General features: G+C 47.2%; 1 protein-coding gene across 1 annotated transcript; it reads left to right on the top strand.

Annotated features, from left to right (window-relative positions):
* Positions 1–12,182: 12,182 nt before the first annotated feature.
* LOC141197271 (uncharacterized) lies at positions 12,183–81,009 on the top strand. Its single transcript, XM_073662658.1, has 5 exons — positions 12,183–12,476; positions 13,629–14,242; positions 19,115–19,347; positions 33,515–33,695; positions 80,287–81,009. The coding sequence occupies exons 1-5, from the start codon at positions 12,431–12,433 to the stop codon at positions 80,488–80,490; spliced, it is 1,278 nt and encodes a 425-aa protein (XP_073518759.1). The 5' UTR covers positions 12,183–12,430; the 3' UTR covers positions 80,491–81,009.
* The last annotated feature ends 63,170 nt before the right edge of the window (positions 81,010–144,179 follow it).

Here is a 144,179-nt window from a genome sequence, read left to right on the forward strand (position 1 = left end):
TTGGGGATGAGGGATGCCATGCATACCAGGATTGGGGATTAGGGGTGCCATGCATACCAGGATTGTGTGTGAGGGGTGCCAAGCATACAGGATTGGGGGGTGAGGGGTGCCATGCATACCAGGATTGGAGGTGAGGGGTGCCATGCATACCAGGATAGGCATAAGGGGTGCCATGCATACCAGGATTGGGGGATGAGGGGTGCCATGCATACAGGATTGGGGGTGAGGGGTAACATGCATACCAGGATTGGGGATGAGGGGTGCCATGCATACTAGGATTGGGGGGTGAGGGGTGCCATGCATACAGGATTGGGGGTAAGGGGTGCCATGCATACCAGGATTGGAGGTGAGGGGTGCCATGCATACCAGGATTGGGGTTGAGGGGTGCCATGCGTACCAGGATTGAGGGTGAGAGGTGCCATGCGTACCAGGATTGAGGGTGAGGGGTGCCATGCATACCATGATTGGGGATGAGCGGTGCCATGCATACCAGGATTGGGGCTGAGGGGTTCCATGCATACAGAATTGGGGGTGAGGGGTGCCATGCATACAGGTTTGGGGGTGAGGGGTGCCATGCATACCAGGATTGGGGGATGAGGGGTGCCATGCATTCAGGATTGGGGGTGAGGGGTGCCATGCATACCAGGATTGGGGGTGAGGGGTGCCATGCATACAGGATTGGGGGTGAGGGTTGCCGCGCATACCAGAATTGGGGGTGAGGGGTGCCATGCATACCAGGATAGGGATGAGGGCAGCACATAACAGGATGGGGGAACAGGATTAAGGAGCACAAATACCAGGATGGGGGCAGCACAACTACCAGGATTGGGGCAGCACATACCAGCATGGGAGACTATATACCAATAAAAATGCTCGCCACCCGGCGTAGAACGGGCTCTATAGCTAGTTGTATTATAAGGCACTATGTACTTTTAATTCAAGTCTGATACTCATCTGACACTCTCTCTGGTGAGCGGGAGTAGAGCGCTATGGCAGCCACTACGTTATTTTTCTTTAAGATGGCGGCAGCTAGATTGTGCGATCCTGGAAGATGAGCAAACCTTACACTCACAGAGAGGGATTGACCGGAGAGAGGACTGCTCAGTTCATCCCACGTTTCCCTCAATATATAGAGCTCCTGTGTGAGTGGAGCCGCACCTTTGCCCTCAGTTCCCTTCGAGCGTTGCCACACGGCATTTGTTAAGATGACGGCGGGATAACTGCGCGGCCAGGTTAAAGCCCTTTAAGTTTGCGACTGTCTTGAACACAGTGAGGGCAATCTCTCCGGTTCAGCTTATGGGCACTCAGTTCAGTTGGTGATCCAGATGACGATCCATGAGCAGGTATGTAGCAAGACTTTCACCCTTCTCTATCCTCTTCCTCTGTACAGAGTCACGTTGTAGTTCTGTGCCATGGGGCTGTAACTGACATCTCTGGCCTTGATATCTCCAGGTTGGCTAGGACAAGAAATAGCGTTCTTCTGTTGGGCACTAACTGGCTCCCAGTGTAGATAAGCCATTCAGGAATCGGTATTCTTGTTTTCCCTGGCGATAAATTCAGGTTGAGGCAGTTAAATAGGAGTTTCTAGCTAGAGATCATCTGCAGCATGTCTACTCAAGCTGAAGTGCAGTATACGCCTTATTGTGCTTTCTCTTTGGTTGCCTCTATTCACACATGAATTGTCTCCATTGTGCACATATGGGAGCAGAGAGAATACGGGTCTCGGAAAATGGCAAAACAAGCAATAACTTTTTTTTATTTTTACAAATTGCTGAACTTTTTTTCACCACTTAAATAAAAAAATAAATAAATTTAAAAAGTTTGCTATCGCTTTAATAGCACTTACCTGCAGAATCTTATTTCAAGGTCATTTTTATCACAGAAGTTACACTGTAGAAGCAAAACCCACCAAACAATGTGGGAATTGCATTTTTTCCCCTGTTCATCCTACTTGGAATTGTTTACCCGTTTTTCGGTATATTTAGTGGTAAATGTAATGATATCATTTAAGGCTATATTTCATCCGTAAGAAAAAACCCATAGAGCTAGGATTGATGGAAACATTATAAAAAAGTCATTTAAGAATGGGATGAAAAAAGAGACAAGAAAGCAAAAAAAATCACCCAGTCCTTAAGTGGTTAAAGCTGAGAAGTTGCCTTATGTATAAGTGTTTTTGTGCTCAGCGATGGCACTAAAATCAACTTCTGACAACTGGAAGAGCGCTTGCTAAAGCTTTTATATTATTCTTGAATAAGCAAAGTATGACTCTGATACAGGGGAATGTAAGAAAGACTTCATGATCTCATGAATTTTCTCTGTTGCAGAAGAGTTTACATATCTCACATTCACGACATCGAGAAAAATCAACTTCAGCTTCGAGCATTGTCACAGATCTCTACTGATCCAACCCAAGGACTCTACTGATCTGATCTCAGGACTCTACTGATCTGATCTCAGGACTCTACTGATCTGATCTCAGGACTCTACTGATCCAACCCAAGGACTCTACTGATCTGATCTCAGGACTCTACTGATCCAACCCAAGGACTCTACTGTTCTGATCTCAGGACTCTACTGATCTGATCTCAGGACTCTACTGATCTGATCTCAGGACTCTACTGATCCAACCCAAGGACTCTACTGATCTGATCTCAGGACTCTACTGATCCAACCCAAGGACTCTACTGATCTGATCTCAGGACTCTACTGATCTGATCTCAGGACTCTACTGATCCAACCCAAGGACTCTACTGATCTGATCTCAGGACTCTACTGATCTGATCTCAGGACTCTACTGATCCAACCCAAGGACTCTACTGATCTGATCTCAGGACTCTACTGATCCAACCCAAGGACTCTACTGATCTGATCTCAGGACTCTACTGATCCAACCCAAGGACTCTACTGATCTGATCTCAGGACTCTACTGATCCAACCCAAGGACTCTACTGTTCTGATCTCAGGACTCTACTGATATGATCTCAGGACTCTACTGATCTGATCTCAGGACTCTACTGATCCAACCCAAGGACTCTACTGATCTGATCTCAGGACTCTACTGATCCAACCCAAGGACTCTACTGATCTGATCTCAGGACTCTACTGATCTGATCTCAGGACTCTACTGATCCAACCCAAGGACTCTACTGATCTGATCTCAGGACTCTACTGATCCAACCCAAGGACTCTACTGATCTGATCTCAGGACTCTACTGATCCAACCCAAGGACTCTACTGATCTGATCTCAGGACTCTACTGATCTGATCTCAGGACTCTACTGATCTGATCTCAGGACTCTACTGATCCAACCCAAGGACTCTACTGATCTGATCTCAGGACTCTACTGATCCAACCCAAGGACTGTACTGATCTGATCTCAGGACTAGTGTTGAGCCACCCCCGTAGTGTTCGAGTTCGGTTCAGTTCGTCGAACACCCGTGTGTTCGCCGAACTGTTCGTCGAACTGTTCGTCGAACACCTTCGAACACCGTTAAAACCAATGGCAGGCAAACAAAAACACATAGAAACACATAGAAAACACCTTCAAAGGTGTCCAAAAGCTGACAAACTGCTCAGAAGACACAACTAACACATGGAAAAGTGACAAGTACATATAGTCATGCGAAAAGAAAAGAGGTGGAGGAGTAAAAGGAGGGGGAGACACAGATATAGGCATGTCATGCCCTTCTAAAATCCAAAAAGTGAGAAGCCGAGACGGCCAGTCCGCTCCTGCCCGTGCCACCTCCGTGTCGCCGGGTTTGTGCCAGAGCCGCGGTGAACCCTGACGGCCAGCCCCCCTCTCCCAATACTGGTGCCTGTCCGCTGGTGGGTCGAGAGAGCCCCCCTGTGGTGGAGGCAGCTCTAAGCTTTTTAATTTAAATTGTCCCTCTAATTTGAATGAATACACTTTAAATCCATTTACAAGGATCTATTGGAGGGCAAGTCTCATGCCAGCAGCCGCGTAATTCCAGCTCCAGTAGCGTCCACTAAAGCTGCTGCAGTTAAAAAGCTTTTATAAGGATCGAGCTCGGCTGTCCACCGCAAGGCATCCTACTGCCAGTCCCAGCCCCTATGCCTTGGGGTGCCTCCTGATGCTCTTCACTAAGTATCCCGTGGTCCCGAAGCATTTCCTTTGAAAAAATTAAGTGTCCAAACTACAGGTGGTGTAGCTTGCTTAACAGCCGGGATAATCCGCTGACTAGCAGACACTGCTACTAGGCACAAAGTATTTCCTGGGCTAGATGCAGTTAAAAATTTGTAAGTAGATACTCTCGTTGGATGCTGAGAAAGCATTCCATAGAGTCTCCTGGCACGCCATATATGATTCTCTTAAAAAGCTTGGGGTAGGGGTCTAGGGGACCCTTTTATAGCCAAAATCATGGCCCTGTATCACAATACGTCACCTAGGCTGAAGATAAATGGAACTGTAGCACCGAGGGCTCGGTTGCTACAGACGTATTGCACCTCACCCAGAGGTGTGATATCTCACTCTCAGATAAGGATGGAGTGTGGATCAGGACCCGACACCTGCATGCATTACACCACATTGCCGTGGGGCAGGGCGACCAATATGCCCCTGAGATGGGCACGACAGTCCCTGTCCCTGGCTGGAGTGGGGGGAGGGAACACTGAGGAAGGGGAACCCTGCAGTGCAGGAGCAGGGAGGAAGCAGTTCCTGGGTGCATTGAGAAGGGAGTATAAAAGGTGGGCACCATCTTAGTTCAGTGCAGAGAAGTCTGAGCAGAAGTGGCAGGGAGCAGGGGCTCTGCATGAGCTCTGCTCCGGAGGCGGGCCTAGTAACAGAGGCCCAGGCCTGCAAGAGGGAGAAGGAAGGAAGAGGAGCGGAGAAGGCTCCAGGAACGAGGAATGAAGGGATCCCAGGGGTGCGGACGGGCGAGTCGCCACCGCACGCCCGAATCCACCTGCGTGGAGGGGTCAGGCCAAAGGGGGAGACCGGTCCCCGAACTAGTGGAGGCAGGAAACGACCCTCAGCTAGAAACCGGAGGCTCTGACATTTTATGTGGCGCAGCCCCTTGCTCCACCCGCTAGGAAGGCACCACATAGGGTCAGGGAAACTGGCGCCAAGTTTACCAAGAGGAGGCCAGAGGCAGCCGGACAGAAGTGTTGGTAAGAAAGGCCAGACAAAGGACACACAAAGGGGGTCCTGTGAAGCGCTCCAAAGTTATCTGGGAGTTGTCTGAGCCCCTCACCTGGTGAGCACAGTACGACGTGGGCAGCCGTTACCTGCAGACGTGGTCTGGATAATAAGAACTGTGAGTAAAGGCCCTGAACTGCATCACTGACTCCGTGTCGTTACTGCTGCTGCCCTGCACCATCACCCCCATCCTCCGCATACACTGCCCTGAGGCTATACTCCTCCCGTGGGGAGTAATGCTACGCTCTGCTGCACCCACAACACCAGCCTTAGCGGTCTGCCCTGTAGCGGCGGTTCACTCTGACCGCAATCCACGGGTGGCGTAGTCGGACATTTAAACATCAAAACCACATAAATAGTTCCGCCACTGGTTTGACCGCCCTGAGCCACGGAACCGGATCGCCGCCACGAAGACTACAACCACCAGCATCCACCAAAAAGGGTCCGGCTCCGGGTGTCCCAAGGCCCAGGGGGTGCATCAGAACATTTTCATCACCTTTCACAATCACCAATGGGACAAGGCAGGGATGTCCTCTGTCCCCTCTCTTATACATCCTAGTGACGGAGCACCTGCTCTCATCAATTCGCCATAACCCCAATATTAGGTGGATTGAGGTGGGAGGCACCGAGTACAAGTGCTCTCTATTTGCTGATGATGTCCTAGTATATATCACTCAATCACATATATCCATCCCTGCTGTTATGGCTGAAATAGATCACTTTGTTACATGGTAAAATTTTAAAATCAATGCAGCGAAGTCTGAGGCCCTCGATGTCTCCCTCCCTAAATCCATATAGGATTCCATCCAGTCCAACTTTCCCTTTGCCTGGCCCTCACAGGGTATCAAATACTTAGGAATTCCTATTCATAGAGACCTCTCCCATCTATGTTATCTTAATTTTGGGCCCTTTATTGAACAATTCCATACAGACCACGGTTGGCAAGTTGGAACTGTGAGATTCACTACGTGCACCACTGGTATTTTGTGGAAAAGCACATGTAAGATTCTGCAACAGTCTCTGCTGATACTCCTGCATGCGTGCATCCCTTTCTATGGCAGGAATAATTTCTGCAAATTTACTTTTGTACCGGGGATCTAACAGTGTGGCAACCCAGTAGTCAGGATTATTTCTAATTCTCACAATTCGAGGGTCATGTTGCAGGTAGTGCAGCAAGAAGGCACTCATGTGTGTTGCGCATCCAGGAGCACCAAGTCCCTGTTGTGTTGGTGGCGAGGTAACAATCATGCTTCCTTCCTCTGTCCTCTCCCCCCAACCTCGCACAACAGAAATGTGATCAAGGTCTCCCTCATCTGATGAGTCTTCCATCAGTTCGTCCTCCACTTCTTCCTGGGCTCCTGCACCTTCCTCACTAGTTTGGCTGCTACCATGCGCCCTGGTAAAATCATCTCCCCCACCCTCACATGCCTGCCGCCCTGGTGCTGCCGACCGTCTGGACCTTGCAGATGTTAGCCCTTCCGCATACAACTCCTCCTCCTCTACTTCCTCCACCTCCTCTTGTGCCACCACCTGACTCCGAATTCTGTTTAACATGTGCTCCAGCATGTAAATCACCGGAATAGTCATGCTGATAATGGCATCGTCAGCACTAAACATCTTCGTCGCCATTTCAAAACTGTGCAGAAGGGTGCATAGGTCCCTGATCTGAGACCACTCCTCCAGCGTGATTTGCCCCACCTCTGAATCTCGTTGGCCCAGGCTATACGTCAGAACGTATTGCACCAGGGCTTGTCGGTGCTGCCACAGTCGCTGCAACATGTGCAGAGTTGAATTCCACCGGGTAGGCACATCGCATTTTAGCCGGTGAAGTGGCAGGCCCAACGACTTCTGTAGAGATGTAAGTCGCTGAGCTGCGGGATGCGAACGGCGGAAGTGAGCACACAGCGACCGTGCCCTCTGCAGAAGGCCATCTAGTCTGGGAGAGTGGGCTAAAAATTGCTGGACAACCAGGTTCAACACGTGAGCCATACAAGGCACGTGTGTGACATTGCCCCGGCGAAGGGCCGCACCCAGGTTTGCAGCATTGTCGCACACGGCCTTCCCTGGTTTCAGGTCCAGTGGAGACAACCATTCATGAAATTGGTTCTCCAGAGCTGACCACAACTCCTCAGCTGTGTGACTCACATTTCCCAGACATTTCAATGTAAAAACCGCCTGATGATGTTGAGCCCTACTGCCAGCATAGTAAGGAGGTGTGCAGGATCCCTTCTGCGCAGTTAGAAAGCTTGTGGCATGACCAGACAGACTTTGGGTGCAGGTGGAAGACAGAGAGGAGGTTGAGGAGGCAGAAGCAGTGGAGGAAAAATGACATAAAGAGGATTGACGCACAACTCGTGGGGACGGCAAGACTTGGACAGCAGCCCCTTGTCCTGCTGTCACCATAGTTACCCAGTGCCCAGTCAGCGACATGTAACGCCCCTGTCCATGCCTACTCGTCCAAGTGTCTGTGGTGAAATGCACCCTGTCACACACAGAGTTTCTCAAAGAAGCGGTGATGTTGTGTGCGACATGCTGGTGGAGCGCAGGCACACCTTTCTTTGAGAAGTAGTGCCGACTGGGCATCTGGTACTGGGGCACTGCGACGGACATAAGGTCTCGAAAATCCTCTGTGTCCACCAGGCGGAAAGGCAGCATTTCTGTAGCCAAGAGCTTGCAGATGGTGAAATTCAACCTCTTAGCTTTCTCATGGCTAGGAGGAAATGGTCTTTTACTTGTCCACATCTGAGGGACCGAGGGCTGGCTATTGTGCTTAGACGGGGTTGATAAGGGTGTCCCCGGCAAACTGCCGGTCTGTGAGGAAGATGCAGGCGGACATGTTAGGTTGCCTTGATCCAAAGGTGGTGCTATCGATGTCGGACAGCGCTCAAGACCAGCTGGTGTTACCACCTCCAAAGAAAATGATGACCTGCCAATCACGCTGGCTGTTGCGGGTAAAGAGGTGGCAGGTCTGCGCCCCAAAACAGGTGTGACTGCTGTCCCCCCAGTCACAGAGGATGAAGAGGCCGCGGATGCACAAGATATGGCAGACGGTGGTTGGCCCGGCCGGCTAGACCGCATTGTAGCACACTGAGCTTCCCACTGCAACTTATGCTTCATGTCCATGTGCCGGTTCATGCATGAAGTACTCAAACTATGTATTTTTTGGCCTCTACTTAGCTTTTGCTGACAAATGTTACAGATAACACGAGTTGGGTCATCTTTATCGATCTGAAAAAATGCCCAGGCTATGCAAGGCTTAGCACCCATGCGACCTGAAGAGCCACCACGACTTGTGGTGAGAGGCAGAGTTGTGTTTGAGGATGCAGTTGTTGACGTGCTTCCAGTACTACGTCTCTGTCCAGGAAGGCGCAACCTGACCTCGTCGTCACTAGCATCTTCCTCCACCTCCTCTGCTGACCTCATCTCTTGGCTGACTGTGGGTTGACAGTAAGTGGGATCTCCGACCTCATCATCATCACCCTGTGCGTTATCACACCCGTCGTCCTCAGAGCCAACCTGTTCCTGCCCTGACAAAAAACTAAAGTTGTCGCTCCAATCAGGTATTTGAGTCTTATCATCGTCTTCCTCATTGTCTCCACCAACAGGAGTTACAGTTTGGGAATGAGGGTCTACATTATGGTCAGAACCTTCTGCGTCTGGTCCTGGATCCGACTCATAAAGATTCTGGGCATCAGTGCAGATCATTTCCTCGTCTGGATTCACAGAAGCGCTGGAGTCGACCTCTGATTCCCAGGCTATAGTATGAGTAAACAGCTCTGCAGACTCAACCATCTGTTCTACCTCATACTCAGACGGGCAGCTGGAGATTTGGGAGCTGTGAGGAAGCAAGTGCGATTTGGGTGACACCTTTGAGGACTGGAGTATTTGTGATGTTGAAGTTGATGTGGAGGAGAGCCCACTTAAAGGAGCACTTGATATCCGTTGAAGCACCTGCTGTTTTTGTGCCTCATCTGGAATTTGTAGCGATTGGCGTGGCCGTAAGAAAGGGATCTTATCACATTGTCCGCTAAAAGAAGTAGACATTTTAGTTTGGCTGGAAGATGGTCTTTCTTCTGCACCTACCCCACGGACACAACCTTTTTTCCCCTTCCCAACACGCCTATTCCCCTTTCCACCAGCAGCAGGCCTTTTTCCACTCATTTTGGTGGTTAACTAATTCACAACTCTGGAGTTGTTTGCACAAAAAAACAATGGATGGTAACCGAGCAGAGCTGAGTGGCCAAACTGTGGTATTAGGCCAAAACTATTGGCTGGGTTAGATGCAGAAAAAAATTATTTTTAATTTGCAACCTGATGGAGGTCAGTATAGATGGACTAATAGACCAAGTCCCACACACCGCTAGAAGCCCAAATATTTTTTCAGAGCTAGATGCAGAAAATTTTTTTATTCAATTTGCAACCTGATGGAGGTCAGTATAGATGGACTAATAGACCAAGTCCCACACACTGCTAGAAGCCCAAATATTTTTTCAGAGCTAGATGCAGAAAAAAATTATTTTTAATTTGCAACCTGATGGAGGTCAGTATAGATGGACTAATAGACCAAGTCCCACACACTGCTAGAAGCCCAAATATTTTTTCAGAGCTAGATGCAGAAAAAAATTATTTTTAATTTGCAACCTGATGGAGGTCAGTATAGATGGACTAATAGACCAAGTCCCACACACCGCTAGAAGCCCAAATATTTTTTCAGAGCTAGATGCAGAAAAAAATTATATTCAATTTGCAACCTGCTGGAGGTCAGTATAGAAGGACTAATAGAACAAGTCCCACACACTGCTAGAAGCCCAAATATTTTTTCAGAGCTAAATGAAGAAAAAAATTATTTTTAATTTGCAACCTGATGGAGGTCAGTATAGATGGACTAATAGACCAAGTCCCACACACTGCTAGAAGCCCAAATATTTTTTCAGAGCTAGATGCAGAAAAAAATTATTTTTAATTTGCAACCTGATGGAGGTCAGTATAGATGGACTAATAGACCAAGTCCCACACACCGCTAGAAGCCCAAATATTTTTTCAGAGCTAGATGCAGAAAAAAATTATTTTTAATTTGCAACCTGATGGAGGTCAGTATAGATGGACTAATAGACCAAGTCCCACACACCGCTAGAAGCCCAAATATTTTTTCAGAGCTAGATGCAGAAAAAAATTATATTCAATTTGCAACCTGCTGGAGGTCAGTATAGAAGGACTAATAGAACAAGTCCCACACACTGCTAGAAGCCCAAATATTTTTTCAGAGCTAAATGAAGAAAAAAATTATTTTTAATTTGCAACCTGATGGAGGTCAGTATAGATGGACTAATAGACCAAGTCCCACACACCGCTAGAAGCCCAAATATTTTTTCAGAGCTAGATGCAGAACATTTTTTTATTCAATTTGCAACCTGATGGAGGTCAGTATAGATGGACTAATAGACCAAGTCCCACACACTGCTAGAAGCCCAAATATTTTTTCAGAGCTAGATGCAGAAAAAAATTATTTTTAATTTGCAACCTGATGGAGGTCAGTATAGATGGACTAATAGACCAAGTCCCACACGCTGCTAGAAGCCCAAATATTTTTTCAGAGATAAATGAAGAAAAAAATTATTTTTAATTTGCAACCTGATGGAGGTCAGTATAGATGGACTAATAGACCAAGTCCCACACACTGCTAGAAGCCCAAATATTTTTTCAGAGCTAGATGCAGAAAAAAATTATTTTTAATTTGCAACCTGATGGAGGTCAGTATAGATGGACTAATAGACCAAGTCCCACACACCGCTAGAAGCCCAAATATTTTTTCAGAGCTAGATGCAGAAAAAAATTATATTCAATTTGCAACCTGCTGGAGGTCAGTATAGAAGGACTAATAGACCAAGTCCCACACACTGCTAGAAGCCCAAATATTTTTTCAGAGCTAAATGAAGAAAAAAAATATTTTTAATTTGCAACCTGATGGAGGTCAGTATAGATGGACTAATAGACCAAGTCCCACACACTGCTAGAAGCCCAAATATTTTTTCAGAGCTAGATGCAGAAAAAAATTATATTCAGTTTGCAACCTGATGGAGGTCAGTATAGATGGACTAATAGAATGATGCTATGCCCAAAAGATTTTACTTCACTAGGTGCAGTAAAAAAATTGGTATTCTATACACAGGTGGTATATCTTGCAACACAGATAGGCTACTCCACTGACTAACACACTCTGCAATAGGCCAAAAAGGATTAGCTTTGCTAGATTCAGCCAAATGCTGTGAAAAAAACTTGCACAGCACTGGCACAGACCTGCCTGGCAAAAACTGATAGGAACTGATGTAACCTAGTCCTGAAAAGGACTCCAATTACAATTAGTCTTTACTCCCACAATCTATCTATTTAAGAGCACAGACCTGCCTGATAAAAGTCGTAGGAAATGCTGTAACCTAGTCCTTAAAAGGACTGCAATCACAACTATTCCCTACTCCCAAGCTATCTGTATATTTGTGCGAAAATTGGCTTGAAATTAACAAGGTATAGCACACACAGCAACAGCGGTGCCGTCTAACACGCAGCTGCAGCAGTGAGAAAATGGTGGCGACGGGGAAAATGGCTTGGTCTTATAGGGCAAGGACATGTGACATACACTGCCAATCACACATGCCCTTGCTTGTGTGAAAAAAAGCACTTCGCTCCGTGTGTGCGCTGCTGATAGGCTGACAGATTGCACCTCCCCACTGCAAATGCGGGAAAGAGAAAAAAAAATGGAGATCTTCATTGTTCCTGCAGATATCCATCCCCTGCCCCTCCCCCCGCCCCGCTGTACACTCAAACTGCGTATTAACATTAATTTTCATCATTACTGAGAAAAAATCCAGTTATGATTTTGGTGCATGAACAGTTATCGAACATAACCTCGAACAGCCGAATTTTTCTCAAATTGTTCGTGTTCGCCGACCGGCTCGAACACCGCCCAAAACAGCTCGAATTTGAGATTGGCGAACAGTTCGAGTAGAACAACGCTCATCTCTACTCAGGACTCTACTGATCCAACCCAAGGACTCTACTGATCTGATCTCAGGACTCTACTGTTCTGATCTCAGGAATCTACTGATCTGATCTCAGGACTCTACTGATCCAACCCAAGGACTCTACTGATCTGATCTCAGGACTCTACTGATCCAACCCAAGGACTCTACTGATCTAATCTCAGAACTCTACTGATACAACCACAAGTCCAGGAGATTGATCAAATTCCAAGACAACCACAAACCACAAAAAAAACAATGAAGTCTGCAAGAAAACTGATTTCCCTCAAAGTGGAACATCCAGGTAAGAACATATTTTACTTTCCTCTCATACAGAAAATCTGAGAAATACAATTAACATAATAAAGATGGGTTCGAATCCTTGTGATTGTTTTTAAGTTCATGGAAGTGTGGCATGAACAACAAAGTTCACATGTCCATACCTGCCATTGGGCAAATCAGACAAATTCCAGATGGACCGGTTGGTCATTGGACCACATTGATTTCGACACTGTCAGCGGTATCAGCGTACTCAGAATATTAATAGATGTGATAGAGCTCAGAGCCAGAGCTTGCTCCACCACTTACTCCACCACTTACTCCAGCAGCCTATGAGCTTCTTGCCGGCCTGCAGCCTGTGGGAGGCCGACACCAAGCAGGGGACATTAGGTGGCAGGTGTTGTCACTGCATCGTGCCCCCATGTCCACTCTGAGACAAGACAAATGTAGAGATGAAGGATGCAGGATCAGGGAGCCTGGATCATGTGAGTATATGTTTTATTTTCTTTTTGAGGGGGGTGTTCTGTGAGGGACCTTCACACTGTATGTGAGGCTGTGCATGGTCTACGTACTGTAAGGGAGGCTGTGGGGAGACCATAATAGAGAATGGGAGGCTGTGAAAGAGATATCATACAGGATAAGAATACTATTGGTATTATTGGAAATCTAGGCCTTGTAGTGAACATTGATTTCATCCAGGCAGAGTAATATTAGCAATAAAGACCCCAATATGATGAATGGTGAGGGGACACCATGGGCCTGTGTGCTTTCAAATGCTGGGCTGGATTTCAGTCCCAGTCCATCCCTGAATGTTGAGCACTGAGTTACGATGTCAAAGGTTTTGTTTCTGTTGTATCTGAATGATAATCACCATTGCATGTCTCAATGTGGCTACATTTATTATATTTAGATGGTCACTCTTGGAATGATCTGAAATTTGTGAATAAAATGCTGTTATGCAAAGTTGGAAATAATCTGCCGATCATACCATACAGAAATAAATCCAACTGTCAATTAAGCAACGGAGACTGGTTCCACTGGCCCAATTGTTCTTTTTTTCATATACCTACCTTCATGAGTTATTGTTTGGGAGTCATCTTTGTGTTCTTTGTGTTTAGATTATACTTTGAGATGAATTTATGATTTAATCTTAATGATCTGGTTCCTCCTTTTTCAGAGACTCTCTTACTGGCCATCGGAAAAGATGGTACCATGAGAATCGGTCTGCCACCTAGAGATCCTCGAGACGGCTATAATTATAGAGCCGCAGTTGTGGGAAAACTGGGTAATGCCAGCCATGTTACCTGCAGTCCAGAAGGAGAACTGTTCTGTGTCCGGGACAAAGACCTTTACAAGGGGCCAATTCAGTCAAAGGAAGGTGTTGATTGGTTTTCTATCGCCAGAAGAGTCGGAAAATGTGAATGGAGTGAATATAAAATTATTTTCTTCCATCCAAACGGAGATTTGTATGGAACAACCAAAAGTGGAGAGTTCTACAAAGGTCCACAGCCAGACAACGAAAATGTACCCTGGACGTATGGACAAGCCACACAGATTGGAACCGGTGGTTGGGAGAAGTGTGAAGCTTTATTCTTTGATCCATGTGGTGTTCTGTATGCAGTGACCAAACAAGATAATATTGTGAAATCAAAACCACCAACGACCCAAGACTTTAAGGAGTGGATGAAGACAGTGACCGTGGCTGGAGGAAGTGGCTGGTATAGTCACACGCATTTCATGTCATTTTTTCCTTGTGGAAAACTGTGGTGTGTAGAAAAAGGGAATGGAAATGTAGCACCCTGAGGATTCGGCTGCTACAGGGGTATTGCACCTCAACCCAGAGGTGTGATATTCCACTCCCGGGTAAGGATGGAGTGTGGATCTGAGCTCGGTAGGCTGCATGCACTACATACATCCCATTTCCGAGGAACAGGCCGACGGTACTCCCACTTAGAAATGTGCAGGTACGACCGAGTCTGTTCCTGGCTGGAGTGGGAGGGGGGTGGTACATCCCAAGTAGTGTAGGGGCAGATAGGGGGAGCAGCCTGGGTAAAGATAGGAGCTCATTGGGTGCTGGTCACCTGAGCTCACACATAGAGGGTGTATATAAGGTGGGCACCATCAAAGAACAGGGTCAGTCTGTCAGAGTAAGAAGCAGAGGTCCAGATGAGCCTGCAGAGAGAGAGTGGAGCAGAGAAGAAAGACCCAGAGGAGACAAAGAAAGGAACTCTGAGAACCCAAAGTCCATCAGCGGGTGAAGAGTTGGCATTAGGGTACCGGAACCCAAGCTGGTGGGGGCAAAAACACACCCTAGCCAGAGACCGGAGGCCGTGGGCAGCGTCTGCCACGGCCACCCACCACATCCACCCCGAAGGCATACCACGTGGAGGGTCAGGGAACCCAAGGCCAAGGGTCTCCCAACAGAAGGCCCGAGGGAGCTGGACCTGGGTGGATCAATAGTGGGGACGGCCAGAGAAAGGACAGAAGGAGAGCTCAGGGTCACGCTCCGGACTCGCTTGGGGGTTGGCTGGATCCAGGACCTGGTGGACGCAGCACGGCTCGGGAGGTCACTTGAAGCTGGAGTGACCGGAACATCAGCAGTGAGTAAATACCCTAAACTGCACAACCCGACTCTGTCTTCCTTTCACATCTATGCTGCACCACCACAACCCCCATCCTCTGCACCTGACCCCCTGAGGCTATACCCCACCCGTTGGGGGTTATACCACCAAAAGCTGCACCTACACCATCAGCCTCAGCGGACCCTGCTGCAGCGGCGGCCATAGTGACCGCAATACAACGGGTGGCGTAGTCGACAATAAAGAACTTAATAACATCTGTAGGACTGCCACATACAACTGAGTTTGACACCCTGGGCACGGACCGGGTCACAGCCACTCGGAAGACTACAACTCCCATCTGATCCGGCTCCGGATATTCCCCCTAAGGAATATGGCCCAGGGGGCGCGTCAACTTTGGCGTAGTCGGCAGGATTACGTGCCCGCAACACCCGGGTACTGCGTACCTGAAGAAAAGTACGAGTTTACCTCAAAAAGAAGTCTCCTGCCGGTTCCGGAGGGTCCCCGCCATCGGACCCCATCACCAGTCGATTCCCGCCGGTTGTCCGCCATTAACAGCTTTTTCCCGCCATCTGCAGAGTTTCCCGCCACTGGGAGACGATTCCCGCCATTTCCAAAGGTTTCCCGCCTTGCCAGAGCGGACGCCATTATGGGCGTGCCAGAGGGTGGCAAGAGGCCACCTCCCATCGTGGGCCAGGACCGAAAATGGCGCCAAAAGTGGAAACCGCCCCCACCAACAGAGACTGTGATGCTAGAGGTGTCTGTCAGCGTGAAAGAACAGCCCCTGGAGCTGACAATCACCAAGTGGCCCCGGGACCGCCCTCGAAGGGGGAGGAGACGAAAGGAGGGAGCAAAGATGGGTGTCGCTTGGAGCAGTCTAGAGCGAGCGCACCCGGAGGCAAGAAGCCTGGAGAAGAGTATCGGAGGAGCTTACCCGGAGATGGCGAGAAAGCAGAGCAGCACCGGCCCGTTGGCCAGGAGCCTGCTAGAAACAGAGGAGGGAAAGCAGAGCAGCACCGGCCCGCTGGCCAGGAGCCTGCTGGAGACAACAGAAGGAGAGCAGAGCAGCACCGACCCGTTGGTCAGGAGCCTGCTAGAAACAACGACCCCACTAGGCCTAGTGGAGGTCCTAGCACAGCTCCCCCGAGACCGGGAGTGTGCACAGACCGCTCTGGAGGGCCTCGCAAGGAGGATGGCCCGGGTGCAGCGAGAGACGTTGGCGGAGTGGAGCCGTGAGATGGCCCAGCAGACCGAGACCTGTCAGCGGAGCACGCCACCCAAGACGAGGAGACAGACCGCCTCTGAGGATGGCACGGGAGGACTGAAGGCCGGAGACGGCGCCGAGAAGGGAGCCGAACGAGTGGAGGCAGGTAAAGGGGACGTCTATACCCCAAACCGGGAAACCGCGTACCTGCCCCAGCTCCCCGTCGCAGAGCCCGAAGTCTATCCTGCCGTGCCCGTCGCTGCAACGTCACCGCCGCAGACTAGGCCTCAAGCGGGAGCCGCGACCCCTGTGACGTCACACGCCTCGACCCCGAGCGTGACCAAGCAGGAAGTACCACCAGCCTGGTCGCAAGGCCTAGTAACCCCGGGCGCCGCGATACCAACAGCGCCCCCTACCTCCGCGGAGCCACCGGCCTGGTCGCAGGGCCAAGTAGCCCAGGGCGCCGCCGTCCTTACGGTGCCCTTTACCTTCCAGATACCCCAGGCCTGGCCGCAAGGCCCGGGCAACCCGGGCGCTAACACCACCGCGCCCATAAGACCAAGAGTGCCGCATCTGGGAGAGGACCTGTACGCCCAGCATACGTGCCCGGATGGGCAGCCATTTATATGGCCACCGGAGTTCCACCATCCCCGACTCCGGAGAGAGAGACCCCTGGATGAACCCCTGATCCCGGCTCCAAAGCCCGTAAAGAGGATCTCGCCCCCGCTAGCAGAAGCGCAGTTCGAGTGGGATCCCACCGGAGAAGATCTCATGGGGTTCACTCAAGAGACTCGGGCAGCTGCAGCGGAGCGTGCTGAGTGCTGCCGCCAACAGGAAAACAGCAAGCTCAAATAAGGAGCGCGGAGCAGAAGAGCCGGGCCAGGAGAGACCCCCGTGCAGCGCATAGTCCCCGCACCACCGGGACTGTGATAAAGTTTAACATGCAGCATGGGTGGGGCTTCATCCGAGACCACCGCACCCTAGGCGACGTCTTCGTGACGAGGAGAGACGTTGAGTCCCACCTACCGGAGGGACACAGAGGTCGTGACCTTTACATCGGGGACGAGGTCACCTTCACCCGGCACAAGTGTGCCAAAGGACCCTACGCCCTCCATGTGCATCGCCTGACGGAGGAAGAGCTGCGGTGTGAGGAGGAAGAACAAGAGGACCCGGACGGGTCTGAAACTAGAGTTAGAGGTAACCATAAAGAAAGAGCAGGAGGACGCCGTCGCTAAGTACAGCGAAGCAGAAGCTGTATATAGTTGCCCGTCGGGGCACAGTAAACTGAAACTGAAACTGAAACTGTTACTGTTGCTAATGTAGTCCCCGTTGGGACCAGCATGTGTGAACTGTTACCCGTAATTCCCTAAATCCCACTGACCGAGGACTGAGAGCGGTCATTCCTCCCTAATACCTGGCCGAGGACTGAGAGCGGCCACTACCCCTGTAAATAGTTGCGCGTCCTAAAGCGCCCCCTACCGGTTTTATAGGAAAACCAGTTTTCTAGAGAGACTGTCGCACTTTACCCGGTCACACGTTGCACAGTGACCGGAGGAGGAGCCAGAGGCGACGAGAATGTTTTATTTGCTAATATATGTTGTTTAATATGTTTTATATGTTTATGCAAAAATTTGTATGTTTTTGGTGTTATGTCTTACAGCCCGAGGACGTACTGTGATTTACCAGGGGGGAATGTAGCACCCTGAGGATTCGGCTGCTACAGGGGTATTGCACCTCAACCCAGAGGTGTGATATTCCACTGCCGGGTATGGATGGAGTGTGGATCTGAGCTCGGTAGGCTGCATGCACTACATACATCCCATTTCCGAGGAACAGGCCGACGGTACTCCCACTTAGAAATGTGCAGGTACGACCGAGTCTGTTCCTGGCTGGAGTGGGAGGGGGGTGGTACATCCCAAGTAGTGTAGGGGCAGATAGGGGGAGCAGCCTGGGTAAAGATAGGAGCTCATTGGGTGCTGGTCACCTGAGCTCACACATAGAGGGTGTATATAAGGTGGGCACCATCAAAGAACAGGGTCAGTCTGTCAGAGTAAGAAGCAGAGGTCCAGATGAGCCTGCAGAGAGAGAGTGGAGCAGAGAAGAAAGACCCAGAGGAGACAAAGAAAGGAACTCTGAGAACCCAAAGTCCATCAGCGGGTGAAGAGTTGGCATTAGGGTACCGGAACCCAAGCTGGTGGGGGCAAAAACACACCCTAGCCAGAGACCGGAGGCCGTGGGCAGCGTCTGCCACGGCCACCCACCACATCCACCCCGAAGGCATACCACGTGGAGGGTCAGGGAACCCAAGGCCAAGGGTCTCCCAACAGAAGGCCCGAGGGAGCTGGACCTGGGTGGATCAATAGTGGGGACGGCCAGAGAAAGGACAGAAGGAGAGCTCAGGGTCACGCTCCGGACTCGCTTGGGGGTTGGCTGGATCCAGGACCTGGTGGACGCAGCACGGCTCGGGAGGTCACTTGAAGCTGGAGTGACCGGAACATCAGCAGTGAGTAAATACCCTAAACTGCACAACCCGACTCTGTCTTCCTTTCACATCTATGCTGCACCACCACAACCCCCATCCTCTGCACCTGACCCCCTGAGGCTATACCCCACCCGTTGGGGGTTATACCACCAAAAGCTGCACCTACACCATCAGCCTCAGCGGACCCTGCTGCAGCGGCGGCCATAGTGACCGCAATACAACGGGTGGCGTAGTCGACAATAAAGAACTTAATAACATCTGTAGGACTGCCACATACAACTGAGTTTGACACCCTGGGCACGGACCGGGTCACAGCCACTCGGAAGACTACAACTCCCATCTGATCCGGCTCCGGATATTCCCCCTAAGGAATATGGCCCAGGGGGCGCGTCAGAAACATTTACAGAGGATCCATAGCGGATAATGGTACATATTTGGCTAACGCTGAGAAATTAGGATGTAACTACAATACATTTCCTTTTCTCTCTTTCACAAAAGACAAGACAATCAGCAATACTATCAGCTTTGAGTTTCATCCTGAAAACGCGAAAATGTCTTCCGAGAATCCGGAAGTGATAGAGGAGCGAGTCTACGATAACAGGAGGAGCAGCTCCACAAAACATAGCTTCATGTGAGTATGGTAATGTTTCAGTACCTAAAGTACTGCCTATTTAACCCCTTTAAATCTGACCAGTGTCACTTTATGCAACAATAACTCTGGAAAGCTTCATCGTATCCCATTGATTTTGTGACACGTGATACTTTACAATAATGGTAAATTTAGGTTGATATCTTTTGCGTGTATTTATAAAAATATCAGAAATTTGACAAAAAAAAAATGTTTTAAAAATTGAATGATTATCCCTTTAATCCCAATAGTTATACCACACAAAAACATTAATAAATAACATTTCCCACATGTTGGCTTTACATCAGCACCATTTGTTAAAGTGATGGTTTATTTTGTTAGCGTTTTAGAAGGTTTAAAAATGTAGCAGTAATTTTTTCAAGGAAATTTACAAAAAATTATTTTTATAGGGACCTGTTCAGTTTTGAAGTGACTTTGGGGGTCCTATATGTTGGAAACCACCCAAACGTGATACCATTTTAAAATGGTTAAAAATGTCTCCAGCTATGAACCGAATCTTTAGTAGTGGCAATAAGCAGGAAGAACTGCTTAGGCTAGGTCCCTAGAGCAATATCCATACCTTCACAGAGTAGAGACCCTTCTGCATCACGGACCTCTTCCGCTCTACATATACTTTTACCTGTGGATGATGCTGCCACTTTTTGTATTCTGCTTTTGTCTTTCCTCTAACTATCCAACAACTTTAACTTCCTAAATGTGTGAACTTGATTACGAGACAAGGGATGTTTCTAATAACATCACTTAATTCGCTGTAAAACGTAAAACAAAATGGGAAAAAAAAGAGCAATTTTGGGGGGTGGAGCTGAAAAAAAAGTAGCAATTCTATCTTTTTTTTTTGGAGTGCTTTGTTTTAAAGAGTAGCTGTCAGTAACAAAACACTTTTATTACAAAAATAATAAATCAAATTGTATATATTTGTATGAGCGTATTGGAGGGGTATCAGCTTTCTGGTAACCGCTTGGACACATACAGGCACAGGGTGTAATATCAAAACAGAGTAAACTTTATTGTCTTTCATAAACATTGTAGCTCCAAAAGGAGAAACAGACTTTCTTCATCACAAATTATTAATAAAGCAGTCCTTTCTTTTGGGTAAGGCAAAACAAATCAAACGATCTCACCAACGTGCAGTCACAGGCGCTTCTTAGACCCTGATATAGACTATCTACTAGTGAAGAGCGAGCACTAAAATGCTCGAGTATTCATTGCTCGGGTCGAGCACATTGGAATACTCGGGTGGTCGACCCGACCAACAAGCCCAATGTAAGTCTATGGGAAACTGGAGTATTTTTCCGGTGGTCCCTCTCTGAGGTCACCAGAGGGCCTAAAAATTGCCCAAATCGATGAGAACAGTGCTCAAATGACATGGGAACAGCATGGGGAAGACCCCTAGAAGCATTTCTGACTCCCAGGTCACTGCTGTCAACAACGTTGTCAGAGTATTACGCCACTTTTACGGACTCACAATAAAACATACCAAAACGAAACCAAAATGGATTTTCCTGGAAAAAAACATCAAGGGACATTCTTTCCAGGGTAATGACTTGTATATAAGGCAAAAAAAACACACAAAAAAATGCTCCTCCACACCTTGGGCAATGTTCACACGTAGCATTTTTAATGCCTTTTTGCACTTTTGTATTGCTTTCAAAGGTGAAAAATACATTCACCAGTATATGTCAATTTAACATTTTATTACCTTATCTGGCCATGTGGTGTGAGACATGATCAGGCACATTCTGTCTCATTTATGAAGGAGGGACTCTGAAAGTCACAAAGCCTATTCTTATAGGGCCATTAGGCGGCCCTTACTATTGTTAGAAGGCCATCAGCTGGTTATGCTTTGTTGTTCCCATTATTAAAGAGTGGGTCTCCTATACTGTTATTGCCTATGCAGTGAATGCAAGGGCTGCCAAAAATTTGGATGCATCCCAATACTCCTTTGAAGAGATATAGAGGAGGGCCTCAGTAAAAAAAAGTTCACATTATAAAGAACCGTGTCTCCTATACTGTTATTGCATATGCAGTGAATGCAAGGGCTGCCAAAAATTTGGATGCATCCCAATACCCCTTTGAAGAGACATAGAAGAGGGCCTCAGTTAAAAAACAATGTTCCCATTATTAGGAAGTGGGCGTTGCATAATGTTATTGCCGATGCAGTGAATGCAAGGGCTGGCAAAAATTTGGACGCATCCCAATACCCCTTTGATGATACATAGAGGAGGGTCTCAGTAAAGAAAATGTATTATAAAGGAGTGGGTCTCCTATAGTGGTAATGCCCATGCAGTCTATGAAAAGGCTGCCAGAAAATTGGACGCACTCCAATACACATTTGAAGAGATGTTATCATTCAAAAGATTGTTACCATTGTTAAGGAGTGGCTCTCCTATACTGGTAATGCCCATGGGCATGGGCTGAAAAACATTTACCCCTGGGGGTATACATGAACATACTGTATATCATACAAAATGTTAGATGTAGGTCTGTAAAAATGCGGAAGTAGAACTACCAACCATATAATTGTGTATCTAGCACGGTAGAAGGTATAATAAAATATAACTTTTAATGAATATATATTAAAATGACCACATGGCTCAAATAAAAGAAAAATAAAAGGACAATGGACAAGAAAAACCAACAAACGACACACATCAACAAAATAGATCCCCGGCTCACTATCTATACATGAGATATATGTTCAGAGGACTGAGGTAGGTAAAACTGAATGCTGCGCTGAGACAAGGACGTGGTTGATGATGGTGGTGGTTGCAAATGTACAGCGACAGGTGTAGGGTGGGAGGCATCTTCGCCTATGCCATGAATGGTGATTTGGTGTGCACTCGCAACAGCAGAACAGGCAGTAGTGGCACCCGCAGACACTGTTTCTGGACCCTGGCATTCGGCCTACCTAGTCAGGTGCTTTACTGTTATGTGCCTGAGCTTGCTGGTGGTGGTCAGGCTGGTAGTTTTTCTGCCCCTGCTGATGCTGGCCTAGCAGATGTTGCAAATGGCCTTTGGGATTATCTGGACAGTCTTTATAAAAGAAGACCTAAAAGTTGCACTGGGAACTTCCGTAGTTTTAGTGTTCCGGGGAACAGTTGCCCACCTTGTGTCTGTATCCACCCCACTGCTTGTTCTTGCCTGTTGTGGCGCTATTCCTCCCTCCCCCTCTGTACTTCTGTACTCACTATGCATGTCACCTTGCCAGGTTGGGTCACTGACTTCATCGTTTACCATCTCGTTTTCCACTTGCGCACCCTGGTTCTCCTCCTTACTTTCTGGCAATTGTGTCTCATCATCATCATCCACCTCTTGTGACAGTAACTGAACTTTCCCACCGTTGCCTTCATGTGACCGTGGCTGCTCAAATATTTGGGCATCTCTACATGCGATCTCCTTTTGCCCCGCTTGAAGCTGGCCGGGCGAGAGCTCCAAATTTATAAATGGACAAGTGAACTGCTCTTCGGAGTGTCCAAGTGTGGGATCAGTTGTCTCCGGGCACTTGGCATGGTGGGAGGAAGGAGAATCAGGGTGAGGAATATGTGGTCCACACTCATGGCTACTGAGACTTGACCGTGTGGAAGACAGGGTGGTGGTGGCAAAGTGACTGTAAACATTATCTGCTATCCAACCAAAAACTTTTTGACACTGCTCTGGATTCAATAGTGGTGTGCTGCGGTCCCCTAGTAATTGGGACAGGAAGTTAGAGTGACATGATGTGGGTGCTTGTTGTGGCACAATTTCAGCTTGCCCACGGCCTCGGCCTCTGCATCATCATCACATCCACTTCCCCATCCCTTGCCACGCGCCTTGCCCATTTTAATTGGAGTAAAATATTTTACACGTCCCCTACAATTTGTTGGATTTATATCGCAGTAATATGTTTGATGGGACACCCACGGTTTTAAGCACCGGCCTTGTAGTTTATTATTATTGCTCAGCCACTACATGTGAATAGGTTCACCAACACACTTTTGCTAAACTGTAAATGGAGGATAATATCTTGCACGTCCCTTACAAATTACTGGATTTGTATCGCAGTAATATCTGATATGTCTGATAGACATCCACGCTTTTAAGCATTGCCCTTCTAGTTTAGTTTTGCTCAGCTACCACGTGTGAATAGGTTCACCAACACACTTTTGCTAAACTGTAAATGAAGCATAATATCTTGCATGTCCCCTATAAATTGCTCTATTTGTATCACAGTAATATAGGATCACGTCTGATGATGGAAATCCGAGCTCTCGCCAGAGCATCTCGGAAATACTCGAGGAGTGTCAAGCATCTTGAGCAGTGAGATGCTCGGGTAAATACCGAGCAGTGGTGAGCATGCTTACTCATCACTGCTATCCACAATAAAAGGTCTTTCTCCAGCTCCAAGCATAACACACACTGTTGAGCTATACCCAGTTGCCTGTTGTGAGGCCCATAAGACCCGTATTGGAGTATGGGAGAGACCTTTCCCACCCAGGCTCTTTTGGTCACTCCTAAATCCTAGACCCAAAATTCAATCAAAATAAAAACCATCTCAGTAACTTATCGTTACTAATGCATTTTCTTCCAGGACTTACGTCACTGAGGACAGCCACTTTGGGGACGCATACCTGCAATTCAAGACCTTACCTCCTGTTTTCTTACACACACCCCTTTTAACAAAGCCAGAGGGCTTGGCACCTTCTGCCAACAGTGTACCCTCGACAGAGCATCTAAATTTCCATGTAGCTTAATTGGTCTATGCTCTACATGAAAATTTAATCAGGGCATTGTTACCCTTTTTCTTTCGATTCTACCTTAGTGGGGCATGACCTTAACCTAGCTTATTTTCAACAGATAATATCTAAAAGTGTCTAATAACCATTTGATGGCCGGGCACTCTTTCTCAATAATTGACAAGTTTTGTTTTTCGCATGGGGAAAGCTTTATACTCAAGTAGATTATCAGGTGTTCCTCCTCATTGATCTCCTGGGACATGACAGCCCCTAACCCAACATCTGATGCATCTGTCTGGACTATGAATTCTTTGGAGAAGTCCAGCACTATTTGATTTTGTGCCCTTTAGGATATTGGTTAAATGAGCTGCTATTATGGCAAAATTAGGGACAAACCTCCTGTAATAGCATACAATTCCCAGGAATGCTCTGACCTGTTTTGTGAGGAGACGTGGCCAGCTCTCTATTGCCTCCACCTTGTTTACTTGAGGCTTGTAGATAAATAGGGAAAGGAAAAGAGGGAAAAGTGGATTTCTGAATAAAATATAACTTTTATTAATTTTATTAAATATTTATTATAGTACAGAAAAATAATTGAATTAACATATACCCAGATTAAGGATGTATATTTGGTCACTGCTAGTGTTGAGCCACCCCCATAGTGTTCGGGTTCGGTTCGGTTCGTCGAACACCGGGATGTTCGAGGAACTGTTCGTCAAACTGTTCGTCGAACACCTTAGAACACCGTCGAACACCGTTAAAACCAATGGCAGGCAAACAAAAACACATAGAAACACATAGAAAACACCTGCAAAGGTGTCCAAAAGCTGACAAACTGCTCAGAAGACACTCTCTTTAAAAAAGCCGGCCGGCAAATTCAGCAGCGGCATACACCGGTACCCGACAATTTAGACAAGAAGGAATAGAGCATCACACATAGATTAGCTAGATAGAAACATGTCAGTCACACATATAAGAAGCACAGTGACAGTGTTGGTTACTGTACTTGCCATTTAGTGTAAAGGATTTATTAAAAAAAATAATAGTGTTTTCATGCACTGTCTCTTTAAAAAAGCCGGCCGGCAATTCAGCAGCGGTACCCGACAATTTAGACAAGAAGGAATAGAGCATCACACATAGATTAGATAGATAGAAACATGTCAGTCACATATATAAGAAGTACAGCGACAGTGTTGGTTACTGTACTTGTCATTTAGTGTTAAAATAAAGGATTTATTAAAATAAAAATTGGCGTGGGGTTCCCCGTAATTTTAGTCTCTAGCGGAGGTTAAGCAGACGGCTGGGGCAGATGTTTGAAGCCTGGGAAGGGGGTAATACCCACGGAGCTTCCCAGGCTACTAATATCAACCCCCAGCTGAATACCTAGCCTTTACTAGCTATTAAAATGGGGGACCCCCCCAAAAAAATGACGTGGGGTCCCCCCTATGTTAATAGCTAGCAAAGGCTAGGCAGACAGCTGGGGGCTGATATTAATAGCTCAGGAAAAGTGCCATGAATATTGGCCCCCTCCCAGGCTAGAAACACCAGCCGTCAGCCGCCCCAGAAATGGCGCATCCATAGGATGCGCCAATTTTGGCACTTAGCCTCGCTCTTCCCACTGCCCTGCAGCGGTGGCAGTGGGGTAATAGGGCTGGGGTTGATGTCAGCTTATAATGCCTGCGCTTCTCAGTGTCTGCGGGATGACAGGCTGGATGGCAGCGTTCTGCTGCGGTCCAGCCTGTCATCTCGATGTAGCAGAGCTGGAGCCGTCCTGGGAACTATGGAAAGGTAAGGATGAGGTTGGTTTATTATTTTTCTTTTATTGCAGGAGATCGTTGGCTTCAGCTGGAATGGGTGTGATGGTAAGTATGGTTTAATTTAGAACAATAAAGAATTGTGTGTTTATTTCAATTAAAGGACTTTTTTCTGGGTGTTTGTGTTTTTTTTTAAATACTTTACTAGAAATTCATGGCGGTCATGTCTAATATTGGCGTGACCCCATGAATTTTGGGCTTAGGGCCAGCTGATAATACCAAGCTGGCCCTAACCCCTTTATTACCCAGTGAGCCACCGCACCAGGGCCCTGGATGAGTTGGGTACAGCATCCAGCTTCTATGAACGCGCCATTTTCCGGGGTGGCTGCGGACTGCAATTTGTAGCGGGGGGGGGCAGAAAGCTTGGGCCTCCCTGCGCTGCAGATTCCAGCCCCCAGCTGCCTAGTTGTACCTGGCTGGACACAAAAATAGGGCGAAGCCCCAAGTATTTTTTTTTTAATTATTTCATGAAATTCATGAAATAATTAAGAAAAAAAGGCCTTCCCTATATTGTTGTGTCCGGCCAGGTACAAATAGGCAGCTGGTGGTTGGGGGCAGCCCGTTCCTGCCTACTGTACCTGGCTGGACACAAATATAGTGCGAAGCCCCACGTCAATTTTTTTAAATTATTTCAGGAAATTCATCAAATAATTTAAAAAAAATTGACGTGGGGCTTCGCCCTATATTTGTGTCCAGCCAGGTACAGCAGGCAGGAACGGGCTGCCCCCAACCACCAGCTGCCTATTTGTACCTGGCCGGACACAACAATATAGGGAAGCCCTTTTTTTCTTAATTATTTCATGAAATAATTTAAAGAAAATTGACGTGGGGCTTCGCCCTGTTTTTGTGTCCAGCCAGGTACAACTAGGCAGCTGGGGGCTGGAATCCGCAGCGCAGGGAGGCCCAAGCTTTCTGGGCCACCCCCGCTGCAAATTGCAGTCCGCAGCTACCCCGGAAAATGGCGCGTTCATAGAAGCGCCATCTTCTGGCGCTGTACCCAACTCATCCAGGGCCCTGATGTGGTGGCTCACTGGGTAATAAAGGGGTTAGGGCCAGCTTGGCATTATCAGCTGGCCCTAAGCCCGAAATTCATGGGGTCACGCCAATATTAGACATGACCGCCATGAATTTCTAGTAAAGTATTTAAAAAAAACACAACACCCAGAAAAAAGTCCTTTAATTGAAATAAACACACAATTCTTTATTGTTCTAAATTAAACCATACTTACCGTCACGCCCATTCCAGCTGAAGCCAACGATCTCCTGAAATAAAAGAAAAATAATAAAGCAACATCATCCTTACCTTTCCATGGTTCCCAGGACAGCTTCAGCTCTGCTACATCGAGATGACAGGCTGGACCTGCAGAACGCTGCCATCCAGCCTGTCATCCCGCAGACACTGAGAAGCGCAGGCTTGCTTGCGCTCCACAGTGTCTCTCTGTGAGGGCATCCAGATGAGCCGAGTTAATGTCCAATGAACTCGGCTCACCTCATGCACGTCACTTACAGCGTGGGAAAATTCTCCTGCACTCAGCGCTTCAGCGTGGGAGAATTCTCACGCTGAAGCGCTGAGTGCAGGAGAATTTTCCCACGCTGTCAGTGACGTGCATGAGGTGAGCTGAGTTCATTGGACATGAGCTCACCTTATGCACGTCACTGACAGCGTGGGAGAATTCTCCTGCACTCAGCGCTTCAGCGTGAGAATTTTCCCACGCTGTCAGTGACGTGCATGAGGTGAGCCGAGTTCATTGGACATGACCTCGGCTCATCTGGATGCCGTCACAGAGAGACGCTGAGGAGCGCAAGCATGCCTGCGCTTCTCAGTGTCCGCGGGATGACAGGCTGGATGGCAGCGTTCTGCTGCGATCCAGCCTGTCATCTCGATGTAGCAGAGCTGAAGCTGTCGTGGGAACCATGGAAAGGTAAGGATGATGTTGCTTTATTATTTTTCTTTTATTGCAGGGGATCGTTGGCTTCAGCTGGAATGGGCGTGACGGTAAGTATGGTTTAATTTAGAACAATAAAGAATTGTGTCTTTATTTCAATTAAAGGACTTTATTCTGGGTGTTTGTGTTTTTTTTTAACTTTGACTATGGGGTTAGTAATGGGGGTGTCTTATAGACGCCTCTCCATTACTAACCTGGGCTTGATGTCAGCTGGCATTATAAGCTGACATCAACCCCAGCCCTATTACCCCACTGCCACCGCTACAGGGCAGTGGGAAGAGCGAGGCTAAGTGCCAGAATTGGCGCATCCTATGGATGTGCCATTTCTGGGGCGGCTGACGGCTGGTGTTTCTAGCCTGGGAGGGGGCCAATATTCATGGCACCCTTTCTGGGCTATTAATATCAGCCCCCAGCTGTCTGCCTAGCCTTTGCTAGCTATTAAAATAGGGGGGACCCCACGTCAATTTTTTGGGGGGTCGCCCATTTTAATAGCTAGTAAAGGCTAGGTATTCAGCTGGGGGCTGATATTAGTAGCCTGGGAAGCTCCGTGGGTATTACCCCCTTCCCAGGCTTCAAACATCTGCCCCAGCCGTCTGCTTAACCTCCGCTAGAGCCTAAAATTAAGGGGAACCCCACGCTAATTTTTTTTTAAATAAATTCTTTATTTTAACACTAAATGACAAGTACAGTAATCAACACTGTCACTGTACTTCATATATATGTGACTGACATGTTTCTATCTATCTAATCTATGTGTGATGCTCTATTCTTTCGGTTCTAAATTGTCGGGTACCTGTGTACGCCGCTGCTGAATTGCCGGCTTTTCATGTTTCACTGTGAGCACTGTTCCCATCGATTTGGGCAATGACTCTAATGCCACAACCACCATGGCTGTGGCATTACAGTGAGTGGCAGACAATCCCTGCATGATTGGTGCTCTAAATAGCGGCAGACATGCAGGACACGCTTTTGGTGCACGAACAGTTATCGAACATAACCTCGAACAGCCGAATTTTTTGCAAATCGTTCGGGTTCGTCGAACAACTCGAACACCGCCCAAAACAGCTAGAATTTGAGATTGGCGAACAGTTCTAGTCGAACACCGCTCATCTCTAGTCACTGCTTTAAATTGATTGTTATGTGACCCACTAAAGTCCTGATATAGTGCTAAGGTGTAAGGGTATTTATTAATATAAATAGGATCCCTGACCATTGTCCCTTATTTAATAGAGGTCAGGGTTAAATGATATCCATATTTCTTATATAATGGGCCATGAGATTTATAGAACCACATCAAAGAATATCAAATAAATTATATCTGATACATTTTTCCTGTTATCCTTGTGAAAATGAAAACATTTGGGGCTAAAATTACATTTTTGAGGGAAACATCTTATTTTTTTTATTTTCACGGCTCTACATTATAAACTTCTGTGAAACATGTGGGGGTTCAAAGTGCTCACCATACATTCCTTGAGGGGTCTAGTTTCCAAAATGGGGTCACTTGTGGGGGGTTTGCACTGTTTAAGCACATCAGGGTCTCTCTAAGTGCTACATGGTGTCCGCTCTTGATTCCAGCCATTTTTGCGTTCAAAAAGTCAAACGGTGCTCCTTCCCGTCTGAGCCCTGCCATGTGCCCAAACAGTAGTTTTCCCCCACATATGGGGTATTGGCGTATTCAGGAGAAATTGCACAACAATTTTTGTGGTCCATTTTATCCTGCTACCCTTGTGAAAATAAAAAATTTGGGGCTAAAGAAAAATTTTTGTGAAAAAAAAGTAAAATGTTAATGTTTTCCTTCCACATTGCTTTAGTTCCTGTGAAGCATCTGAAGGGTTAATAAACCTCTTGAATGTGGTTTTAAGGACTTTGAGGGTGTCGTTTTCATAATGGTGTCGCTTTTAGGTATTTTCTATCATATAGGCCCCTTAAAGTCACTTCAAATGTGACGGGGTCCCTAAAAAAATGGTCTTGTAAATTTACTTGGGAAAATGAGAAATTGCTGATCAACTTTTAACCCTTAATTTCCTAACAACAACAAAAATGTGTTTCAAATGATGCAGATATAAAGTAGACATGTAGGAAATGTTATTAACTATTTTTTGTGATATAACTCTCTGGTTTAAGGGCATAAGAAATAAAAGGTTGAAAATTGTGAAATTTTCAAAATTTTCACAAATAAATGCAATTCGCATTAATAAAATGTTACTACTATCGTGAAATACAATATGTCACGAAAAAGCATTCTCAGAATCAGTGGGATCCGTTGAAGCGTTCCAGAGTTATTATCACATAAAGTGACACTGGTCATTATGGTCAAAATTAGCTCCATCAATAAGGGGTAAATGTTGATGCCAATTTGTTTCCCTGTTGATAACTTTGCTAGCTTGATTTCTTTTTTTACATTTCTTATTGAGATCTTTACACTCCTGAAACATTATTTCTGTATTCTCAGTCTTCAAGATTTTGGATGCCCTTTGTTTTTGTCTTATTACTCTTTGTACTGTCTTATTTATCCATAATGGTTTATTTTTATTCCTGGACATTTTATTACCAGAGGGTATATATTTTCTACAGGATTCTAGTATTATATCCTTAAACATGCCCCATTTATGTTCGCTATCCCCAGATATCACGACATGGTCCCAGTCTACACAATTAAGCTCTTTCTTTAATTTGTTGAAATCTGCTTTCCTAAAGTTCCAGATTTTTGCATTTCCCCTATGAAATGTGTTTTTGAATTTTACATTGAAGCTCCCCATATTATGGTAGCTCCATCCCAAATGTTCCCAGACCTGTAGATCTGAAATTGTATGGTATCTGGTCTATTTGACAGGACAAGATCCAGCAGATTATCTCCCCTGGTTGGTTCATCTACCAACTGTGAGAGGTAAGATTCTATGTCCCATTGAATGTCTAGATAATTAAAATCCCCCATAATAAGGATCCTTTTATTATTTGCTACCCTTACTTTAGACACTCTATAACAGATGGCAAAATACGGAAATGATTATCGTCGCCCGGCTACCGGGGAGCACCCTTCAACTTTGTTATATTTTCCAGAGCACCTTCCAGCATTAAGTCCTTAAGCTGGGCAGTCCCAAAGTTTTCCCTGGACACCTCAAGGTCGCGGATATTGCTTTCAGGGGATTGCTTCCCCATACTCATAGCCAGCCAGTATAGTGAAAGGAAATTCATTGGTTACATCATGTGACAGGGTTATCTTAGCTGAATCGTGGTTGCATACCAGACTACCGGGCGCTAGAGCTTTTAGCCCACAAGTTCAAGAACAATGAAAAGTCTCGTCTGATAATACCAGCATATAATAAGTCTTTCACAATTCCAGCTTTGCGCGTATGTTGATCTGGGATAGTTCTTGGTGTCTCCATAGATACACCTGGCCCCCTCCCTCTACCTAGGGACTATCACATGTGGAAGTGTGGGTAACCAAACTTCCAGTGTCTAGGAGTCCAGTCACAGTCACATTGTTCACCATCACCTGGCACAGCTGAGGTCCCTCACCATGGTGAGGCATAGCACTGCACGCAGATTGTGCCAATAAAGAGCAGCACCAGCCTATGGTGCAATCCATTGGTTCTGAGGCCATAGTACAATGGGCTGCTATATATCCAAGGGCATGACTCCTCCAACAGACAATGGTAAGAGATGGATACCTCAAAACTGACTCTGAGGTCTCCTGGGTCTTTGGGCATCCCTCAGTTATGGACTTGGTCCCCCTCCTTTGGGAATCCCAGCAAGGTGATCTCAGGCTCCCTTGATTGCTCAGGGAGGTCTCCACAGCCAGGTATCTTTCCATGTGACCCATAAAGTCATCTTTATTCTGGGTATCTCTCAGGTCAACTGAGCATTGTACAGACCTAGGAAATGAGTGGATAAATCACCAGTCTTTTCACCAACTGTGCCAGAGAGTAGGCCTCAGGTTGTAGCCACTTTTGCACCAGGTGTAGCAGGTCAAATATTTGGGACCAGTAAGGCTTCTCCCTGCAGTACCCCGAGAGGTGCACCCATTGCGCCCTAACTACCAAGGTTATGCCCAAACGTGCCAGAATTTTTGCCTTCAGCTTGGCATACTCCTTTGCACCCTGCAGGGTAAGGTCATAGCACACTTTCAGCAATTCCCCTGTAAACCTCTGCTCATTGCTTCTGGGGCGGTTTTCCCCTGTCTAACACCCTCTCAAAAACAGACAAGAAAGCCTTGATGTCATCTTCCGGAGTCATTATCTGCAAGGCATCCTATACTGCTTTCCTCAGACGGGTACCGTCGCTTTGGCTTGCAGTAGGTGCCGTCTTTATGGCCTGGACAATTTCGGTCAGGAGAACCATCTGCTGCTGCTGCTACTGCTGCTGAAACTGCTGCTGCTGCTGCTGAAACTGCTGCTGCTGCTGCTGCTGCTGCTGAAGATTGGCTTGGACCAATTGCATAATAAGCTCCTCAATGCTTTCAGGCTGTGCTTGCAATGCTGTAGCTATCTTTGGCCAGGACAGTCAGACATAAAACTGTAATCACCTGTGCTCTTTGAAACTTCTACCCGCATTCAAACCACAATTGTAGGAGTTTCAGCTCTCTGGTAGCCACTTGGACATGCACAGGCACAGGGTTTAATATCAAACCATAATAAAGTTTATTGTTCTTCAGAAAACTTTGTAGCTCCAAGAGGAAAAATAGCCTTCTTCAGCAAAAATGAATAACAAAATAGTCCCTTCTTTTGGTTAAGGCAAATCAAATAAAACGATCTCACAAAATTGCTGTCACAGGTGTTTCTTGGTCTCTAACCTAGACTATCCACCATGAATGGTCTTTCTCTATCTCCAGCACAACACTATCTGCCGAGCTATACCCAACTGCCTTTCATTAGGCCTGTAAGATCTGCACTGGAGTAAGGGAGAAACCTTTCCCGCCCCGGCTCTTTTGGTTACTCCTAAATCCCGGACCCAATATCCAGTCAAAATAAAAACCATCTCAATAACCTATTGTTCCTGGTGCACTTTTTCTTGGGACTTATATCACTGAAGCCAACCACTTCAGTGATACATACCTGCCATCCAGGACCGTACCTTCTGCTTTCTTACAGTGTTTACTTGTTTCGATACTGACATTCAAAGTAGCTAGCATTTATCTAAAAGCCTTTGATTTATATGTCTATTTCTCAATAGAAGCACACCGTCATCTTGTGTGTGGCACGGCTTCTCATTGACCATCTGCATCATGTGTCTATGATGGTCATACTGCTTTATATTCTGACCGGTGTGAGATCACTCCAATCAATGCACAGAAGCAAGGAAAACTCTTCTGATAAAGTAACCCTATCACCCCTGCAGTAGCACATACATTATCTGGGAGCAACTTTCAGTGTATAGTCAGATTTGTATACCATGCGCGCACTCTTCACATTATATTCAAGTTTCTTTACCTTTATTTTTTAAAATTAATTATATTTAGAATTTTTTTTTATTTTTATATATATAATATGTTACAAAATAAAATAGAGGTGATTTGGGCGATGGGTACAATATACTCCTTAACGATGCTCTCTGTGCGCTAAAAATGAACCGCGAACTGTGTTCAATGAGCCGTTACATTTATGATGATGATACTTTTATCTCGGTTATTTTATGATCTGGAAATCACAGCAAATTGGGTGTTATTCTATCGCAGGTTTAATAAAACCGTGAAGTCATCCAGCTCCTTCTCCCAAGAACACGGATTTACAATTGAAGTTGGTTCCTCTCTCAAATTTAAAGCTGGGATACCATGTATTGCCGAGACTGAGGCCAATGTGAAAATAAATGTAAGCACAACCAACAACTGGAGCTTCACGGAAACCAATGAGACCGAGGTAAATCAACGCTGTCTGCATGGGTGCAGCTAAACTCCTATAGGCGCCGGGCTCGGTTACTAATATAATATATAAATATCACATAGATTTTATGTATGATAATTAATGATGAGCGAGCATGCTTGCCACTGCTGGATGCTCGCCCATCTCACTGCTCGACATGATCGGCGCTCGCCCATCTCACTGCTCCACATGCTCGGTGCTCGCCCATCTCACTGCTCGACATGCTCGGTGCTCGCCCATCTCACTGCTCGACATGCTCGGTGCTCGCCCATCTCACTGCTCGACATGCTCGGTGCTCGCCCATCTCACTGCTCGACATGATCGGCGCTCGCCCATCTCACTGCTCGACATGCTCGGTGCTCGCCCATCTCACTGCTCGACATGCTCGGTGCTCGCCCATCTCACTGCTCGACATGCTCGGCGCTCGCCCATCTCACTGCTCATCATGCTCGGCGCTCGCCCATCTCACTGCTCAACATGCTCGGCGCTCGCCCATCTCACTGCTCGACATGCTCGGCGCTCGCCCATCTCACTGCTCAACATGCTCGGCGCTCGCCCATCTCACTGCTCGACATGCTCGGCGCTCGCCCATCTCACTGCTCGACATGCTCAGCCTCGTCGAGTATTTCCGGGGTTGCTCGGCGGGAGCTCGGGTCTCCTCCCTGCATGTTTGGCGCTCTTTACAGAGCCAATGAACAAGCAGGGATTGTCTGCCACTCACTGTAATGCCGCAGCCATGTTGGTTGTGACAATATAGTGATTGTCTGGCCGCACAGCGTCATCAGGTCTATATCAGACCGGGCGCCGCCATGCTCGTCACAGTCACTCTGGATCAGACAGTGTAGGGAGAGGAGCTGCTGAGCTAGGGAGAGATTTGCTTGTTTATAGTTAGTATGGGTATTCCACAACATATATATATATATATATATATATATATATATCTTAACTAACAGTCCTTCTGAGCTAGGCAGGCAGGCAATGTATATAGCAGACTGCAGTGCATATAGCACTAGGGGGTCCATTCCAGTTCTGTCTGCTGCTGTTACAGATATTTGGAGAAATAGCCCCAGACATCAGGGGCCAGGAATAATTATTTTTTTTTATCTTAATCCTCATTATTTGCTTAAAAAGCAATCCAGAGAACACCATTTATCTGCGCCATTTGCTTGTTGGCACTGCAGAATACAGCCAGGTCCTTTCCATATTACAGCGATAAAAATCCAAAATTTGTAGTGAACGTGGAAAATATTGGCCTCTGTTTAAATTTTGTTGCAGTGTGTTAGTGAAGTTATTGACCCCAGGATGCTGTAAATAGTTACCTACAGGCTAGGTAATAAAAACTGTGGTTTTCCATCACACGTATCACATATCACTGTGGTTCAAATCCAGCCATTTGTAGTGAACATGGAAAATATTGTCCTCTATTTAAAATGGGCAAGGCGCGTGGCAAGGGACGGGGAAGTGGACGTGATGGTGCATGCTGAGGACGAGGCCGTGGGCAAGCTGAAATTGTGCCACAACAAACACCCACATCTTGTTGTTCGACCTTCGCAATTAATAGGGGACCGCAGAACACCACTATTGAACACAGAGCAGTGTGAAAAGGTTATTGGTTGTATGGCGGATAATGCTTCCAGTCACTTTGTCACCACCACCGCCACCTTGTCTTCCACACGGTCAAGTCTCAGTAGCCGTGAGTCTGGACCGCATATTCCTCACCCTGATCTTCCTTCCTCCCACCATGCCGAGTGCCCGGAGACAACTGACCCCACACTTGGACACTCCGAAAAGCTGTTTGCTTTTCCATTTATAGATTCGGGCCTCTCGCTCGGTTCACTTGAAGCGGGGCAAGAGGAGATCGCATCTAGTGATGCCCAAATATTTGAGCAGCCACGGTGACATGAAGGCGACGGTGAGAAACTGCCACGAGAGGTGGACGATGATGAGACATAATTGCCAGAAAGTCAGAAGGAGGACCAGGGTAAGGTGGTGGACGATGAAGTCACTGACCCAACCTGGCAAGGTGACATGCAGAGCAACGACAGCAGCACACTGGGGGAAGGAGGCGTTGCACCTCAACAGGCAAGAACAAGAATAGCAAGGAGGGAGGAGACCCGAGCTCCCGCCGAGCAACCCCAGAAATACTCAGCAAGCGCCGAGCATCTAGAGCAGTGAGATGCTCGGGCGAGCACCGAGCAGTAGCGAACATGCTCGCTCATCACTACCTATTAGTTATTATGCCCCCAGCGACACTAAAATCAGACGGAATCAATTTAAACAGGGAGGGAACAGTGACTTTTGCCTGTGAGCCTCAGATTTGCCACAACTCTGTGTAAAATAAAAATAAAGATCCATTCATACAACGGGAGAAAGGCCCAAATTCACTTTTTGTGTGAATAAATGGACAAAGGACTTGTGGTGTTCTTTCCCCAGGATGGGTTTTAGAAGTTTCCTCCACCTCATGAATTTTCAATGGCAGAGGTCTCCAAGGAGATAAAAAAATGTTTTGAAACCCCTGCTTAAATCTATTTGAAGTCTTGGGGCTGCCTGGTGTCCTGAGCCGGCACAGGAGGAACTGCCGCCCACCTTAGCTGGAGCAAAATTGGAGTCTGATGCCTGAAGGTCCTTGTTGTGCCAGTTTTACCCTGAGTAGTGGCCTCAAACCTGGGATTCCTTGTTGTTGGCCACAGAAGTCCCGCTCCTTCTAAATGTAAATGCTTTCTGAGGCCCTCCTCCATGTGTTTTCCAGGGTGTATCGTGGTGCCTCCTAATTTTTGGAAGCCCTTGCACATAGTGCATACACATTACCAGTCTGGGAGTCCCACTGTTTCCAAATGGGGAAAAAATGTTTTCTGCGGCCCTCCTCTACATGTATTCCAGAGTGCATTGCAATCGCTCCTTTCAAATTTTTATAGGTCTTCTTTAGGCTTCACCAATCTAGGAGTCCTACTCCTTACAGAGGAGAAAACATTTCTGAAATCTAATGCACATGATTCCTCATTCCTTTTTTTCCTTACGCAAATGGAAAGCTTCTACATTTATTAAAGAAGGAGCGTGTCAATTTTTTCAGCATTTTTGCAGTGTTTTTTCACCAATGAGAAAGTGCAAAAATGCAGCAAAAACGCTGTCTGAACATAGCCTAAAGGGTTTTTCTCTCCTTTTAATTTTGCCGTATATACAAGTCATGATACAGGAAAAAATGTTTCCTAACATTTTTTCCTGTAAAATCTGTTTTATCTTCGGTTTGGTATATTTTATTGTCAATCCGTCAAAATGGAGTAATAGTCTGACAGCATTGTTCCCAGCAGTGACCTGGGAGTCAGAGATGCTTCCAGGCATTTTCCTCATGCTGCTCCTATTCCATTTGAGCACTTTTTCCATCCATTTCATCGATTTTACTGCCTTCCAGACCTCCTGGGAGGGTCCGCCGGAAAAATGCTAGAGTTTCTCATTGACTTCTATTGTACTCATTACTTGAGTCAAGCAAATGAGCAGTCCAATGTGCCCAATTCGAGTAAGAAGCACCCGAGCATTTTAGTGCTCGCTCATCAATAGTTACTGCTATATGGAGGCAGAAAGCTTATTGTTATCAATGTATGGGGAACACAAATATGAACATTACTACAGTTTAAGTGCAGAAAAGTATCAGGGCATAACGAGAGGCATTACTGCTATGTGGGTTCCACAGAAAGGATATTACTAATATATGGGGACTTTATTACTCTAAGGGGGAACAAAAGAGAATTTTACTGCTTTTCGGGGACCTCAGAAAGAGACATTGCTAGCGTAAGAGAGCAAAACTCGTGGTATACGGATGTCTGAATGAGGCTTACTGTATTTTATTAACATATATTATCATTAATGATGGGCGAGCACTAAAATGCTCGGGTACTCGTTGCTCAGGTCGAGGACATTGGAATGGCAAAATGCCTCCCGTCCTGCACCTGTCATTGAACACTCTCAACAAGCACCATCAGCAAGCACGTCCACGTCCTTGTCCCAGCGCAGCATTCAGTGGTCCCTACCCCAGTCCTTGGAGCACAAGCGCAAATACGCAGCCAACGCCCCACAGGCCAAATTACTAAATTCCCACATTTCGTAACTGCTTGCGCTCAAAATGTTGCCTTTTAGGCTCGTGGAGACCGAAGCATTCTGCAATCTGATGACAGCGGCTGTTCCTCGGTACTCGGTCCCCAGCCGCCACTATTTCTCCCGGTTTTCCGTCCCTGCATTACACAAGCACGTGTCCCAACACATTAGCCGTGCCCTCAACAACACAGTTACCGGGAAAGTCCACCTAACCACGGACATGTGGACAAGTGCTTGTGGGCAGGGACGGTACATCTTGCTGACGGCACACTGGGTTAACATAGTGGAAGCCGGGACCCAGTCGGACCTTGGGACGGAACACGTCCTCTCGACGTCAAGGATTGCAGGCCCTAGGTCAATCAGGGTTGCCCCCACAGTCTACAGCTCCTGCATCTCATCCTCCTCAGCCTCCTCCTCCTCCTCTTCAGCTTCCATCTCAGAAATGACCACATCAGTCTGGAAGCACTGCAGCACTGCCTTGGCCAAGCAGCAACAGGCTGTGCTGAAGCTAATATGCTTAGGTGACAAACCGCACAATGCTGAAGAGTTGTGGACAGTTCTGAAAGAGCAGGCAGATCTGTGGCTCACACTGCGGAACCTACAGCCAGGCATGGTTGTGTGTGACAATGGCCAGAACCTGGTGGCAGCTCTGAGGCGAGGTGAGCTCACATACTTACCATGCCTGGCCCATGTGCTTAACCTCGTGTTTCAGCGGTTTCTCAAATCCTACCCGGAGCTGCCGGATCTGCTTGTTAAAGTACGCCGCCTGTGTGCCCATTTTAGAAAGTCACCTACAGCTTCCGCCGCCATTACCGTGTTTCAGCAGCGTTTGCAGCTTCCGGCTCACAGACTGGTATGTGATGTCCCCACGCATTGGAACTCTACACTGCAGATCTTGGGAAGGATTTGTGAGCAGAAGAGGGCAGTTGTTGAGTACCAGCATCAACAAGGCCATCGGTCTTCAGTTCAGACTCCACACATAAGACCTCACGAGTGGACATGGATGTCAGACATATGTACCATCCTCCAAAACTTTGAGTACTTCACCAAGATAGTGTGCAGCGCCATAATTAATGTCACCATCCCGCTTCACTGTCTTCTGAAACACTCTCTGCTCACAATCAAAGACAATGCATTGCAGGCAGAGCACGATGAGATGGAGCAAGGAACCATACAGGGTGATTACACACAGCCCAGCCTCATCTCATCCCAACGTGGATTGGGTGACAATGAGGAATGAGGGGAGGAAGAACAGGAGCTAGTTTCTTGCGCTATAGATGGTACTGCCTGCACAACTGTCATACCATCTGTTCAGCGTAGATGGCCAGAGAACAGAGAGAAGGAGGAGGAGAGCATGGTCAGTCATCCTCTTGGTGAGGACATGGAAGTCTTGCCTGTTAGCAGTCTGGCACGCATGGCTGAGTTTATGTTATGCTGCCTTTCCCATGACCCTCGCATTCTCAAAATTTTGGGTGACAGTCATTACTGGTTGGTGACACTTCTAGACCCACGCTACAAGAAGAACTTTATATCTCTTATTCCTGAGGCGGACAGGTTTACAAAAATGGGGCAGTACCAGAAGGCCCTTGTTGCACAACTATTAAAAAAATTCCCATCCGAAAATGCTGGGGGCAGAGGTCACAGTTCGTTGGACAACCAAGGAGTACAGGCGAGAGAGACACAACTTCAATCCATCAGGGGAACACTGTCAAAGTTCAGGGAGAATTTTCTCAGCCCCTCCCATCACACAGGCCCTGAGGCCTAATTTTTTAAAGGGTGTTTATGATGCCCGTAAAAAAAAATTTTTATACAGTATGTTCATGTATACCCCCCAGGGGTAAATGTTTGTCAGCCCATACACTTATGCTTGCAGTCACAGCATGGGAATTACTGTAGAACCCCGAGGGTTCGGTCACTACAGAGGTATTGCATCTCACCCAGAGGTGCGATATCTCACTTCCAGGTAAGGATGGAGTGTGGCTCAGGACCCTAACACCCACATGCACTACACCACATTTCCGGGGGGCAGGGCGTCAATGCTCCCAAGCGTGAGCACAGCTGCCTCTGTCCCTGGCTGGAGTGGGGGGAGGGAACACCTAGAAAGGGGGAACCCAGTAGTGTGTGGTTGGGGAGAGTAGATTCTGGGTGCACTGAAAAGTAGGAGTATATAAGGAGGGCACCATCTTGGAGTCAGTGAGAAGAGAGAGGGGAGAGCAGAGAGAGAAGGAGGCTGGATCAGGGGCTCTGTACGGGCTCTGCTCCACAGGCAGGCCCAGCCTCAAGGCCTGAGCCTGGAGAGAGAAAACAGAAAGGAGAGGAACGGAGGAGGCTCCAGGAGTGGAGTGAAGGGACCCCAGGGGTGCAGACCGGCCAGTCGCCACCGTACGCCCGCCGCTAGCAGAGTAGGGGGTCAGGTCAAGAAAGGGAACCGGATCCCTCATCTAGTGGAGGAGAGCAACTACCCTCAGCTAGTAACTGGAGGCCGTGGCATTGCACGTGTTACGGCCCCTCACTACACCCGTTAGGAAGGCACCATATAGGGCCCAGGGAAACGAAACATACGTTTGCCCGCCAAGGCCCGAGGCAGCTGGACAGAAACGTGGTCAATTGTGGGGTACGACGGGCCAGGTACCTGGGAGTTGGCCGAGCCCCTCACCTGGTGAGCACAGTACGACATGGGCAGCCATTACCTGCAGCAGTGGCTTGGAGTGTAAAACTGTGAGTAAAGACCCTGGACTGCATCACTGGACTCTGAGTCATTACTGTTGCTCCCGCGCACCATCACTCCCATCATCTGCACTCACTGCCCTGAGGCTATACTCTTCCCGTGGGGAGTTATACTACCCTTTGCTGCGCACGCAACATCAGCCTCAGCGGTCTGCCGCGCAGTGGCGGTTCTCAATGACCGCAATCCACAGGTGGCGTAGTCAGACATTTAAACATTTAAAATCACATAAACCGATCCGCCACTGGTTTGACCACACTGAGCCAAGGGATCGGGTCGCTGCCACGGAGACTACAAACCCCCAGCATTACACAGAGACCCGGCTCCGGGTATTCCCCCACACACAGCCCAGGGGGCGCGTCATTACCACTATAGGAGACCCGCTCCTTTATAATGTAAACATTTTTTTTACTGAGACCCTCCTCTGTGTCTCTTCAAAGGGGTATTGGGTTGTGTCCAAATTTTTCTGTAGCCCTTGCAGTCACTGCATACACAATAACAGTATAGGAGACCCACTCATTGATAATGGGAACAACAAAGCATAGCCGACTGATGGCTTTCTAACAATAGCGAGGGCCGACTGCTGGCCTTTTAAGAATAGTAAGGGCCGCCTGACAGCCCTATAAAAATAGGCTTTGTGACTTTCAGAGTCCCTCCATCATAAATGAAACAGGAGGTGTCTGATGATGTGTCACACACCAAATTGCCAGATAAGGTTGTAAAATGTTAAACTGACATTTCCCGGTGAATGCATTTGTCTTAAAAAATAACGTAAAAAAAACAAAACAATAGGATCTTTCTTTAGTATAAAAACAGCGTCACCAATTTAACCTCAATGTAATCACATTGTTCAGCTCCTGCACCTCCTCCTCCATCTCCGAAATGACCACATCAGTCACAAGCTGACAGCACTGCAGCACTGCCTTGGTTGGCCAAGCGGCAACAGGCTGTGCTGAAGATAACATGCTTAATGCTTATGTGACAAACCGCCCAGCGCTGCAGAGTTGTTGAAAGCTGTAACACAGCAGCCTGATCTGTGGCTCTCACCGCTGAACATACAGCCAGGCATGGTCGTGTGTGACAATGGGCGGAACCTGGTGACGGAGAAATGACTGCTGGAGTAGATATGGTTTCCCTCTATGCCAGTCCTTTCATTGAGCTAAAGAATATGGCTGTGGTGAAATACAACTCCCACTGAGAAGCTGTTTCAGATTGAAAAACATTGTGCCCACCAGAGGATTTGATTCTGAGGGCTCATCTTTCTCCCCCTGCTCAAGAGCCCCATAGCAGCTGCAAAGTTAGCGCTATCATGAACTCTCCTGATGTAGAAGCCAGGGCACACAAGAGGATTCTGTGTGGGACCGTCCAACCCTGCCGAGAAGCAGTCCTGGCTAAGAAAAGTGTGTTGGAAGGTTCACGGACACTCTATGGCTGCTTTTTTACTGAGGTGGAAACCCATGCAAACACGGGGAGAACATACAAAATCCTTGCAGATGTTGTCCTTGCTGGGATTTGAACCCTGGATCCCAGTGCTGCATGGCTTCAGTGCTAACCACGGATCCAATGTGCTGCCATTCACCCTCTAATATCTAACAGGCTGGAGAAACTTGCATCTACTGCCACTCTATCTTCAGCTCCTTTGTGAGAAACTAATGTATTTGGGCAGCCACTCAGTCTACCAAATAAAATTCCTGAGAAGGAAATTAGGGATGGCTTCGCTACTGGTACTGGGGGAAGTGGTAATACCATGGCGTCATACCATAGTTTACTGGAAATATTCCAGGCTGGTAGTTCAGATACCCACACTTGTAGAAGGCAAAGACAACACCAGGAGAAACAGTGACGACTGGGGACCAAGCATGGACACCCAGCCGCCACCGGCATGAGGTTATGAAAAGCTTCAACCTCCACGAGCCTAAAAGGCCACATTTCAAGTGAAAGCAGCTTTAGAGGACTTCCTGGGAGAAATGACAGCTGGGTTGAAATAGTTTCCCAAGTCCTTTCACCAAGCTTTGAGCAGGGGGTTGGACCAGATGACCCAGGAGGTCCCTTCCAACTCTACCATTCTATGATTCTATGATTCTATGAAGCTAAAGAATATGGCTGTGGTGAAATACAACTCAGCAAAAAAAGTTGTGGACTGGCTCCGTACCATCCCTGTCCACATTCACCTGTCCACGTGTTTGTGGTTAGGTGGTCCTTCCCAGTAAGTGCACTGGGAAAGGCACGGGTAATGTTGTGGGACCCGTGCTTGTGGAAGGCGGAGACGATACCGGGACATATAGTGGCGGCTGGGGACCAAGTATGGATACCCGGCCGCCGCCATAAGATTGTGGAAAGCTTCCGCCTCCACGAGCCTAAACGGCCACATTTCAAGTGCAAGCAGCTGTCAAAAATTTGACAGTATAGTATTGCTGCCTGTGGGTGGCTGGCTGCATACTTGCGCTTGCATTCCAAGGAATGGGGTAGGGACAACTGAACGCTGCACTGGGACAAGGACATGGACGGTGATTGTTGCAAGTCTGCACTGACAGGTGCATGATGGGAGGCATCTTTGCATGCACCAAGGATCACTTATGATGGGCACACTTTTAGGCAGCGACCTGGGAGTCAGAGATGCTTCCAGTGGTCTTCCCCATGCTGTTCTCATGTCTTTTCAGCACTGTAAGCTTGTGTCTAATGATGGCTCACACACCACATGGCCAGATAAGGTTGTAAAATGTTAAAATGACATTTCCCAGTGAATGCATTTGTCTTGGTTGAAATCAATGCAAAAGTGCAAAAACGCATTAAAAACGCTACGTGTGAACATAGCCCAAGGTGTTGAGGAGTATTTTTGTTTTTGGTTATTTATTTTGCCTTATATACAAGTCATTACCCTGGAAAGGATGTTCCTTAACATATTTCCCAGGAAAATCCATTTTGGTTTCATTTTTGTATGTTTTATTGTGAGTCGGTAAAAGTGGGGTAATACTCTGACAATGTTGTAGACAGCAGTGACCTGGGAGTCAGAAATGCTTCCAGGGGTCTTCCCCATGCTGTTCCCATGTCATTTGAGCACTGTTCTAATCGATTTGGGCAATTTTTAGGCCCTCTGCAGACCGCCGGGGGGAGCCGCCTGAAAAATGCTGGAGTTTCCCATAGACTTACATTGGGCTCGTTGCTCGGGTTGAGCACCTGAGTATTCCAATTTGCTCGACCCGAGCATTGAGCACCCAAGCATTTTAGTGCTCGCCCATCACTACTAATAGGCGCATCCGGCTGTCATCTCAAAATGCTGACAGGATGACAGTTCTCAAAAGAAACAAGGCATGGATTGGCCAAGACTTGTCAACCCCACCGGTTGACAGCAGCGGAACATAAAGGTAATTACATTTGTTTTTGTCTCTGGTGTATTCCCATGCACCCCTTCTCATACCAAAAAAAATACACAGTTCACGCTTTAGTATGTTTCTTGTCCTCCTTCTTCTCCTACACCATATCAATAGGGCTATCGTGCAGCCCTCGCTTCAGATTCTTTGAGGTCCATCAGGCGGTCCTCAGTCATACATTTTGGAGAACCACTAGGTGGTACTCTCTCATAAATTTTGGAGGGTCATCACGCGGCCCTCACTCATAATTTTTGGAGGGCCTTCAGGCAGCCTTCATTCACAATTATAGTGGCCACAGACTTGAGCCAAATCAGAGTCTCGCAGTCAACATTCCTTCCATGCTTAAGTTGATTCTGTGGATATTTGAGCTGCCAGGAGCATAATAACTGATAGATGCATCTGCCTGTCAACTGAAAATGCTGACAGGCTGACTGTTCTCAAAATGAACAAGGCTTAGATTGGTGCAGACTTCTCAACCCAAGCGAATGACAGCAGCAGAACATAAAGCCAAATGAAATGTTGCTTTTTTTTTGGTGTATTCCCATGCACCCCTTCCCACCCTGAAAGGGTATACAGTGCATGGTTTATTATTTTTCTTGTCCTCCTCCTACACCATATCAACAGTGTTATCATGTGGATGTCGCTCCAAATTTTTTTATGGCCACCAGGCAGCCCTCAGTCATGCATTTTGGAGGGCCATCAGGTGGCCCTTACTCAATAAATTTTGGAGGTTCAACAGGCGGCCCTCAGTCATAAATTTTGGAGGGTGTGGAGACACGGGGTCTCCCCTGGTCGTAATACTACTCAGACTACACAGGGTGAGGGTAAAACAGTGTGGCAATACTTTATTGAACCACCGAACAGACAATAAACATATAGAACAGTCCCAGCAAATATACAAGATGGTGCAAGTTACAGAGTCTCACCCTTCCGCTGGCCCACCGAGAATAGAGCAGTGATCATAGAATCATAGAATCATAGAATGGTAGAGTTGGAAGGGACCTCCTGGGTCATCTGGTCCAACCCCCCTGCTGATGTATGTGACCAGATGACCTTGATTGTCTCAAACTGGATTTCTTCATAACGTCTCTGAAAATTCAGTGATAGTCAATGGAGCGGATCTGTATTCCTCTTGATGGAGCAATGTGTCCTGTCTGCTGTCCTGAAAAGTCTCAACTTTATTAATAATGGAAAGCAACCGAACCCGGGGTCCGCGATGAAGTCTAGAAGACTGCGGCCGAACACCTTCCGGGCAAGAAGGTAAAACAACCAACTAATATATAAATCCCTCCAGTGTTACTGCACACCGAGATGGGAAAAGGGATTCGCACTATCTCCGTTAACTGCACGAGAGATGTGCGACAAATAACGTAGCCATAGCCCTGTTAACTGCACAGAGGCTACGCAGCAGACGCTAAGAAGTGTGTGTGACTCACGCCGGCATATACGTGCTCCCAGCTGGTGTGCGACCAGACTGCGGAGTAACTCTCCACATGGCTAACAGGCGGTGCCAGGAATACGGAGCCCGCAGTCTGCTCGGGGTGTATAGCGACCCCCTTGTCGGAGCCAGACTGTCAAACGGAACTACCTGCTTCCCTCCAACTAAGACTGCCTATCCCCAGCTAAACCTGCCTGTCCGAAGCTAGAGCAGTAAGAGAGCATGTGGAGCTCAAACAGACAAGCGTCCACACATGAACACAACCTTAGCTCAATGATCAGAGCGCGCCACCATACTTGTGGGCGGCCGATTTAAAGACTAAGCCCTGCCCACTGTCGCATTATTGGTCGCACTACTGATGATGTCACCCACAGCCAATCAGGTGGTTTCAGGTCACCGGATCAGCTGACACCAAAGGACTAATCACGGTCCGCCATGTCACGGGCATGCTCAGTGCAGAGCATCCTGGACTTGGGCTGTAGCAGCCCTTGTTCCCCTCCGCAACCTATGCTTAACACTACTAGGAACAAGGACCCAAGAGACAGCCTGTACTTCTCGTGCACTGTCTAGGCGTTGGGGCTGATGGTGTTGCTAAGCAGCATCTGCCCTGGCTGGACCAGAATGGGAGACCACAGATGATTCTGACCCAATTTCAGGTCCAGCAACCACTTGATGCCTAACATCATCCCCCAATGTTGACTGGCAAAGACCCTACAATGGTATGTAACATATCTAGCAAACATCCATTGTTCAAAGACCCTAAGTTGCTGTGTTTCAAAACTAGCAGACAACACTTTGTAGCAGCTAATATAAGATGTAAATAGCAGCCATTGATCAAATATCAACTCAAGTGATCAACATTCAGGATTATTCAAACAATAGTGTGTGTTGATCAACCAAAGAAGAACACAAAGTCAACATGAAAATAAGAGAATATTTCTCCTGGCTTACTGAATTTATATGTCTGGATAATTAAGAAGAAATGCTGTGTTTACAATTTGAAGGTGGGAACACAACAAACACAGTCATCCACAAGACCTAGTTTGTTGTCCCACTTTGCAGGGGCATGTGAAAACCACTCTTGAAGCCAGAACAGTGTGAATAGGTGGTCAGTTGGATGACAGATAATGTTTCCAGTATGTTTCCAAGCACCACCTTGTCTTCCACACAGTACAGTCTCACAAGCCAAGAGTCTAGACCACATAACCCTCAACCTGATCTCCTTCCCCCCCCACCATGGCGAGTCCTAAGAGACAAGTGATTCCACACTTGGACACTCCAAGAAGCGAGTCTTTATATTTCTATTTATTTCTTCCGGCCTCTTGCTCTGCACGATTCAAGAAGGACTTGAGGGGATTGAGTGTAGTGATACCCAAATATATGAGCAGCCATGGTCAGAAGAAAATGACGGTGTGTAAAGGCATTTAGTGTCTCGGTTGATGATGATGATGAGACACAGTTGCCAACAAGTAATGTTGTTAAGTCAACAAGTCAGTAGTTGAATCAGAGTGCGGAAGTAGGAGACGAAATGGGGGACGATGAAGTCACTGACCCAATCTGGCAAGGTGCCATGAAGAGCGAGGACAGCAGTGCAGAGGTGGGGGGATCAGCAGCACCACAACCGGCAGGAAGAGGCATTGGGGTGGCCAGAGGAAGAAGTTGGACAACTGTTCCCCAGAGTACCCACACGCGGCAAGTTCCCAGGCCAAGGGTTAGTTGTTCCTTTTTTGCATGGTGTATTCCCATGCACCCTTTCACATCCAAAAATAACGGTATATGGTTCATGGTTTCTTCTTTTTCTTGTCCTCCTTATCTAATCCAAAATTATCCTTCCTCCAGTCCCTATCCTTAATCTAAATGCAGCTAACAGCAGTATTAATAGGGAATAGAATAGAAGTAACCCTTATAAGGACTGTTTTAGGTTGCAACAGCAAGGACTGTATGTAAGGCTATAAACCTTGCCTATATGCCTCAAATGCACAACTATCCTTTCTCCAGATGCTATTCCTACACTGAATACAGCTAACATTGGTATTATTATGGAATAGAATAGAATAGAATAGAATAGAATAGAATAGAATAGAATAGATGTAGCCCTCTAAAGGAATTTTGGTTTTTGGCTTCTGCAGCAAGGACTGTAAGGCAATAATCACAGCCTAAATGCCTCTAAAACACTATCCCTACTCAAACATTATCTCTAGTAATTGCAGCTAAGAGCAGTATGATTAAAGATAGAATATATTGGAATTAGTCCAGAAAAGGAATTTCATTTTAACATAGCTGCAGCAAGGACTGTAAGGCAATAATACCTGACTAGAAGGGTCTAATATGCAATCCTTTCTCCAGCAGCTAACCCTACACAAATTGCAGGTAAGAGTGGTATTATTATAGAATAGAATCTATTTAAATTGGCCCTGAAAGGACTTTTGGTTGTACATGTCAGCACCAAGGACTGTAAGGCAATAATCCCTGAGTAGATGCCTCTAATACATGATCAATACTCCGGCAGCTAACCCTACACAAATTGCAGCTAAGAGTAGTATTATTATAGAATAGAATCTATTTGAATTAGCCCTGAAAAGACTGTTGGTTTAATATTGTGCCAGCAGGTACTGTAACGCTATAGCACACTGTCCTTTTTCCAGCATAAACTCTTCCTATACTATTTCCAGGTACAATGTGCTGATCATGGCGTCACTGGGTCTTATATAGATCCGATGATGCTATGCAGCTGGCCAATCACAGTAATGCTAGTAGCCGACATGGCATGGTTTTTTTTGCAAGACACCAGAAATGTTTTGAATATTTTAAAATCGATTTCATGGGAATCTATCTACTCTTGGCTTAGTTGCGATGTGGAGTCGCTGTATTCGGGGTCTGCAAGCCATTTCTGAATTTTTAGATCGATATTCATTATATGGTCAAGATCTGAAACAATTTATTATTTTGACATTGGAGAACTTATTATTATCTCATAATTATCTTTTGTTTGCAGGAAATTATTATTTACAGTTAATTGGTGCGTCTATTGGAGCCAAACATTCTCCATCTTTCGCCAATGTATACTGTATGTTGCCATTTGGGAGGAGAAATTTATTTTCTCTACAGTAGATCCATTTGTTTCAATATATGGCGTGGCCGTTATATTGATGATTGCATCTTCATATGGACTGGTGACCAAGGAACAATACCACACTTCATGGAATATTTCATTGATAATCAATATAATCTTAAAGGAATCCATTCCTTTCTTCGATTTAATTTTTGACCTCTTATTTGAGGTATAATCACATTGACACCTGTACCTATATCAGGTAATACCATCCTAAATGCCAATTCATGCCCCTCTAGGAATACCATTAAGGTTGTACCTATTGATGAAGAGACTCGAAACTGAACCAACAATAAAGTTTCTCAACAGGAGAAATGTCCGTAAATTCCAGATTGAGGGAACGACATAACCCAGATTGGACTTTAGAAAACACAATTGATAACAATAGAAATTACTGATCGACAAGACCTTGTAAACTACAACAAACATTTTGATTGTCATACAAATAAACGGAATTTTGTAACTCCTTATAATAAGGAATTTCCTGAAATAAAACACATAATAAGTTCTGTTTCGAGAGGATAAACTTCATGCCATTATTTGCAATGGCTGCGGTTTTTCAGCAAAAATAATCCCCAACCCTGGGTAATGTCTTATCTCCCAGTATGATTAGCCAGAATAGAAATCGCAATGGTTCATGGTTAAATGGCAGAGGTCTTTATAGGTCTGGAACACAGCGGTATGTATGCTGCAAATATACTAATAAACCATGAGAAATATTAACATGATCGACACTGGTTATTATAGGCTGAAACTATTTATGAATTGCAAGTCCACATATGTTGTTTACCGTGCACACTGCGATCTGTGTAAGTTATGTCATATAGGGTGTACCTCCGGTAAGGGTGTACCTCCGGCAAGGGTGTACCTCCGGTAAGGGTGTACCTCCGGTAAGGGTGTACCTCCGGTAAGTTACATAAAGTATCAGGGAGCAGATTAAATACGCTTCCGATCCCAATGCATCGAATCCATCTAATGTGTCCAAACATTTCTTACAGACACATGCAGGTGATCTGACTCATTTCTCCTTTTGTGCCATTCAGAGGGTTAATAAGCCGGCCTAGGTGGAGACTGGAGGAGAGCTCTTCTAAATACAGAATCGTATTGGATTTAAATGTTGAATTTCACCCATCCCATGGGTTGTAATAAAAGGTCTTATTTAATTTTACATTATTAATTATATAATTTTGGGGTTTTTTTATGGTTGTATGTTTTTGTGTATATTTTTTGTGGGGTTTTTTTTGCATCTAATTTGTACACGTGTGTGTGTTAATTATGAGTGAAAAAACAACAGGCGGCCATGAGAGGTGGTGAGTTCTCCTTCAATAGAAGCCTTCACACAGAGGCTGGACAGACATCTGTCTGAGTTGGATTAGTGAATTCTGCGTTGAGCAGGGGGTTGGACACGATGACCCTGGAGGTCCCCTCCAACTCTAACACTTTATGAATCTATGATTCTATGAATAGCTGTTGTTCAACCTTCATAGTCGAAGACGACCATGACTTCAGGGTTTAGCGGAGGATCAGTGGCTGTGAGTCTGGAGGTGACTGCCAATCCTGGCCCTGAAGGCTCACCCACAAACGTGACATAGGTAAATGTGGTCAGGACAGTAGATGCCACTGGTGCCTTGATGTCTAATGAAACAACTGGAATATAAAAAGAGTAAAGAAAGCAAACTATGGTGGGACTCCACTTCTCTTAAATCATACATCACGAAAAATATGATCCCAAGAGGTCTGCGTATTACTAAAAACGATACATTTATGTATTCAGACTCTTTCTTACAAGACTGGAATGGTATTCTTTATTCTTTCCTCTTGCTCAATAAAACTTATGGAGCTTATTGTTAAGCATGAACTATTAGAGATGGGCAAAGTTCAAGAGGATATTTGTAAGATCCAGTCCGCTCTGGAATCTTATGCTAATGCTGATGAAATCAATAAAGCACACGAAAAAATGCATAAAAATCTACAAATGTTAGAAGATTCCATTTCTGATATGAAAAAAATTGAAATTTGATAGAGACTTGAAAGATTCTGAATCTAACCAAGTATGTACTTGGAAGACCAATAAACCATGTGCATCTATTTTGAAAAATAAAGGACAAAATGGTCAATATAATAACAGAGAGGGACGGAAAGTCAGCTTCACTAATGTCAACACCTCCTCAGCCTCCTCTACTTCCCACTATAGTTCTACGGAAGAACTTTCAGAAGACTTTCAGAGTTGTATATTCTAAAGGTCCATCTTATAAACACAGGAAAACTAGAAATGTATTTTCCACTTCAAAAAATGAGGTTGAAGAGCGGGAAGGAAACACAGAAAGAAGATATCCACAGCACAATCAGAACTGCTATTAATGTCTCCTATATGGAATTTGTCTAGTTATATTTTGTCTACCGCACAATCATCGCTGTTGGCTAAAGGTCTGGGATTCGATGTTTTCAAGACTTTACTAGACATTAACAAATTCACCAGGAATCTTACCTTAAAATGTAATTTCTTCCAGGAGACTGAGGAGGAGGACTTATCTGCACCATCAGACACCATCATACAAAGCTTTTGCCTAAAATCTGCACAACCCCTCCTCATATCTACTCAACCTTCCTCCTCCAAACCCCACTTCTCCACCATTACAGAAGGTCAAGTCTCCTCTTTACTCTCCAAATCACACCTCACCACCTGCGAACTTGACCCAATCCCATCCCACCTCATCCCTAACCTTACCACAGTCTTCATCCCAACCCTAGCCCACCTCTTCAACCTGTCACTAACAACCGGTGTCTTCCACTCATGTCTCAAACATGCCTCAATCACACCCATCCTCAAAAAGCCTTCCCTTGACCCATCCTCTCTGACTAGCTACCGCCCCATATCACTTCTCCCCTATGCCTCAAAACTACTAGAACAACATGTCCACCTTGAACTGTCCTCCCACCTCTCCTCCTGCTCCCTCTTCGACCGCCTACAATCTGACTTCCGACCACATCACTCGACTGAAACTGCCCTGACCAAAGTCACCAACGACCTACTAACCGCCAAATCCAAGCAACACTACTCCATCCTCCTCCTTCTGGACCTGTCATCAAACTTCGACACAGTCAACCATTCCCTTTTACTACAGATTCTCTCTTCTCTTAGCATCACGGACTTGGCCCTATCTTGGATCTCCTCATACCTAACACACAGGACATTCAGCGTCTCCCACTCACACACCACCTCGTCATCTTGCCCCCTATCTGTCGGTGTCCCCCAAGGTTCAGTTCTAGGACCTCTGCTCTTCTTCATCTACACCTTTGGCCTGGGACAGCTCATAGAGTCTCATGGCTTTCAGTATCACCTCTATGCTGTTGACACACAGATCTACCTCTCTGGACCCGATATCTCCTCCCTACTAACCAAAATCCCACAATGTCTGTCCGCTATTTCATACTTCTTCTCTGACAGATTTCTAAAACTTAACAAGGATAAAACAAAGTTCATCATCTTTCCACCCTCTCATTCATTTCCCCCATCTTACCTATCCATCAACGTCAAAGGCTGTTCAATCTCCCCAGTTCCACAAGCTCGCAGCCTTGGGGTAACCCTGGACTCTGATCTCTCCTTCAAACCACATATCCAAGCCCTTTCCACTTCCTGACGACTCCATCTCAAAAATATCTCCCGGATCCATGCATTCCTCAGCAAAGACTATGTAAAAACACTAGTGCATGCCCTCATCATCTCCCGCCTTGACTATTGCAACCTCCTGCTCTGTGGCCTCCCCTCCAACACTCTTGCGCCCCTCCAATCTATCCTAAACTCTGCTGCCCGACTAATCAGTGACACCCAGCTGCACTCGGTATCACAGATCCTGGAAGAGTGCATTGATGGATTCCTCCACAAGAAGCCCCCATATACATTCACACATCTCCACCTTCCACTTCAGACCAGCAGAGGGAGCCCGTTAGGGACATAAATAGGGAAGGTGGAGCCAGGCAGTTCAGTTCCTGCAGAGGATGAGCCAAAGAGAGGTCAGTCTGCAGTGGAGCTCAGTGATTCAGCAGTTTCTCTGGAGAGTTCAGCAAGTAGAGGCCTGAATACAGAGTTGAGCTCAGGTCAGTTGTAGCTCAGTTAGAGCTTAAGGTGTGCCGGCGCCATAAGATCGGTGAAGCACGGCAAGCTGCCGTTAGTGTGTATAGCCTAGTGAGGGCCCGAGGAGATTAACTAGCGCACCCCGAAAAAGTAACTGGACACCGGGTCCGAGCTTACCGGGATCTCTACGACTCTACGACCCAGTAAGGCATAACCGGAATCCTTGGAGAACTACAAGTCCCAGGATCGCTAAAGTGCTGATACGTAACAGAGCCAGGAGACACATAGGCCCCGTAAGCCGGGAGCGTGCAATCCAAGAGAAGGCCCAACCACTACGTCAGCCAGCACAGGACAGAGACAAAGTTAGGCCTAGCTCCAGGCAGGTCAGAAACTTACACGAAGAGGCAAGAAACAGGAGGCCCTACACCCGCTCATTGGGGAGGATCCTGATATGCACCCTTCACCCTACAGTGCTCCGGGATGTGCCTGAATTTCCATCAGTAAAAGGTACTGAAGTGACTATCGTGTCTGTCCCTGTTCTTGCTCTGACCCAGCTGGGTCTTGCCTGTCCTGCATCCCCCTTCAAACGCTGCCCTGAGGCCTAGCTCCATCTGTGGGGAGCTATACCATCGAGCTGCCTTATCACCGGCCTCAGTGGACTGCCGCAACGCTGGTGATTCTCACCAGACGCCACAGGTGGCGTCACAAACTTTCATAAAATTAACAAATATCCACCCTTTCAAAGAGTGACCCCAGGGTACAGGCCCGGGAGCCGACCATCGCGACATCCCCAAGGCAAAGGCCAGGGTACCGAGTCATCCCCATCCCCTGGGCTGGTCATCTCTCCTGGCATCACGAATAGGATCGCGTGCCCACTGCAACGACGGAGTGTTATGCCCGTTGCCACCGGGTACTGTGCGCCTTTAATTAAAAACTGTATATTTGACTGTGGTGAAGATTGCCGCCATTGTTGGGCCGCCGAGCGAGAAGAAGGGCGTAACCGCGGGAAACTGAGGGGCGTACCTGTAAAAGAGCGCGAAGCCCCGGACATGCCCCACGCCTCATCGTCAAACCAAGAAGCGCCAGGTCCTGTAAGGAGTGTCGCTGAATGCTCTGACGTAGGACGCAAGCGACGCAAGGTCCTGAAGACGACCGTCACCTGCGGAGCTGCGGCCTACCGGAAGAAAAGAAAAGAAGGTAGGCCACAGTTAGCTAGGGGGGCGCCAGAATGTCCGACGAACAGCGCAACGCCGGGATACCGGCCAACGTCCCTGATGTTCAACCCGCGCCCGACGCTGGGCAGGCCGAGGCGGCCGCTCCACCAGCAGCGCCTGCAACTCCTGTCTTTCCCATAACTCTAACGTACATTCCTGGAGCAAAGTGGCTCCCCCAGTACAACGGAAAACCAGATACCCTGTCTGGATTCAAACAGAAGAGATGCGGTATCTTAGACATGTACTCTATGACAGGCAAACAAAGAGCCGCTGTTGTATTAGGACAACTGACTGGTGCTGCGGAACGGGAAGTGGAAACATGGTCAGCCGCAGACCAGGAGTCAGTGTCCACAATATTTCAAAAACTACAGACTGTCTTTGAGGATCTTACTGAGGCGGACCTCTGGATGAGGTTCTACAACTGTTCTCAACAGCCGGAGGACAATGTTCGGGACTTCGCCTGGCGTCTACAGGGGGCCCTGCGGGCTCTGAAACAGGTTAGTCCGACCAGCATCGAAAATGAAAACAAAATGCTAAAGGACCAGTTTGTCCGGGGACTGAGGTCTCCAGAGGAGAGCAGGACAGTGCGTTTGTGGTCCCTGGATCATCCAGATGCCACCTTTGACAATCTTAAGGACATGGCTATAAAAGGACTGCAGCCCCTGGAAACAAATGCCATCCAATGTTACCAGGGTGGGGCTACCCCAGTGCCTGCTACACCCACCTTTTCCCCAGTGGCTGCTGAAGCCAAGGTTCCAGCGACGTCCGCTAGAGAGCTGGACAGTCTGCGCTCAGAGGTGCGCCAGTTAAGCAAAACTCTGACCACTGTGCTGAGTGCTCTGCAGCTGCGGACGGAGCCCGAGGAAGGAGGAAAAATCCTGTTAGCCGATAACCCTGAGGATGTCCCCTGGATGCAAAGGAGGAGGAGGCCAACACCACCCTCTACGAGGACCAGTGACCAACCCCGTCCTCAGAAGGACCCTACCTGCTACCGCTGCCGCAAGACCGGACACACCGCCCAGAATTGTCCTTTAAATGAGAAAACCCTGGGTCCGAGGGCCGACATGCAGGAGCAAACTCACCAGGCCCATCAGACTGGTACAACAGGTTCGTCGGAGGAATACCTTTCCTGTCCATTGTGCTGGACGAGATCCCGACGCATGCTCTGCTGGACACAGGATATCAGGTAACCATCATGCCTGATGTCCTCTACAAGAGGTTCTGGTCCATGGACGATCTACGTCCGCCAGCTCCAAATCTTTCAGTTTATGCCTCAAATGGACTCCCCCTTAACCTAATCGTGGTTAAGAATGTGACTGTAAAAGTGGGGAGAGTGGAGCTGAAGGACCAGGGAGTGGGACTAATTGTAGTAGAGACTAATCCTGATGACACCAATCCGTATATGGTACTAGACGCTAACATTGTTGGTAACTGTTTGGGAGTAGTTGTGTTCTTGCTCCAACAGATAGCTGACACTGACAGACCAAGACAAAGGAGGGCACTGCAGAAGGAGATCCGAGTCCTGATGTACCAACAGCAAGTAAGGTTAATGGACGGTGAAATCGGTAATGTGCAAGTAACGGACCCCATACCCATTGTCATCCCCCCAATGAGTGAAATGCTCATCTGGTGTAGAGCTGCTATAGGTCTTAGAGGACAGAGCTACCAGGCGGAAGTAGAACCCCTTTGCTCCGAGCACAGACCCACGCTCTTAACCGCCAGGGGAGTGGTAGATGTACGTAATGGGAGGGTGCCCGTCCATCTTCTCAATTGTGGGGAAGACGAGGTCAGACTGCCACGTTTTGCCACTGTTGCCAAATTACATGCTGTAAATAACAACTGCATCCACAAGGCGGAGTCCTTAACCTCACCGGATAAAGAGGAGGATAATGACCCTGCAACCCAGGTGGAGGATTGGTGTCAACAGCTCCATGTTGGGACTGACCCCACTCCTGCCCATCAAAAACAGGGTGTACACCGGGTGGTTCAAGAATACGCGCAGGTGTTCAGTAGTGTTGAGCCACCCCCGTAGTGTTCGAGTTCGGTTCGGTTCGTCGAACACCCGTGTGTTCGCCGAACTGTTCGTCGAACTGTTCGTCGAACACCTTCGAACACCGTTAAAACCAATGGCAGGCAAACAAAAACACATAGAAACACATAGAAAACACCTTCAAAGGTGTCCAAAAGCTGACAAACTGCTCAGAAGACACAACTAACACATGGAAAAGTGACAAGTACATATAGTCATGCGAAAAGAAAAGAGGTGGAGGAGTAAAAGGAGGGGGAGACACAGATATAGGCATGTCATGCCCTTCTAAAATCCAAAAAGTGAGAAGCCGACACGTTCAGTCCGCTCCTGCCCGTGCCACCTCCGTGTTGCCGGGTTTGTGCCACAGCCGCGGTGAACCCTGACGGCCAGCCCCCCTCTACCAATACTGGTGCCTGTCCACTGGTGGGTCGAGCGAGCCCCCCTGTGGTGGAGGCAGCTCTAAGCTTTTTAATTTAAATTGTCTCTCTAATTTGAATAAATACACTTTAAATCCATTTACAAGGATCTATTGGAGGGCAAGTCTCATGCCAGCAGCCGCGTAATTCCAGCTCCAGTAGCGTCCACTAAAGCTGCTGCAGTTAAAAAGCTTTTATAAGGATCGAGCTCGGCTGTCCACCGCAAGGCATCCTACTGCCAGTCCGAGCCCCTATGACTTGGGGTGCCTCCTGATGCTCTTCACTGAGTATCCCGTGGTCCCGAAGCATTTCCTTTGAAAAAAATGAAGTGTCCAAACTACAGGTGGTGTAGCTTGCTTAACAGCCGGGATAATCCGCTGACTAGCAGACACTGCTACTAGGCACAAAGTATTTCCTGGGCTAGATGCAGTTAAAAATTTGTAATTAGATACTCTCGTTGGATGCTGAGAAAGCATTCCATAGAGTCTCCTGGCACGCCATATATGATTCTCTTAAAAAGCTTGGGGTAGGGGTCTAGGGGACCCTTTTATAGCCAAAATCACGGCCCTGTATCGCAATACGTCACCTAGGCTGAAGATAAATGGAACTGTAGCACCGTGAGGGCTCGGTTGCTACAGAGGTATTGCACCTCACCCAGAGGTGTGATATCTCACTCTCAGGTAAGGATGTAGTGTGGATCAGGACCCGACACCTGCATGCATTACACCACATTGCCGTGGGGCAGGGCAACCAATATGCCCCTGAGATGGGCACGACAGTCCCTGTCCCTGGCTGGAGTGGGGGGAGGGAACACTGAGGAAGGGGAACCCTGTAGTGCAGGAGCAGGGAGGAAGCAGTTCCTGGGTGCATTGAGAAGGGAGTATAAAAGGTGGGCACCATCTTAGTTCAGTGCAGAGAAGTCTGAGCAGAAGTGGCAGGGAGCAGGGGCTCTGCATGAGCTCTGCTCCGGAGGCGGGCCTAGTAACAGAGGCCCAGGCCTGGAAGAGGGAGAAGGAAGGAAGAGGAGCGGAGAAGGCTCCAGGAACGAGGAACGAAGGGATCTCAGGGGTGCGGACGGGCGAGTCGCCACCGCACGCCCGAATCCACCTGCGTGGAGGGGTCAGGCCAAAGGGGGAGACCGGTCCCCGAAACTAGTGGAGGCAGGAAACGACCCTCAGCTAGAAACAGGAGGCTGTGACATTTTATGTGGCGCAGCCCCTCGCTACACCCGCTAGGAAGGCACCACATAGGGTCAGGGAAACTGGCGCCAAGTTTACCAAGAGGAGGCCCGAGGCAGCCGGACAGAAGGGTTGGAAAGAAAGGCCAGACAAAGGACACACAAAGGGGGTCCTGTGAAGCACTCCAAAGTTATCTGGGAGTTGTCTGAGCCCCTCACCTGGTGAGCACAGTACGACGTGGGCAGCCGTTACCTGCAGACGTGGTCTGGATAATAAGAACTGTGAGTAAAGGCCCTGGACTGCATCACTGACTCCGTGTCATTGTTATGCACACGCCCGGACTGACTGGCGTGTGCGGGTGTTGTGGTTCCACTGGACCATGAACCGGAGAGTGCCTGGAGAGGCGTGACTAAGTATCTGGCCGATCCGACCAAGATGGCACGACGGCATACGACGCCAGTGCACCAGGGAGAAACCGGGCAGAGGGACCAGGTGCTACTCCAGGTCAAACTCCGGACACGGGGGTTGACCCACACAGGGATCACTGGAACAGGCTGGTTAGGCTGGCGCACAGACTGGAGGGTATAGGCAGGCACGACTGGTATGCAGGCAGGCGGGTAAAGGCAAGCGCAGCTAGAGTGCAGACAGGGAGGCACTAGCAGGTAGGAACACAGGCGGGATAGGACCCAGTACACACTGGGACTCAGGAACAATACAGGCAGAGGGGTACAGGCCGAAAGGACGGGCTGGAGCACAGAAAGGTTAAGACCCAGTACAGACTGGGTCACAGAACCGCAGATGCGGTAGACAACCACAGCAGAGAGGGAACGCCCGAAGCGGTGGGCAAGAACAGAGCAGGACGGGGCTGCAGGAGCAGCGAGCACAAGCAGGGCAGGACAGGACTGCCGGAGCAGCGGGCAGAAGCAGGGCAGGACAGGACTGCCGGAGCAGCGGGCAGAAGCAGGGCAGGACAGGACTGCCGGAGCAGCGGGCAGAAGCAGGGCAGGACAGGACTGCCGGAGCAGCGGGCAGAAGCAGGGCAGGACAGGACTGCCGGAGCAGCGGGCAGAAGCAGGGCAGGACAGGACTGCCGGAGCAGCGGGCAGAAGCAGGGCAGGACAGGACTGCCGGAGCAGTGAGCAAAAGAGTCAGAGCAGGCTAGGCTGAGTAGGGGGGACAGGGCTCTGTTCACACGGAACAGACAGGAAGGGAAAGGCAGAGCCAGACACCCACAGGGTACTAGCAGAGAAGTAGCGAGTGGACCACAAACTCACAAACGGGAGTACAGAGACAACAAGCAGGAGTTAGGTACGAGTTCAGACTCTGCAGAAAAAGGAAGGGAACGGACATAGAGGCAAAACAGGTAAAGGATAGGAGAGAGTTCAGACTGGAACTGAGTGTACGGAGGAGACCGACACTGCAGCGGAATACAGGAGCGGGTCTGGGAATACGGCCCCCAGAGAGGCAGGACGAACAGGCAAGGAGCGTGTTCAGACAGGACAGACAAGATACAGGAGCGGGTCTAGGTAATCAGCCCCTAGAAGGCGGGAGGAACAGGCTAGGAGCGTGTTCAGACAGGTCAGACAAGATACAGGAACGGGTCTAGGTAATCGGCCCCTAGAAGGCAGGAGGAACAGGCTAGGAGCGTGTTCAGACAGGCCTGGAAATACAGCCTCCAGGATAGGCAGACAAGAGAACACAGAACGGGACCTGGCACCTTCAGAGTGCAAGCACACACTGAATGAAACACTATGCTCAGGCAGGAATAGATGGGAGCAGCTGAGCTATATACCAGGTGACAGACAGCAATAGGCTGAGGACGCACAAGGGGTGTGACCCACAGCAGGTACAAAAAGCAGGAAGTGATCGGGCGCCGCCCTTAAGCAGCAGAAACAGACACAAATAGACAGCATGGAGGGAAGCCAGAGAGACATTCTGGACTGGAGATCAAGTGCGCGCTCTTGCACAGTGGGAGATGGACCACCATGCAAGGACGCCGCCAGGTATGTTACAGTACCCCCCCCCCCTTACGCCCCCTCTTCTTCAGGCCTGCCAGAATCTTCCGCAGGGAATTCGAGGACCAGTCGTTCACTTCAAGGAGATCACTTCCACTGTCCACAGGAAAAACTGATCTCATCTGGTTAGCTAGGATGCTACCTCCTATCCAGCCATCCTCAGCAACAGACGAAACGGGTGGAGTACCAGGAACAGCACACAAGGAAGTCTCTCTCCACATATTTTCAGGTGGCACCCCAGAGGGTACAGGAGACAACTGGAAGTCCTTCACCGGGTTGGAGGGGGACAGAGACTTGGGGGTAATCTCTGCTTCGAGGTACATCTTGTCAAGCTCACAGGAAGAAATAGACGGGTTATCAGGTACATAATGAGGAAAAGTCACTGTCTCTTTGTTATCTGGTGGTACCCCGGAGGATTCAGGAAACAACTGGAGGTCCTCCGCCTGGTCGGAGGGGTGTAGAGACTCGGGAGTAACCTCTGCTTCGGAGTACACTAGGTTGGACTCACTGGACGAAGCGAGCGAGGTATCAGGTACAGAGTATAGGAGAGTCTCTGTCCTTTCGCTACCAGGTAGCACCCCGAAGGGTTCTGGAGACAACTGGAGGTCCTCCGCCTGGTCGGAGGGGTGTAGAGACTCGGAGGTAACTACCACTTTGGGGTACCCATTGTCAGGCTCACAGGACGAAGCGGACAAAGTATCGAGTACCGGGTGTAGAGAAGTCTCTCTCCATTTGTCATTGAGTGGTATCCCGGAGGATTCAGGAGGCAACAGGGGATCCTCCGCCAGGTAGTAGAGGTGCACAGACTCTGAGGTAACCACAGCTTTGGAGCATCCTTGGACATGCACACCGGTTAAAGTGGGTGAAGCATCTGATGCCGGGTGCAGGAAGTTCTCCTGTGTGGAGTCTGGATGGGCAGAAGTCTCTTCGGGCAGGAGAACTGGTGCACTACCCACGCACATTACCCGTTGGGGCTTCTCCGGGATACAGGGAGATGAAGCTTCAGTAGGGACTTCAAGGTTGGGGTCAGGAGGTCTCAGGGAGGACAGACCCTGGCGTGACGGCTTGCCTCTACGTCTAGCACGTCTGGACTGCCTCTTGAGGTTGGGAGATGTATTCCGGAAAGCGTAGTCACCCTGTGAAGATTCTGGGTGGACAGTAGTCTCATTGGGCTGGAGGACTATTGCGCTACCCACACACATTACCCATCGGGGCTGCTCCGGGATATTGGGAGGTGAAGCTTCAGCAGGAGCCTCCGGGTTAGGATCATCGAAGACCATTAGAAAGGCCACCAGGAAGGCCATTAGGTCCAGGAGGATCGGATCCTGTGTTTCATATAGGGGGTTGATCCATTCCAAGGCATCACCTGCCAGGTAAGACATAATGAATGCCAAATTAACCCGATCGGTGGGAAAACATAGAGGGTAGAACTTGAAGTGTAGCATGCATTGCTCCACAAATGCACGACTTTGTCTTGGATCCCCATAGTAACGTGGCGGATCCGCAGGAACGAGAGCAGATAGATCCATCTGGACGGGTGCGTAATTCGCCTGGAACTCAGCTGAGAAAAAAAAAAAAAAATTTTATTTATTTATTTTTAATGCATGTATTCGCTGGAAAACTTCTCAGAGAGCGAAGGCCATGGGGCTCAACGGGAACCATGGCCTGAGCATGCTGTTATGCACACGCCCGGACTGACTGGCGTGTGCGGGTGTTGTGGTTCCACTGGACCATGAACCGGAGAGTGCCTGGAGGGGCGTGACTAAGTATCTGGCCGATCCGACCAAGATGGCACGACGGCATACGACGCCAGTGCACCAGGGAGAAACCGGGCAGAGGGACCAGGTGCTACTCCAGGTCAAACTCCGGACACGGGGGTTGACCCACACAGGGATTACTGGAACAGACTGGTTAGGCTGGCGCACAGACTGGAGGGTATAGGCAGGCACGACTGGTATGCAGGCAGGCGGGTAAAGGCAAGCGCAGCTAGAGTGCAGACAGGGAGGCACTAGCAGGTAGGAACACAGGCGGGATAGGACCCAGTACACACTGGGACTCAGGAACAATACAGGCAGAGGGGTACAGGCCGAAAGGACGGGCTGGAGCACAGAAAGGTTAAGACCCAGTACAGACTGGGTCACAGAACCGCAGATGCGGTAGACAACCACAGCAGAGAGGGAACGCCCGAAGTGGTGGGCAAGAACAGAGCAGGACGGGGCTGCAGGAGCAGCGAGCACAAGCAGGGCAGGACAGGACTGCCGGAGCAGCGGGCAGAAGCAGGGCAGGACAGGACTGCCGGAGCAGCGGGCAGAAGCAGGGCAGGACAGGACTGCCGGAGCAGCGGGCAGAAGCAGGGCAGGACAGGACTGCCGGAGCAGCGGGCAGAAGCAGGGCAGGACAGGACTGCCGGAGCAGCGGGCAGAAGCAGGGCAGGACAGGACTGCCGGAGCAGCGGGCAGAAGCAGGGCAGGACAGGACTGCCGGAGCAGCGGGCAGAAGCAGGGCAGGACAGGACTGCCGGAGCAGCGGGCAGAAGCAGGGCAGGACAGGACTGCCGGAGCAGTGAGCAAAAGAGTCAGAGCAGGCTAGGCTGAGTAGGAGGGACAGGGCTCTGTTCACACGGAACAGACAGGAAGGGAAAGGCAGAGCCAGACACCCACAGGGTACTAGCAGAGAAGTAGCGAGTGGACCACAAACTCACAAACGGAAGTACAGAGACAACAAGCAGGAGTTAGGTACGAGTTCAGACTCTGCAGAAAAAGGAAGGGAATGGACATAGAGGCAAAACAGGTAAAGGATAGGAGAGAGTTCAGACTGGAACTGAGTGTACGGAGGAGACCGACACTGCAGCGGAATACAGGAGCGGGTCTGGGAATACGGCCCCCAGAGAGGCAGGACGAACAGGCAAGGAGCGTGTTCAGACAGGACAGACAAGATACAGGAGCGGGTCTAGGTAATCAGCCCCTAGAAGGCGGGAGGAACAGGCTAGGAGCGTGTTCAGACAGGTCAGACAAGATACAGGAACGGGTCTAAGTAATCGGCCCCTAGAAGGCAGGAGGAACAGGCTAGGAGCGTGTTCAGACAGGCCTGGAAATACAGCCTCCAGGATAGGCAGACAAGAGAACACAGAACGGGACCTGGCACCTTCAGAGTGCAAGCACACACTGAATGAAACACTATGCTCAGGCAGGAATAGATGGGAGCAGCTGAGCTATATACCAGGTGACAGACAGCAATAGGCTGAGGACGCACAAGGGGTGTGACCCACAGCAGGTACAAAAAGCAGGAAGTGATCGGGCGCCGCCCTTAAGCAGCAGAAACAGACACAAACAGACAGCATGGAGGGAAGCCAGAGAGACATTCTGGACTGGAGATCAAGTGCGCGCTCTTGCACAGTGGGAGATGGACCACCATGCAAGGACGCCGCCAGGTATGTTACAGTCATTACTGCTGCTGCCCTGCACCATCACCCCCATCCTCCGCATACACTGCCCTGAGGCTATACTCCTCCCGTGGGGAGTTATTCTACACTCTGCTGCACCCACAACACCAGCCTCAGCGGTCTGCCCTGGAGCGGCAGTTCACTCTGACCGCAATCCACGGGTGGCGTAGTCGGACAGTTAAACATCAAAACCACATAAATAGTTCCGCCACTGGTTTGACCGCCCTGAGCCACGGAACAGGGTCGCCGCCACGGAGACTACAACCACCAGCATCCACCAAAAAGGGTCCGGCTCCGGGTGTCCCAAGGCCCAGGGGGCGCGTCAGAACATTTTCATCATCTTTCACAATCACCAATGGGACAAGGCAGGGATGTCCTCTGTCCCCTCTCTTATACATCCTAGTGACGGAGCACCTGCTCTCATCAATTCGCCATAACCCCAATATTAGGTGGATTGAGGTGGGAGGCACCGAGTACAAGTGCTCTCTATTTGCTGATGATGTCCTAGTATATATCACTCAATCACATATATCCATCCATGCTGTTATGGCTGAAATAGATCACTTTGTTACATGGTCAAATTTTAAAATCAATGCAGCGAAGTCTGAGGCCCTCGATGTCTCCCTCCCCAAATCCATATAGGATTCCATCCAGTCCAACTTTCCCTTTGCCTGGCCCTCACAGGGTATCAAATACTTAGGAATTCCTATTCATAGAGACCTCTCCCATCTATGTTATCTTAATTTTGGGCCCTTAATTGAACAACTCCATACAGACCACGGTTGGCAAGTTAGAACTGTAAGATTCGCTACGTGAACCACTGGTGTTTTGTGGAAAAGCACATGTACACTGTGTTCCAAATTATTATGCAAAAAGTGTTTAGGAGTGATAAGGGAAGAATTTGTTTGTTTGTCAGTTAAACTCATTGATGGTGATGTGTGTCAGGGCTCTTTATATCACTGTAAGCAATTGCAGACACCTGTGCTAATTAGTTTGGCAGGTGTGTCCAATGAAAGGCAAGACTACTTAAGAAGGCTGTCTCACATTATTAAGCAGCCTACATTTTCTGCCAAAATGGGAAAGAAAAAAGATGTGTCGGCTGCTGAGAAGCAACAAATTGTGGAGTGTTTAGGTCAAGGCATGACTACAATCAACATTGTGCGATGATCAGGATGAAGTGTCTTGGCAATCAAGAAGTATGTAGCTGATTCACAGTACACACGTGTGCGTGCTGATAAGGGCAAATTGAGGACTCTTTCCTACAGGCAATTACATCAGGTTGAAAGAGCAGCGGCAAAAAAGCCTTGTCATAGCAGCAGACAAGTTTTTGAAGCTGCTTGTGCCTCCAACGTCCCCCGAACAACAAGATGCAGGGTCCTTCAGAGGTTTGCAGCTGTGCATACGCCATCCTGTCGACCTCCTCTATCCACTTCACACAAGCAGAAACGGCTCCAGTGGGCCAAACATTACATGAAGACTGATTTCAAAACTGTTTTGTTCACGGATGAGTGCCGTGCAGCGCTCGATGGTCCAGATGGATGGAGTGGAGGATGGCTGGTTGATGGACACCCCACGCAAACACGGCTACAGCGCCAACAAGAAGGAGGTGGAGTAATGTTTTGGGCTGGAATCATGGGGAGAGAGATTGTCGGCCCCTTTAGGATCCCTGAAGGCGCTAAAGATGAACTCCATAATGTATGTGGATTTTCTCAAACAGCACTTCCTGCCATGGTTCAAGAAGAAGAACCGTGTATTTCACAGCAAGATCATTTTTCTGCATGATAATGCACCATCTCATGCTGCACATAAAACATCTGCATCTCTGGCTGATATGGGCATAAAAGGGGACAAACTTATGGTGTGACCCCCATGCTCCCCTGACCTCTACCCCATTCAGAACCTTTGGAGCATCATTAAAAGGAGTGTCTATGATGGCGGGAGGCAGTTCACATCTAAGCAACAGCTCTGGGAGGGTATTCTGTCCTCATGCAAAACAATTGAAGCAGAAACCATCCAAAACCTGACAAATTCAATGGACGAGAGAGTTCAGAAGCTCCTTTCAAACAAGGGGTCCTATGTGAAAATGTAACATCACCTAGAATAAAGTTTTGAGTTGAAAACTGTTTGATTTCAGTTTCTAACAACCTGCTAATGCTTATAATTTCAAAAATGACCATTTTTTTGGTCTTTATTAAAATGAAAAGGTTGATCGAAAAGTTTGGGGGATCTAAGAGTGTGGCAACCCAGTAGTCATGATTACTTCGAATTCTGACAATATGAGGGTCATGCTGCAGGTAGTGCAGCAAGAAGGCACTTATGTGTCTTGCGCATCTCGGAGCCCCAAAATTATTTTCCGGGCTAGATGCAGCTAAAAATTATTATTAATTTTAAATCTGGTGAAGCTTTAGTATAGATGGCCTAATAGGATCAGTGCTGCACACTGCTACAAAGCCCAAATTATTTTCCAGTCAAGATACAGATAAACATGATTAGTAATTTTAAATCTGGTGGAGCTTATTATAGATGGCCTAATAGAATCAGTGCTGCACACTGCTACAAAGCCCAAATTATTTTCCAGCCAAGATACAGATAAACATGATTAGTAATTTGAAAGCTTAAAACGGTTGGTAGGGTGATTTTAACCAATCATCAAGCTTTTACTCTCCCCAGTATGACACAGGGGTAGAAAAGTCGTTTCGGATCCATGATTTGTTCATCTTTATGAACGTGAGTCTGTCTACATTATCAGTGGAGAGCCGCGTGCGCTTATCTGTCAGCACACCACCAGCAGCGCTGAACACACGTTCAGACAGAACGCTGGCTGCGGGGCATGACAAGATCTCCAAGGCGTAAGTGGCTAGCTCCGGCCATTTATCCAGATTGGAAGCCCAAAAAGAGCAAGGGTCCAGTGACACAGTCGTGGCTTCAATGTTTACTTGGAGATACTCCTGTACCATCGTCTCTAGGCGTTGACTATGTGTCAGACTTCTTGTCTCCTGTGGCCTTGCAAAGGATGGGCTAAAAAAGTGGTGAAATGATTCCGCAAAATTTATGTTACCAGCAGATACTGTGGTTCTGTTACGGTTTGAGTGCTGAACACTTGACGGTCCCACGGTTGGCAAGTTGGAACTGTGAGATTCACTACGTGCACCACTGGTATTTTGTGGAAAAGCACATGTAAGATTCTGCAACAGTCTCTGCTGATACTCCTGCATGCGTGCATCCCTTTCTATGGCAGGAATAATTTCTGCAAATTTACTTTTGTACCGGGGATCTAACAGTGTGGCAACCCAGTAGTCAGGATTATTTCTAATTCTCACAATTCGAGGGTCATATTGCAGGTAGTGCAGCAAGAAGGCACTCATGTGTGTTGCACATCCAGGAGCACCAAGTCCCTGTTGTGTTGGTGGCGAGGTAACAATCATGCTTCCTTCCTCTGTCCTCTCCCCCCAACCTCGCACAACAGAAATGTGATCAAGGTCTCCCTCATCTGATGAGTCTTCCATCAGTTCGTCCTCCACTTCTTCCTGGGCTCCTGCACCTTCCTCACTAGTTTGGCTGCTACCATGCGCCCTGGTAAAACCATCTCCCCCACCCTCACATGCCTGCCGCCTTGGTGCTGCCGACCGTCTGGACCTTGCAGATGTTAGCCCTTCCGCATACAACTCCTCCTCTTCTACTTCTTCCACCTCCTCTTGTGCCACCACCTGACTCCGAATTCTGTTTAACATGTGCTCCAGCATGTAAATCACCGGAATAGTCATGCTGATAATGGCATCGTCAGCACTAAACATCTTCGTCGCCATTTCAAAACTGTGCAGAAGGGTGCATAGGTCCCTGATCTGAGACCACTCCTCCAGCGTGATTTGCCCCACCTCTGGATCTCGTTGGCCCAGGCTATACGTCAGAACGTATTGCACCAGGGCTTGTCGGTGCTGCCACAGTCGCTGCAACATGTGCAGAGTTGAATTCCACCGGGTAGGCACATCACATTTTAGCCGGTGAAGTGGCAGGCCCAACGACTTCTGTAGAGATGTAAGTCGCTGAGCTGCGGGATGCGAACGGCGAAAGTGAGCACACAGCGACCGTGCCCTCTGCAGAAGGCCATCTAGTCTGGGAGAGTGGGCTAAAAATTGCTGGACAACCAGGTTCAACACGTGAGCCATACAAGGCACGTGTGTGACATTGCCCCGGCGAAGGGCCGCACCCAGGTTTGCAGCATTGTCGCACACGGCCTTCCCTGGTTTAAGGTCCAGTGGAGACAACCATTCATGAAATTGGTTCTCCAGAGCTGACCACAACTCCTCAGCTGTGTGACTCACATTTCCCAGACATTTCAATGTAAAAACCGCCTGATGACGTTGAGCCCTACTGCCAGCATAGTAAGGAGGTGTGCAGGATCCCTTCTGCGCAGTTAGAAAGCTTGTGGCATGACCAGACAGGCTTTGGGTGCAGGTGGAAGACCGAGAGGAGGTTGAGGAGGCAGAAGCAGTGGAGGAACTTTGACATAAAGAGGATTGACGCACAACTCGTGGGGACGGTATGACTTGGACAGCAGCCCCTTGTCCTGCTGTCACCATAGCTACCCAGTGCCCAGTCAGCGACATGTAACGCCCCTGTCCATGCCTACTCGTCCAAGTGTCTGTGGTGAAATGCACCCTGTCACACACAGAGTTTCTCAAAGAAGCGGTGATGTTGTGTGCGACATGCTGGTGGAGCGCAGGCACACCTTTCTTTGAGAAGTAGTGCCGACTGGGCATCTGGTACTGGGGCACTGCGACGGACATAAGGTCTCGAAAATCCTCTGTGTCCACCAGGCGGAAAGGCAGCATTTCTGTAGCCAAGAACTTGCAGATGGTGAAATTCAACCTCTTAGCTTTCTCATGGCTAGGAGGAAATGGTCTTTTACTTGTCCACATCTGAGGGACCGAGGGCTGGCTATTGTGCTTAGACGGGGTTGATAAGGGTGTCCCCGGCAAACTGCCGGTCTGTGAGGAAGATGCAGGCGGACATGTTAGGTTGCCTTGATCCAAAGGTGGTGCTATCGATGTCGGACAGCGCTCAAGACCAGCTGGTGTTACCACCTCCAAAGAAAATGATGACCTGCCAATCACGCTGGCTGTTGCGGGTAAAGAGGTGGCAGGTCTGCGCCCCAAAACAGGTGTGACTGCTGTCCCCCCAGTCACAGAGGATGAAGAGGCCGCGGATGCACAAGATATGGCAGACGGTGGTTGGCCCGGCCGGCTAGGCCGCATTCTAGCACACTGAGCTTCCCACTGCAACTTATGCTTCATGTCCATGTGCCGGTTCATGCATGAAGTACTCAAACTATGTATTTTTTGGCCTCTACTTAGCTTTTGCTGACAAATGTTACAGATAACACGAGTTGGGTCATCTTTATCGATCTGAAAAAATGCCCAGGCTATGCAAGGCTTAGCACCCATGCGACCTGAAGAGCCACCACGACTTGTGGTGAGAGGCAGAGTTGTGTTTGAGGATGCAGTTATTGACGTGCTTCCAGTACTACGTCTCTGTCCAGGAAGGCGCAAACTGACCTCGTCGTCACTAGCATCTTCCTCCACCTCCTCTGCTGACCTCATCTCTTGGCTGACTGTGGGTTGACAGTAAGTGGGATCTCCAACCTCATCATCATCACCCTGTGCGTTATCACACCCGTCGTCCTCAGAGCCAACCTGTTCCTGCCCTGACAAAAATCTAAAGTTGTCGCTCCAATCAGGTATTTGAGTCTTATCATCGTCTTCCTCATTGTCTCCACCAACAGGAGTTACAGTTTGGGAATGAGGGTCTACATTATGGTCAGAACCTTCTGCGTCTGGTCCTGGATCCGACTCATAAAGATTCTGGGCATCAGTGCAGATCATTTCCTCGTCTGGATTCACAGAAGCGCTGGAGTCGACCTCTGATTCCCAGGCTATAGTATGAGTAAACAGCTCTGCAGACTCAACCATCTGTTCTACCTCATACTCAGACGGGCAGCTGGAGATTTGGGAGCTGTGAGGAAGCAAGTGCGATTGGGGTGACACCTTTGAGGACTGGAGTATTTGTGATGTTGAAGTTGATGTGGAGGAGAGCCCACTTAAAGGAGCACTTGATATCCGTTGAAGCACCTGCTGTTTTTGTGCCTCATCTGGAATTTGTAGCGATTGGCGTGGCCGTAAGAAAGGGATCTTATCACATTGTCCGCTAAAAGAAGTAGACATTTTAGTTTGGCTGGAAGATGGTCTATCTTCTGCAGATGTTACTGTTGCTTTAACACCTACCCCACGGACACAACCTTTTTTCCCCTTCCCAACACGCCTATTCCCCTTTCCACCAACAGCAGGCCTTTTTCCACTCATTTTGGTGGTTAACTAATTAACAACTCTGGAGTTGTTTGCACAAAAAAACAATGGATGGGAACCGAGCAGAGCTGAGTGGCCAAACTGTGGTATTAGGCCAAAACTATTGGCTGGGTTAGATGCAGAAAAAAATTATATTCAATTTGCAACCTGATGGAGGTCAGTATAGATGGACTAATAGAGAAAGTCCCACACACTGCTAGAAGGCCAAATATTTTTTCAGAGGTAGATGCAGAAAAAAATATATTCAGTTTGCAACCTGATGGAGGTCTGTATAGATGGATTAATAGAACAAGTCCCACACACAGCTAGAAGCCCAATATTTTTTCAGAGGTAGATGCAGAAAAAAATATATTCAGTTTGCAACCTGATGGAGGTCAGTATAGATGGACTAATACAACAAGTCCCACACACAGCTAGAAGCCCAATATTTTTTCAGAGGTAGATGCAGAAAAAAATATATTCAGTTTGCAACCTGATGGAGATCTGTATAGATGGATTAATAGAACAAGTCCCACACACAGCTAGAAGCCCAATATTTTTTCAGAGGTAGATGCAGAAAAAAATATATTCAGTTTGCAACCTGATGGAGGTCAGTATAGATGGACTAATAGAATGATGCTATGCCCAAAAGATTTTACTTCACTAGGTGCAGTAAAAAAATTGGTATTCTATACACAGGTGGTATATCTTGCAACACAGATAGGCTACTCCACTGACTAACACACTCTGCAATAGGCCAAAAAGGATTAGCTTTGCTAGATTCAGCCAAATGCTGTGAAAAAAACTTGCACAGCACTGGCACAGACCTGCCTGGCAAAAACTGATAGGAACTGATGTAACCTAGTCCTGAAAAGGACTCCAATTACAATTAGTCTTTACTCCCACAATCTATCTATTTAAGAGCACAGACCTGCCTGATAAAAGTCGTAGGAAATGCTGTAACCTAGTCCTTAAAAGGACTGCAATCACAACTATTCCCTACTCCCAAGCTATCTGTAGATTTGTGCGAAAATTGGCTTGAAATTAACAAGGTATAGCGCACACAGCAACAGCGGTGCCGTCTAACATGCAGCTGCAGCAGTGAGAAAATGGTGGCGACGGGGAAAATGGCTTGGTCTTATAGGGCAAGGACATGTGACATACACTGCCAATGACACATGCCCTTGCTTGTGTGAAAAAAAGCACTTCGCTCCGTGTGTGCGCTGCTGATAGGCTGACAGACTGCACCTCCCCACTGTAAATGCGGGAAAGAGAAAAAAAAAATGGAGATCTTCATTGTTCCTGCAGAGATCCATCCCCTGCCCCTCCCCCCACCCCGCTGTACAAAACTGCGTATTAACATTAATTTTCATCATTACTGAGAAAAAATCCAGTTATGATTTTGGTGCACGAACAGTTATCGAACATAACCTCGAACAGCCGAATTTTTCTCAAATTGTTCGTGTTCGCCGAACGGCTCAAACACCGCCCAAAACAGCTCGAATTTGAGATTGGCGAACAGTTCGAGTAGAACAACGCTCATCTCTAGTGTTCAGTAAACATCCACTTGACTTCGGGAGGATTAAGGGGGTTCAACATCATATCCCCACAGGTGATCATCCACCCATCAAAGAACGTTACAGGCCTATACCACCAGCACACTACCAGAAGGCTAAGGAAATGTTGTATGACATGAGAAAGGCGGGGGTAATAAGGGATAGTTGTAGTCCCTGGGCAGCTCCCCTAGTGCTAGTTAGGAAAAAGGACGGGAGCATGAGAATGTGTGTAGATTACCGACAAGTAAATCGCATTACACATAAAGATGCATACCCTTTACCATGCATAGAGGAGTCCCTAGCTGCCTTTAAATCTGCAAATTACTTTTCCACCCTTGACCTCACTAGTGGGTACTGGCAAGTAGCTGTGGCTGAGGAGGAACGGGAGAAGACGGCCTTTACTACCCCGATGGGACTCTGCGAGTTCAACAGTATGCCGTTTGGACTCTGCAATGCCGCTGGAACGTTCCAGAGATTGATGGAGTGCTGCCTGGGACACCGCAACTTCGAGACTGTGTTGCTTTACCTGGACGATGTAATAGTGTACTCCAGAACGTACGAGGACCACTTGAAACACCTGGCAGAGGTATTTGAATCACTGTCCCGGTACGGGATGAAGTTGAAGCCCTCAAAGTGCCACCTGCTCAAGAGAAAGGTACAGTACCTGGGGCACATTGTCAGTCTGGAAGGGATAGCACCAGATCCGGAGAAGGTCACTGCCATCCAGAAGTGGCCAGAGCCGAAGAACCTCAAGGAGGTGCGTCAGTTCTTGGGACTAGTAGGATACTACAGGAGGTTCGTAAAGGACTACACTAAGAAGGCAGCTCCTCTGCAAGACCTCCTGGTAGGGCAGTCCCCCAAAGGCAGAAATCCCCCATCCCACTGGGGTAAGGAGCAAGCCGAGTCGTTTCAGGAGATGAAGGAGATCCTGACAGGTGATGAGATCCTAGCCTACCCTGGCTACAGCCAACTGTTCCTGCTGTATACTGATGCCAGCAATGAAGGACTGGGCGCTGTCCTAAGTCAGAAGCAGAATGGCCAAGAGAAAGTGATCGCATACGCAAGCAGGAAGCTCCGCCCGACCGAGAGGAATCCAGAGAACTATAGCAGCTTTAAGTTGGAGTTCCTGGCCCTGGTCTGGGCCATCACTGAAAGGTTCAAGCACTATCTAGCCTCCAGTAAGTTCACTGCCTTCACTGATAACAACCCCTTGACCCATCTTGAAACAGCTAAGCTCGGGGCACTGGAAAAAACGATGGATGGCGCGGCTGTCGAATTACCAATTTACAATTAAATACCGGGCGAGCCGCAAGAATGCCAACGCCGATGCCCTGTCTAGGATGCCTCAACACTCAGATACAGAAGAAGAAGTGGATGACCTGGAAGAGATAGAGCTACCTGCCTTTCACCGGACTGGGATGATCCACGAGCAATGAGCCTCCAGGAGGCAGCGTGGAAAGACGTTAAACCCCCTGCCTCACCACAGCTGGAAGGAGACCCAGGACAGTGACCCGGTTGTCAGCCGCATCAAGGAGCTGATAACCCAAGAAGGTGCCTCCCTGGAAAAGGAAGTGTCTCTCCAAGCAAAGCAGCTGTGGAACGAGAGAAGCCGGCTGTTTATCTACCGTGAGAAGCTGTGCCAGAGATACAGTACGTCAATCCGAAAACCCATGAGATGGTATGGAAGATAGTGGTCCCTAAGACAGACATCCAAATGGTATTAGAAGCTTACCACGATCAGGCGGGATACTTTGGCTGGAAAAAGCTAGAGACCCTGCTGAAGTGTCGATTCTACTGGGTAGGAATGCGCTGTTCCGTTGAACGGTGGTGCCGGGACTGTGAACCCTGTGGCCTTAGAAGAAAAGACTACAGCAGCCTAAAGGCACCCCTGCAACCCATCAAGGCGGCTTGACCCATGGAGATCGTGGCCCTGGACCATGTCAAGCTGTCCCCCAGCAGGTCAGGGTACTCCTATGCTCTGACCATGGTGGATCACTACTCACGTTTCCTGGTGGTCGCCCCCGTCAAAGACCTGATGACAGAGACAGCAGCAAAGACGTTCCAAGCGTATTTCTGTAGACCCCATGGTTATCCTGAGCAGGTGCTGACGGACCAAGGCCCGGCCTTCGAGGCTGAGTTGTTCAAGTAGTCCTTCCATCTCTACGGGTGTAAGAAGATAAGAACTACACCATTCCACCCACAAACCAATGGTCTCTGCGAAAAGATGAACTACATCATCATCGATCTGCTAAAGACCATACCACTTGAGGAGAGAAATCGGTGGCTAGACCTACTACCTGACCTAGTAGATCTGTATAATCACATACCAGTAAGTTCCACCAACTGCTCTCCGGCATATCTCATGCGGGCAAGGCCAGGAAAGCTGCCCATGGATCTGGAGCTTGGTGTTATTGAGCCTGAAGCTGATATGACCACTGAGGACTGGGACACGACCTGACAAGAGCAGTACAGGAGGGTACAAGCCTGTGTCGAGGACAGTCTCACTCGGGTGAGAGAAAAGCAGGAGGCGCACTACAACAAAAACGTGCCCGCAGAACCCTTCACACCTGGTGAGGTAGTATTGAAGAGAAAAAGACGAAACCACAAACTTGATGACCAGTGGGAAAAAGAACCCTACACTGTGTTACAGTCAAGATTTGATAATAGGAAGACATGCTTAATTAGTCGAGATGGAGGAAGAAAGTCTGCAACAGTGTCCAGGGACCACCTAAAGTTGTGTCCAGACCTACTAAAACCTCAAGAAGAAGTGCCTCTCACTGTATTGGAGGAACCTGAAGAACCAGTAATACATACTGATTTGGGAGACTTCCCGGCAGATTGGCCTCAAATAGGAGGAGCAGTAATCATTCCAACACTCCAATTCTTCAAACAGCCAGAAAACCCTCCACAGCAAGTTGAACCTGTAAGTGCTGCAGAAGAGCCAGCTCAAGAAGTATCCCGGACGAAGGATCCCCGGTAGGAGCAGAGCAAGAGGGCCCAGCCAATGGTGAACTTGCCAGTCCCAGAAAGAGGTTAAGGCAGTTTTACAACTTAGTCACACGTAGAACTGGTAGGGTAACTGACAATACAGACTCTGTTACCACACAAACCACCGCACTACGCAGATCAACACGTAGCACGCGAGGTAAACCCCCTGTCAGATACACTCAGTAAAATAGTTAAACTCCTGACAAGTGTAGATAGTTACCCCTGGGGTATTGTGTATTATTGTACTGAATTATTGTGTATTTTCATGCATATGTGCATTACTTTGTGTTTTACCTAATGACTTCCTTTATTGTTTATCTAAGAACTTCGCGGCTGAGGACTGTGTGCAGCCCAAAAACTGCTTTTTGTATATAATTGCGCTCCCTGGAGTGCCCCTTTAGGTGACCTCAGAAGAAAAACCTGTCTGGAGTGGCTCTACTGGAGGTCCAACTAGGGATCTTCATGCCCTGCAGCCACCCCAGGGCCTACGTTGAGGGTTTGGGACAGGTCCCTCAAACCACCAAGTACTCTACCTTGTGAGATGGACATCCTGTCTGGGAACCTCACCACAAGAGACTTGGACTCTGAGGATGCTTTGTATTTGTTTATACTGTTATGCAAATTTTAAGATTGGTGCCTCCCATAAAGGGAAGATTGTTATATGTTTCATATTGTTTTATAAAATGTACTTCAGCCCGGGAGTGCTGAGCTTTGCTAGGGGAGAATGTGACGCCCAGCTGAGCTCGGTATCACAAATCCTGGAAGAGTGCATTGATGGATTCCTCCACAAGAGGCCCCCATAAAAATTCACACATCTCCACCTTCCACTTCAGACCAGCAGAGGGAGCCCGTTAGGGATATAAATAGGGAAGGTGGAGCCAGGCAGTTCAGTTCCTGCAGAGGTTGAGCCAAAGAGAGGTCAGTCTGCAGTGTAGCTCAGTGATTCAGCAGTTCCTCTGGAGAGTTCAGCAAGTACAGGTCTGAATACAGAGTTGAGCTCAGGTCAGTTGTAGCTCAGTTAGAGCTTAAGGTGTGCCAGCACCATAAGATGGGTGAAGCACGGCAAGCTGCCTTTAGTGTGTATAGCCTAGTGAGGGGCCGAGTAGGCCGAAGGTGAGTGGAGACTTAGTACATAGGGGGCAGAGGAGCTTAACTAGCTCACCCCGAAGCAGTAACCGGACACCGGGTCCGAGCTTACCGGGATCTCTACGACCCAGTAAGGCATAACCGGAATCCCTGGAGAACTACAAGTCCCAGGATCGCTAAAGTGCTGATACATAACAGAGCCAGGAAACACATAGGCCCCGTAAGCCTGGAGCGTGCAATCCAAGAGAAGGCCCAACCACTACGTCAGCCAGCGCAGGACAGAGACAAAGTTAGGCCTAGCTCCAGGCAGGTCAGAAACTTACACGCAGAGGCAAGAAAGAGGAGGCCCAACACCCGCTCATTGGGGAGGATCCTGATATGCACCCTTCACCCTACAGTACTCCGGGATGTGCCTGAATTTCCATCAGTAAAAGGTACTGAAGTGACTATCGTGTCTGTCCCTGTTCTTGCTCTGACCCGGCTGGGTCTCGCCTGTCCTGCATCCCCCTTCAAACGCTGCCCTGAGGCCTAGCTCCACCTGTGAAGAGCTATACCATCGAGCTGCCTTATCACCGGCCTCAGTGGACTGTCGCAGCGCTGGTGATTCTCACCAGACGCCACAGGTGGCATCACGAACTTTCATAAAATTAACAAATATCCACCCTTTCAAAGAGTGACCCCAGGGTATGGGCCCGGGAGCCAACCACCACGACATCCCGAAGGCAAAGGCCCGGGTACTGAGTCATCCCCATCCCCTGGGCTGGTCAAATCCACCTGTCCCCTCGCTATTCCCCGGCCTCTCCTCTCTGTCAATCCCTTCACTGGCTCCCCATTGCCCAGAGACTCAAGTTCAAAACCCTAACCATGGCATACAAAGCCATTCACAACCTGTCTCCTCCATACATCTGTGATCTAGTCTCTCGGTACTTACCTGCATGCAACCTCCGATCCTCACAAGATCTCCTTCTCTACTCCCCTCTTATCTCCTCTTCCCACAATCGCATACAAGATTTCTCATGTGCATCCCCCCTACTCTGGAGCTCTCTACCCCAACACATCAGGCTCTCACCTACCATGGAAGCCTTCAAAAGAAACTTGAAGACCTACCTCTTCCGACAAGCCTACAACCTGCAGTAACCACCGCCCCACCACATTACTGCATGACCTCCTCTACCCCCACCTACTGTATCCTCACCCATCCCTTGTAGACTGTGAGCCCTCGCGGGCAGGGTCCTCGCTCCTGCTGTACCAGTCGCTGACTCGTTTTGTTAAGATTATGTAAATGTCTTTGCTCTGTACAGTACAGACCAAAAGTTTGGACACACCTTCTCATTTAAAGATTTTTCTTTATTTTCATGACTATGAAAAATGTACATTCACTCTAAGGCATCAAAACTATGAATTAACACATGTGGAATTATATACTTAACAAAAAAGTGTGAAACAACTGAAAATATGTCTTATATACTAGGTTCTTTCAAAGTAGCCACCTTTTGCTTTGATGACTGCTTTGCACACTCTTGGCATTCTCTTGATGAGCTTCAAGAGGTAGTCACCGGAAATGGTCTTCCAACAATCTTGAAGGAGTTCCCAGAGATGCTTAGCACTTGTTGGCCCTTTTGCCTTCACTCTGCGGTCCAGCTCACCCCAAACCATCTCGATTGGGTTCAGGTCTGGTGACTGTGGAGGCCAGGTCATCTGGCGTAGCACCCCATCACTCTCCTTCTTGGTCAAATAGCCCTTACACAGCCTGGAGGTGTGTTTGGGGTCATTGTCCTGTTGAAAAATAAATGATGTTCCAGCTAACCGCAAACCGCATGGAATAGCATGCCGCTGCAAGATGCTGTGGTAGCCATGCTGGTTCAGTATGCCTTCAATTTTGAATAAATCTCCAACAGTGTCACCAGCAAAGCACCCCCACACCATCACACCTCCTCCTCCATGCTTCACGGTGGGAACCAGGCATGTAGAGTCCATCCGTTCACCTTCTCTGCGTCGCACAAAGACACAGTGGTTGGAACCAAAGATCTCAAATTTGGGCTCATCAGACCAAAGCACAGATTTCCACTGGTCTAATGTCCATTCCTTGTGTTCTTTAGCCCAAACAAGTCTCTTCTGCTTGTTGCCTGTCCTTAGTAGTGGTTTCCTAGCAGCTATTTTACCATGAAGGCCTGCTGCACAAAGTCTCCTCTTAACAGTTGTTGTAGAGATGTGTCTGCTGCTAGAACTCTGTGTGGCATTGACCTGGTCTCTAATCTGAGCTGCTGTTAACCTGCGATTTCTGAGGCTGGTGACTTATCCTCAGAAGCAGAGGTGACTCTTGGTCTTCCATTCCTGGGGCGGTCCTCATGTGAGCCAGTTTCTTTGTAGCGCTTGATGGTTTTTGCAGCTGCACTTGGGGACACTTTCAAAGTTTGCCCAATTTTTCAGACTGACTGACCTTCATTTCTTAAAGTAATGATGGCCACTCGTTTTTCGTTACTTAGCTGCTTTTTTCTTGCCATAATACAAATTCTAACAGTCTATTCAGTAGGACTATCAGCTGTGTATCCACCAGACTACTGCACAACACAACTGATGGTCCCAACCCCATTTATAAGGCAAGAAATCCCACTTATTAAACCTGACAGGGCACACCTGTGAAGTGAAGACCATTTCCGGTGACTACCTCTTGAAGCTCATCAAGAGAATGCCAAAAGTGTGCAAAGCAGTCATCAAAGCAAAAGGTGGCTACTTTGAAGAACCTAGAATATAAGACATATTTTCAGTTGTTTCACACTTTTTTGTTAAGTATATAATTCCACATGTGATAATTCATAGTTTTGATGCCTTCAGTGTGAATGTACAATTTTCATAGTCATGAAAATACAGAAAAATCTTTAAATGAGAAGGTGTGTCCAAACTTTTAGTCTGTACTGTATATCCCTATCACATGTAAAGCACCATGGAATAAATGGGCTATAATAATAAATAATAATAATCTGGTGTACTGACCGGTTATGTTCATGCCGCAATGCCACCAACAAATAATATTTTTTCTTTTTCAGATTTGTGACATTTAATAACATTAAGAGATTTACAGTCTAAATCATGTATTTCTAGATTCACTTAATGATTTTTTTACCTTGCGTAATCCCTATTTTTACCCAATACACCCTCGACCCTGGGTTCTTGATCAATCTCAGGAATTCATTTAAAAAGACCAAAGAAGTAGCATCTCGAATTATTATCTTACACCCTCAGAGCGTATAGCTTTGAAAGAATTGAAAGAGAATGAGGATCTATTAATTAGACCAGCTGATAAGGGGGGTTATAGATCTCGTCAATGCTTCTTTGTATCTGACAGAGAATTTGGCCATCTTACAGGATGTTAATTCTTATGTTTCCCTTCATACAGATCCTACAGTAAAATTTAAAGCAGAATTATCCCTATTATTGAAAGAAGGCGTCTCTATGGAAGCTTTAGATGCTAAGATATCTGAACAAAAGTTCATTTTAATCAATAGATCTTGGAATAATAATAACTTCCACAATTGGATGTGTTTAAAAAAAATGTTCCTGTGCTGAGATAATCTTATAAATGCTGTGTACTGTGTAATGTCTGTGTCTGACTGTGCAGGAACATGGTCTGATCATACCACAGCTCCTGGGCAGGGGAGGATGTAAAGGAGAGTATACAGACTGGACGGCCGGGGAGGAAGCAGAAGAGTATACAGACAGGACAGCTGATTCATTCTTTGAAGTAAAACATTGTTTATAAACAGGCAGGAAAATGTTTTATGTCACTAAAAAGAATCAGTTGTGATCCCGGCTGTCCTGTCTGCATACTCTTCTGCTTCCTCCCCTGCTGTCCTGTCTGTATACTCTCCTGCGTCCTCCCCTGCTGTCCTGTCTGTATACTCTTTTGCTTCCTCCCCTGCCCAGGAGATGTGGTATGATCAGACCATGTCCCTGCACAGTCAGACACAGACATTACACAGTACACAACATTTATAAGATTATCTCAGCACTGGGACATTTTTTTAAACACATCCAATTGTGGAAGTTATTATTATTCCAAGATCTATTGATTAAAATCAACTTTCATTCGTGGGAAAACCCCTTTAATGATAACTCGGTGATATCTATTTACCATGCTCTCCCTAAGGTCCACAAGTCGGTTTTTCCTCCTCCATTTAGACCTATTATAGCTGGAGTTGGGAGTTTAAATGAAAATTTAAGGGAATATGTTGATTTTTATCTACAACCCCATGTTAAAAAATATTCTGGGTTTCATTAGCGATACTAAAATGTTAGTTACTTCTGTAAATGTTTTTTTGTGGCACCCTGATTTTAAATGGCTCAGTTGTGACGTGGTTCATTTATACCCGTCATAATATAGCCATTTCTAGTCTGAGATACTATCTGGAGAAATATAGCACTTATAAGGCTGAAATACAGGAATTTATACTGATATCCTTTTTGCTTTCGCACAATTATTTTTCTTTCAGTAATAAGTAATACGTTTTTTTCTTCAAACAAGGGGAGTTAGTATGGGGGGAGAAACGTTCCTCTTCATTGGCAAATATTATAGCTGCATTATAGGAAGAGTTTTATCTTTTTTTCCGATGCTAATAAATTTGGACATCTGATTGAGTTTTATGGCCGCAGTACGGATAATCTGATTGTAAGATGGAAGGGTACTGAAGAGGAGGCAAAAGAATCTGTTCTTCATCTTAGCAACAACAAATTTAATCTGTCCTTTACACATGTTGCATTGGCTGATAATAATAATATCTAAATAGTTAATATTATTATTATTATTATTATTATCATATGACTCTATTAGGCAATATCCAAACTCATAAAATTGATGTCTATCCATACAGAAAACCTTCAGATAGCAAGTCTATTTTGAAAGCAGATTGTGTCATTCCCTTCATGTCATTAAAGACATCCCTGCAGGTGAACTGATTAGAAATTGCTCGCTTATTGAATCTTTTGCTACCGAATCAACCAAGTTGGTCAACAGGTTGAAAGATGGGGGGTATATGAACCGTAATTTAATGCGAGCGGTTAAGATAGTGGATAAGATGGATAGGAAAAATCTTTTGTTGGAGCAAGATAAAAGAGCCCAGAGTAACACCTCTGTAACTTTTACTACACAGTTTAGTCCCCAATTCTCTGATATTACTAGCATAATTAGTGGCTTAAGGATAACAAAGTCCATGTTTTGGAGCGGCCATCACAAAGCCCTGATCTCAATCCTATTGGAAATTTATGGGCAAAGCTGAAAAGGCAGCGAGCAAGGCGACCTACAAACCCGGATCAGTTACAGCAGTTTTGTCAGGAGGAATCGGCCCAAATTCCGACCAACTATTGTGAGAAGTTTGTGGAAGGAGATCCCAAACGTGTGACCCAAGTCATTCAGTTTAAGGGCAATGGGACCAAATACTAATGAAATGGATGGAAACTTTTGACTTTGCAGTAAGTAATAAAAATGCCTGACCATTTCTGATTGTCTCTTGATGCAGGTGACATTTTCATCGAGCTCCGAGGTGGACCTTCCTGCTGGTAGAGCCATACGAATGGTGGCTTCCGTGGTGAAAGCAGAACTGAATGTGCCCTACCGGGCGAGAGTCAGGACCCTCTTTGGGTTTGAAACTGAAATCGAAGGAACTTGGAACGGAGTTTCACTTTATAACCTGATGGTTAGACAAGAGGATTATAACAAATAATAACAATTACTGACAGTAAACTGAGAGCAGAAATATGTCCGCTCATTAAAGGAGAGACTACAGATCAAAAGACTCCGCTCCATGATCAATGATTTCTAATTGCTATCTCCAGAAAACATTTAGATAATGCAAATCTTATTAGATCGCTTCTGCATTCAAGGGAACCTGTCACTAGACTCAGGCCGCCTGTGCCACGGTCAGCGTGAAACATAGTCTGACGGCATGACTGCATCCAAGAGTGACTGTCTCCGAAACACTGGCCTGGGGCTCTAGGGAGAGACGTGACTAGTCCGCTGCTAGCCATCGGGCTTCTCCCAACCCCACTCCAGGTGATTGACCTTTCTATCCCCAACGTGAACAGGTGGTTCGGGCAGCATGAATCTAACGATAGGCTCCATGTAACTGAAACCAATAAACAAGTAATATAATAAAATCGAGAAGTAAGAGAATGTAAAAAATTGTGGAACACAGTCTCCATAACAAATCCTTTATTGTTCCATCATCTCCTCCTCTTCTAAATCACCAATAAAAAAATTCTCACAGCTGCATTATTGCACAAACAGACTTCTATAACAGGCCCCAAAGTTCTTCCAATGTTACATATATGACAGATACATTTGAAATCTATAAGGATCCTACAGAAAAAAGCAGTGCTAGTGTGTATAGAGGTATAAAGTAGCAATCAGACACAATCATCAATCTACCAATCATCAATCTATATCAATCTATCATCAATCTATATCAATCTACCTATCATCAATCTGTATCAATCTGCCTATCATCAATCTATATCAATCTGCCTATCATCAATCTGTATCAATCTGCCTATCATCAATCTGCATCAATCTACCTATCACCAATCTGTATCAATCTATCTATTATCAATCTGCATCAATCTATCTATCATCTATCTGCATTAATCTATCATCAATCTGCATCAATCTACCTATCATCAATCTGCATCAATCTATCTATTATCAATCTGCATCAATCTATCTATCATCAATCTGCATCAATCTACCTATCACCAATCTGCATCAATCTACCTATCATCAGTCTATATCAATATATCTATCATCAATCTGCCTCAATCTACCAATCATCAATCTGCATCAATCTACCTATCATTAATCTGCATCAATCTATCATTAATCTGCATCTATCTATCATCAATCTATATCAATCTACCTATCATCAATCTGCATCAATCTACCTATCATCAATCTGCATCAATCTATCATTAATCTGCATCAATCTACCTATCATCAATCTGCATCAATCTATCTATCATCAATCTGCATCAATCTATCATTAATCTGCATCAATCTACCTATCATCAATCTGCATCAATCTACCTATCATCAATCTGCATCAATCTATCATTAATCTGCATCAATCTACCTATCATCAATCTGCATCAATCTATCTATCATCAATCTGCATCAATCTACCTATCACCAATCTGCATCAATCTACCTATCATCAATCTGCATCACTCTACCTATCATCAATCTGCATCAATCTACCTATCATTAATCTGCATCAATCTACCTATCATTAATCTGCATCAATCTATCTATCATCAATCTATATCAATCTACCTATCATCAATCTGCATCAATCTACCTATCATCAATCTGCATCAATCTATCATTAATCTGCATCAATCTATCTATCATCAATCTATATCAATCTACCTATCATCAATCTGCATCAATCTACCTATCATCAATCTGCATCAATCTATCATTAATCTGCATCAATCTACCTATCATCAATCTGCATCAATCTATCTATCATCAATCTGCATCAATCTACCTATCACCAATCTGCATCAATCTACCTATCATTAATCTGCATCAATCTATCTATTATCAATCTGCATCAATCTATCTATCATCAATCTGCATCAATCTACCTATCACCAATCTGCATCAATCTACCTATCATCAATCTGCATCAATCTACCTATCATCAATCTGCATCAATCTATCTATCATCAATCTGCATCAATCTACCTATCATCAATATGCATCAATCTATCTATCATCAATCTATATCAATCTACCTATCATCACTCTGCATCAATCTACCTATCATCAATCTGCATCAATTTACCTATCATCAAACTGCATCAATCTACCTATCATCAATCTGCATCAATCTATCTATTATCAATCTGCATCAATCTACCTATCATCAATCTGCATCAATCTACCTATCATCAATCTGTATCAATCTACCTATCATCAATCTGCATCAATCTACCTATCATCAATCTGCATCAATTTACCTATCATCAAACTGCATCAATCTACCTATCATCAATCTGCATCAATCTATCTATCATCAATCTACATCAATCTACCTATCATCACTCTGCATCAATCTACCTATCATCAATCTGCATCAATTTACCTATCATCAAACTGCATCAATCTACCTATCATCAATCTGCATCAATCTATCTATTATCAATCTGCATCAATCTACCTATCATCAATCTGCATCAATCTACCTATCATAAATCTGTATCAATCTACCTATCATCAATCTGCATCAATCTATCTATTATCAATCTGCATCAATCTACCTATCATCAATCTGCATCAATCTATCTATCATCAATCTGCATCAATCTACCTATCATCAATCTGCATCAATCTACCTATCACCAATCTGCATCAATCTACCTATCATCAATCTGCATCAATCTATCTATCATCAATCTGCATCAATCTACCTATCATCAATCTGTATCAATCTACCTATCATCAATCTGCATCAATCTATCTATCATCAATCTACATCAATCTACCTATCATCAATCTGCATCAATCTGTCTATCATCAATCTGCATCAATCTACCTATCATCAATATGCATCAATCTACCTACCATCAATCTGCATCAATATATCTATAATCAATCAGCATCAATCTACCTATCATCAATCTGCATCAATCTATCTATCATCAATCTGCATCAATCTACCTATCATCAATCTGCATCAATCTACATATCATCAATCTGCATCAATCTACCTATCATCAATCTGTATCAATATACCTATCATCAATCAATATCAATCTACCAATCTCAATCTGCATCAATCTACCTATCATCAAACTGCATCAATCTATGATCAATCTGCATCAATCTACTTATCATCAATCTGCATCAATCTATCATCAATCTGCATCAATCTACCTATCATCAATCTGCATCAATCTATCTATCATCAATCTGCATCAATCTACCTATCATCAATCTGCATCAATCTACCTATCATCAATCTGCATCAATCTATGTATCATCGATCTGCATCAATCTACCTATCATCAATCTGTATCAATATACCTATCATCAATCAATATCAATCTACCAATCTCAATCTGCATCAATCTACCTATCATCAATCTGCATCATTTTACCTATCATCAAACTGCATCAATCTATCATCAATCTGCATCAATCTACTTATCATCAATCTGCATCAATCTATCATCAATCTGCATCAATCTACCTATCATCAATCTGCATCATTTTACCTATCATCAAACTGCATCAATCTATCATCAATCTGCATCAATCTACTTATCATCAATCTGCATCAATCTATCATCAATCTGCATCAATCTACCTATCATCAATCTGCATCAATCTACCTATCATCAATCTGCATCAATCTACCAATCATCAATCTGCATCAATCTATCTATCATCAATCTGCATCAATCTACCTAACACCAATCTGCATCAATCTTCCAATCATTAATCTATATCAATCTACCTATTATCAATCTACCAATCATCAATCTGCATCAATCTACCTATCATCAATCTGCATCAATCTATCATCAATCTGCATCAATCTACCTATCATCAATCTGCATCAATCTACCAATCATCAATCTGCATCAATCTATCTATCATCAATCTGCATCAATCTACTTAACACCAATCTGCATCAATCTTCCAATCATTAATCTGCATCAATCTATCTATCATCAATCTGCATCAATCTACCTAACACCAATCTGCATCAATCTTCCAATCATTAATCTATATCAATCTACCTATTATCAATCTACCTATCATCAATCTGCATCAATCTACCTATCATCAATCTGCATCAATCTATCATTAATCTGCATCAATCTACCTGTAATGCACACGCCCGGACTGACTGACGTGTGCGTGTATATGTAGTGATTCCACTGGACCGTACCGGAGAGTGAATGCCTGGAGGGGCGTAACTAAGTTTCCACCCGATCCGACCAGGGTCGCACGACGGCATACGATGCCTGTGCACCCGGGAGGAACCGAGCAGAGGCACCAGGTGCTACTCCAGGACAGACCCCGGACACGGCTGTTGACCCACACCGGGGAATACAGGAACAGGCAGGTTAGGCTGGCACACAGACGGGTGGCTGCTGGCAAGCACGACTGGTATGCAAACATGGAGGTACGGACAGGTTCGGCCGGTATGCAGACAGGTGGATGCTGGTAAGCACGACTGCTATGCAGGCAGGGAAGTACTGGCAGGTACGACAGGTTGGAGCACAGAGTGAATTGGTCCCAGTACAGACTGGGACTCAGGAACAGAACCGCAGATGCGGTGGACAAACACAGCAGAGCGAGGCCGCCCGGAGCGGCGAGCAAGAGTAGAGCAGGACGAGGCCGCCTGGAGCGGTGAGCAAGAGTAGAGCAGGACGAGACTGCCGGAGCAGTGAGCAAAGGGTCAGAGCAGAGTGAGACTGCCGGAGCAGTGAGCAAGGGGTCAGAGCAGAGCGAGACTGCCGGAGCAGTGAGCAAAGGGTCAGAGCAGAGCGAGACTGCCGGAGCAGTGAGCAAAGGGTCAGAGCAGAGCGAGACTGCTTGAGCAGTGAGCAAAGGGTCAGAGCAGAGCGAGACTGCCGGAGCAGTGGGAAAAGGGTCAGAGCAGAGCGAGACTGCCGGAGCAGTGAGCAAAGGGTGAGAGCAGAGCGAGACTGCCAGAGCAGTGAGCAAAGGGTCAGAGCAGAGAGAGACTGCTGGAGCAGTGAGCAAAGGGTCAGAGCAGAGCGAGACTGCCGGAGCAGTGAGCAAAGGGTCAGAGCAGAGCGAGACTGCCGGAGCAGTGAGCAAAGGGGCAGAGCAAGCAAGAACCGCCGGAGCGGTGAGCAAAGTGGCAGAGCAGGCAAGAACCGCCGGAGCGGTGAGCAAAGTGGCAGAGCAGGCAAGAACCGCCGTAGCGGTGAACAAGGCAGAGGCAGAGAGGACAGGGCTCTGTTCACAAGGAACAGACTGGAAGGGAAAGGCAGAACCAGATACACACAAGATACTTGTAATGAAGTAGAGAGTGGACTCTAAACTCACAAACGGAAGTACAGCGACAACAAGTAGGAGTTAGGTGCAGGTTCAGACTCTGCAGAAAAAGGGAAGGTACGGACATAGAGAAAAACAGGAGACAGGTTAGGAGACAGTTCAGACAGGAACTGTTACTGCAACAAATACAGGAATGAGCCAAGGTAAAGCCAAGTGCTGGTTCAGACAATGCAGAAGTTACGAACATAGAGAAAAACAGGAAGCAGGTTAGGAGACAGTTCAGACAGGAACTGTTACTGAAGCGAGATACAGGAGCCAGTCTGGGTATGCGGCCCCCAGAGGGCGGGACGAACAGGCTAAGAGCGTGTTCACACGGGCCTGGAAATACAGCCTCCAGGAAAGGCAGAAAGACAGCTGGCTAGAGTGCACAGACAGGACACAGTTCAGACACGGGAACTGATACCGCAAGGCAGGAAACATAGACAGTACCTGGCACATCAGTGACTAGAAGCCTACTGACAGAACAAGATGCTCAGGCATGGATTCCAAGGAGGAGCTGGTTTAAATACCAGGTGACAGACAGCAATAGGCTGATGACACATTAGGGGTGTGTCTGCAGCAGCTACAAGAAACAGGAAGTTTGGCGGGCGTCGCCCTAAGCAGCCAGAGCAGAGCAGAGCAGACAGTATGGAAAGAAACCAGAGTGGCAGTCTTGACAGGAAATCAAGTGCGCGCTCTTGCACAGTGGGAGATGGACCACTATGCAAGGACGCCGCCAGGTATGTTACACTACGTATTATCAATCTACCAATCATCAATCTGCATCAATCTACCTATCATCAATCTGCATCAATCTACCTATCATTAACCTGCATCAATCTACCTATCATCAATCTGCATCAATCTACCTATCATCAATCTATATCAATCTACCAATCATCAATCTGCATCATTCTATTGTCAATCTGCATCACTCTATCATCAATCTGCATCAATCTACCTATCATCAATCTACCCATCGTCAATCTGTATCAATATATCTATCATTAATCTATATCAATCTACCTATCATCAATCTGCATCAATCTACCTATCATCAATCTGCATCAATCTACCTATCATCAATCTGCATCAATCTACCTATCATCAATCTGCATCAATCTATCATCAATCTGCATCAATCTACCTATCATCAATCTACATCAGTCTATCATCAATCTGCATCAATCTATCATCAATCTGCATCAATCTACTTATCATCAATCTACATCAATCTATCATCAATCTGCATCACTCTATCATCAATCTGCATCAATCTACCTATCATCAATCTACATCAATCTATCATCAATCTGCATCAATCTATCATCAATCTACATCAATCTACTTATCATCAATCAGCATCAATCTACCTATCATTAACCTGCATCAATCTACCTATCATCAATCTGCATCAATCTACCTATCATCAATCTATATCAATCTACCAATCATCAATCTGCATCATTCTATCATCAATCTGCATCACTCTATCATCAATCTGCATCAATCTACCTATCATCAATCTACCCATCGTCAATCTGTATCAATATATCTATCATTAATCTATATCAATCTACCAATCATCAATCTGCATCAATCTACCTATCATCAATCTGCATCAATCTACCTATCATCAATCTATATCAATCTACTAATCATCAATCTGCATCATTCTACCTATCAATCTATATCAATCTACCTATCATCAATCTGCATCAATCTACCTATCATCAATCTGCATCAATCTACCTATCATCAATCTGCATCAATCTATCATCAATCTGCATCAATCTACCTATCATCAATCTATATCAGTCTATCATTAATCTGCATCAATCTATCATCAATCTGCATCAATCTACTTATCATCAATCTACATCAATCTATCATCAATCTGCATCACTCTATCATCAATCTGCATCAATCTACCTATCATCAATCTACATCAATCTATCATCAATCTGCATCAATCTATCATCAATCTGCATCAATCTACTTATCATCAATCAGCATCAATCTACCTATCATCAATCAGCATCAATCTACCTATCATCAATCTACCCATCGTCAATCTGTATCAACATATCTATCATTAATCTATATCAATCTACCAATCATCAATCTGCATCAATCTACCTATCATCAATCTGCATCAATCTACCTATCATCAATCTATATCAATCTACTAATCATCAATCTGCATCATTCTACCTATCAATCTATATCAATCTACCTATCATCAATCTGCATCAATCTACCTATCATCAATCTGCATCAATCTACCTATCATCAATCTGCATCAATCTATCATCAATCTGCATCAATCTACCTATCATCAATCTATATCAGTCTATCATTAATCTGCATCAATCTATCATCAATCTGCATCAATCTACTTATCATCAATCTACATCAATCTATCATCAATCTGCATCACTCTATCATCAATCTGCATCAATCTACCTATCATCAATCTACATCAATCTATCATCAATCTGCATCAATCTATCATCAATCTGCATCAATCTACTTATCATCAATCAGCATCAATCTACCTATCATCAATCAGCATCAATCTACCTATCATCAATCTGCATCAATCTACCAATCATCAATCAATATCAATCTGCTCATCATTAGTGATGGGCGAGCACTAAAATGCTCGGGTGCTTGTTGCTCGGGTCGAGCACATTGGAATACTCAGGTGCTTGACCCGAGCAACGAACCCAATGTAAGTTTATGGGAAACTCGAGCATTTTTCAGGCGGCTCCCCCCGGCGGTCTGCAGAGGGCCTAAAAATTTCCCAAATCGATGGGAACAGTGCTCAAATGACATGGGAACAGCATGGGGAAGACCCCTGGAAGCATTTCTGACTCTCAGGTCACTGCTGTCTACAACGTTGTCAGAGTATTACACCATTTTTACGGACTCACAATAAAACATACAAAAACGAAACCAAAATGGATTTTCCTGGGAAATATGTTAAGGAACATCCTTTCCAGGGTAATGACTTGTATATAAGACAAAATAAACATACAAAAACAAAAATGCTCCTCCACACCTTGGGCTATGTTCACACATGGCGTTTTTGATGCGTTTTTGCACTTTTGCATTGCTTTCAAACAAGACAAATGCATTCACCGGGAAATATCATTTTAACAATTTACAACCTTATCTGGCCATTTGGTGTGTGACACATCATCAGACACATGCATACAGTGCTGAAAAGACATGGGAACATCATAGGGAAGACCCCTGGAAGCATCTCTGACTCCCAGGTCACTGCCTAAAAGTGTGCCCATCATAAGTAATCCTTGGCGCATGCGAAGATGCCTCCCGCCATGCACCTGTTGTTGCAGACTTGCAACAATCACTATCCATGTCCTTGTCCCAGTGCAGCGTTCAGTTGTCCCTACCCCATTCCTTGGAATGCAAGCGCAAGTATGCAGCCAGCCACCCACCAACCCACAGGCTGCAATACTATACTGCCACATTTTTGACAGCTACTTGCACTTGAAATGTGGCCTTTTAGGCTCGTGGAGGCAGAAGCTTTTCATAACCTCATGCCGGGTGTCCATACTCGGTCCCCAGCCACCACTGTTTCTTCTGGTGTCGTCTCCGCCTTCCACAAGCATGGGTCCCACAACATTACCCATGCCCTCCCCAGTGCACTTGCTGGGAAGGACCGCCTAACCACAAACACGTGGACAGGTGAATGTGGCCAGGGACGGTACGGAGCCAGTCCACAGCTTTTTTTGCTGAGTTGTATTTCACCACAGCCATATTCTTTAGCTTGGAGAAAGAACTTGGGAAACCATATCTACCCAGCTGTCATTTCTCCCAGGAAGTCCTCTAAAGCTGTTTTCAGTTGAAATGTGGCCTTTTAGGCTCGTGGAGGCGGAAGCCACCACAGCCATATTCTTTAGCTCGGTGAAAGGACTGGCATAGAGGGAAACCGTATCTACTCTGGGTGTCATTTCTCGCAGGAAGTCCTCTAAAGCAGCTTCTGCAGATGAAATGGCAGCCCGTCCAACATCAACTCGCACTTCTCGGTGGTGCTTTGACACACAAACATCTTTCTTTGCACATTTAATTTCATGACTACAGAGTTGGTCAACATGCCTGATCTGCAATCCGGTTTGAGAAATAACATGCATAAGCATGGCCGATCCACATTAGAAAAACAGCCATAGAGTGTCCAGGAACCTTCCCCCACGCTTTTCTTAGCCAGGGCTGATTTCTCGGCAGGGTTGGACGGACCAGAAAACCGGAGACTCCTCCGGTGGGCCCTGGCTTCTCCTTCAGGAGAGTTCATAGTGCCGAGGTGAGGCCAGGATGATGATAGAGGCCACCATCTGCTTAGTTTTCTGTTACTTGGAATGCAAGCGCAAGTATGCAGCAAGCCACCCACCCACCCACAGGCTGCAATACTAAACTGCCAGATTTCTAGGCAGCTGCTGGCACTTGAAATGGGGCCTTTTAGGCTCATGGAGGTGGAAGCATTTCACAGCCTCATGCCGGCGGCGGCCGGGTGTCAATACTCGGTCCCCAGCCGTCACTATTTCTCCCGGTATCTTCTCCGCCTTCCACAAGCACAGGTCCCACAACATTACTCGTGCCCTCCCCAGTGAACTTACTGGGAAGGACCGCTCACTCACTAACACGTGGTGAAGTGAATGTGACCAGGGACGGTACGAAGCCAGTCCGCAGCTTTTTTTGCAGAGTTATATTTCACCACAGCCATATTCTTTAGCTTGGTGAAAGGACTTGGGAAACCATATCTACTCCAGCTGTCATTTCTCCCAGGGAGTCCTCTAAAGCTGCTTTCACTTGAAATGTGGCCTTTTGGGCTCGTGGAGGTGGAAGCTTTTCACAACCACATGCCTCATGCCTCGTGTCCATACTCAGTCCCCTGCCGCCACTTTTTCTCCCGGTGTTGTCTCCGCCTTCTACAAGCATGGGTCCCTGAACATTACTACTGGTACTTTTCTGTGGGAATCTGCTTGCCTCCTACCAGCCTGGAATATTTCCAGTAAACTATGGTACGACGCCATCGTATTAGCACTGCCCCCAGTACCAGTAGTGAAGCCATCCCCAATTTCCTTCTCAGGAATTTTATATGGTAGACTGAGTGGCTGCCCAAATACGTTAGTTTCTCACAAAGGATCTGAAGATAGAGTGGTAGTAGGTGCAAGTTTCTCCAGCCTGTTAGATATTAGAGGGTGAACGGCAGCACATTCATTTGATCAGTGGTTAGCACTGAAGCCTTGCAGCGCTGGGATCCTGGGTTCAAATCCCAGCAAGGAAAAGAAGGATTTTGTATGTTGACGTTGGTATGGTTGGCAAGGTACTCCCTCAGCATCTTCCCAAACTTTGCACTCCTTGTGAGAGTACCCCGCGCCTCAGGGCCTGTGCGATGGGAGGGTCTGAGAAAACTCTCCCAGAACTTTGACAGTGTTCCCCTGCATCTGCTGGATTGGAGTTGTGTCTCTCTCGCCTGTACTCCTTGGTTGTCCAATGAACTGTGACCTCTGCCGCCAGTGTTTTCAGATGGAAATTTTTTTAATAGATCCGCAACAAGGGCCTTCTGGTACAGACCCATTTTTGTAGACCTGTTCTCCTCAGGAATAAGAGATATAAAGTTCTCCTTGTAGCGTGGCTCTAGAAGTGTCACCAACCAGTAATGACTGTCACCCAAAATTTTGAGAACGCGAGGGTCATGGGAAAGGCAGCGTAACATAAACTCAGCCATGCGTGCCAGACTACTAACAGGCAAGACTTCGGTGTCCTCACCAAGAGGATGACTGACCATTCTCTCTTCCTCCTCTTCCTCCTCCTCTCTGTCCTCTGGCCATCCACGCTGAACAGATGGTATGACAGCTGTGCAGGTAGTACCGTCTATAATGCATGAAACTAGCTCCTGTCCTTCCTCCTCCTCCTCTTCCTCATTGTCACCCAATCCATGTTGGGATGAGATGAGGCTGGGCTGTGTGTAATCACCGTGTATGGTTCCTTGCTCCATCCCATCGTGCTCCGCCTGCAATGCATCCTCTTTGATTGTGAGCAGAGAACGTTTCAGAAGACAGAGAAGCGGGAAGGTGACACTAATTATGGCGTCATCGCCGCTCATCATCTTGGTGGTCTCCGGTCGGTCTCCAGTAGTTTATGACTTGGTTGATCACCGCAGCGTTTGCTCATTGTAAGTCTATGAGAGGCAGAGAGAGGCCATGACGAGGCTCTCATAGCCTTACACTTGTGACCATTACCTCAGACTGCCAGTCAGTCAGAAGTCACAGTCACAAGACACAAGACAGTGGACATGAGCAGCACGGGAAGAGCAGAAGACGGCAGCTGGTAAGTATAAGACCAGGGGCAGGGAACATACATTAGCAGCACCACTCCAGCGCTGAAAGGAAAAAAATGCTGGAGTGGAGCCTTAACTAACCTGAAAGATGAACATCGTTAATGTAAAAAAAAATGTTTGTTCTTCGAAAAGCTGCAAAAGAATACAGTAAGGAGCGATCAAAATGCCATGTCTATTCCATAATGGGATGAAAATAATCGTGGTCTTGCCCCACAAAAAATATGAAATCACACAGCTCCATCAGCTGAAAAATAAGAATGTTAAGGGTCTTTGGACATGTATAGCTCCCATGTGCTAAACTAAGGGGGCTCATGGGATTATAATGTGTTTTGTTTTATGATAATCAGTTGTATTGTCATTATTATATTCTAATGCTTGTCTTTGAGTCTTTTGGCGGAAATTCACATTGCTGGGCAAATCTGAAGACCTTGGAGATCATTTTCCCTCTGGAATTTGTCACAGCTGGATTGGCAGAACACCTGGAGGCGTTACCAAAGTTGTTTCTATATATCTCTGAGCTGTATCTGGGGAGGAATCTTTCTTTGCCCTTCCAACTTGAAGGATCCAGGATGGAGGACCTGCTCGCTCAGCTGAAGAAAAAAGCTATGGAACCGGGTGGTGAGGTCTGGTTGTGGCGCTGCCTGCCGGACGAACCTTGTATGCCTGTAATGGAAGAGCTGTGCGGGACATCGCAGAGTAGTACCTGGAGAGGGGAGTTTGCAGTGCAGGAATCCCCCAGCGTTCCAGTCCCGAGGCCCCCCGGTATGAAGACCACCAGCTTCATACTCACCACCGCTGCCGGAGACGGAAGAAGTCATTGGAAGCGTGCGGTGAGCCCAGCATTGCCGCAGTGATGTCAATCTCCCACAGCAAGTCCTGCCCGCAGTCAGTGCTCATCTCCGGGCCTGGAAAGGAGAAGCCATCACCAGGGTTATGAGGACGCTGGTGCGATGCTGGAGCCCCGGTCAGCATCTCTCGGTGCCCCCAGCCTCTTCAGGAGCCTCCCCCTTACATTGCAAGGGGATCCGTCCACCGGTATTGAAGAACAGCCGGATTCATGGTCCAGATCATGGCCCCTGGTCGCTGTGTTGCCGCAAGGTGTGCCGGCTCTGACCGGGGTCCAATTTCAGGTCATTTGTTCCAGCCGCAGCAAGAAGATGCCGGTTTGCCTGGACTTCGGGAACCAGCAGAACAGAGTGAGAAAAACGTGGGGCATGCCCCGACTGTTACACAACATACAGCTAACCCAGTACTTCAAGATGCGCTTCATTACATTGCTAGTGCTTTTGATAAATCAGTTCCTTGCAGCACTAGCAATGTTAGATGTGATAGAGTTACCACTTTAGAACCTACTGTTTTTAATGATAACTTAAATAACATCAGTAATGTTAATGAATGTTGTTTAAAGGAGTCTTTGCCTTGTGAGCTGTCTCCTCTTGGTTTCCATCTTTCCACAACTGTAAAAGAAGATAAAATTTGGTGCAATGAATTTATTGATATTTTATCATTGCTGCATTCTGTTAAAGAACCCTTTAAGGCTGATAAAAAACCTGATGAAAAAGATGAGGACCATAAGAGGACGGCTCCAAGGACATTTCACAACTGGTTACAAGTAGTGATGAGCGAACGTACTCTCCACTGCTCGGTACTCGCCTAAACATCATTGTGCTCGACAAGCTCGGCGAATATTTTCGGGTTGCTCGGGTGGGAACTCGGGTCCCCTCCCTGCATGTTTGGCGCTCTTTAGAGAGCCAATGAATATGCAGGGATTGCCTGCCACTAAATGTAATGCCGTAGCCATGTTGGTTGTGGCATTACAGTGATTGGCTGGCCGCGCAGCGTCATCAGGTCTATATAAGACCAGGCGCCGCCATGTTTGTCATAGTCTACCCCGGAAACAGGCAGTGTAGGGAGGGCTGCTGAGTCAAGGAGAAATTTGCTTCTTTATAGTTAGTATAGGTATTCCACAACATGTATATATATATATATCCAACTGAACTAACCGTCCTTCTGAGGACTAATCCAGCTGCATATATTCAGTGCTAGGCAGGAGTTAGGCAGGCAGGCAGTGTATGTGACAGACTGCAGTGCATATAGCGCAAGAGGGTCTATTGAACATACTTTCTGCTGCTGCTGTAATAATTATAGATATTTGTAGACATAGCCCCAGTTATCAGGGGCCAGTTACTAAGGGACCGCAGTACACCACTATTGAACCCAGAGCAGTGTCAAAAGGTTGTTGGTTGGGTAGCAGATAATGCTTCCAGTCACTTGGCACCACCACCACCCTGTCTTCCCCACACTCAAGTCTCAGTAGCCGTGAGTCGGAGCCACATATTCCTCACGCTAATCCTCCTTCCTCCCACCATGCCGAGTGCCCGGAGACAACTGATCCCACACTTGGACACTCAGAAGAGCTGTTCACTTTTCCACTTGTAGATTCGGGCCTCTCGCCCGGCCAGTTTCAAGCAAGTCAAGAGGAGAACGCGTGTAGCGATGCCCAAATATTGGAGCAGCCACGGTCACATGAAGGCAAAGGTGTGAAAGTGCAATTACTGTCGCAAGAGATGGATGATGATTATGAGACACAATTGCCAGAAAGTCAGGAGGAGGACCAGAGAGCAGAAGTGGAAGAAGAGGTGGTGGATGATATAGTAACTGACCCAACCTGGCAGGGGGACATACAGAGCGAGGATAGCAGCACACAGGGGGAAGGAGGCATAGCACCACAGCGGGTAGGAACAAGCAGTGTTGTGGCCGTAGACAGAAGGCGAGAAAGCCCTACTCGTAACGCCAATACGACGGAAGTTGCCAGTACAACTGTTAGGTCTTCCCGAGTCTGGTTATTTTTTAAAGACTCTGCCGATAACCCCATAAAGGTCATTTACACCACCTGCCAGGCCAGCATCAGCAGGGGAAGGCCGCACAGCATCATCAGGTCTATATAAGACCAGGCGCCGCCATGTTTGTCATAGTCTACCCTGGAAACAGGCAGTGTAGGGAGATCTGCTGAGTCAAGGAGAAATTTGTTTCTTTATAGTTAGTATAGTATTCCACAACATGTATATATATATATCCAACTGAATTAACAGTCCTTCTGAGGACTAATCCAGCTGCATATATTCAGTGCTAGGCAGGAGATAGGCAGTGTATGTAGCAGACTGCAGTGCATATAGCGCAAGAGGGTCCACTGAACATACTTTCTGCTGCTGCTGTAATAATTACAGATATTTGTAGACATAGCCCCAGTTATCAGGGGCCAGGGCTATTTTTTTTTATCTTAATCCTGGTTATTTGCTTAAAAAGCAATTCAGAGTACACTATTTTTCTGCTCCATTTGCTTGTTAGCACTCCAAAATAAAGCCAGATCTGTTCCATATTTCAGCAATAAAAATCCAGAAATTTGAACTGAACATTCAAAATATTGGCCTCCATTTCCATTCTGTTGCAGTGTGTCGGTCAAGCTATTCACACTAGGTGTCTATGAAGAATAGTATTAGCAAATTACAGGCCTGCTATTTAAAACCGTGGTTCTCTGTCAGACTTAACAGCTATAACAGTGTTCCAAAATCATCCATTTCTTCCATTTTCATTTCGTTGCAGTGTGTTGGTCAAGCTATTCACACGAGGTTTCTGTGCAAGCAGTGTTGTGGCCATAGACACAAGGCAATAAAGCGCTACTCGTATCGCCAATACGACGGAAGTTGCCAGTACAACTGATAGGTCTTCCCGAGTCTGGTTATTTTTTAAAGACTCTGCAGACAACCCCAAAAAGGCCATTTCCACCACCTGCCAGGCCAGCATTAGCAGGGGTAGCAAAACTAGCAGCCTGACCACCACCAGCATGATCAGACACATGGCAGCAAAGTACCCGACTAAGTGCGCCAAACCTCAGGGTCCAGAAACAATGTTTGCGGGTGACACCACTGCTTCTTCCACTGTTGTGCATGCACGCCAATCCCCTGTCCATGGCGCATGCCAAGATGCCTCCTGCCCTGCACCTGTCGTTGCACACACCGTCAACAAACACCATTAGCAAGCACGTCCACGTCCTTGTCCCAGCGCAGGGTTCAGTGGTCCCTACCCCAGACCTTGGAACGAAAGCGCAAATACGCAGCCAATGCACTACAGGCCACACTACTAAATTCACACATTTCGTGAATGCTTGAGCTCGAAATGTTGCCTTTTAGGCTTGTGGAGATGGAAGCTTTCCGCAACCTGATAGCGGCGGCCGTCCCTCGGTACTCGGTCCCCAGCCTCCACTTTGTCTCCCGGTGTGCTGTCCCTGAATTACACAAGCATGTGTCCCACAACATTAGACGTGAATTCAACAATGCAGTTACTGGGAAAGTTCACCTAACCATGGACACGTAGACAAGTGCTTGTGGGCAGGAATGGTACATTTCGCTGATGGCACAATGGGTTAATATAGTTGAACCTTGGGACAGAACACCTCCTCCCGACGTCGAGGATTGCGGGCCCTGGGTCAATCAGGGTTGCTCCCACATTCTACTGCTCCTGCACCTCCTCCTCTTCACCCTCCATCTCCGAAATGACCACATCAGTCACAAGCTGGAAGCACTGCAGCACTACCTCGGCCAAGCGGCAACAGGCTGTGCTGAAGCTAATATGCTTAGGTGACAAACCACACAACACTTAAGAGTTGTGGACAGCTCTGAAAGAGCAGGCAGATCTGTGCGTGACACCGCTTACCCTACAGCCAGGCATGGTCATGTGTGACAATGGCCGGAACCTGGTGGCAGCTCTGAGGCGAGGCAATCTCACACACGTACCATGCCTGGCCCATGTGCTTAACCTCATGGTTCAGAGGTTTCTCAAAACCTACCCGGATCTGACAGATCTGCTTGTCAAAGTATGCCGCCTGTGTGCCCATTTTAGAAAATCATCGACAGCTTCCGCTGCCCTTGCCGTGCTACAGCAGCGTTTGCAGCTTTCAGCTCACTGACTGATCTGCAATGTCCCCACGGGTTGGAACTACATTGCAGATGTTGGGAAGAATTTGTGAGCAGATGAGGTCAGTTGTTGACTACCAGCATCAACAAAGCCGTCGGTATTCAGTTTAGACTCCACACATAAGACCTCAGGAGAGAACATGGATGTCAGACATATGTACCATCCTCCAAAATTTTGAGGACTCCACCAAGATGGTGAGCGGCGATGACGCCATAGTTAGCATCACCATCCCGCTTATCTGTCTTCTGAAACGCTCTCTGCTCACAATCAAAGAGGATGCATTGTAGGCGGAGCACGATGAGATGGAGCAAGGAACCATGCAGGGTGATTCCACATAGCCTCATCTCATCCCAAAATGGATTGGATGACAATGAGGAAGAGGAGGAGGAGGAAGAACAGGAGCTAGTTTCATGCGCTATAGATGGTACTACCTGCACAACTGTCATACCTTCTGTTCAGCGTGGATGGCCACAGGACAGAGAGGAGGAGGAGAGCATGGTCAGTCATCCTCTTGGTGAGGACACCGAAGTCTTGCCTGTTAGCAGTCTGGCATGCATGGCTGAGTTTATATTACGCTGCCTTTCCCATGACCCTCGCGTTCTCAAAATTTTGGGTGACAGTCATTACTGGTTGGTGACACTTCTAGACCCACACTACAAGGAGAACTTTATATCTCTTATTCCTGAGGCGGACAGTTCTACAAAAATGGTGCAGTACCAGAAGGCTCTTGTTGCGAAACTATAAAAAAAAATCCCATCTGAAAACGCTGGCGGCAGAGGTCACAGTTCTTTGGACAGCCAAGGAGTACAGGCGAGAGAGACACAAATGCAATCCAGCAGAGGCAGAGAAACACTGTCAAAGTTCTGGGACAGTTTTCTCAGACCCTCCCATCGCACAGGCCCTGAGGTGCGGGGTACTCTCACAAGGAGTGCAAAGTTTGGGAAGATGCTGAGGGAGTACCTTGCCGACCGTACCAACATCCTCCGTGATTCCTCTGTGCCTTATAATTATTGGGTATCCAAGCTGGATGGATATGTGGAATGAACTGTCTCTCTACGCCTTGGAGGTCCTGGCCCACCCTGCCGCTAGCATTTTATCAGAGCGGGTTTTTAGTGCCGCTGGGGGAATTATAACTGATAAGCGCATCTGCCTGTCAACTGAAAATGCTGACAGGCTGACTCTTATAAAAATGAACAAGGGCTGGATTGGGCCAGACTTCTCAACACCACCGAATGATAGCAGAGTAACATAAACTCAAATACAGTGCTTTTTCTTTGGGAAGTCTAGCTCTATTCCCATGCACCTCTGTCTTCACACCCAGACATGGGTATACGCTTCCTGATTTTGTCTATTTGCTCTTGTCCTCCTCCTTCTCCTCATCCTCATCCTCCACATCCTCCTCCATATCACCGCCATATCTACCATATCACCATATCTATTTTTCTTGCAAGGGACATTGGAGTTCCTCCAAATTTTTGACAGCCATTGCATTCATTGCATAGGCAAACAGTATGGGAGACACACTTCCTAATAATGGGAATATTGTTTTCAGGAGGCCCTCCGACCTCTACGTCTCTTGCAAGGGGCATTGGAGTTCCTCCAAATTATTGGCAGCCGTTGCATTCACTGCATAGGCAAACAGTATGGGAGACCCACTTCTTTTTAATGGGAACATGTCGTACTCATTACTGTGACCCAGCTTCGTGTGTCTTTAAATTGTTAGTGGGGTTTTTCCTAAATTTTGGCAGCCGTTGGACTCACTGCATACCCTATAACTGGATAGCAGACCCTCTCCTTTCTAATGGGAACATGTCGTACTCATTACTGTGACCCAGCTCTATGTGTCTTTAAATTGTTAGTGCGGTTTTTCCCAAATTTTGTCAGCCCTTGCAGTCACAGCATGGGCATTACCACTATAGGAGACCAGCTCCTTTATAATGGGAACATTTTTTTTACTGAGACCCTCCTCTATGTCTCTTGAAAGGGGTATTGGGTTGTGTCCAAATTTTTGACAGTCCTTGCAGTCACTGCATACGCTATAACAATATAGGAGACCCACGCATTAATAATGGGAACAACAAAGCATAGCCGGCTGATGGCTCTCTAACAATAGTGAGGGCCGACTGCTGGCCCTTTAAGAATAGTATCGGCCAACTGATGGCCCTATAAAAATAGGCTTTGTGACTTTCAGAGTCCCTCCATCATAAATAAAGCAGGATGTGTCTGATGATATCTCACACACCACATTGCCAGATAAGGTTGTAAAATGTTAAAATGACATTTCCTGGTGAATGCATTTGTCACGGTTGAAAGCAATGTAAAAGTGCAAAAACGCATCAAAAACGCTACGTGTGAGCATAGCCCAAGGTGTGGAGGAGCATTTTTGTATTTGGTTATTTATTTTGCCTTATATACAAGTCATTACCCTGGAAAGGATGTTCCTTAACATATTTCCCAGGAAAATCCATTTTGGTTTCGTTTTTGTATTTTTTATTGTGAGTCGGTAAAAGTGGCGTAATACTCTGACAACGTTGTTGACAGCACTGACCTGGGCGTCAGAAATGCTTCCAGGGGTCTTCCCCATGCTGTCCCCATGACATTTGAGCACTGTTCCCATCGATTTGGTCAATTTTTAGGCCCTGTGCAGACCGCCGGGGGGAGCCGCTGGAAAAATGCTCGAGTTTCCCATAGACTTACATTGGGCTCGTTGCTCGGGTCGAGCCCCCGAGTATTTCAATTTGGGCGACCCGAGTAGAGATGAGCGTTGTTCGACTCGAACTGTTCGCCAATCTCAAATTCGAGCTGTTTTGGGCGGTGTTCGAGCCGTTCGGCGAACACGAACGATTTGAGAAAAATTCGGCTGTTCGAGGTTATGTTCGATAACTGTTCGTGCACCAAAATCATAACTGGATTTTTTCTCAGTAATGATGAAAATTAATGTTAATACGCAGTTTGAGTGTACAGCGGGGCGGGGGGAGGGGCAGGGGATGGATTTCTGCAGGAATAATGAAGATCTCCATTTTTTTTTCTCTTTCCCGCATTTACAGTGGGGAGGTGCAATCTGTCAGCCTATCAGCAGCGCACACACGGAGCGAAGTGCTTTTTTTCACACAAGCAAGGGCATGTGTCATTGGCAGTGTATGTCACATGTCCTTGCCCTATAAGACCAAGCCATTTTCCCCGTCGCCACCATTTTCTCACTGATACAGCTGCGTGTTAGACGGCACCGCTGTTGCTGTGTGTGCTATACCTTGTTAATTTCAAGCCAATTTTCGCACAAATCTACAGATAGCTTGGGAGTAGGGAATAGTTGTGATTGCAGTCCTTTTAAGGACTAGGTTACATCATTTCCTACGACTTTTATCAGGCAGGTCTGTGCTCTTAAATAGATAGATTGTGGGAGTAAAGACTAATTGTAATTGCAGTCCTTTTCAGGACTAGGTTACATCAGTTCCTATCAGTTTTTGCCAGGCAGGTCTGTGCCAGTGCTGTGCAAGTTTTTTTCACAGCATTTGGCTGAATCTAGCAAAGCTAATCCTTTTTGGCCTATTGCAGAGTGTGTTAGTCAGTGGAGTAGCCTATCTGTGTTGCAAGATATACCACCTGTGTATAGAATACCAATTTTTTTACTGCACCTAGTGAAGTAAAATCTTTTGGGCATAGCATCATTCTATTAGTCCATCTATACTGACCTCCATCAGGTTGCAAATTGAATATAATTTTTTTCTGCATCTAGCTCTGAAAAAATATTTGGGCTTCTAGCAGTGTGTGGGACTTGTTCTATTAGTCCATCTATACTGACCTCCATCAGGTTGCAAACTGAATATAATTTTTTTCTGCATCTAGCTCTGAAAAAATATTTGGCCTTCTAGCAGTGTGTGGGACTTTCTCTATTAGTCCATCTATACTGATCTCCATCAGGTTGCAAATTAAAAATAATTTATATCTGCATCTAGCTCTGAAAAAATATTTGGCCTTCTAGCAGTGTGTGGGACTTTCTCTATTAGTCCATCTATACTGACCTCCATCAGGTTGCAAACTGAATATATTTTTTTTCTGCATCTACCTCTGAAAAAATATTGGGCTTCTAGCTGTGTGTGGGACTTGTTCTATTAATCCATCTATACTGACCTCCATCAGGTTGCAAACTGAATATAATTTTTTTCTGCATCTAGCTCTGAAAAAATATTTGGCCTTCTAGCAGTGTGTGGGACTTGTTCTATTAGTCCATCTATACTGACCTCCATCAGGTTGCAAATTAAAAATAATTTATATCTGCATCTAGCTCTGAAAAAATATTTGGCCTTCTAGCAGTGTGTGGGACTTTCTCTATTAGTCCATCTATACTGACCTCCATCAGGTTGCAAACTGAATATATTTTTTTTCTGCATCTACCTCTGAAAAAATATTGGGCTTCTAGCTGTGTGTGGGACTTGTTCTATTAATCCATCTATACAGACCTCCATCAGGTTGCAAACTGAATATAATTTTTTTCTGCATCTAGCTCTGAAAAAATAGTTGGCCTTCTAGCAGTGTGTGGGACTTTCTCTATTAGTCCATCTATACTGACCTCCATCAGGTTGCAAATTAAAAATAATTTTTATCTGCATCTAGTTCTGAAAAAATATTTGGCCTTCTAGCAGTGTGTGGGACTTTCTCTATAAGTCCATCTATACTGACCTCCATCAGGCTGCAAATTAAAAATAATTTTTATCTGCATCTACCTCTGAAAAAATATTTGGCCTTCTAGCTGTGTGTGGGACTTGTTCTATTAGTCCATCTATACTGACCTCCATCAGGTTGCAAACTGAATATAATTTTTTTCTGCATCTAGCTCTGAAAAAATACTTGGCCTTCTAGTAGTGTGTGGGACCTTCTCTATTAGTCCATCTATACTGACCTCCATCAGGTTGCAAATTAAAAATAATTTTTTGTCTGCATCTAGCTCTGAAAAAATATTTGGCCTTCTAGCAGTGTGTGGGACTTTCTCTATTAGTCCATCTATACTGACCTCCATCAGGTTGCAAACTGAATATATTTTTTTTCTGCATCTACCTCTGAAAAAATATTTGGCCTTCTAGCAGTGTGTGGGACTTGTTCTATTAGTCCATCTATACTGACCTCCATCAGGTTGCAAACTGAATACAATTTTTTTCTGCATCTACCTCTGAAAAAATATTTAGGCTTCTAGCTGTGTGTGGGACTTGTTCTATTAGTCCATCTATACTGACCTCCATCAGGTTGCAAATTGAATATAATTTTTTTCTGCATCTAACCCAGCCAATAGTTTTGGCCTAATACCACAGTTTGGCCACTCAGCTCTGCTCGGTTCCCATCCATTGTTTTTTTGTGCAAACAACTCCAGAGTTGTGAATTAGTTAACCACCAAAATGAGTGGAAAAAGGCCTGCTGCTGGTGGAAAAGGGAATAGGCGTGTTGGGAAGGGGAAAAAAGGTTGTGTCCGTGGGGTAGATGTTAAAGCAACAGTAACATCTGCAGAAGAAAGACCATCTTCCAGCCAAACTAAAATGTCTACTTCTTTTAGCGGACAATGTGATAAGATCCCTTTCTTACGGCCACGCCAATCGCTACAAATTCCAGATGAGGCACAAAAACAGCAGGTGCTTCAACGGATATCAAGTGCTCCTTTAAGTGGGCTCTCCTCCACATCAACTTCAACATCACAAATCCTCCAGTCCTCAAAGGTGTCACCCCAATCGCACTTGCTTCCTCACAGCTCCAAAATCTCCAGCTGCCCGTCTGAGTATGAGGTAGAACAGATGGTTGAGTCTGCAGAGCTGTTTACTCATACTATAGCCTGGGAATCAGAGGTCGACTCCAGCGCTTCTGTGAATCCAGACGAGGAAATGATCTGCACTGATGCCCAGGATCTTTATGAGTCGGATCCAGGACCAGACGCAGAAGGTTCTGACCATAATGTAGACCCTCATTCCCAAACTGTAACTCCTGTTGGTGGAGACAATGAGGAAGACGATGATGAGACTCAAATACCTGATTGGAGCGACAACTTTAGTTTTTTGTCAGGGCAGGAACAGGTTGGCTCTGAGGACGATGGGTGTGATAATGCACAGGGTGATGATGATGAGGTTGGAGATCCCACTTACTGTCAACCCACAGTCAGCCAAGAGATGAGGTCAGCAGAGGAGGTGGAGGAAGATGCTAGTGACGACGAGGTCAGGTTGCGCCTTCCTGGACAGAGACGTAGTACTGGAAGCACGTCAACAACTGCATCCTCAAACACAACTCTGCCTCTCACCACAAGTCGTGGTGGCTCTTCAGGTCGCATGGGTGCTAAGCCTTGCATAGCCTGGGCATTTTTTCAGATCGATAAAGATGACCCAACTCGTGTTATCTGTAACATTTGTCAGCAAAAGCTAAGTAGAGGCCAAAAAATACATAGTTTGAGTACTTCATGCATGAACCGGCACATGGACATGAAGCATAAGTTGCAGTGGGAAGCTCAGTGTGCTACAATGAGGCCTAGCCGGCCGGGCCAACCACCGTCTGCCATATCTTGTGCATCCGCGGCCTCTTCATCCTCTGTGACTGGGGGGACAGCAGTCACACCTGTTTTGGGGCGCAGACCTGCCACCTCTTTACCCGCAACAGCCAGCGTGATTGGCAGGTCATCATTTTCTTTGGAGGTGGTAACAGCAGCTGGTGTTGAGCGCTGTCCGACATCGATAGCACCACCTTTGGATCAAGGCAACCTAACATGTCCGCCTGCATCTTCCTCACAGACCGGCAGTTTGCCGGGGACACCCTTATCAACCCCGTCTAAGCACAATAGCCAGCCCTCGGTCCCTCAGATGTGGACAAGTAAAAGACCATTTCCTCCTAGCCATGAGAAAGCTAAGAGGTTGAATTTCACCATCTGCAAGCTCTTGGCTACAGAAATGCTGCCTTTCCGCCTGGTGGACACAGAGGATTTTCGAGACCTTATGTCCGTCGCAGTGCCCCAGTACCAGATGCCCAGTCGGCACTACTTCTCAAAGAAAGGTGTGCCTGCGCTCCACCAGCATGTCGCACACAACATCACCGCTTCTTTGAGAAACTCTGTGTGTGACAGGGTGCATTTCACCACAGACACTTGGACGAGTAGGCATGGACAGGGGCGTTACATGTCGCTGACTGGGCACTGGGTAACTATGGTGACAGCAGGACAAGGGGCTGCTGTCCAAGTCTTGCCGTCCCCACGAGTTGTGCGTCAATCCTCTTTATGTCAAAGTTCCTCCACTGCTTCTGCCTCCTCAACCTCCTCTCGGTCTTCCACCTGCACCCAAAGCCTGTCTGGTCATGCCACAAGCTTTCTAACTGCGCAGAAGGGATCCTGCACACCTCCTTACTATGCTGGCAGTAGGGCTCAACGTCATCAGGTGGTTTTTACTTTGAAATGTCTGGGAAATGTGAGTGACACAGCTGAGGAGTTGTGGTCAGCTCTGGAGAACCAGTTTCATGAATGGTTGTCTCCACTGGACCTGAAACCAGGGAAGGCCGCGTGCGACAATGCTGCAAACCTGGGTGCGGCCATTCGCCGGGGCAATGTCACACACGTGCCTTGTATGGCTCACATGTTGAACCTGGTTGTCCAGCAATTTTTAGCCCACTATCCCAGACTAGATGGCCTTCTGCAGAGGGCACGGTCGCTGTGTGCTCACTTCCGCCGTTCGCATCCCGCAGCTCAGCGACTTACATCTCTACAGAAGTCGTTGGGCCTGCCACTTCACCGGCTAAAATGCGATGTGCCTAACCAGTGGAATTCAACTCTGCACATGTTGCAGCGACTGTGGCAGCACCGACAAGCCCTGGTGCAATACGTTCTGACGTATAGCCTGGGCCAACGAGATCCAGAGGTGGGGCAAATCACGCTGGAGGAGTGGTCTCAGATCAGGGACCTATGCACCCTTCTGCACAGTTTTGAAATGGCGACGAAGATGTTTAGTGCTGACGATGCCATTATCAGCATGACTATTCCGGTGATTTACATGCTGGAGCACATGTTAAACAGAATTCGGAGTCAGGTGGTGGCACAAGAGGAGGTGGAGGTAGTAAAGGAGGAGGAGTTGTATGCGGAAGGGCTAACATCTGCAAGGTCCAGACGGTCGGCAGCACCAAGGCGGCAGGCATGTGAGGGTGGGGGAGATGGTTTTACCAGGGCGCATGGTAGCAGCCAAACTAGTGAGGAAGGTGCAGGAGCCCAGGAAGAAGTGGAGGACGAACTGATGGAAGACTCATCAGATGAGGGAGACCTTGATCACATTTCTGTTGTGCGAGGTTGGGGGGAGAGGACAGAGGAAGGAAGCATGATTGTTACCTCGCCACCAACACAACAGGGACTTGGTGCTCCTGGATGCGCAACACACATGAGTGCCTTCTTGCTGCACTACCTGCAACATGACCCTCGAATTGTGAGAATTAGAAATAATCCTGACTACTGGGTTGCCACACTGTTAGATCCCCGGTACAAAAGTAAATTTGCAGAAATTATTCCTGCCATAGAAAGGGATGCACGCATGCAGGAGTATCAGCAGAGACTGTTGCAGAATCTTACATGTGCTTTTCCACAAAACACCAGTGGTGTACGTATTGAATCTCACAGTTCCAACTTGCCAACCGTGGGACCGTCAAGTGTTCAGCACTCAAACCGTAACAGAACCACAGTATCTGCTGGTAACATCAATTTTGCGGAATCATTTCACCACTTTTTTAGCCCATCCTTTGCAAGGCCACAGGAGACAAGAAGTCTGACACATAGTCAACGCCTAGAGACGATGGTACAGGAGTATCTCCAAGTAAACATTGAAGCCATGACTGTGTCACTGGACCCTTGCTCTTTTTGGGCTTCCAATCTGGATAAATGGCCGGAGCTAGCCACTTACGCCTTGGAGATCTTGTCATGCCCCGCAGCCAGCGTTCTGTCTGAACGTGTGTTCAGCGCTGCTGGTGGTGTGCTGACAGATAAGCGCACGCGGCTCTCCACTGATAATGTAGACAGACTCACGTTCATAAAGATGAACAAATCATGGATCCGAAACGACTTTTCTACCCCTGTGTCATCCTGGGGAGAGTAAAAGCTTGATGATTGGTTAAAATCACCCTACCAACCGTTTTAAGCTTTCAAATTACTAATCATGTTTATCTGTATCTTGACTGGAAAATAATTTGGGCTTTGTAGCAGTGCGCAGCACTGATTCTATTAGGCCATCTATAATAAGCTCCACCAGATTTAAAATTAATAATAATTTTTAGCTGCATCTAGCCCGGAAAATAATTTTGGGGCTCCGAGATGCGCAAGACACATAAGTGCCTTCTTGCTGCACTACCTGCAACATGACCCTCATATTGTCAGAATTCGAAGTAATCATGACTACTGGGTTGCCACACTCTTAGATCCCCCAAACTTTTCGATCAACCTTTTCATTTTAATAAAGACCAAAAAAATGGTCATTTTTGAAATTATAAGCATTAGCAGGTTATTAGAAACTGAAATCAAACAGTTTTCAACTCAAAACTTTATTCTAGGTGATGTTACATTTTCACATAGGACCCCTTGTTCGAAAGGAGCTTCTGAACTCTCTCGTCCATTGAATTTGTCAGGTTTTGGATGGTTTCTGCTTCAATTGTTTTGCATGAGGACAGAATACCCTCCCAGAGCTGTTGCTTAGATGTGAACTGCCTCCCGCCATCATAGACACTCCTTTTGATGATGCTCCAGAGGTTCTGAATGGGGTAGAGGTCAGGGGAGCATGGGGGTCACACCATAAGTTTGTCCCCTTTTATGCCCATATCAGCCAGAGATGCAGATGTTTTATGTGCAGCATGAGATGGTGCATTATCATGCAAAAAAATGATCTTGCTGTGAAATACACGGTTCTTCTTCTTGAACCATGGCAGGAAGTGCTGTTTGAGAAAATCCACATACATTATTGAGTTCATCTTTAGCGCCTTCAGGGATCCTAAAGGGGCCGACAATCTCTGTCCCCATGATTCCAGCCCAAAACATTACTCCACCTCCTCCTTGTTGGCGCTGTAGCCGTGTTTGCGTGGGGTGTCCATCAACCAGCCATCCTCCACTCCATCCATCTGGACCATCGAGCGCTGCACGGCACTCATCCGTGAACAAAACAGTTTTGAAATCAGTCTTCATGTAATGTTTGGCCCACTGGAGCCGTTTCTGCTTGTGTGAAGTGGATAGAGGAGGTCGACAGGATGGCGTATGCACAGCTCCAAACCTCTGAAGGACCCTGCATCTTGTTGTTCGGGGGACGTTGGAGGCACCAGCAGCTTCAAAAACTTGTCTGCTGCTATGACAAGGCTTTTTTGCCGCTGCTCTTTTAACCTGACGTAATTGCCTGTAGGAAAGAGTCCTCAATTTGCCCTTATCAGCACGCACACGTGTGTACTGTGAATCAGCTACATACTTCTTGATTGCCAAGACACTTCATCCTGATCATCGCACAATGTTGATTGTAGTCATGCCTTGACCTAAACACTCCACAATTTGTTGCTTCTCAGCAGCCGACACATCCTTTTTCTTTCCCATTTTGGCAGAAAATGTAGGCTGCTTAATAATGTGAGACAGCCTTCTTAAGTAGTCTTGCCTTTCATTGGACACACCTGCCAAACTAATTAGCACAGGTGTCTGCAATTGCTTACAGTGATATAAAGAGCCCTGACACACATCACCATCAATGAGTTTAACTGACAAACAAACAAATTCTTCCCTTATCACTCCTAAACACTTTTTGCATAATAATTTGGAACACAGTGTACATGTGCTTTTCCACAAAACACCAGTGGTTCACGAAGTGAATCTTACAGTTCTAACTTGCCAACCGTGGTCTGTATGGAGTTGTTCAATAAAGGGCCCAAAATTAAGATAACATAGATGAGAGAGGTCTCTATGAATAGGAATTCCTAAGTATTTGATACCCTGTGAGGGCCAGGCAAAGGGAAAGTTGGACTGGATGGAATCCTATATGGATTTGGGGAGGGAGACATCGAGGGCCTCAGACTTCGCTGCATTGATTTTAAAATTTGACCATGTAACAAAGTGATCTATTTCAGCCATAACAGCAGGGATGGATATATGTGATTGAGTGATATATACTAGGACATCATCAGCAAATAGAGAGCACTTGTACTCGGTGCCTCCCACCTCAATCCACCTAATATTGGGGTTATGGCGAATTGATGAGAGCAGGTGCTCCGTCACTAGGATGTATAAGAGAGGGGACAGAGGACATCCCTGCCTTGTCCCATTGGTGATTGTGAAAGGTGATGAAAATGTTCTGGGCCTTGGGACACCCGGAGCCGGACCCTTTTTGGTGGATGCTGGTGGTTGTACTCTTCGTGGCAGCGACCCGGTTCCGTGGCTCAGGGTGGTCAAACCAGTGGCGGAACTATTTATGTGGTTTTGATGTTTAAATGTCCGACTACGCCACCCGTGGATTGTGGTCAGAGTGAACCGCCGCTGCAGGGCAGACCGCTGAGGCTGGTGTTGTGGGTGCAGCAGAGCGTAGCATAACTCCCCACGGGAGGAGTATAGCCTCAGGGCAGTGTATGCGGAGGATGGGGGTGATGGTGCAGGGCAGCAGCAGTAACGACACGGAGTCAGTGATGCAGTCCAGGGCCTTTACTCACAGTTCTTATTATCCAGACCACGTCTGCAGGTAACGGCTGCCCACGTCGTACTGTGCTCACCAGGTGAGGGGCTCAGACAACTCCCAGATAACTTTGGAGCGCTTCACAGGACCCCCTTTGTGTGTCCTTTGTCTGGCCTTTCTTACCAACCCTTCTGTCCGGCTGCCTCGGGCCTCCTCTTGGTAAACTTGGCGCCAGTTTCCCTGACCCTATGTGGTGCCTTCCTAGCGGGTGTAGCGAGGGGCTGCGCCACATAAAATGTCACAGCCTCCGGTTTCTAGCTGAGGGTCGTTTCCTGCCTCCACTAGTTTCGGGGACCGGTCTCCCCCTTTGGCCTGACCCCTCCACGCAGGTGGATTTGGGCGTGCGGTGGCGACTCGCCCATCCGCACCCCTGGGATCCCTTCATTCCTCGTTCCTGGAGCCTTCTCCGCTCCTCTTCCTTCCTTCTCCCTCTTCCAGGCCTGGGCCTCTGTTACTAGGCCCGCCTCCAGAGCAGAGCTCATGCAGAGCCCCTGCTCCCTGCCACTTCTGCTCAGACTTCTCTGCACTGAACTAAGATGGTGCCCACCTTTTATACTCCCTTCTTAATGCACCCAGGAACTGCTTCCTCCCTGCTCCTGCACTACAGGGTTCCCCTTCCTCAGTGTTCCCTCCCCCCACTCCAGCCAGGGACAGGGACTGTCGTGCCCATCTCAGAGGCATATTGGTCGCCCTGCCCCACGGCAATGTGGTGTAATGCATGCAGGTGTCGGGTCCTCATCCACACTCAATCCTTACCTGAGAGTGAGATATCACACCTCTGGGTGAGGTGCAATACCTCTGTAGCAACCGAGCCCTCAGGGTGCTACAGTTCCATTTATCTTTAGCCTAGGTGACGTATTGTGATACAGGGCCGTGATTTTGGCTATAAAAGGGTCCCCTAGACCCCTACCCCAAGCTTTTTAAGAGAATCATATATGGCGTGCCAGGAGACTCTATGGAATGCTTTCTCAGCATCCAACGAGAGTATCTAATTACAAATTTTTAACTGCATCTAGCCCAGGAAATACTTTGTGCCTAGTAGCAGTGTCTGCTAGTCAGCGGATTATCCCGGCTGTTAAGCAAGCTACACCACCTGTAGTTTGGACACTTAATTTTTTCAAAGGAAATGCTTCGGGACCACGGGATACTCAGTGAAGAGCATCAGGAGGCACCCCAAGGCATAGGGGCTGGGACTGGCGGTAGGATGCCTTGCGGTGGACAGCCGAGCTCGATCCTTATAAAAGCTTTTTGACTGCAGCAGCTTTAGTGGACGCTACTGGAGCTGGAATTACGCGGCTGCTGGCATGAGACTTGCCCTCCAATAGATCCTTGTAAATGGATTTAAAGTGTATTCATTCAAATTAGAGAGACAATTTAAATTAAAAAGCTTAGAGCTGCCTCCACCACAGGGGGGCTCGCTCGACCCACCACCGGACAGGCACCAGTATTGGGAGAGGGGGGCTGGCCGTCAGGGTTCACCGCGGCTCTGGCACAAACCCGGCGACACGGAGGTGGCACAGGCAGGAGCGGACTGAACGTGTCGGCTTCTCACTTTTTGGATTTTAGAAGGGCATGACATGCCTATATCTGTGTCTCCCCCTCCTTTTACTCCTCCACCTCTTTTCTTTTCGCATGACTATATGTACTTGTCACTTTTCCATGTGTTAGTTGTGTCTTCTGAGCAGTTTGTCAGCTTTTGGACACCTTTGAAGGTGTTTTCTATGTGTTTCTATGTGTTTTTGTTTGCCTGCCATTGGTTTTAATGGTGTTCGAAGGTGTTCGACGAACAGTTCGACGAACAGTTCGGCGAACACACGGGTGTTCGACGAACCGAACCGAACTCGAACACTACGAGGGTGGCTCAACACTAGACCCGAGTACCCGAGCATTTTAGTGCTCGCTCATCACTAGGTTCAAGCTTTCTGTATTTTTGCATCCATAACCGGTGAGAGGTTTCCTAACAAGTGTATTGGTTTGTTCCAACATATAGACTAGAAGCATATAAAAATTTTGGCGGTATGGCTTGGTTTGCTTATGACGAGCAATTCCGTCAAAAGTGTCTGTTCACAAAAATCTAAAATGGGGTGTAAAAGGCGTTGGCTTGTGGATTAACCTCATGCTACCCCAGAATTCCAAATGTTGTTAGACAACAGCCTACTGAGCCGTCATCGTCGACTGGCATGAGAAAAGGGGTATGCTTTGCTTTCAATGTTTGAGCCTGTAAATGGATGCAAAATTGCAGATACAAGCACGAATGTGCCTTCTGTGCTGGTACTCACCCCGTTTTCCGTTACTTTTAAAGGATTAGCGGCTCCGGTGTCCTGCAGCCAAATACGAGAGAATTCATTCTGAAAACCTCAGACTCCAGTGAATTGGCGAAGAATGTTACAGGACTGTTCCCAGACAGGGAGAAAGTGGTGTTGGTTGCTAACGGTTTTGCGGAGGGTTTTTATATTTCTTCTTTTAAAGATTCAGGTTGTTTTTTGTGTAAACATTTAAAATCAGTTATCGATCATCCTGAGGTTGTTAGGGAAAAGTTATTTGTAGAGTTAAATGAAGGTAAAATTTCTGTTCCGTTTTCTACCACCTTATGCAAATTTCAGAGTTTCGCCATTAGGGCGTAGTCCCTTAAAAGGAGCCCAACAGTTTTCGGCTCATTCATCATTGTTCTTTTCCAGCGGTTTCCTCTCTGAATAAATGTATTGATAAATCGGCTTTTCAGGTTTCATATTCTTCTTTCGAGGATGCTAGACAACATTATCGCTATTATAGTCCGCCACTTACGTTATAAAAAAAGTGACTTTAAAGGATTGGCAATTCTTTTTGGGTAATCTGCCTTTTGCCCAATGGGTAAGATTGTTTCTAAACGGCTGTATTTTGCAACAAAAGGTCTTTCTCCTCCTAGGTCCCACATCAAGAAATGATTTAAAAAAATGACCTGTGCTTGCAGTTTTCTTTTTTGAAAGGTTTTAACGGGTGTAGCATTATACAGTACAGCCCCCTTTCATCTTGAAGACCTCTATTTCTCTTTTTACGGGAGCTTCAAAATCACATGGTTTTGGTTGCTTTTGGTCGGGTCATTGGTGTGCGGAGTCTTGGTCCCCATTTCAGGTCATTTTATTCTGTTGGAACTTTTTCCGGTCGTTGTGGCAGTGGTCATTTGGGGCAATTCTTTTAAAAACAAGAGGATCTGCATCCAGTCAGGAGACAAAGGTGAGGGGTTTTTTTGCGAACAATTGTTTAAGCTCGAAAAACAGCATTGTTGTAAATTTGCTCAGACACTTAGTTTTGCCTGGAGTTTAATATTTAGTTAAAAGGGCAATTTGTTTCAAAAATGAGTTTCAATGGCGTCATTTTCAGGTGTTGGCCGATTGAGAGGGAACCGCCTGCCCCAAATATTTGTGGGACCTGATCTTGGCATAGATTTTCATTTCATACCAAGATCCATTTCTTACAAAACTTGGTCGGATTACAATAATTGTTGGAGAAAATGGGTTGAATTTTGTCAGAATTCCAATAATAATATTTTTTCTTCAGACGTGATTCAGGCCCTCGCTTTTGTTTCCTTTCTCATTGATTTAAATTATTCTCACTGTTCAGTCTCTCGTATTTTACACGGTGTAGCATTTTTTTTTTCAAAAATTGTTAGACTTAAGACCAATAAACAGCTACTTTCAGATAAAGAAACTTATGAAAGGTCTTAAGAAAGTATCATTTTCAACCGACAGTCGTCTTCTTGTTAAAATGGATCTATTGTCAAAACTAATTTGAGTGTTGGTTGATGTCTGTTTTTCTCATTTTGAAGTAGTTTGTTTAAAGCTATTTTTTTGATAATTTTTTTTTTGCCGCTCTGCGCATTGGTGAGGGAGTTTCAGAAAATACATTTTCGCCTTCAGGAATTTTTGCAGGTGACATTGTTATGGCTCAGCGGGGTTTTAGGCCTTGATTAGGCGTTCTAAGACCGAACAATCAGGTAAAGGTGTTTGGTTGTGGTTGTCAGTAATAAATAACAACCTTTGTCCTTTTAAAGAGCTTATGGATTTTTTAGCTATTAGACCTAATCTCGACGGCCCTTTACTTATTCATTTGGATAAATTACTAGTTACTGTAAAATACCTGGCAGCGTACTTGCATAGTGCACCATCTCCCACTATGCAAGATCGCATCTTAACCTTCAGTCCAGTTTGTAAGTCGTGCTCCTGTTCTACTGTGTGCATGCTCTGGTCTGACTGCTTAGGGTGGCGGCCCGGTTACTTCCTGTTTCTTATAGCCGCTGTGGGCACACTCCTAATGCGTCCCCAGCCTATTGCAGTGAGTCACTGGATATTTAAACCCACTCCACCCTGTAGTAGATGCCTGAGCAACTCTTGCCTTCAGAGGGCTCCTTGCCTCTGATGTGCCAGGTCCTGTTCTGTTTCTTGCCTGTCCGCTAACCTGGGGGCTGTATTCCCAGGCCTGTCTGAACTATCTCTTAGCCTGTTTGTCCGCCTCTCTGGGGGCTGTATACCCAGACTCGCTCCTGTATCTTGTTGCAGTGTCAGTTCCTGTCTGAACACTCTCCTAGCCTGTTTGTCCGCCTCTCTGGGGGCCGTATACCCAGAATCGCTCCTGTATCTTGTTGCAGTGTCAGTTCCTGTCTGAACACTCTCCTAGCCTGTTTGTCTCTATGTCTGTACCTTCCCTTTTCCGGCAGTATCTGAACCTGCACCTAACTCCAACTCGTTGTCTCTGTACTTCTGTTTGTGAGTTTTGTGTCCACTCGCTACTTCATGTGTAGTACCTTGTGTGTATCTGGTTCTGCTTGTCCCTTTTCCCTTCCTCCGTATCTTCCTCCTGTGTTCTAGCCATCTTCCTGCATTTTTCTGTCTGTTCCATGTGAACTGAGCCCTGTCCTCTCTGCCTTGTCCACCGCACCTGCGGTTTCGCTCTGCTCAGCCTTGTCCACCGCACCTGCGGTTTCGTTCTGCTCAGCCTTGTCCACCGCACCTGCGGTTTCGCTCTGCTCAACCTTGTCCACCGCACCTGTGGTTTCGCTCTGCTCAGCCTTGTCCACCGCACCTGCGGTTTCGCTTTTCTCTGCTTGACTACCTCATCTGCAGCTCTGAACCCGTTTCCCAGTCTGTACTGGACCCTATTCAGTCTGCGCTCCAACCTGCTAGTGCCCACCTGTCTGCATACCAGCCGTGCTTGCCAGTAGCAAGTAGTAGTAGTAGTTGTAGCATTATACAGTACAGCCCCCTTTCATCTTGAAGACCTCTATTTCTCTTTTTACGGGCGCTTCAAAATCACATGGTTTTGGTTGCTTTTGGTCGGGTCATTGGTGTGTGGAGTCTTGGTCCCCATTTCAGGTCATTTTATTCTGTTGGAACTTTTTCCGGTCGTTGTGGTAGTGGTCATTTGGGGTAATTCTTTTAAAAACAAGAGGATCCACATCCAGTCAGGAGACAAAGGTGTTGTAAATTTGCTCAGACACTTAGTTTTGCCTGGAGTTTAATATTTAGTTAAAAGGGCAATTTGTTTCAAAAATGAGTTTCAATGGCGTCATTTTCAGGTGTTGGCCGATTGAGAGGGAACTGCCTGCCCCAAACATTTGTGGGACCTGATCTTGGCATAGATTTTCATTTCATACCAAGATCCATTTCTTACAAAACTTGGTCGGATTACAATAATTGTTGGAGAAAATGGGTTGAATTTTGTCAGAATTCCAATAATAATATTTTTTGTTCAGACGTGATTCAGGCCCTCGCTTTTGTTTCCTTTCTCATTGATTTAAATTATTCTCACTGTTCAGTCTCTCGTATTTTACACGGTGTGGCATTTTTTTTTTCAAAAATTGTTAGACTTAAGACCAATAAACAGCTACTTTCAGATAAAGAAAGTTATGAAAGGTCTTAAGAAAGTGTCATTTTCAACCGACGGTCGTCTTCTTGTTACAATGGATCTATTGTCAAAACTAATTTGACTGTTGGTTGATGTCCGTTTTTCTCATTTTGAAGTAGTTTTTCGCCTTCAGGAATTTTTGCAGGTGACATTGTTGTGGCTCAGCGGGGTTTTAGGCTTTGATTAGGCGTTCTAAGACCGAACAATCAGGTAAAGGTGTTTGGTTGTGGTTGTCAGTAATAAATAACAACTTTTGCCCTTTTAAATGGTTTATGGAATTTTTAGCTATTAGACCTAATCTCGACGGCCCTTTACTTATTCATTTGGATAAATCACTAGTTACTAAGTTTCATTTTAATCATATTCTTAAGAAGTCCTTGTCGGTATTGAAAATGTCTCAGTTTCCTCTCATTCATTTAGAATTGGTGCAGCCACGGAAGCCGTGAGATTTGCTCTGGATATTGATTCTGTTCAGCATTTAGGCAGATGGGAGTCCGACACATTTATGTTAGACCGGACTTAATTTTGTGATAATTTTGTTTTCTAGGCTTCAAGAGAAAGTGTATTTGGATCGTGGTGGGCCATTCGTTTGTCCATTGGGCTGAGAGAAGAGCAGTGGGCGTACCGACGGTTCCAATCTTAATATAAAATGTTGATTCTGCCACAGTTTTTTTTTTTGGCTAGGTATCAAGGGTTTGAGATGGGTTGACCTCCTTGGTGAGTTATAGCGGGCAAAAAGCCGCTTCCCTTTTCCTGATCTAATCATTTTGCACGTTGCTGGTAACGATATCGGTCATGCAAATACATGCAAGATATGAATAATAAAAATGATAAGAATTGTTATTTCTATAGCGCCAACATATTCCGCAGCACTTTACATTTTAGAGGAGACTTGTACAGACAATAAAAGACATTACAGAATAACAATAATCCCATAAATCACCAGATACCAGGAGGAGAGAGGACCCTGCTCGAAAGCTTACAATCTATGAGGAAATGGGGGAGACACGTAAGGTGGATGATATCAATTCCTTGTACTGTACAGTCAACCATCAATGTAATAAAAAGGGTAATCACATAATGCTAAATTAACCAGCCACCAACTAGTATGTGAACAAGTACAGACACAGTAGTCTCAGTGATGGGGTGTGTGAACAGAAGATACGAGGGACCTGATTTGGAAGGAAGTTTTGTATGGGGGAAAAAAAGGGATATATAGGTGAGGTGAGTAGTGTTGAGCATTCCGATACTGAAATATCGGGTATCGGCTGATATTCGCGGTATCGGAATTCCGATACTTAATTCCGATACTTTTGCAATATCGTATACCGGAATCGGAAGTTCCCATAATGCAATGAGCCATTTTCATTTTATTCAGCCAATGAGGATCCTAAGAAGTGTGGGCACATCCTGTTAGGCATGTAGGCATCTTAACTAATGGCATGGCTGTGATTGGCTGCTGAAATGATGTCATGATGCACTATAAAAGCCGCCGCCGCCATTTTGAGCTCACTCTGCTGTGAATTCAGCTAGGGATAGGACGCTGTTGTTCTGAGGGACAGTTTTAGCTACCTATTGGGTCTATTCTGCTTTACCCAAGCTACTTTATAAATCGCTGTGCCTTGCAGTGCTAGTGCACAGTTCTCTGTGCTGTTCACCGCTTTCTGCAAGGTCTCTGTGTGTGAGTGCAGCTCACCCTGTAGTGTGTGCTTCAGCCACGTCTGGTTATAGTGCACTCAGTGTGTGTCACTGCCTCATACATTGTCCTTTTTTGCCAATTCATAATTTTTCCTGATATCTCCTATTAGTGTGGTGGTTCCATCTGTATTCAGCTAAATTTGTTCCAAACACACTATATAGGAGTAGATAGAGAAATTTTTTTGGTCTTGCAGCGCTAGTGCTCTGCATCTGCACTGTTCACCGCTGTCTGCAAGGTCTGGTGTGTGAGTGCAGCTCACCCTGTAGTGTGTGCTTCAGCCACGTCTGGTTGTAGTGCACTCAGTGTGTGTCACTGCCTCATACATTGTCCTTTTTTGCCAATTCATAATTTTTCCTGATTTCTCCTATTAGTGTGGTGGTTCCATCCGTATTCAGCTAAATTGGTTCCAAACACACTATATAGGAGTAGATAGAGGAGCCTTTCTGCAGCATTGGGCCCTGCAGCCCCAGCCAGATTAGTATTAGCCTATTTTTTGCAGCCTCATCTATTGCATTGTAGGTTACCTTCCTACATTGTAATAGCTACAAAAAGTTTGTGATACTATCGTTATTACATCTTTAGGCACATCCAGTGTCTTTTTGTGACAAAAAAAACCTAAATAAAGTTCACCAAACACTCCACTTTACAGTTGTGTAGGCCACATTAGCTCATATTAAAGTCTAGTCCACACTTTATAAAATTAGTGTTTCTTATACCTGTTAGCAGCTGTTCAGGAATAAGCACACTAAGCCCTTAGTACTTTTCTGCCTATCTTTAACAGTCTACCAAGATGAAGAAGGCAGGGAGTAAGGCATGTGGTCGTGGGCGTGGGCGTGGGCGTGGAGTTTCTGCAGGGAGAGGACGTGAGGATTCTGTGCCTGCAGGGAGAGGACGTGGGGATTCTGTGCCTGCTGCGGGCACCAGTGACTCAGCATCCCCCAGTTTTACCAGGGAACAGTCCTTTATGCGCAGCTTTGTAGGAGCTAGCCGTACCCCACTGCTGCGCGAGGACCAAATTGAAGCCGTTGTCGGATGGATGGCAGCTAACGCATCGACTTCAATTAGTTCCAGATCCTCTCAGGTCCTGAGCACTGAAGAGCACCCATCTGTCTCTTCACCACCTGCCAAATTGCCCAGGCAGTCAGAGAGCCCTGGACAGGAGCCATCTCTACTTCTGTTCTCTGAATCTCTTGGCTTGGAAAGAGGGGGCCAGCCAAGCAGAATTCGAGAATTTGAAGAAGAGGTAGTATGCAGTGATGCGCAACCGTTTTGTCTCTCTGAATCTGAAGAGGCGGGTGGGCCAGTGCCTATGGTCAGCAGCACACCTCAGTACGCATCTGATGATGAGACTCAGGTGCCACTTTCTGGTGCGTACTGTGCTGTCGAGACTACCCAGGAGAAGCAGTTGTTTGAAGAGGGTGGTGTAGATGATGAGGTCCTTGACCCATCATGGCGTGAGGGACAGGAAGGTGGTGGGAGCAGCTCTGAGGAAGAGATTCCCCGAACAGCCCAAAAAGGAGGGAGAGGGAGGGGGCAGACTTGGTTGACTGTAGCCTCCACTTCGGCACCCATTAGGAGCATGGCTCTTCCAAAATCCAAAGCGGGCGCTCCCAAGACTTGAAGTGCCTGGTCCTTTTTTGACACAGTTGCAGATGACATTTGCTTTGTCAAATGCAAGCTGTGTAATCAGAAGGTGAAAAGAGGGAAAAGTGTCAGCAACCTCAATACCACAAATATGTGGAAACATGTGCGGACCAAGCACGTGGTGGAGTTACAAAAACACACTGAAGACCTAGGCCAACCTACAGCGCCACCTACCACCTCTTCAGCTCGTGTTGTAGCCTCTTCCTCCAGCTCACACACAGCTGGTTCGGCTTCCTCACAGGATCGCCATGGAAGAATCTCTGGCACTGTTGTACAGAGACACAGTGTAATTCCACCCACAGCACCACTTTCCCAGTCATCCTCACACTCCCAGGCCAGTCTACAGCCATCGTTAGCACAGGCATGGGAGAAAAGGCACCCATACTCGGCAAACCACCCCCGAGCACAGGCTCTGAATGCTGGCATTGCTAAACTACTGGCCCTTGAAATGCTATCATTCAGGCTGTTGGAGACTGACACATTCCGTAACTTTATGGCATTGGCAGTCCCACAATACAACGTGCCCAGCCGATTTTATTTCAGCAGGCAAGCCGTCCCTGCCCTGCAACATCATGTGGAGGGAAAAATTAAACATGCGCTACAAAACGCCGTCAGTAGCAAGGTCCACCTGACCACCGATGCGTGGACCAGTAAGCATGGACAGGGACGATACCTTTCCCTCACTGCCCATTGGGTAAATGTTGTGGAGCCGGGTACAGATCTTGAGAGTGGCGCTATACGTGTTCTGCCAACTCCAAGGATTGCAGGAATCCAGTCTGTACACATTGACTCCTCCTCATACTCCAGTTCCTCTGAATCAGCGCTGCAGGAGCCATCACGGTCTACCTCCACATCGACCCGTGAACGGTTACCTGTTATGGTGACCAATATGAGCACAGCCGTGGCCAAACGTCAACAGGCTGTATTAAAATTAATTTCTTTGGGGAATCGAAGCCACACAGCGCAGGAGCTCTGGAATGCCATCAAGCAGCAGAGCGACGTGTGGTTTGTGCCAGCGAATCTCCAGCCAGGCATGGTAGTGTGTGACAATGGCCGAAATCTGGTGGCAGCTCTGGGCCTAGGCAACCTCACTCACATCCCATGTCTGGCACATGTGCTCAACTTGGTCGTGCAGAGTTTTTTGAGGGACTATCCGGATCTTGATGCACTGCTTCACAAGGTCCGCATAGAGTGCGCTCACTTGCGGCGTTCCAGCAATGCAAGATCACGCATTGCAGCTCTGCAGCGCCGATTACGTCTTCCGGAACATCGCATCATATGTGACCTACCCACCAGGTGGAATTCAACGTTACATATGTTGGAGAGGTTGTGTGAGCAGCAGGCAGCAGTAATGGAGTACCAGCTGCAGCAGGCGCAAAGAAGTCGCAGTGCGCGCCGTTCACACTTCACCACCACTGAGTGGGCCTCTATGAAGGACATTTGTCACGTTTTGCGTGCCTTCGATTATTCCACGCGGATGGCGAGTGCAGATGATGCACTAGTCAGCATGACTATCCCCCTTATCTGCCTGCTTGAAAAAACACTGCAAGCACTAAGGGACGAGGTTTTGGAAGAGGTGGAGGATGAGGAGTCACAAATGCCATCTGCTTCTCTACAGTCTGCGCAACGTGGTTCCTCACAAAGGCCTAGGCAGGGGACACTTTGTGAGGAGGATGAGGAGGAGTCAATGGATGAGGAAGACATCTGTCCAGAGGAGGGAGGTACACAATGCTCTAGTAGTCAGTATCTAGAGCGAGGGTGGGGTGATGCAGAGCAGGCAGAGATCACGCCTCAAGCAGGGGACAGCGTTTCTTGGCCAGTTGGCAGTCTGCAGCACATGGTTGATTTCATGCTGCAGTGCCTGAGAAACGACCGCCGCATCGCCCACATTCTCAACACGGCTGATTATTGGGTGTCCACCCTCCTAGATCCTCGCTACCGGGACAACTTACAAAGCCTCATAACACCGTTGAACCGGGAGCGTAAAATGCGGGAGTACCAAGACGCACTGGTGCATTCCATCATGTTCTCCATTCCAACCGAGAGCAGTGCTGCTAGTGCTTTACAAAGCAGCTCAGTGCGTCGAGGCAGTGGAGGAAGCTCTGCACAAAGAGGGAGCAGAAGCAGCGCCTCAGCATAAGGCAAGACCAGTATGGCCGAAATGTGGCAAAGTTTTGTGTCCCCGCCGCCACAAATGTCTACACCATCACAGACGGCTCCAGTCAGCAGGAGGCAACGTTTCCGTCAGATGGTGACAGACTACATGTCTTGCCCTCTTAGTGTACTCCCAGACGGCTCTTCTCCCTTCAAGTTTTGGGTCTGTAAGCTAGATACATGGCCAGAGCTAAGTCAGTATGCATTGGAGGTGCTAGCTTGCCCTGCTGCTAGTGTATTATCGGAACGCGTCTTTAGTGCCGCAGGTGGTGTACTAACAGACCGTCGCATGCGACTATCCTCCGACAACGTTGACCGGCTTACTTTTCTCAAAATGAACAAGGCCTGGATCTCTCATGAATTTGCCAGTCCTCTTCCAGAATAAATAATTGTTGGCAAAAGTATCCAGGTCTCCTGTTGTGTTCATGTTTCTACCACCTGAACTGTAATCCCTGAGCTCCAACACCGCCAGTTGGCACTTGGAAGTGCCGTCTGCACAGTCAACACTTGCTGCCGTGTTATTGGGGTTCAGTAACGTCAGCTGTTCCCCTGCTGTGCGGACGGCAATTTCTCCTGCTCTGTCCACATTCTCACTACTACAGATTTTAAAGTTGCTCCAATTACACCTCTGGCTCCTCTGTTTTCAGTATTATCCCTGAGCTCCAACACCGCCAGTTGGCGCTCGGAAGTGCCGTCTGCACAGTCAACACTTGCTGCCGTGTTATTGGGGTTCAGTAACGTCAGCTGTTCCCCTGCTGTGCGGACGGCAATTTCTCCTGCTCTGTCCATATTCTTACTACTACAGATTTTAAAGTTGCTCCAATTACACCTCTGGCTCCTCTGTTTTCAGTATTATCCCTGAGCTCCAACACCGCCAGTTGGCGCTCGGAAGTGCCGTCTGCACAGTCAACACTTGCTGCCGTGTTATTGGGGTTCAGTAACGTCAGCTGTTCCCCTGCTGTGCGGACGGCAATTTCTCCTGCTCTGTCCACATTCTCACTAGTGTTGAGCCACCCCCGTAGTGTTCGAGTTCGGTTCGGTTCGTCGAACACCCGTGTGTTCGCCGAACTGTTCGTCGAACTGTTCGTCGAACACCTTCCAACACCATTAAAACCAATGGCAGGCAAACAAAAACACATAGAAACACAGAGAAAACACCTTCAAAGGTGTCCAAAAGCTGACAAACTGCTCAGAAGACACAACTAACACATGGAAAAGTGACAAGTACATATAGTCATGCGAAAAGAAAAGAGGTGGAGGAGTAAAAGGAGGGGGAGACACAAATATAGGCATGTCATGCCCTTCTAAAATCCAAAAAGTGAGAAGCCTACACGTTCAGTCCGCTCCTGCCCGTGCCACCTCCGTGTCGCCGGGTTTGTGCCAGAGCCGCGGTGAACCCTGACGGCCAGCCCCCCTCTCCCAATACTGGTGCCTGTCCGCTGGTGGGTCGAGCGAGCCCCCCTGTGGTGGAGGCAGCTCTAAGCTTTTTAATTTAAATTGTCTCTCTAATTTGAATGAATACACTTTAAATCCATTTACAAGGATCTTTTGGAGGGCAAGTCTCATGCCAGCAGCCGCGTAATTCCAGCTCCAGTGGCGTCCACTAAACCTGCTGCAGTCAAAAAGCTTTTATAAGGATCGAGCTCGGCTGTTCACCGCAAGGCATCCTACTGCCAGTCCCAGCCCCTATGCCTTGGGGTGCCTCCTGATGCTCTTCACTGAGTATCCCGTGGTCCCGAAGCATTTCCTTTGAAAAAATTAAGTGTCCAAACTACAGGTGGTGTAGCTTGCTTAACAGCCGGGATAATCCGCTGACTAGCAGACACTGCTACTAGGCACAAAGTATTTCCTGGGCTAGATGCAGTTAAAAATTTGTAATTAGAAACTCTCGTTGGATCAGGACCCGACACCTGCATGCATTACACCACATTGCCGTGGGGCAGGGCGACCAATATGCCTCTGAGATGGGCACGACAGTCCCTGTCCCTGGCTGGAGTGGGGGGAGGGAACACTGAGGAAGGGGAACCCTGTAGTGCAGGAGCAGGGAGGAAGCAGTTCCTGGGTGCATTGAGAAGGGAGTATAAAAGGTGGGCACCATCTTAGTTCAGTGCAGAGAAGTCTGAGCAGAAGTGGCAGGGAGCAGGGGCTCTGCAAGAGCTCTGCTCCGGAGGCGGGCCTAGTAACAGAGGCCCAGGCCTGGAAGAGGGAGAAGGAAGGAAGAGGAGCGGAGAAGGCTCCAGGAACGAGGAATGAAGGGATCCCAGGGGTGCGGACGGGCGAGTCGCCACCGCACGCCCGAATCCATCTGCGTGGAGGGGTCAGGCCAAAGGGGGAGACCGGTCCCCGAAACTAGTGGAGGCAGGAAACGACCCTCAGCTAGAAACCGGAGGCTCTGACATTTTATGTGGCGCAGCCCCTCGCTACACCCGCTAGGAAGGCACCACATAGGGTCAGGGAAACTGGCGCCAAGTTTACCAAGAGGAGGCCCGAGGCAGCCGGACAGAAGGGTTGGTAAGAAAGGCCAGACAAAGGACACACAAAGGGGGTCCTGTGAAGCGCTCCAAAGTTATCTGGGAGTTGTCTGAGCCCCTCACCTGGTGAGCACAGTACGACGTGGGCAGCCGTTACCTGCAGACGTGGTCTGGATAATAAGAACTGTGAGTAAAGGCCCTGGACTGCATCACTGACTCCGTGTCGTTACTGCTGCTGCCCTGCACCATCACCCCCATCCTCCACATACACTGCCCTGAGGCTATACTCCTCCCGTGGGGAGTTATGCTACGCTCTGCTGCACCCACAACACCAGCCTCAGCGGTCTGCCCTGCAGCGGCGGTTCACTCTGACCGCAATCCACGGGTGGCGTAGTCGGACATTTAAACATCAAAATCACATAAATAATTCCGCCACTGGTTTGACCACCCTGAGCCACGGAACCGGGTCGCCGCCACGAAGACTACAACCACCAGCATCCACCAAAAAGGGTCCGGCTCCGGGTGTCCCAAGGCCCAGGGGGTGCATCAGAACATTTTCATCACCTTTCACAATCACCAATGGGACAAGGCAGGGATGTCCTCTGTCCCCTCTCTTATACATCCTAGTGACGGAGCACCTGCTCTCATCAATTCGCCATAACCCCAATATTAGGTGGATTGAGGTGGGAGGCACCGAGTACAAGTGCTCTCTATTTGCTGATGATGTCCTAGTATATATCACTCAATCACATATATCCATCCATGCTGTTATGGCTTAAATAGATCACTTTGTTACATGGTCAAATTTTAAAATCAATGCAGCGAAGTCTGAGGCCCTCGATGTCTCCCTCCCCAAATCCATATAGGATTCCATCCAGTCCAACTTTCCCTTTGCCTGGCCCTCGCAGGGTATTAAATACTTAGGAATTCCTATTCATAGAGACCTCTCCCATCTATGTTATCTTAATTTTGGGCCCTTTATTGAACAACTCCATACAGACCACGGTTGGCAAGTTAGAACTCTAAGATTCACTACGTGAACCACTGGTGTTTTGTGGAAAAGCACATGTACACTGCGTTCCAAATTATTATGCAAAAAGTATTTAGGAGTGATAAGGGAAGAATTTGTTTGTTTGTCAGTTAAACTCATTGATGGTGATGTGTGTCAGGGCTCTTTATATCACTGTAAGCAATTGCAGACACCTGTGCTAATTAGTTTGGCAGGTGTGTCCAATGAAAGGCAAGACTACTTAAGAAGGCTGTCTCACATTATTAAGCAGCCTACATTTTCTGCCAAAATGGGAAAGAAAAAGGATGTGTCGGCTGCTGGGAAGCAACAAATTGTGGAGTGTTTAGGTCAAGGCATGACTACAATCAACATTGTGCGATGATCAGGATGAAGTGTCTTGGCAATCAAGAAGTATGTAGCTGATTCACAGTACACACGTGTGCGTGCTGATAAGGGCAAATTGAGGACTCTTTCCTACAGGCAATTACGTCAGGTTAAAAGAGCAGCGGCAAAAAAGCCTTGTCATAGCAGCAGACAAGTTTTTGAAGCTGCTGGTGCCTCCAACGTCCCCCGAACAACAAGATGCAGGGTCCTTCAGAGGTTTGCAGCTGTGCATACGCCATCCTGTCGACCTCCTCTATCCACTTCACACAAGCAGAAACGGCTCCAGTGGGCTAAACATTACATGAAGACTGATTTCAAAACTGTTTTGTTCACGGATGAGTGCCGTGCAGCGCTCGATGGTCCAGATGGATGGAGTGGAGGATGGCTGGTTGATGGACACCCCACGCAAACACGGCTACAGCGCCAACAAGGAGGAGGTGGAGTAATGTTTTGGGCTGGAATCATGGGGAGAGAGATTGTCGGCCCCTTTAGGATCCCTGAAGGCGCTAAAGATGAACTCCATAATGTATGTGGATTTTCTCAAACAGCACTTCCTGCCATGGTTCAAGAAGAAGAACCGTGTATTTCACAACAAGATCATTTTTTTGCATGATAATGCCCCGTCTCATGCTGCACATAAAACATCTGCATCTCTGGCTGATATGGGCATAAAAGGGGACAAACTTATGGTATGACCCCCATGCTCCCCTGACCTCTCCCCATTCAGAACCTCTGGAGCATCATCAAAAGGAGTGTCTATGATGGCGGGAGGCAGTTCACATCTAAACAACACCTCTGGGAGGGTATTCTGTCCTCATGCAAAACAATTGAAGCAGAAACCATCCAAAACCTGACAAATTCAATGGACGAGAGAGTTCAGAAGCTCCTTTCGAACAAGGGGTCCTATGTGAAAATGTAACATCACCTAGAATAAAGTTTTGAGTTGAAAACTGTTTGATTTCAGTTTCTAATAACCTGCTAATGCTTATAATTTCAAAAATGACCATTTTTTTGGTCTTTATTAAAATGAAAAGGTTGATCGAAAAGTTTGGAGGATCTAAGAGTGTGGCAACCCAGTAGTCATGATTACTTCGAATTCTGACAATATGAGGGTCATGTTGCAGGTAGTGCAGCAAGAAGGCACTTATGTGTCTTGCGCATCTCGGAGCCCCAAAATTATTTTCCGGGCTAGATGCAGCTAAAAATTATTATTAATTTTAAATCTGGTGGAGCTTAGTATAGATGGCCTAATAGGATCAGTGCTGCACACTGCTACAAAGCCCAAATTATTTTCCAGCCAAGATACAGATAAACATGATTAGTAATTTTAAATCTGGTGGAGCTTATTATAGATGGCCTAATAGAATCAGTGCTGCACACTGCTACAAAGCCCAAATTATTTTCCAGCCAAGATACAGATAAACATGATTAGTAATTTGAAAGCTTAAAACGGTTGGTAGGGTGATTTTAACCAATCATCAAGCTTTTACTCTCCCCAGGATGACACAGGGGTAGAAAAGTCGTTTCGGATCCATAATTTGTTCATCTTTATGAACGTGAGTCTGTCTACATAATCAGTGGAGAGCCGCGTGCGCTTATCTGTCAGCACACCACCAGCAGCGCTGAACACACGTTCAGACAGAACGCTGGCTGAGGGGCTTGACAAGATCTCCAAGGCGTAACTGGCTAGCTCCGGCCATTTATCCAGATTGGAAGCCCAAAAAGAACAAGGGTCCAGTGACACAGTCATGGCTTCAATGTTTACTTGGAGATACTCCTGTACCATCGTCTCTAGGCGTTGACTATGTGTCAGACTTCTTGTCTCCTGTGGCCTTGCAAAGGATGGGCTAAAAAAGTGGTGAAATGATTCCGCAAAATTGATGTTACCAGCAGATACTGTGGTTCTGTTACGGTTTGAGTGCTGAACACTTGACGGTCCCACGGTTGGCAAGTTGGAACTGTGAGATTCACTACGTGCACCACTGGTGTTTTGTGGAAAAGCACATGTAAGATTCTGCAACAGTCTCTGCTGATACTCCTGCATGCGTGCATCCCTTTCTATGGCAGGAATAATTTCGGCAAATTTACTTTTGTACCGGGGATCTAACAGTGTGGCAACCCAGTAGTCAGGATTATTTCTAATTCTCACAATTCGAGGGTCATGTTGTAGGTAGTGCAGCAAGAAGGCACTCATGTGTGTTGCGCATCCAGGAGCACCAAGTCCCTGTTGTGTTGGTGGCGAGGTAACAATCATGCTTCCTTCCTCTGTCCTCTCCCCCCAACCTCGCACAACAGAAATGTGATCAAGGTCTCCCTCATCTGATGAGTCTTCCATCAGTTCGTCCTCCACTTCTTCCTGGGCTCCTGCACCTTCCTCACTAGTTTGGCTGCTACCATGCGCCCTGGTAAAACCATCTCCCCCACCCTCACATGCCTGCCGCCTTGGTGCTGCCGACCGTCTGGACCTTGCAGATGTTAGCTCTTCCGCATACAACTCCTCCTCCTCTACTTCCTCCACCTCCTCTTGTGCCACCACCTGACTCCGAATTCTGTTTAACATGTGCTCCAGCATGTAAATCACCGGAATAGTCATGCTGATAATGGCATCGTCAGCACTAAACATCTTCGTCGCCATTTCAAAACTGTGCAGAAGGGTGCATAGGTCCCTGATCTGAGACCACTCCTCCAGCGTGATTTGCCCCACCTCTGAATCTCGTTGGCCCAGGCTATACGTCAGAACGTATTGCAACAGGGCTTGTCGGTGCTGCCACAGTCGCTGCAACATGTGCAGAGTTGAATTCCATTGGGTAGGCACATCACATTTTAGCCGGTGAAGTGGCAGGCCCAACGACTTCTGTAGAGATGTAAGTCGCTGAGCTGCGGGATGCGAACGGCGGAAGTGAGCACACAGCGACCATGCCCTCTGCAGAAGGCCATCTAGTCTGGGATAGTGGGCTAAAAATTGCTGGACAACCAGGTTCAACACGTGAGCCATACAAGGCACGTGTGTGACATTGCCCCGGCGAAGGGCCGCACCCAGGTTTGCAGCATTGTCGCACGCGGCCTTCCCTGGTTTCAGGTCCAGTGGAGACAACCATTCATGAAATTGGTTCTCCAGAGCTGACCACAACTCCTCAGCTGTGTGACTCACATTTCCCAGACATTTCAAAGTAAAAACCGCCTGATGACGTTGAGCCCTACTGCCAGCATAGTAAGGAGGTGTGCAGGATCCCTTCTGCGCAGTTAGAAAGCTTGTGGCATGACCAGACAGGCTTTGGGTGCAGGTGGAAGACCGAGAGGAGGTTGAGGAGGCAGAAGCAGTGGAGGAACTTTGACATAAAGAGGATTGACGCACAACTCGTGGGGACGGCAAGACTTGGACAGCAGCCCCTTGTCCTGCTGTCACCATAGTTACCCAGTGCCCAGTCAGCGACATGTAACGCCCCTGTCCATGCCTACTCGTCCAAGTGTCTGTGGTGAAATGCACCCTGTCACACACAGAGTTTCTCAAAGAAGCGGTGATGTTGTGTGCGACATGCTGGTGGAGCGCAGGCACACCTTTCTTTGAGAAGTAGTGCCGACTGGGCATCTGGTACTGGGGCACTGCGACGGACATAAGGTCTCGAAAATCCTCTGTGTCCACCAGGCGGAAAGGCAGCATTTCTGTAGCCAAGAGCTTGCAGATGGTGAAATTCAACCTCTTAGCTTTCTCATGGCTAGGAGGAAATGGTCTTTTACTTGTCCACTGCCGGTCTGTGAGGAAGATGCAGGCGGACATGTTAGGTTGCCTTGATCCAAAGGTGGTGCTATCGATGTCGGACAGCGCTCAACACCAGCTGGTGTTACCACCTCCAAAGAAAATGATGACCTGCCAATCACGCTGGCTGTTGCGGGTAAAGAGGTGGCAGGTCTGCGCCCCAAAACAGGTGTGACTGCTGTCCCCCCAGTCACAGAGGATGAAGAGGCCGCGGATGCACAAGATATGGCAGACGGTGGTTGGCCCGGCCGGCTAGGCCGCATTGTAGCACACTGAGCTTCCCACTGCAACTTATGCTTCATGTCCATGTGCCGGTTCATGCATGAAGTACTCAAACTATGTATTTTTTGGCCTCTACTTAGCTTTTGCTGACAAATGTTACAGATAACACGAGTTGGGTCATCTTTATCGATCTGAAAAAATGCCCAGGCTATGCAAGGCTTAGCACCCATGCGACCTGAAGGGCCACCACGACTTGTGGTGAGAGGCAGAGTTGTGTTTGAGGATGCAGTTGTTGACGTGCTTCCAGTACTACTTCTCTGTCCAGGAAGGCGCAACCTGACCTCGTCGTCACTAGCATCTTCCTCCACCTCCTCTGCTGACCTCATCTCTTGGCTGACTGTGGGTTGACAGTAAGTGGGATCTCCAACCTCATCATCATCACCCTGTGCGTTATCACACCCGTCGTCCTCAGAGCCAACCTGTTCCTGCCCTGACAAAAAACTAAAGTTGTCGCTCCAATCAGGTATTTGAGTCTCATCATCGTCTTCCTCATTGTCTCCACCAACAGGAGTTACAGTTTGGGAATGAGGGTCTACATTATGGTCAGAACCTTCTGCGTCTGGTCCTGGATCCGACTCATAAAGATTCTGGGCATCAGTGCAGATCATTTCCTCGTCTGGATTCACAGAAGCGCTGGAGTCGACCTCTGATTCCCAGGCTATAGTATGAGTAAACAGCTCTGCAGACTCAACCATCTGTTCTACCTCATACTCAGACGGGCAGCTGGAGATTTGGGAGCTGTGAGGAAGCAAGTGCGATTGGGGTGACACCTTTGAGGACTGGAGTATTTGTGATGTTGAAGTTGATGTGGAGGAGAGCCCACTTAAAGGAGCACGTGATATCCGTTGAAGCACCTGCTGTTTTTGTGCCTCATCTGGAATTTGTAGCGATTGGCGTGGTCGTAAGAAAGGGATCTTATCACATTGTCCGCTAAAAGAAGTAGACATTTTAGTTTGGCTGGAAGATGGTCTTTCTTCTGCAGATGTTACTGTTGCTTTAACACCTACCCCACGGACACAACCTTTTTTCCCCTTCCCAACACGCCTATTCCCCTTTCCACCAGCAGCAGGCCTTTTTCCACTCATTTTGGTGGTTAACTAATTCACAACTCTGGAGTTGTTTGCACAAAAAAACAATGGATGGGAACCGAGCAGAGCTGAGTGGCCAAACTGTGGTATTAGGCCAAAACTATTGGCTGGGTTAGATGCAGAAAAAAATTATATTCAATTTGCAACCTGATGGAGGTCAGTATAGATGGACTAATAGAACAAGTCCCACACACAGCTAGAAGCCCAAATATTTTTTCAGAGGTAGATGCAGAAAAAAATTATATTCAGTTTGCAACCTGATGGAGGTCAGTATAGATGGATGAATAGAACAAGTCCCACACACAGCTAGAAGCCCAATATTTTTTCAGAGGTAGATGCAGAAAAAAATTATTTTTAATTTGCAACCTGATGGAGGTCAGTATAGATGGACTAATAGAGAAAGTCCCACACACTGCTAGAAGGCCAAATATTTTTTCAGAGCTAGATGCAGAAAAAAATTATATTCAGTTTGCAACCTGATGGAGGTCAGTATAGATGGACTAATAGAACAAGTCCCACACACAGCTAGAAGCCCAAATATTTTTTCAGAGGTAGATGCAGATAAAAATTATTTTTAATTTGCAACCTGATGGAGGTCAGTATAGATGGACAAATAGAGAAAGTCCCACACACTGCTAGAAGCCCAAATATTTTTTCAGAGCTAGATGCAGATAAAAATTATATTCAGTTTGCAACCTGATGGAGGTCAGTATAGATGGACTAATAGAACAAGTCCCACACACAGCTAGAAGCCCAAATATTTTTTCAGAGGTAGATGCAGATAAAAATTATTTTTAATTTGCAACCTGATGGAGGTCAGTATAGATGGACTAATAGAACAAGTCCCACACACAGCTAGAAGCCCAAATATTTTTTCAGAGGTAGATGCAGATAAAAATTATTTTTAATTTGCAACCTGATGGAGGTCAGTATAGATGGACTAATAGAGAAAGTCCCACACACTGCTAGAAGGCCAAATATTTTTTCAGAGCTAGATGCAGATAAAAATTATTTTTAATTTGCAACCTGATGGAGGTCAGTATAGATGGACTAATAGAGAAAGTCCCACACACTGCTAGAAGGCCAACTATTTTTTCAGAGCTAGATGCAGAAAAAAATTATATTCAGTTTGCAACCTGATGGAGGTCTGTATAGATGGATTAATAGAACAAGTCCCACACACAGCTAGAAGCCCAATATTTTTTCAGAGGTAGATGCAGAAAAAAAATATATTCAGTTTGCAACCTGATGGAGGTCTGTATAGATGGATTAATAGAACAAGTCCCACACACAGCTAGAAGCCCAATATTTTTTTCAGAGGTAGATGCAGAAAAAAAATATATTCAGTTTGCAACCTGATGGAGGTCAGTATAGATGGACTAATAGAATGATGCTATGCCCAAAAGATTTTACTTCACTAGGTGCAGTAAAAAAATTGGTATTCTATACACAGGTGGTATATCTTGCAACACAGATAGGCTACTCCACTGACTAACACACTCTGCAATAGGCCAAAAAGGATTAGCTTTGCTAGATTCAGCCAAATGCTGTGAAAAAAACTTGCACAGCACTGGCACAGACCTGCCTGGCAAAAACTGATAGGAACTGATGTAACCTAGTCCTGAAAAGGACTGCAATTACAATTAGTCTTTACTCCCACAATCTATCTATTTAAGAGCACAGACCTGCCTGATAAAAGTCGTAGGAAATGCTGTAACCTAGTCCTTAAAAGGACTGCAATCACAACTATTCCCTACTCCCAAGCTATCTGTAGATTTGTGCGAAAATTGGCTTGAAATTAACAAGGTATAGCGCACACAGCAACAGCGGTGCCGTCTAACACGCAGCTGCAGCAGTGAGAAAATGGTGGCGACGGGGAAAATGGCTTGGTCTTATAGGGCAAGGACATGTGACATACACTGCCAATCACACATGCCCTTGCTTGTGTGAAAAAAAGCACTTCGCTCCGTGTGTGCGCTGCTGATAGGCTGACAGACTGCACCTCCCCACTGCAAATGCGGGACAGAGAAAAAAAAATGGAGATCTTCATTATTCCTGCAGAGATCCATCCCCTGCCCCTCCCCCCACCCCGCTGTACACTCAAACTACGTATTAACATTAATTTTCATGATTACTGAGAAAAAATCCAGTTATGATTTTGGTGCACGAACAGTTATCGAACATAACCTCGAACAGCCGAATTTTTCTCAAATCGTTCGTGTTCGCCGAACGGCTCGAACACCGCCCAAAACAGCTCGAATTTGAGATTGGCGAACAGTTCGAGTAGAACAACGCTCCTCTCTAATTCTCACTACTACAGATTTTAAAGTTGCTCCAATTACACCTCTGGCTCCTCTGTTTTCAGTATTATCCCTGAGCTCCAACACCGCCAGTTGGCGCTCGGAAGTGCCGTCTGCACAGTCAACACTTGCTGCCGTGTTATTGGGGTTCAGTAACGTCAGCTGTTCCCCTGCTGTGCGGACGGCAATTTCTCCTGCTCTGTCCACATTCTCACTACTACAGATTTTAAAGTTGCTCCAATTACACCTCTGGCTCCTCTGTTTTCAGTATTATCCCTGAGCTCCAACACCGCCAGTTGGCGCTCGGAAGTGCCGTCTGCACAGTCAACACTTGCTGCCGTGTTATTGGGGTTCAGTAACGTCAGCTGTTCCCCTGCTGTGCGGACGGCAATTTCTCCTGCTCTGTCCACATTCTCACTACTACAGATTTTAAAGTTGCTCCAATTACACCTCTGGCTCCTCTGTTTTCAGTATTATCCCTGAGCTCCAACACCGCCAGTTGGCGCTCGGAAGTGCCGTCTGCACAGTCAACACTTGCTGCCGTGTTATTGGGGTTCAGTAACGTCAGCTGTTCCCCTGCTGTGCGGACGGCAATTTCTCCTGCTCTGTCCACATTCTCACTACTATAGATTTTAAAGTTGCTCCAATTACACCTCTGGCTCCTCTGTTTTCAGTATTATCCCTGAGCTCCAACACCGCCAGTTGGCGCTCGGAAGTGCCGTCTGCACAGTCAACACTTGCTGCCGTGTTATTGGGGTTCAGTAACGTCAGCTGTTCCCCTGCTGTGCGGACGGCAATTTCTCCTGCTCTGTCCACATTCTCACTACTACAGATTTTAAAGTTGCTCCAATTACACCTCTGGCTCCTCTGTTTTCAGTATTATCCCTGAGCTTCAACACCGCCAGTTGGCGCTCGGAAGTGCCGTCTGCACAGTCAACACTTGCTGCCGTGTTATTGGGGTTCAGTAACGTCAGCTGTTCCCCTGCTGTGCGGACGGCAATTTCTCCTGCTCTGTCCACATTCTCACTACTACAGATTTTAAAGTTGCTCCAATTACACCTCTGGCTCCTCTGTTTTCAGTATTATCCCTGAGCTCCAAAACCGCCAGTTGGCGCTCGGAAGTGCCGTCTGCACAGTCAACACTTGCTGCCGTGTTATTGGGGTTCAGTAACATCAGCTGATCCCCAGCTGTGTGTCCGGCAAATTCTCCTGCTTTGTCCACATCCACTGTACTACGGATTTAAAACCTCCTCCAAATACACCTCTGGCTCCTCTGTTTTTAGTATTTACCCTGGGCTCCAATACCGCTAGTTGCTGCTCAGAAGTGCCGTCTGCACAGTCAACACTTGCTGCCGTGTTATTGGGGTTCAGTAACATCAGCTGATCCCCAGCTGTGTGTCCGGCAAATTCTCCTGCTTTGTCCACATCCACTGTACTACGGATTTAAAACCTCCTCCAAATACACCTCTGGCTCCTCTGTTTTTAGTATTTACCCTGGGCTCCAATACCGCTAGTTGCTGCTCAGAAGTGCCGTCTGCACAGTCAACACTTGCTGCCGTGTTATTGGGGTTCAGTAACATCAGCTGATCCCCTGCTATATGTCCGGCAAATTCTCCTGCTTTGTTCACATCCACTGTACTACGGATTTAAAACCTCCTCCAAATACACCTCTGGCTCCTCTGTTTTTAGTATTTACCCTGGGCTCCAATACCGCTAGTTGCTGCTCAGAAGTGCCGTCTGCACAGTCAACGCTTGCTCCAGTGTTATTGGGGTTCAGTAACGTCAGCTGATCCCCAGCTGTGTGTCCGGCAAATTCTCCTGCTTTGTCCACATCCACTGTACTACGGATTTAAAACCTCCTCCAAATACACCTCTGGCTCCTCTGTTTTTAGTATTTACCCTGGGCTCCAATACCGCTAGTTGCTGCTCAGAAGTGCCGTCTGCACAGTCAACGCTTGCTCCAGTGTTATTGGGGTTCAGTAACGTCAGCTGATCCCCAGCTGTGTGTCTGGCAAATTCTCCTGCTTTGTCCACATCCACTGTACTACGGATTTAAAACTTGCTCCAATTACACCTCTGGCTCCACTCTGTTTTTAGTATTCACCCTGGGTTCCAGCACCGCTAGCTGGTTCTCGGTAGTTCCATTTGCTCTTGTACCTTCTGCTACCCATCCGGGTTCCAGTACCGTCAGCTGGTCCTCGGTAGTTCCATTTGCTCTTGTACCTTCTACTACCCATCCGGGTTCCAGTACCGTCAGCTCGTTCTCGGCAGTGACTTTGGCATGGGTACTCCCTCCTGCCCAGCCTGGTTCCAGTATGCCAGCTGTTTCCGGGTAGTGTCAACGTCACTTTGCCTCCAATGCGTTGTCCTGTCGTGTTGCGGTCGGGTTAGCCTACTCTATGGTGCCTGCAGTTTAGGTGACTCCTATGTGGGCTGCGGGATCTGGCAATGAAGGCTGGTTCCATAGTGCCAATAGGACAAGCACCCCCTGTAGGACTGTGGGTTTTGGTAACTGCGGCCGGCTCGCGGCCTTGAACTTTTTTTTACATGGGTACCTTCTGCTACCCATCCGGGTTCCAGTACCGTCAGCTGGTTCTCGGCAGTGCCTTTGGATTAGGTGCCTCCTTCTCGGTATCCAAGTTCCACTAACGTCTGCTGGTCCTTGGTAGTGCTTTCTGGCACAGGTACCTCCTGCTTAGTAACCGAGTTCCAGTACCGTCAGCTGGTCTTCGGCAGTTCCATTGGCTCTTGTACCTTCTGCTACCCATCCGGGTTCCAGTACCGTCAGCTGGTCCTCGGTAGTTCCATTTGCTCTTGTACCTTCTACTACCCATCCGGGTTCCAGTACCGTCAGCTGGTTCTCGGCAGTGACTTTGGCACAGGTACTCCCTCCTGCCCAGCCTGGTTCCAGCACGCCAGCTGTTTCCGGGTAGTGTCAACGTCACTTTGCCTCCAATGCGTTGTCCTGTCGTGTTGCGGTCGGGTTAGCCGACTCTATGGTGCCTGCAGTTTAGGTGACTCCTATGTGGGCTGCGGGATCTGGCAATGAAGGCTGGTTCCATAGTGCCAATAGGACAAGCACCCCCTGTAGGACTGTGGGTTTTGGTAACTGCGGCCGGCTCGCGGCCTTGAACTTTTTTTTACATGGGTACCTTCTGCTACCCATCCGGGTTCCAGTACCGTCAGCTGGTTCTCGGCAGTGCCTTTGGATTAGGTGCCTCCTTCTCGGTATCCAAGTTCCACCAACGTCTGCTGGTCCTTGGTAGTGCTTTCTGGCACAGGTAACCTCCTGCTTAGTAACCGAGTTCCAGTACCGTCAGCTGGTCTTCGGCAGTTCCATTGGCTCTTGTACCTTCTGCTACCCATCCGGGTTCCAGTACCGTCAGCTGGTCCTCGGTAGTTCCATTTGCTCTTGTACCTTCTACTACCCATCCGGGTTCCAATACCGTCAGCTGGTTCTCGGCAGTGACTTTGGCACGGGTACTCCCTCCTGCCCAGCCTGGTTCCAGCACGCCAGCTGTTTCCGGGTAGTGTCAACGTCACTTTGCCTCCAATGCGTTGTCCTGTCGTGTTGCGGTCGGGTTAGCCGACTCTATGGTGCCTGCAGTTTAGGTGACTCCTATGTGGGCTGCGGGATCTGGCAATGAAGGCTGGTTCCATAGTGCCAATAGGACAAGAACCCCCTGTAGGACTGTGGGTTTTGGTAACTGCGGCCGGCTCGCGGCCTTGAACTTTTTTTTACATGGGTACCTTCTGCTACCCATCCGGGTTCCAGTACCGTCAGCTGGTTCTCGGCAGTGCCTTTGGATTAGGTGCCTCCTTCTCGGTATCCAAGTTCCACCAACGTCTGCTGGTCCTTGGTAGTGCTTTCTGGCACAGGTACCTCCTGCTTAGTAACCGAGTTCCAGTACCGTCAGCTGGTCTTCGGCAGTTCCATTGGCTTTTGTACCTTCTGCTACCCATCCGGGTTCCAGTACCATCAGCTGGTCCTCGGTAGTTCCTCAGCTTTCTTGTACCTTCTGCTACATTTCCAAGTTCAAGCTTTTTGAAATGGTTCTTGGTAATCACTCTAGATCTCCCTGACGAGGACCCTGAAGACGAGGACCCTGAAGACCAACCCTAAGAAGACGAGGACCCCGAAGACGACGACCCTGAAGACGAGGACCCTGAAGACCACCCCGAAGAAGACGAGGACCCTGAAGACCACCCCGAAGAAGACGAGGACCCTGAAGACGAGGACCCAGAAGACCAACCCGAAGAAGATGAGGACCCCGAAGACGAGGACCCCCGAAGACGACGACCCTGAAGATCACCCCGAAGAAGACCAAGAAGATGACCCTGAAGAAGTTGACCAAGAGGACAAAGAAGAGAAGACAAGCACCAAGATACCGAAGAACAAGAGACAGAAAACCAAGAAGCAGAAATACAAGAAGCTGCAGAACAAAAAGCGGAAGAACATTAAGCATAAGACTAAAAATCAGAGCAAAAGATAATATCTAAATTATAAGCAGAAGATGACTAAGCAGTGTATGGGGGTGAGTCCGTTCCTCCTCGTGGTGCCCCTGGAAAAGACCTGCTGCTGCAGGCCAAACTGAACGCGGACAAATCCTGTTGTAAATCTTTTGTGACGGGCAGAACGAAAGGTGTAATGTCCAACCTTTTATAGATAACAACTACAGGAATGCCTGCCACAAATAAGAATATGAAGAAGAAGAAGAAGATGAAGAAGATGAAGAAGTAGAATATGAAGAATGTAAAAAAAAAGAATAATACGAAGAAGGTGAAGAAGAAGAAGATGAAGAAGGTGAAGAAGAAGTGGATGAAAAAGATGCTGAGGATGATGAAGGAGAAAGTGTGGGAGAAGTTAAAAAGAAGGTGAAGAGCATGGAAGTAGTGAAACATAAATATCTGGCAAAATATAAAAATACTTAACATAGTCAATATTTCCGTAACTCAGAACGTCTTAAAAAAAAAAATTAATTCCTGCTATTCCATTTGATTGGGCTAAACCTCTATGCCTTTATTGTCTCCCCCACCTCCCCCAATACATTCTACATTATTCTTAGTTGTTTTCCTTCATGTAGAATTAACCTACAAGGAAAGAAAGGGTTTATTTTCATTCCGATATTTCTGTCCCATTGACTTGCATTGGTTTCCGGTATCGGAATCGGCGATATCCGATACTTTTTCGGTATCGGTCCGATACAATCCGATCCGATATTTCCCGATATCGGAAGGTATCGCTCAACACTAGAGGTGAGGTGATAGGCCTGTCTAAAGAAATGTGTTTTTAGGGCACGCTTAAAACTGTGGGTATTGGGGATTAATCAAAGAGTCCTGGGTAGTGCATTCCAAAGAATTGGCGCAGCACGTGAGAAGTTTTGTCAGCTATTATCAGGAGACCGGCTGATAGTAACAGCATGAAGCTGCTGTCACGCAAGGTGTGGAAAAGACTTAATGCAACACAAAGAGTGAAAGGGAGTCCAAACACTAGGGAAATGGGGGAAGTGGAGACCTCCTAGTCTGGTCTAGCGTCACCCTGTCTCAACTAACTTCCCTATATTGGCTTTTCGTCAATTGCCGCACGCGTGCCTCGCCCTGACTTTGCCTGGCGTGTGGCTAAGGCTAGGGAAGGGAGGAGATGAGCACTAGTCTATCTCCACTAAACAATATAGACAACAAGGAAGGACAAACAGGGGAAAAGTGCTTAGCTTTAGACGACTCCAGACAAATGCACAAACACGTCCTCAAGCTCCAGAGAGGAAAAGGTAATGCTCTTGCTAAGCCTTCACAAGGAATAATGAATATAGCTGGCAACTCCCTCTAGAACACACCAGGTATTTATACACCCAGGCCAGGGAGTTAATTAGCCAAAGGGAGGTAGCCGCTGGGTCCTAGAGACAGCCAGCCTCTAATAAGATGTCTGTAATGCCAAACGTAGAGATCTCCTGCAACCAACTGCAGGGCAACTGTCTGTCACCTCTGTCACACCCGTGATAGCTGCACACTGCTCTAACGTCCCAGACAGAGGGGTAAGCAGTGAAGAGCAGCTCCTGTCATGGCAGGTTGTGGACATGGCGTTGTCTTTGCTGGTAGCCCTGCAGTGATGGTGACATTATATAAAGGCTGGCTACTACTCAAACCAGGAGGACAGACCATACCCCCCCACTCTCCCTCATATCATGCTGCAGTGAAGGAGACATCAGGGGGCTAGCTGTAGCTAGTAAAAGCAAGGAGCAGGCCATGTTCTCTCTTCTCAGACTGACTGTTATAGCAGGGAGCTGCTGTGTACTGTATTGTCCCAGACAGGAGGGGGGAGCAGTGAGGAGCAGCTCCTGTCACACTGAATTACAAGTGTTCTAAAGATAATAGAACTGCACTGGGCATCTCATCTTTATAGTTTAGGAGCGGAGGCCACTTGATGCAGCGCTTGTCATCTACTGGAGCACATGTTCTTCCTGCCCCTCATCTACAAGGCGTACCGCTGTGCAACTGCCAAAGAAAGGGGGTGGAGTCCAGTAACAGAAGTTTTCAAAATGCTGCACAATTGCTCACTGCAGCAAAACAAACCTACTTCTCATCTCTCATATCATACGTGTCTCACAACCCTAAACAGTTATTCAGTACTTTCAAGTCCCTCCTCTGTCCACCAGCTCCTCCTCCCTCTCCTCTCTTCTCCTTTCATGTCAGCTGAAGACTTAACCTCATTCTTCCAGCAGAAGATTGACAACATAGGGCAAAGCTTTTGCTTAAAGTCCCAACAGCCCCTTCTCATAACAACTCAACTCTCCTCCTCCAAAACCAGATTCTCTGCCATCACGGAAGAACATCTTTACTAGTGTTGAGCCACCCCCGTAGTGTTCGAGTTCGGTTCGGTTCGTCGAACACCCGTGTGTTCGCCGAACTGTTCGTCGAACTGTTCGTCGAACACCTTCGAACACCGTTAAAACCAATGGCAGGCAAACAAAAACACATAGAAACACATAGAAAACACCTTCAAAGGTGTCCAAAAGCTGACAAACTGCTCAGAAGACACAACTAACACATGGAAAAGTGACAAGTACATATAGTCATGCGAAAAGAAAAGAGGTGGAGGAGTAAAAGGAGGGGGAGACACAGATATAGGCATGTCATGCCCTTCTAAAATCCAAAAAGTGAGAAGCCGAGACGGCCAGTCCGCTCCTGCCCGTGCCACCTCCGTGTCGCCGGGTTTGTGCCAGAGCCGCGGTGAACCCTGACGGCCAGCCCCCCTCTCCCAATACTGGTGCCTGTCCGCTGGTGGGTCGAGAGAGCCCCCCTGTGGTGGAGGCAGCTCTAAGCTTTTTAATTTAAATTGTCCCTCTAATTTGAATGAATACACTTTAAATCCATTTACAAGGATCTATTGGAGGGCCAGTCTCATGCCAGCAGCCGCGTAATTCCAGCTCCAGTAGCGTCCACTAAAGCTGCTGCAGTTAAAAAGCTTTTATAAGGATCGAGCTCGGCTGTCCACCGCAAGGCATCCTAGTGCCAGTCCCAGCCCCTATGCCTTGGGGTGCCTCCTGATGCTCTTCACTGAGTATCCCGTGGTCCCGAAGCATTTCCTTTGAAAAAATTAAGTGTCCAAACTACAGGTGGTGTAGCTTGCTTAACAGCCGGGATAATCCGCTGACTAGCAGACACTGCTACTAGGCACAAAGTATTTCCTGGGCTAGATGCAGTTAAAAATTTGTAAGTAGATACTCTCGTTGGATGCTGAGAAAGCATTCCATAGAGTCTCCTGGCACGCCATATATGATTCTCTTAAAAAGCTTGGGGTAGGGGTCTAGGGGACCCTTTTATAGCCAAAATCACGGTCCTGTATCACAATACGTCACCTAGGCTGAAGATAAATGGAACTGTAGCACCGAGGGCTCGGTTGCTACAGACGTATTGCACCTCACCCAGAGGTGTGATATCTCACTCTCAGATAAGGATGGAGTGTGGATCAGGACCCGACACCTGCATGCATTACACCACATTGCCGTGGGGCAGGGCGACCAATATGCCCCTGAGATGGGCACGACAGTCCCTGTCCCTGGCTGGAGTGGGGGGAGGGAACACTGAGGAAGGGGAACCCTGCAGTGCAGGAGCAGGGAGGAAGCAGTTCCTGGGTGCATTGAGAAGGGAGTATAAAAGGTGGGCACCATCTTAGTTCAGTGCAGAGAAGTCTGAGCAGAAGTGGCAGGGAGCAGGGGCTCTGCATGAGCTCTGCTCCGGAGGCGGGCCTAGTAACAGAGGCCCAGGCCTGCAAGAGGGAGAAGGAAGGAAGAGGAGCGGAGAAGGCTCCAGGAACGAGGAATGAAGGGATCCCAGGGGTGCGGACGGGCAAGTCGCCACCGCACGCCCGAATCCACCTGCGTGGAGGGGTCAGGCCAAAGGGGGAGACCGGTCCCCGAACTAGTGGAGGCAGGAAACGACCCTCAGCTAGAAACCGGAGGCTCTGACATTTTATGTGGCGCAGCCCCTTGCTCCACCCGCTAGGAAGGCACCACATAGGGTCAGGGAAACTGGCGCCAAGTTTACCAAGAGGAGGCCCGAGGCAGCCGGACAGAAGTGTTGGTAAGAAAGGCCAGACAAAGGACACACAAAGGGGGTCCTGTGAAGCGCTCCAAAGTTATCTGGGAGTTGTCTGAGCCCCTCACCTGGTGAGCACAGTACGACGTGGGCAGCCGTTACCTGCAGACGTGGTCTGGATAATAAGAACTGTGAGTAAAGGCCCTGAACTGCATCACTGACTCCGTGTCGTTACTGCTGCTGCCCTGCACCATCACCCCCATCCTCCGCATACACTGCCCTAAGGCTATACTCCTCCCGTGGGGAGTTATGCTACGCTCTGCTGCACCCACAACACCAGCCTTAGCGGTCTGCCCTGTAGCGGCGGTTCACTCTGACCGCAATCCACGGGTGGCGTAGTCGGACATTTAAACATCAAAACCACATCAAAACCCAGGGGGTGCGTCAGAACATTTTCATCACCTTTCACAATCACCAATGGGACAAGGCAGGGATGTCCTCTGTCCCCTCTCTTATACATAGTGACGGAGCACCTGCTCTCATCAATTCGCCATAACCCCAATATTAGGTGGATTGAGGTGGGAGGCACCGAGTACAAGTGCTCTCTATTTGCTGATGATGTCCTAGTATATATCACTCAATCACATATATCCATCCCTGCTGTTATGGCTGAAATAGATCACTTTGTTACATGGTAAAATTTTAAAATCAATGCAGCGAAGTCTGAGGCCCTCGATGTCTCCCTCCCTAAATCCATATAGGATTCCATCCAGTCCAACTTTCCCTTTGCCTGGCCCTCACAGGGTATCAAATACTTAGGAATTCCTATTCATAGAGACCTCTCCCATCTATGTTATCTTAATTTTGGGCCCTTTATTGAACAATTCCATACAGACCACGGTTGGCAAGTTAGAAGTGTAAGATTCACTACGTGAACCACTGGTGTTTTGTGGAAAAGCACATGTACACCGCGTTCCAAATTATTATGCAAAAAGTGTTTAGGAGTGATAAGGGAAGAATTTGTTTGTTTGTCAGTTAAACTCATTGATGGTGATGTGTGTCAGGGCTCTTTATATCACTGTAAGCAATTGCAGACACCTGTGCTAATTAGTTTGGCAGGTGTGTCCAATGAAAGGCAAGACTACTTAAGAAGGCTGTCTCACATTATTAAGCAGCCTACATTTTCTGCCAAAATGGGAAAGAAAAAGGATGTGTCGGCTGCTGAGAAGCAACAAATTGTGGAGTGTTTAGGTCAAGGCATGACTACAATCAACATTGTGCGATGATCAGGATGAAGTGTCTTGGCAATCAAGAAGTATGTAGCTGATTCACAGTACACACGTGTGCGTGCTGATAAGGGCAAATTGAGGACTCTTTCCTACAGGCAATTACGTCAGGTTGAAAGAGCAGCGGCAAAAAAGCCTTGTCATAGCAGCAGACAAGTTTTTGAAGCTGCTTGTGCCTCCAACGTCCCCCGAACAACAAGATGCAGGGTCCTTCAGAGGTTTGCAGCTGTGCATACGCCATCCTGTCGACCTCCTCTATCCACTTCACACAAGCAGAAACGGCTCCAGTGGGCCAAACATTACATGAAGACTGATTTCAAAACTGATTTGTTCACGGATGAGTGCCGTGCAGCGCTCGATGGTCCAGATGAATGGTGTGGAGGATGGCTGGTTGATGGACACCCCACGCAAACACGGCTACAGCGCCAACAAGGAGGAGGTGGAGTAATGTTTTGGGCTGGAATCATGGGGAGAGAGATTGTCGGCCCCTTTAGGATCCCTGAAGGCGCTAAAGATGAACTCCATAATGTATGTGGATTTTCTCAAACAGCACTTCCTGCCATGGTTCAAGAAGAAGAACCGTGTATTTCACAGCAAGATCATTTTTCTGCATGATAATGCACCATCTCATGCTGCACATAAAACATCTGCATCTCTGGCTGATATGGGCATAAAAGGGGACAAAATTATGGTGTGACCCCCATGCTCCCCTGACCTCTACCCCATTCAGAACCTTTGGAGCATCATTAAAAGGAGTGTCTATGATGGCGGGAGGCAGTTCACATCTAAGCAACAGCTCTGGGAGGGTATTCTGTCCTCATGCAAAACAATTGAAGCAGAAACCATCCAAAACCTGACAAATTCAATGGACGAGAGAGTTCAGAAGCTCCTTTCGAACAAGGGGTCCTATGTGAAAATGTAACATCACCTAGAATAAAGTTTTGAGTTGAAAACTGTTTGATTTCAGTTTCTAACAACCTGCTAATGCTTATAATTTCAAAAATGACCATTTTTTTGGTCTTTATTAAAATGAAAAGGTTGATCGAAAAGTTTGGGGGATCTAAGAGTGTGGCAACCCAGTAGTCATGATTACTTCGAATTCTGACAATATGAGGGTCATGCTGCAGGTAGTGCAGCAAGAAGGCACTTATGTGTCTTGCGCATCTCGGAGCCCCAAAATTATTTTCCGGGCTAGATGCAGCTAAAAATTATTTTTAATTTTAAATCTGGTGAAGCTTATTATAGATGGCCTAATAGGATCAGTGCTGCACACTGCTACAAAGCCCAAATTATTTTCCAGTCAAGATACAGATAAACATGATTAGTAATTTGAAAGCTTAAAACGGTTGGTAGGGTGATTTTAACCAATCATCAAGCTTTTACTCTCCCCAGGATGACACAGGGGTAGAAAAGTCGTTTCGGATCCATGATTTGTTCATCTTTATGAACGTGAGTCTGTCTACGTTATCAGTGGAGAGCCGCGTGCGCTTATCTGTCAGCACACCACCAGCAGCGCTGAACACACGTTCAGACAGAACGCTGGCTGCGGGGCATGACAAGATCTCCAAGGCGTAAGTGGATAGCTCCGGCCATTTATCCAGATTGGAAGCCCAAAAAGAGCAAGGGTCCAGTGACACAGTCGTGGCTTCAATGTTTACTTGGAGATACTCCTGTACCATCGTCTCTAGGCGTTGACTATGTGTCAGACTTCTTGTCTCCTGTGGCCTTGCAAAGGATGGGCTAAAAAAGTGGTGAAATGATTCCGCAAAATTGATGTTACCAGCAGATACTGTGGTTCTGTTACGGTTTGAGTGCTGAACACTTGACGGTCCCACGGTTGGCAAGTTGGAACTGTGAGATACACTACGTGCACCACTGGTATTTTGTGGAAAAGCACATGTAAGATTCTGCAACAGTCTCTGCTGATACTCCTGCATGCGTGCATCCCTTTCTATGGCAGGAATAATTTCTGCAAATTTACTTTTGTACCGGGGATCTAACAGTGTGGCAACCCAGTAGTCAGGATTATTTCTAATTCTCACAATTCGAGGGTCATGTCGCAGGTAGTGCAGCAAGAAGGCACTCATGTGTGTTGCGCATCCAGGAGCACCAAGTCCCTGTTGTGTTGGTGGCGAGGTAACAATCATGCTTCCTTCCTCTGTCCTCTCCCCCCAACCTCGCACAACAGAAATGTGATCAAGGTCTCCCTCATCTGATGAGTCTTCCATCAGTTCGTCCTCCACTTCTTCCTGGGCTCTTGCACCTTCCTCACTAGTTTGGCTGCTACCATGCGCCCTGGTAAAATCATCTCCCCCACCCTCACATGCCTGCCGCCTTGGTGCTGCCGACCGTCTGGACCTTGCAGATGTTAGCCCTTCCGCATACAACTCCTCCTCCTCTACTTCCTCCACCTCCTCTTGTGCCACCACCTGACTCCGAATTCTGTTTAACATGTGCTCCAGCATGTAAATCACCGGAATAGTCATGCTGATAATGGCATCGTCAGCACTAAACATCTTCGTCGCCATTTCAAAACTGTGCAGAAGGGTGCATAGGTCCCTGATCTGAGACCACTCCTCCAGCGTGATTTGCCCCACCTCTGAATCTCGTTGGCCCAGGCTATACGTCAGAACGTATTGCACCAGGGCTTGTCGGTGCTGCCACAGTCGCTGCAACATGTGCAGAGTTGAATTCCACCGGGTAGGCACATCGCATTTTAGCCGGTGAAGTGGCAGGCCCAACGACTTCTGTAGAGATGTAAGTCGCTGAGCTGCGGGATGCGAACGGCGGAAGTGAGCACACAGCGACCATGCCCTCTGCAGAA

The sequence above is a fragment of the Phyllobates terribilis genome, unplaced genomic scaffold, assembly GCF_046119375.1.
Source record: "Phyllobates terribilis strain yellow unplaced genomic scaffold, ASM4611937v1 Scaffold_82__1_contigs__length_6685932, whole genome shotgun sequence".
Lineage (NCBI taxonomy): Eukaryota > Metazoa > Chordata > Amphibia > Anura > Dendrobatidae > Phyllobates > Phyllobates terribilis.

Coding starts and splice junctions, on each gene's coding strand:
- LOC141197271 (XM_073662658.1), top strand. CDS start 12,431: ATGAAGTCTGCAAGAAAACTGATTTCCCTCAAAGTGGAACATCCAG. Junction 14,243..19,114: donor TAGAAAAAGGGAATGGAAAT/GTAGCACCCTGA, acceptor CGCGTCAGAAAC/ATTTACAGAGGATCCATAGC. Junction 33,696..80,286: donor CGGAAACCAATGAGACCGAG/GTAAATCAACGC, acceptor CTCTTGATGCAG/GTGACATTTTCATCGAGCTC.